Source organism: Pelophylax lessonae (assembly GCF_965119305.1).
Source record: "Pelophylax lessonae genome assembly, chromosome: 1".
Taxonomy (NCBI): Eukaryota; Metazoa; Chordata; class Amphibia; order Anura; family Ranidae; genus Pelophylax; species Pelophylax lessonae.
The window spans coordinates 176,371,992-176,516,170 of NC_138768.1; the positions used below are offsets into that span (position 1 = coordinate 176,371,992).

General features: G+C 41.4%; 1 protein-coding gene across 1 annotated transcript; it reads right to left on the reverse strand.

Annotated features, from left to right (window-relative positions):
* Positions 1-2,693: 2,693 nt before the first annotated feature.
* Positions 2,694-98,164, reverse strand: LOC309544539 (uncharacterized protein; the record flags this gene model as incomplete). Its single annotated transcript, XM_082243443.1, has 3 exons — positions 97,460-98,164; positions 96,925-97,264; positions 2,694-2,780 (listed from the first exon to the last, which is right to left on the reverse strand). Exons 1-3 carry the CDS (start codon positions 97,948-97,950, stop codon positions 2,694-2,696), a joined length of 918 nt encoding a protein of 305 aa, XP_082099569.1. The 5' UTR covers positions 97,951-98,164.
* Positions 98,165-144,179: the final 46,015 nt, after the last annotated feature.

Here is a 144,179-nt window from a genome sequence, read left to right on the forward strand (position 1 = left end):
GTCCTTGCTTGAAGGTTAAATGAAGCAATCACTACCGCTGTGCGCTTGGATCAGACTGGGTTTATTCCAGGAAGTTCTACCTCTATTAATTTGCATAGTTTATTTACTAATATACAGGCCATGCAAAATGCTATTAGTTCCAGGGTTTTTTTGGTCCTGGATACTCATAAGTCTTTTGATTCCATTATCTACAGGAGCTGCTCATGAAGTTTGGCTTTGGAGACAATTTCTTACGGTGCATTCAATTGCTTTATTACAAACCGCGGGCTAGAATACGGGTGAACAACTATGTTTACCATAACAGGGATGCCCCCTCTTGCCCTTATTATTTGTCCTGGCCATAGAGCCTTTGGCTGAACGAATACACTCTAATTCCACTATAGTCGGGTTCGTTTAATAATGTTTTAGAAGAAAAGGTATCACTTTATGCAGATGACATGCCCATTATCTAGCTGATCCCCATTCCCCTTTACCTACTTTGTTAACAGTCATTCAAAGATTTTGTAATTTCTTGGGTTTCCGGGTTAAGTGGGACAAGTCCATTATATTTCAGTTGGACCATCCTGTCCCTTATGGATTGTTGATAGTTTACTTTATTCAGGTATTATTGAAGCAAAAGCCTCTCTCCCGGTACTTCACCAATAACTCTTATAAGTAGGCCTAAAAACACTCTAAAACGTTGGGCCAACCTACCCCTGACTATTCTAGGCAGAGTTAATATTTTCAAAATTATTCTCTTGCCACACTTCCTTTATGTATTGAGTAACTCACCAGTATGCATTCCCAAATGCCACTTTCAGGAGATCAATTGGATACTTACATAATTTCTATGAAGTAGGGCTGCTAGAATAGCTAGAGATATCCTACAACTGCCTATTTTGGAGGAAGGTCTTGCTGTACCCAACCTCCAAATATACTATATAGCCTCTCAATTGGCTCATTCCCATTAGTGTTTTTTTCCTGAGGCTAATAATGCTGCCTTGGCTTTTACTGATTTTGAATCTTTGCAAAATCTAGTTCATCATTAGTCAATTTGGGCAGGGATAGTACTGGTGTGTTGTCTATGACACTGCATAACTTCACACTTTCTTAATTGACCACGCCTAAGTCAATTAATGCTCCTCTTTGGCATAACCTAAGTTTTAAAGTTTTCTACCGTAGAACTGATGGAGCGTTTTGGGATAGACGTCGGGTGAAGTTAGTCTCTAATTTATTTTCTTCAGGTGGCTTTTGCTCCTATGCTGATTTCCAGCAAAACCATAATCTTCTCTCCACTGCTCATTTTAGATACCTTCAGCTTCAACACACTGCAGCAGCACAGTTTGGCTTGACTAATGTGTCCCTAAAGACTTCAGAACTAGAAAACTTAATCAGAGACCCTTCTCATAATAAATTGGTGTCCATTTATTACTCCTCTTTACTAAATTCCAAAACTGATGGGCTTTTGACTACAGAATCACATTGGAGAGTGGATATTCCAAGCCTTACGGAGAAAGTGTGGCAGGGAATTCTCTCCCTACAAGTCCCCTCTGTTATTTCCTCAATGGAAAAGGTTGTTCAGACCAAATTTTTATATAGATCTTACTATACACCCAGTTTTTTTTATTTCACATTGGCAGGCTGTCCTCTCTTGTCTGTTTTAAATGTCCATGGCTGATGGCACATTCTACCATATGGTTTGGGAGTGTCCATCTATATGAAGTTTCTGGCCTGCAGTTATGGAGTTCATTAGCAATCTCTCGCAATTGCCTAACATCTGTGACCCTTTATGATGTCTGTTTTTGCATATACATGACGATAACATTTAACAACTCTTCTACACTTGATCTTCTTTTATGCCAAAAAATCCATAGCCATACACTGGAAATCACAAACTTCTCACACCTACCTTTCTTGCTTACATTATTCAATCGAGCAATCCCACTATATAATCAACAAAGCTTCCTTTACACTGTTTGCGGTTATTTTCACTTTTTTCTAGTGAGGAGTCACATGGATACCTAGCGTCCATACACTTAAAGTTGTGTTGATTGTATATCTGTGTAAAACACCCTGGATCTTTTGGGTTTAGTAGCAGGAGTATCACATCATTTATTAAATTTTTAGGAATCTGTGGCACAGTGATTTTAGTTTACAGTAATCCCATTATATAGGATGACCTATGTGGCCAGAGGATGCCCCAAAAAATTTCACAAAATCTGGTCCACTTGTGTAGAATCTGAACACACTAGAATGCCTGAAGGGTGTGGTAACTCCTGATCTTGTAACGTGTCTGTTTCACCATGTATATTACGAATATTTACCCCCCTCCTTTTTTTCACATGCTCTGTTATGGTTGGTATTCAAAATTCTCTCTATGTAATGGCTCTGTAATTAATAGACACTCTGTTTACAGATACATGTTAATGTAAACGTTTTTCACTCTAGTTTATATTTGGTATCAATTATAAACAATAAAGTTACCTTTAAAAAAAAAGTAGCGTTGATCCAGGAGGATGGCATTTGTAATGGCTACCTCTTCCAAGAGTGAAGCTGCAGAGATCAAGACCTTGTCCTTGGGAACTTTTCTTGGTGTTCTTGACCAGTTTTGGTATTGTTCTAAGGATGACCTTATCTCCTTAGGATGACCAGTTCCATTCGCTGGATGTCAGGATTCTTTGAGCCTACTGACACCCTTTAGCTTCAGTGGAGATTTAAGCCATCTTTGTCTCTTTTTCTGGCAAAATCAGAAAGAAGGAAATATCATTCATCACTGGATATAGGCCAAAAAGTTCTGGCTCCTGTGGAAGCAAGAACAACACGCTCAGCCAGGAGCATGTGGACTTTGTGGGCTCCCTGTCATTAGGCGCCAGGGGTATTTGGGCATGTATCACCAGTGGGTCGTGGATCTTGGTTAGAGTGTTGGGCTGTATGTTGTGGCGGTCACTTTGTGGCAGTAGGGGTGTGGCCTGTGGCTACGCAACATGAAGTCTTACTTGCTCTGCATCCCAAGCAAAAAATATTTCCCAACTAGAAGTGGGAAAGAAAAGAAGGTTTTTTGGCTAGATCCTAAATTAGGCAGAGAGACAATAATGAATGATTCCAGATATTTAATTATGTAGTGAAAAAATATATATCATTACATGAATATGCGGGCATAAATAGAGTGACATAAAAAAAAAAAGAACAGTGACAACATAAAACAAAGAAATGAGACAAGACAACATATATACATATAATAACTGCAACCGGCCGGTGTATGTAAAATTCCAATGGCAGGGGTGAGGCAATGTATCCACAGCAAAAATATAGAAAAAGGAATTGGCGTTAAGCACCAATAGTACCTGTGCAACAGTAAATAATATCAAAAAATGAAATTAAAGTGCAAGGAAATAAATCCTAAATGGGAGCCGCAACGTAAATGTGGAAACCGTGATAAGTGATAAAAATTCTACAGTGATATATAATAGAGCTGCGCTCAACCAATTTTGTACACTAATTATATAAATAAATTCTTCAAATGACGTGGTTGCGATCAGACGTCCCAATGCGTTTCGTCAGCACGTAGGGTGTCGTTATCAAGGTGTGCTGTTTTATACCTATTGGTACCTATTGATTTATTTTGGATGGTGTCATTGGATTCAACAATTTGCTTTATGGTTGTGTACACCAGCAATTGATTTGTTTTTCATTTATGCACATTGCACCTTATATTCCACCAATTTTTTCAGGACTTTTATTATTGACTTTAGTGTGTCATTTATTTATATTGCACTGGATTAGAGCATTTTAATTCATATTATTATATTTCTATACACAATTTGTTTTTTTGCCTATACGATTTATTAATAGGTTTGGACTGTGATAGAAAGCTTGGACTGTGATAGAAAGTCCATATATTGTATGCATATGCATTTCAATGTAAAAAAAAAATAAAAATATTTGTGGAGAGAAAAGCCTGAAAAAGGAATCCGATATCCACCTATATTCCTGTTCCTGGTGGATAAACCATGAATGAAAGTCCCGTGTTGAAATGCATGTTTTGTATAATGCAGAAAAATTTGCTGAATTATGGTGCAGGTAACAGGATTCAAAAGGTGGCTGTAACTTTTATGGAGTGCATGGGATATACTGTGACCCAATATCCTATTATCTTCATTGCGGTTTGGAAAGCAGATATGTGTTGTATGAAGGACTGGCTACAATTGTGTTGAATAGACAACCCCTTTGCCACTATGTATCGTGTGGAGATATGGCAGATCGGCAGTAGTTACATTGGTGCAAGAGATGTTGCTTTTCCCATATACATAGGGGGAATAAATAATCGCTGATACTGGTATACACAGAGCTTGGCTGCTCTTTGAAATGCATATGCATGCATTATATGGACTTCCTATCACAGTCCGAGCTTCCTAGGGGACTTTCTTTGCCAGGGGAATATTCTACAATTATTGATATATACAGCATTGGCTGTGGATACATTGCCTCACCCCTGTGTAAGAGACGTTCAGCTAGACCCAAACAGGCGTTGGCGTGCATGCCCAGGCACATTACTGGGTGTACAGGAAGAAATGTGCATATGCGCATGCGGGTACGCAAACATGCAAACGCATTGGCGCCAAACTGCCTATTTAAGCTGAGCAGTGACAGGAGCACATTGCTGAGTGGTCTTTCAGCTTGTTCCTGTTTACCTGTGCCCTGACCTGCTTCTGGATTACCCGTACTGACCCGGCTTACCCTTGACTCTCCTTTGGATTCCTGCCTGCCTACCAGGGACCCCGGCCTGCGATTGACCTTGCTCCTGTCTTATGCTTTTGTACCTCGCTGCCAGATTGTGTACCGACTTCAGCTTGTATCCTGACACTGCTTCCGTCTCACGTTCCTGTACCCACGCTGCCCGGCTGTTGGCGACTCCTTGGCTTGTGTTCCGGCTTCGCTCCTGCCTTCTCATCCAGCACCACAGAGTTCCAGTTCCAGGTGCTCATCCGGTGATCCACGGCCATCAGTCTCCTGTCAAGGCAACACCTGCTATACCGGCCCTCGTGCCACTCTGTGCCCCACACTGACTGTCATCTCTACCAGGGGTGTTGGACAGGAGGTGCAAGAGAAGCCCCCTCTACAGCTCGATCTTGTAACGTTCATGCGTTTTTGTTAATGGATGGATTTTCAGCTGCAGAATTATCACACTCAGTAGCCTTGTAGAGATACTGTTGAATAAACCTATCCAACTCTCAGGACTTCATCACGGTGTACAGCCTGTTATGCAATATACATATACTCAATCAGATGTTTTAGTGGAGGGATAGAACATATGAGAATGTATAGATGAGAGACAGGCTGTATGGTGATTACTAGGAGTAATATTAGGAGAGTTGCAGGTGATGGTAAAGCAGATAGGTTCTGATGTCTAGTATAGTGCAGATGGTAAGAGGACACAGATGGAGTATACTTAGACAGAGTAACCTAGTGCAAGGATAGTTGAAGGTAGTCCCAAGAGCTAACAGTCTATGCAGATGGTATGGAATAGATAGATAGATAGTCCTGGTAATTGCAGTAGATGACAGTAGGAGATTGGTTAGTAAGGAATCCCCTGTGGGGTACTTATCACTTAGATAGGTTAGTAGTAACAATGTCCATAGATAGAGAGGTGATCCCGTAGCGAGATACGGATCAGCGGCGAGGTTCCGGCGTCAGTTCAGCAAAGGAAATGTCAGCAGCTCCGACTTCACAGGAGAAGGTGCGGTGAACATGTGGTTTGAACGAGCGATGAGTGAGAGAAAGCCGGCGATTGAAATAGCCGCTCATAGCGGCGCTCGGCAATGATGTCATCCGGTCTTAAAGGTATATGCATCTCTTGTTACACAAGATGGGACGCAATTAGCAAAGGAGAAATATGGAACAAGGGTACCAGAGGTACCAGAACATTACAGATCTCCACCAGGTACGCGATACCCTGCCATTGGAATTTCACATACAACGGCTGGTTGCAGTTATTATATGTATATATGTTGTCCTGTCTCGTTTCTTTATGTGTTATGTTATCACTGTTCTTTTTTTTATGTCACTCTATATATGCCCGCATATTCATGTAATGATATATATATACAGTATTTTTTCACTACATAATTAAATATCTGGAATCATTCATTATTGTCTCTCTGCCTAATTCAGGATCTAACCAAAAAACCTTATTTTCTTTCCCCCTTCTAGTTGGGAAATATTGTTTGCTTGTGTTGTGTGCGGTTAGGCTGATCCTCACTTGATACGTGGGGCCATTGTAGAGAGAATCCAGTATTGAGGATCTGTTATCCTCTTTCTTTCTGCCCCCTCTCCTTTCCACTTCGCATATTTGCTCTGCATCCCACCCTTGTTTGTGGCTAGGTATTTCACGTTAGTATGCTGCCAACGAGTCAATCAGGCAAATGGAAAATTGTTATTGATACTTACCATAATTTTCTTTTCCCGATTGACTCCACGGCAACATAGGATCCCTCCCGGTTTTGCGTACGCTAGTTACAGAACACAAGGGCCGGATCAGCCTTAACCACTTGCCGACTGCCGCACGACTATATACGGCGGCAGTCAGCCCCTCACAGGCAAAGTGACATAGGGGTACGTCACTAGCCTGTGAGGCTCTAGGGGGCGAGCGCGCACCGCCAGAGGCGCGCTCCCGCCCCTGCGCGTATGACCGGCGGACTCGATGTCCGCCGGTCACTCGCGATCGTCCGCTGTGAAGGGAGAAAGGCAGGCGGCTAATGTAAACAAAGCCACCTGTCATTCTCCCCTGTGTAACAGCACAGATCATACGGTCCTGCTATGCAGGATCGTATTTCTCTGTTGTTACATAAACAGCCACATCCCTTCACAGTTAGAAGCACGCCCCTAGGGACACACTTAACCCTTCCTTCTCCAGTAAAGTTAACCCCTTCCCTGCCAGTGTCATTTTACAGTAACAGCTATATTTTTAGCACTGATTACTGTAGTAATGTCACTGGTACCCCCAAAAGTGTCAAAAATGTCAATCAAGGGTCCGATCTATCCGCCGTAATGTCACAATGTCACAGTCCCGCAAAAAAAAAAAAAAAAAATCGCAGATCGCCGCCATTATTTGTTAAAAAAAAAAAAAAGACAAAAATCTTTCCCTTAGTTAGTAAACGCAATAACTTTTGCGCAAACCAATCAAGATACACTTATTGCGATTTTTTTTACCAAACATATGTAGCAGAAAACAAATTGGCCTAAAATGTTAAACAATTTAGATTTTTACATTTTTTGGGGGAATTTCATATAAAAAATGTGAAAAATATTGTTATTTTTGCAAAATCGTCGCTCTTTTTTTGTTTGTAGCGCATGATCAAAAAAAAAAAAAAAAAAAAATCGCACAGGTGTTCAAATACCACCAAAAGAAATCTCTGTTTGTGGGGAAAAATAGGACGTCAATTTCATTTGGGCACAGTGTCGCACAACCGGGCAATTGTCCTTTAAATTCACACAGTGCAGAATCGCAAAATAGGCCCTGGTCAGGAAGGGGGTAAAATCTTCCGGGGCTTAAGTGGTTAAAGTTTATGGGAGAGGGTTCCTATTAGATAGAAGTGAGGGTGGAGTCTACCTATTTGTATGCTGCCATGGAGTCGGGAAAGGAAAGGAAAATTACAGTAAGTATTGAAAACAATTTTCCATTGTATTCATTCTTTAGAGAACACTTATATATTTTTTGAAAACACTGCTGTCTTTATTTGTAAATAAATTATTTTTGAGCAGAAATGTAAAACCATTTCTGCTGATCTCTTGAGTATTTTTATGCATAAAAATGATGCTTGCGTAATACTGAATATTTATATGCCTGGAAACAGGCTATTCAATGCGTATATTAAGATTCTATAAAACAGGATGCAGCTGATGCTTTCATTTGTGAAATAACTGCACTTATTTTCAACATTTTGTTTTCTGGAAAACAGCCAAATAACAGCTAGCCTATCACACAGAGGTGCTCATTACCACAATGTGTTATGTTATTAAGCACTGAGCAACAAAATTCATCTTTCATAGATATCATCTACAAAAGGCTGCACTCAAATCCCAGTGAATAGTAGCAGGTGGCATAACAACAAACAGCTTTTTGCTCTTGCTGAGATTTTCTTTAACCTTGACAGATGAATGTTTACATGTGCTGGCTTACCTGATATTCCATCTAGACAACTTAAAAAAAAAATGAAAAAAATAAAAGCATATTTCTTTGTTTTAGGCTAATGCTTTATGTGTAGCTTAGAACACAATTCTCAATGGAGACAATATTGACTTTTAGTTGAAATGAGCTGAACCAACTGACCCAACACCAACCAAAAGTAATTACAAGTTCACTTTAAAGTTTGAGTGTGCCAATCATTTTATGTTCTGTATGCACTGCTGAGATAGGTACTAAACCATGAATAAATTACATTCAAATGATATTTAACAATATAATATATTTGAAAAAGCCTTCAGAATTAAATAAATACAATGGTGTCCCCCAAATTTGGGAAAAATTTGCTCATTTAGGTCTATGGGACAAAAAAAGATTTAAGCCCCGTACAAACGTAGTGATTAAATATTCGGCCGCCGAACGATCGGCCGATTGTCGGCTTGTTAGTATGATGCTTCCGACAGCGACTTTTCGGCCGAACAGAATCTGTTGTGCAGGCATTAAAATTTTTGTTGGCCAACACCAGAACGGCCGATTGTTCGCCAGTCAGTACAGAATTCGTCCGACAAACAGCCGATTAGCAAGACTGGGCATGCTCAGAAAAGAAAAAACACACAGAAAGTTAAAAATCACATGACATCACTTCTGCAGTCGGCTGTTGTTGGCCGACAAAATTCATGTGCAGTCTTTTGCAGTTTTCAGCCGACAGGACAGCACCGGACAAAAGACGGCCGATCGTTCGGCCGACATTTGGTACGTGTGTACGGGGCTTTACTTACTAAATCATTCCCTCCTCCACGCTGTTAGGTGGTGCAGCATCCTCCCCCCATGATCCAGCAGTCTAAGGTCATAATGTCATCAAGATCAATTCAGGATCCATAGCCCTGCAGTGGACGTTATGACGCCAAGAAACAGTCCATCGCAGGAGCATGGGGGAGCGCCTACTGCCAGGGGAGTGGAGGATCAGGTAAGTAAAAGGGCTTCTCCCTTGAAGTGCCTGCCAAGCCCCACTACAAGTGATAATTTTAAAGTTTTCCCAGGGTTGAAACAAGCATTCCAGGCATCTATATGTTATGCATGGTTACATTGGTCCACCTTGGATTCATGTACCTATGTACAGCATGTACCATACTTGGCCGATGCCCGGAAGCTGGAGATTACTGAAGTAGACACCACTACTCCAGTGTTCTCCACTTGCTTCCGGTTTTTACTGAGCCTAATGCATCATGAACACAGGTGATTGACCACTGAGCACAGGAACCATTTAATTTGCAATCAATCAGAAAATGAAAAGCATTCTCTGAATGGCACCCATGCTGAGTGGCTGACCTGTGTTCACAATGCAGGAGAGCAGCCAATAGGTGTGGTACTGAGAAACAAGTTGCAATCACTGAAGTAGTGGTGTCTACTTCAGAGATTTCCAGCTTCCAGGGGCATCAGCTAAATATAGTACATGCATACTGTAGTTACATTGGTCCAAGCTGAACCAACGTAACTATGTAAAAATACACCATGCCTAGAATTCTTCTTTATCCACTTGACTCCTGGAAGGTTTTACCCTCTTTGTGACCTAGCCATTTTTTTTGCTATTCAGCACAGTGCTACTTTAGCTGACATCTGCGTGGTCATTCAACACTACACAAATTAAATTTATATAATTTTTTCACACAAATAAAACTTTCTTTTGGTGGTATTTGATCACCACTGGATTTTGTTTTAGTATATAAACATAAAAAAACCAACAGTTTTCAACATTCAGTTATAAAACATATCCAATAAAAAAATAAAAAATGTAATTTCTTTATAAATTTAGGCCAGAATGTATTCTGCTGCATGTTTTTGGTTAAAAAAAAAATTCCAAAAGGTGTATATTACTTGGTTTGTGCAAAAGTTATAGCATCTACAAATAGGGATGAGCCGAACACCCCCCTCTTCGGTTTGCACCAGAACATCTCGAACAGGGAAAAAATTCTAGCGAACATGAAAAATCAAAAGTTCTTATTTTTAAGGCTTATATGCAAGTCATTGCCATAAAAGGTGTATGGGGACCTGGGTACTGCCCTGGGGGACATGTATCAATGCAAAATTTTTTTTTATTTAAAACAATCATTTTTACAGGAGCAGTGACTTTATTGATGCTTAAAGTGAAACAATAAAAAATAAAAAATTCCTTTAAATATCGTGCCTGGGGGGCCCCCTTAATGTGCCTGTAAAGTGGCCGCATCTGTACGATGTATGTAGCCTGCTGCAGCAATACTCACATTTCTAAAGGAAAAATGGCATTTAAACTTGCTTGCGGCCGTAATGTATTGTCGGCTCCCGGCAATACAGATAAAAAAAAAGTAAAGAACTGCATAGCCCCCCCCCCCCCCAGTCCATACCTGGCCCTTCGGGTCTGGTATGAATTTAAGGGGAACCCCACACTGAAATTTAAAAAAAAAATGCCCCTCCAAATTCTTTACCAGACCCTTGTCCGAGCATGCAGCCTGGCAAACCTGGTGAGGGGGGGGGCAATCGAGCGTCCCCCCTCCTGAACTATACCAGGCTGCTTGCCCTTAACATGGGGAGGGTGCTTCGGCCTTTTTAGAGGCTACCCGCCATATGCCACTCTTCAGCTTTGACAGTTCTTTTATAGGCAAGTTGCGGTGCTAGCGGGCTATGTCACTTGGTAGCACCGCCCCTTTCTTAACCAGTTAAGGACTGCCTGCCGCAGTTATACTGTGGCTGTCGGTCGCGCACCTGCAACTAGGGGTCGAGCATGCGGCGCCGGCGGCGCGCTCCCGCCCCCTCTCGGCAGCGGAGGATCGGATGCACGGGGCTGGCGGCTCCGATTGCCGCTTGACACCCACGATCATTCCTCGCTGAGAGAGAAGGACGGTCAGCTATTGTAAACACAGCTGACCATATTCTTCTCTCTGGAATGATCACAATTTAACGCAATTTTATGTGGTATTTACCAAGCGTTTTTGCTTTTTGAAGAAAATACTGCATTAAGAAGTAACAAATTTATATTTTCAGTATAGCCTGCGATATTTGGGAAAGGTGTGTCACAAGACCCAAATCTTAATGCAAGGTTTTTCAACCAGGATGCTGCAAAGAGTCCCCAGTGGTGCTGCAGCAAAATTCTGCACAGCCGGTACTGACCAAAAAACTGAAAGCTGTGCAAGCCGCCCGACCTGCAATAAGCAACCAATGACGTCGTAAATTTGCCTTGCGGGTGACTTGCATAGCTTTCAGTTTTGCTTGCAAACATACAGAGAACATCATAGAGGAAGAGAGAGCCGGAAGAATACCGGATGTGATTTCTCCCCCTCTCAGAAGTTACCAGTGGAAATCCATAATAATTGGTCAGTACCGGGCTGTGTGTAACTTAGTTATGGCAAGGGCAAAAAGGGGGGCATTAGGAGGAGGGGAACTGTGTTAGAAAGGGGGGATGTTGGAGGGGGATTTGTGATGGGAGGGGAGATTTGTGCTGGGGGCACTTGGGATAGGGGGGAATTTGTGCTAGGAGGGGGGGTGTGATTTAAACTTGGAGGGAGATTTTGGAGGGAGGATTTGTACTAAGAGGGTATTTGGAGGGAGGATTTGTACTAGGAGGGGGGATTTTAGAAAGTGATTTGTGCTAGCAAGGGGGATCAGGGGAATTTAAAACCTAACGACCTCTTCAATTTGCCTTGCAAACTACATTTTAGGGCTTTTTCACACCAGGTGCAGTGTGGTAATGTGTTTGAAATTATGCATTTTCCCGCACCACACAAAAATGTGTTGCCTTTTGCAGTTGTGTGGGGGTGCCATTAATTCTTTAGGACACCCTTCACGCAGCCACCAATTGCATGTATGTTTGCGCCCACTAAAACACATGCTACCGCAGTATCATACATTATGGTGGGGCTCTGTTTAAAAATCATCTCAGCACTATAATGCGTGTTTCACAAGCATAGAGCAGCGTAATAAAAAACGCAACATCCTGAAACATGCAAAAAAAGCAGTCTCACTCGGATACACCTCGTTGTGTGCACAAGCCCTCAGACTGGTGTGCCTCAGGATTGTGCACAGTTCTAAAGTGTGCCTTGACAAAATGCTGTCATTATTGTCTGTTTTTACCTAGAAAACACAAGATTTTTGTCTTTTTGATCCATCATCCTTTTTGATGATAATCCCCTGGGTCGTTTTTGCAAAGCCAGGCCAGAGAGATAATAATCACATAAAGATTACATATAGTGAGTATAAATCATTCAATTGTCTCCTCATTCTTCAACCAGTGAAAGCTATACTGCAAACGAATCTGCCATTCTGTTATAAACTATACTCTGATTGGTCATGCTCCTGGATGTATATGATACTTTTGGTCTTCAGCCTACACATGCCTTTAAAGGGAACATAAGAGGAGATGATTAGGCTCCCCATGGATTAACAAGTTTAATACACTATATTACCAAAAGTATTAGGACGCCTGCCTGTACACGCACATGTACTTTAATGGCGTCTTAGTCTGTAGGGTTCAATACTGAGTTGGCCCATCCTTTGCAGCTAAAACAACTTATACTCTTCTGAGAAGGCTGTCCACAAGGTGTAGGAGTGTGTCTATGGGAATATTTGACCATTCTTCCATAACGCATTTGTGAGGTCAGGCACTGATGTGAACGAAAAGGCCTGGCTCACAGTCTCCACTCTAATTTATCTCAAAGGTGTTCTCTTGGGATGAGGTCAGGACTCAGGACAGGTGCAGGCCAGTCAAGCTCCTCCACCCCAAACTCGCTCATCCATGTCTTTATAGACTTTGCTTTGTGCAGCAAATCATTTAGTGGAGGGGGGATTATGGTGTGGGGTTGTTTTTCAGGTAATGGACTTGGCCCCTTAGTTCCAGTGAAGGGACCCCTTAAGACGTCAGCATACCAAGACATTTTGGACAATTTCATGCTCCTAATTTTGTGGGAACCGTTTGGGGATGCCCAAACATGGCTTCCCACCAGTGCACAAAGAAAGATCCATAAAGACATGGATAAGCAAGTTTGGGGTGGAGGAACTTGACTGGCTTGCAAAGAGTCCTGACCTCAACCCGATAGAACACCTTTGGGATAAATTAGAGCTGAGACTGCGAGCCAGGCCTTCTCATCCAAACTCAGTGCTTGACCTAACAAATGCGCTTCTGGAAAAATGGTCAAGTATTCCTATAGACATACTCCTAGTCTTCCCAGAAGAGTTGAAGCTGTTATATCTGCAAAGGGTGGGCCAACCCAATATTGAACCCTACAGATTAAAGTTCATATGCGTTTAATGGCAGGCGTCCCAATACTTTTGGGACTATAGTGTATGTTTGCGCTGGAAAGCAGATCTTTTCCACTTCACTCCCCTCTAGATACAACCCTGGTGCTGCATTTGAATATTGTCTTACCTTCTTTAGTGGTAGGAATATCCCTGTCCTTATTTAGTCCTTTTTTTTTTTAAACGGATATTAGGCATGCTGGGACATTCGTGCCTAAGATTCCACCACAACCACTTATTAGGAAGGGGAGACAAATAGCATGGACAACTAAATCTCAGTATGTTATGTAATGATGAGTTATGAAATTAAAATTCTTCACTATGTACAGTATGTAAATGTGTGAACAGAAATAAAGTTAAGTTAAAATGTACATTCTCACTAAGGTACTACTGTGTGATGTTGTATTTTTAAAGTTTTTACCATTATTTTACTCTATGGTAACAGAAGGCTGTAGATATTTTTCCCTGCGGGGGTTCAGAATTGGTGACCCAAAGGAAAAAAATAAGTGGCGTGTACAACATGCCAGGGCAAGTTGTGTGTGTGGAAAAATTTTACTAATAGTGGGAGGGGCTTAAAACTTGCATACATACAGCACAGCAGGCAGGGGTCTGAAATGCTTAAAGCCCAAATATGGGCAAAAAAGTTTTCCTATCTCAAGTGCTCATTTTTGTCTTGGGGATTGGAGAATAGAGATATACTTACCTAATCCTCCGATCTTCCCACACAAGACCGATCTTCTGTGTTTCCTGCCCCCCCCCCCCCCCATGGTCTTTTGCAGTGGACTGTTCCTGATGTCATCATGACCATAGACCTCCTCTGTGCATGAGGATATCAAGAACAGTCCACCGCTAGATCATGGGCGAGTGCCTTTTACCAGTGGAACGGAGGATCAGGTGAGTATAGAGGTTTCTGCTCTCCCTTGGACAAAACGAGTAGTTGACTCACACATTGCAGGCACAGAGCTACTGCAATGAAAACATTTTTTTGTGCCCAGAGTTGGGCTTTAAGACACAGAGCACAGGGGTCTAGAACACATATTGCACAGACTGCAGAGGACAGGAGTGCATATCACACAGAGTACATGGGACAGAAGTTGGTAACACACAGACTGCAAAGGTCATGAGTGCATATCACACAGAGCGCAGGGGGGGGAGAGTGCATAATTCACAGACAGCAGGGGTCAGGAGTCCATAATGTAAAGAATACAGAGGTCGGGAGTGCAGAATGCACAGAGTACATGGGTCAGGAGTGCATAACACACAGAGTGTAGGTATCAGGAGTTTGTAAGATACAACGAGTAGGTGCTTCCTCAGTACAGCTCTGCCCCCTCATTACACTTATCCCCCCAGTATAGCTCTGCCCCTTCAGTACAGCTCTCTCCCCCACCCCCACCCCCACCAACAGTACAGCTGTGTATCCTCCGTACACCTCCCCCATACAGCTCTATCCCCTCAATGCAGCTCTGCTCCATTCAGTACAGCTCTACCCATCAGTACAGCTTCCCCCAGTACAGCTCTCCACCCCCTCTCCTTACCTGACACAGCTGTCAGCACTAACTGCTGCTCTGCACCACAGATGTTCTGGTGGGGCTTTGACCCCCTTCCCTTATCTAAAACCCCATGACAGCACCATGGTAACCTCCACAATGGCTTAGTCTTTGGCGTCAGGAGGCAGATATGGGTTGATTTGGGAGGCCTATTAGCATCAATAACATATGTAAATTTCACATTAAGCATCTTTGTCCCAACAAATATAATTTATCCTAGCACAACATTTTGTTCTTCCTGAATTTAAAACTACAGTAAACCCCCATTATATCGCGGTTAAGTTTTCGCAGTCCCGGTATTTTGCGTTATTTTCTGTAAGACCTATTAATATTATTATGGTAATTAATTATTTATTAATTAAATATTTTTGTGTTTTCCTTTGCTCATGCTCTCTCTCAATATCTGTTATGTGTTTAAATGTGTTTCTATTGTTTTAAAAGTGTGTTTAAAGACCTTAAAACGCTTTTAAAAGTACTGTAAAGTTATAAAAACATGCCTATGGTGTATTTAAATAGGGTATTTCTATTTTGAGGATTTTCACTTATTGCGGGTGGGTCTGGAACATAACTCCCGCGATGGAGGGGTGTTTACTGTACCTAAAATTAAATTAAAGCCTAATCTGCCCTCTAACACCTAAATGCCAAACTTACTCCTTTAAATTAACTACATTACCTACCTCTGACTTAACACTGAAAAGCAACACAGCCTAATCTTAAGAGTTAACCCTGTGCATCCTCTTAACATTAGCCAATCCACACATTTGATATTTTAAACCATGACCTTTAGCCTTATTAATTTGTCATTAAACTAGTGGCCCCCAAAAGTAGAATTATTAGCTGAACTATTATTTAAACTATTAGGTTAGTACCTACAGGTTGTAAAAGTTTGACTATACTACTGTATTTGACCAAAAACATTTCTGAAGTCTTTAAAGATGACGATAAATGTATCAGTCTTGCAGAATCCCTTTTGTGAGCTGTATGATCAAAGCCACATATTTTATAAAGATAGCCAAAAGGAAACTTGGTTCCAGGGTGTGCGCACATCCAAGGGTTTCAAAGTTTTAAATATCATATATACTGGTAGGAGTGATAAGTATGCTGGTGAGTTTATTATTTATCATACAGTAAAAGCATGTTGTCTGGTCTGAGACTCCACTAAGATACAGATTGCTTCTTCACGGCTCTAGCTATAGATTACGTTGCTGCTAGAAGGTATGAAACCTAATTTTTGTGTCCCCACATGTTTCTTCAAAGTTGTTTTTTCTGAATGTTTCAAATGTCTGTATTACCACTTATTTAGCTATGTATCTAAGAGCATTATGTTAAATTCTATTTTTCTATTGAGATTGTACTAATAAATTACCTTTGTTTTATCAAATGTTGCAAAACGACAAAAAAATTATGTTTTTTCTTTTTCATGCAGTCATGTAGACCAGGTTTTTTTTTTTTTTTCTTGTGGGCGGTTTGGAAGGCCAGGGCCCAAGGGTCCAAAAGGGGACAGGGAGAGACCCATGACTACCTGACCACCCAGTACTACCCATTGTACCAATAATGTACTATTGCCATGGTATATACTATTTTATTGAATTACATTTCCTATTATAGAAAAATATCTCACCCTTAAAACTCCTGAAGAAGCTGGCAACCACGAAACATGTTAAGTATTGACTAGCAGTGCCCTCCATTAGTATACATTACCAACTTGTATGGACATAACATATTAAGCAGAGTTGAGCCACTGTAATGGGTGTAATTTTTTAATGTATATCCTTATCTTGGGTAAACATTTTTTCATTTTGTAAATTTTTGTAAATAAATTATTTTGATTTTATATGGTCTGACATGTGTCTAATGAAAGAAAGTCATCAAACCCCCTCCCTCTTTTTGTATTCTTAATTGTAATTTAGGATGTAGGTACTACTTTTTAACAACCCTATATGAAAAGAGCACGAAAACAATAAATTCCTAAATAATAAAATATAATAAAATAGATTTTTAGGGGACACACTTTTGTCACGAGATAGAGAATGATGTACTACTTGGAAATGTATTGTTCTGTTACCGTAATTTTATTTTCTATTATAAACAGAAGAGAAATTAAGATAGTACATAAAGTATAAAACACTCAATGAAAGGAAAACATAATTATTTAAAGTAATATTGTCAGCTCGCCACATCAGCTGGGGACTCAAAGTATTCTAAATGTCTTCCACTTACTGTATGTCTACAGCTGACATTGATATCTCTTTTTTTCCATAAAGTTTATTGAAAATTGAACAGGGAAAAACAGAGTTCACAATAATTAATAACAACTTGTACATTTAGATTGAAACAGGCTTATTTTGTAACAAAGTAAACATTTCCTGTAACTATAATTATAATAACCTTCATTTTAGCTGAAAAAAAAAAAAATGCGAAAAACGTATCCTTATTCTGGTGGTTTATTATACAAACATAATTTCGCTATAGTTTCCTTAGTCTAAAGTAAGAGTGACATGTGTTAGTATGAAATTTGTGAACATCTGAATATACCTCTATGTGGCCTGCACATAGAAGGAAATGGTTAGAGCACATCATATAAGCGGGGAAGTAGGTTAAGAGGTAGGTGCAACGGGAAGGAAGGAGTGGGAGAGAATAGAGAGGTGTAGAGGTAATATAGAGAAGTGGTTAAAGGGAGCAGAGGGAGTGAGAGAAAGAAGGGAAAATAAAAAAAAGAAGGGGGAGGGGAGGTGGGGGTTTTATTTCTTTTCCAATGTAGGGACTATGGTTATGGTGTAGATTATGGTCTCTTATAATACATTTCCGCTACTTAGTGGTCTGTATTGACAGAAGGAGGAAGCTCGATAAGCTAAACGTAGAATGTGTACATGTTTGCTACATTTGGGTTAGTACATCTGACAGTAGAAAGATAGATGTGTAAGGCAGATATAGAACAAAAAGAAGGGCATTCAAGGTGGATTGCCCATCACTTTCTGATATTCTGCTGAAGACTGATATTGAAACCAAGTGGCCCAAGTGGTAATATATTTGATACATATTTATATATATATTTGGAGTGTCTTTAGATACTGCTATCAATTGTTCCATTTCTGCAATTTAGTTGATTTGCTTAATCCATGTCTGAAGGGATGGTATTTTTGTTGTGCCCCAGTGTACTGGTATGCTCATTTTGGCAGCATTGATTAGAGTTACTGCGAGGGATTTTGCATGTGAACGTGCTGGGGAAGAGGAATAATGAAGGAGATATTGGGCCGGTTGGTATTCTAAATTGAGGGTTATAATTTATTTATTTATTTTAGGTTCTTATATAGCGCTGTCAATTTACACAGCACTTTACATATACATTGCACATTCACATCAGTCCCTGCCCTCAAGGAGCTTACAATCTAAGGTCCCTAACTCACATTCATACATACACATAGTAGGGCAGATTTTTATACAGGATCCAATTAACGTACCAGCATGTCTTTGGAGTGTGGGAAGAAACCGGAGTACCCGGAGGAAACCCACGCAGGTACAGGGAGAACATGCAAGCTCCAGACAGGTAGTGTCGTAGTTGGGATTCAAACCAGTGACCCTCTTGCTGCTAGGTGAAAGTGCTAACCACTACACCACTGTGCCGCCCTAATTTGCTCTATTCGGTCATGTATAGTGGACCAAAAGGGTTGTATAAGAGGACAATCCCAAAAGATATGTAAAAGAGTACCAGTGGCTTGTTTGCATTTGATATCTCTGATGTCACAAATGTATAGCAGGGGGAATTGTGACTGAATATGTAGGCAATATCTTCATTATGGAGACTGCAGTTTTCTTTTGGCATATTGATGGGATTCTCTAGGGTTATATGAGTGTCTGAATACAAGACTGCCAATTATTTGAAAGGATACATGGATATGTATCATATGGCCATGTAATTCTCTCTTAGTATAGACACAGGGGGATCTCACATATTCCAAGCAATTTAGCAGCAGCAAATACAATGAAATGAGGGTGTTTTTGTGTCCTGCCTGTCATCAGCATATCCAGAGCATTTTTTCAGAGATTCTCCTCAAAATTTGAGTAAAGGAAGATTTTTTTTTTGATTCATAGCTGCTACTCTGTGCCCCTAAAATAATGAACGTGAAGCAGTAATCCACTCCATCTTAAGGAGTTTGCTTTTTCTGCAAACTTGCAGTATTGAAATCACTATCAGTACTGTCAGAGACTCATGTCAAAGGCAAATGTACAACAATTACATTCAAAGCAGCACCAAATCCATAAAGGAAAAATCTTCCACAGCAATTTTAGAGGGATGTGGGATTAACATGAATATCACAGAAGATGGCATAAAGTATGGGTAGAAATGCTAGCAAAGTACATCAATGCACAATAAAAAGCAGTACAGTGTAATTAAAAACACATGACTGTTAACCTATGTTATTCCATACACTTACAAGTGCATGTGGTGTAAATAAGCCCAGAGAAATTAACCAAATTATCCACAATTGTTAACAGAAGCAGTTTATAGTGTGCCAATTACAGTAAACTAATTTATTAAATACGAAGAGGATCTTGTTGGCAGTACCTATTGAAACGCATACATTAAATCTATTTCCTTCATCCATTTTACTGTTTATAATAGTATTTTTATATTATGTATACTCCATCTGGCCCTATGCTTTTTAACAGATAGGGGACAAGGAAAGGTGTCTAACGGTATGTGGACGCAAATGATTGGACTACTGGATATATGCCCTGCATTTGGAAAAGATTCTCTGGCATTGCTAAGCAATGCCAATAATTTGTCTTGAGTGATCTGGCCTGAAATGGCCTCACATCTCCCTGTATAGGTCCAGTCCATCATGTTTGAAGATTGAGCCAACAAAGACCTTTTTCCAAACATATGACAGATGTACAGTACAAGAACCAGTGAGAGGACCTTAACAGATGAAAAGATAAGAGCTGAAAGAGAGACAATGTCAAGTGTCAGCTCCACTGCCGGGTTTTACTAGATGACTCATGCAGCCTTGTTCCTCTGGGTCAAGGGGTATTAGTAGCTGCAGTGTTTGACTTGTTTTGCTCCCCTCACTGGAGCAGCCATGTAACCAGTATAAGCAGGCCAGCACAATAAACTAAGCATAGAACTGAGGGAGAAGGAGCCCCTCCCTAAAATAGGGAGATATCATGATTAGCTGGTGGGGACTATATATCCTTGCATATGTAGGATATATATCTAATATAATATGTAGGCAAATAAGAGAACCAAAACTTTCGATAAGTGGAAGAGTAGATATGAAAACAACATTGTCAGTGCCTTCTCCCTGGACAGGGCCTCTGTAAGACAAGATCAGCAGTCATGGGGGGTATCCACCAGCTGTTGTCCAACCAGCCTGGAATGGAACTTCTCACCAGCAGGAACTCAGAGTCAGCCTATCAATTCTGTGCTTTAGTCCCTCCCTGGTTAAAGTGGTATATAAACTATATTGCAATGAACAGGTTCACTTACAAATATACAGCAAGGTGACCACTACATACATACAGTAGCACAGACTCAGCTATCTAGCTCTGTGCACAAGAAATAATAAAGACAGGGCAGAGATATTCTGTCACAAGCATTTAGATGTACACTCAGCAGCTGCAGTTAAACTATTTAATCAATGAAATACTTGCATAATAGTCTATTCTGGTCTAGGATTTAGCAGCATGGACAGCACATGTAGCTTAGACTTTCTCTCTCTCTCTCTCTCTCCAGTTTCTCCTTCTGGGGTTTTGAAAGCCAATAACCAGGGGCAGGAAGTGCATACATAATCTATTTATAGGAATTTACAGGCATTTACAAATTCAGTCACTAGTGTGCAGCAGATCCCTACACTTAACTAATTAGGACCTAAAGTGGAGCTCCATCCAAAAGGGGAAGCTCCACTTGTTTGCTTTCTCCCCCCCCCTCCAGTGCCACATTTGGCACCTTTCGGGGTGGGAGGGTACCTGTTTTTGATAGGTAGCCATCCCTATTTCCGGGTAATCTCACCGTGGCGAGGTCCCCCGGAAGTTTGGCCCCCTCTTACTTTCCTCACTGCCGGGCCATTCATAAAGCACAGCGTGCTTTATACATGCACTGTAGGGAACTGGCTGTGAAGCTGCAGGGCTTCACTGCCCGTTTCCCTTACAAGGAATTGCAGCAGCAGCACTTGAGAGCCGACTGAAAAATTTGCTAGGCTGCCGACATGGGGGGATCCCTGGACAGGTAAGTGTCCCTATATTAAAAGTCAGCAGCTACAGTATTTGTAGCTGTTGACTTTTATTTTTTTTTTGGTGGGGGGGGGGGGGCTGGAGCTCCTCTTTATTGTAATTAGGGGTATTAAAGAACAAAGCACGCCTGCACCATAGTCTGCTTGCACCCAAAGCACTCTTCCAGGTGATAGGGCCCACTTAGGGGGGAAATGTAAGTCAATAGGAAGAGGCATACTGGATGTTGCATGCAACATTTCAGCCAGTGCATAGTAAAGCAAAGCTTCACAAATGTGGTAGCATGTCCTGAACCATTGAGCTTAATGCACACTAATATACCAGATCTTTGCCATGCAAGTTCCTATCTTTTGTGGGTATTAACCATTTGCCAACTGCAATGCACATATATACTTACGTTGCACTTTGCAAGTAGTTTACCGGCATTATGGCTGAAGATGTGAGCCATAACCCCCGGTATCATTTTTTTCAGACCGGGCTGGTTTTCTCATGAAATCATTCTGAGCGGCTTTTGAGCCTATGGAACAGTTTCCAAAGCAGCGGGAGAGAACCCCCCCCCCCTCACCATTCTTGGGCTTACTGTTTCCACTGGTTCACCCGTGAAAAAATCCAAAGGTGCAGCCGGCTACTCCCAGTGTAGATACTCTTTGATTGCCTCTATGGTCTTGGAAGACCAGAGCGACCTCATGACGTCACTTCCGGTCTAGGCAGGCTGGAACCCTGATCTCTCTATAAAGAGGACCTGCCACCTCTTTTTCTATTACAAGGGATGTTTAAATTCCTTGTAAAAGAAATAAAAGTGATCAAAATAAATAAAGAAATAAAGGGATGGTGTAAGAAAAAGAAAAAAAAAAAAAGTAAAATAAGAAAAAAAAAATAAAGCGTCCCATCCCTCCCTGCTCATAGCAAACATTAGAGTGAGAGCAATAATTCTAGTGCTAGACCTCTTCTTTAACTCTAAACAGGTAACATGTAAAGCAGTGGCGGAGCTAGACTTTTAAAACAGGGGTGGCAAAGGGGTGGCAAGGTATTATTTTGGGGGGTCAATATACAAAGTGTTCAATTACACTAAAAATACATTTCCTGTGTGTGCTGCCGCGTTATGTTTTGTTTTGGAGCCTTTTGGAGCACAAAGGAGTTGCGTGTCAGCTTAACCAATGAAAAGTGTAGCAGCAACAAGTCCCCCATATAGACCTCCCCCTGTACAGTAGGCCAGGGTAAGGTGAGGTCCCGTCCCCCATATAGATCCCCCTTAAAGCATGACAGGGTGAGGTGAGGTCAGGGGACCTCACCCTGGCCTACTGTTCGGGGGGAGATCAATATGGGGGACAGGACCTCACCTCATCCTGGTCTACTGTAAGGGGGGGATCTATATGGGGGACGGAACCTCACCTCACCCTGGCCTGCTGTAAGGGGGGATCTTAATGGGGGACCTCACCTCACCCTTGCCCCCCATATAGATCCCACCTTACAGCAGGCCAGGGTGAGGTGAGGTCCCCCATATAGATCCCCCCTTACAGTCAGCAGACCAGGCATTGGGCAAGGGCAGGTTCCCCATAACATAGATCCCCTTTCCTTTACAGACTTCTCACTACTCAGTCAGTCACTAGTACAGTCAGACAGTACTACAGTAGTAGTCTCTTACCTACCTTTTGTAGTGACCAGCATGCCCCCCATCAATGTAGTGACCAGCGTACCCCCCATCAATGTAGTGACCAGCATGCCCTCCATCAATGTAGTGACCAGCGTACCCCCCATCAATGTAGTGACCAGCATGCCCTCCATCAATGTAGTGACCAGCGTACTCCCCCCATCAATGTATCGTGACCAGCGTACTCCTCCCATCAATGTATAGTGACCAGCGTGCTCCCCCCATCAATGTATAGTGACCAGCGTACTCCCCCCATCAATGTATAGTGACCAGCATGCCCTCCATCAATGTAAAGTGACCAGCGTACTCCCCCCATCAATGTAAAGTGACCAGCGTACTCCCCCATCAATGTAAAGTGACCAGCGTACTCCCCCCCATCAATGTAAAGTGACCAGCGTACTCCCCCCATCAATGTAAAGTGACCAGCGTACTCCCCCCATTCAATGTAAAGTGACCAGCGTACTCCCCCCATCAATGTATAGTGACCAGCGTACTCCTCCCATCAATGTATAGTGACCAGCTTACTCCCCCCATCAATGTAAAGTGACCAGCATACTCCCCCCATCAATGTAAAGTGACCAGCGTACTCCCCCCCCCCATCAATGTAAAGTGACCAGCGTACTCCCCCCATCAATGTAAAGTGACCAGCATGCCCTCCATCAATGTAAAGTGACCAGCATGCCCTCCATCAATGTAAAGTGACCAGCATGCCCTCCATCAATGTAAAGTGACCAGCATGCCATGTCCCCTTCAATGCAGAGACCGGAGAGACTTACCTAAGGTAACAGTTGTTCAGTCTGTGAGTCTGCCCGGGCCGGCCAGCAGCTAGTTCTCTTCATGACCGAGCGGTGAGTGCGGCACAGCGAACCAATCACGTCGTGAGTAGCGGCACAGCGAACCAATCAGGTTTGCAGGCACGCGTGATTGGTTAGCTGTGCAGCTGCTCACGGCGCCGCTGCTGCTCACCGCTCAGTCACAGTTAGGAGAACTAGCTGCAGGCGCGGAGGCGCCCGGCCCACGCTCTATCATTCAGCACAGCCAGGGGCGGACTTACAACTCTTGGGGCTCCCGGGCAATAGGTGAGCATGGGGCCCCAAGGTTTCAAGATGGCCACCATGTGGCCGCCAACTTTATGACACAACATTAATGTGGCAGGCCTGCGTGAAGGGACACCAAGCTCGGTGACATGCAGAGTGGCAGGAGACTTAAAGCTGGTGACCCAATAAAGGAGCCTCTCATGGGCAGTGCCACCTTAACAGCAGCATGGGCCCTGGGGAACCAGTAACCAGGTCCCAGTACCAAGGAGATGGTGACACAGTGGGTGTGGCTAAATTATGCTGCATATTAGTTGTGGCTTTTTAATCTGATTAGAAGTTTTAGTCTGATTTTTTACAAAGTTTTTTTTTTACAATTATATTTATTTTTTTAATTTTAATGTTTAATTTATTTTAATATAATATTTTTTTTACATTCTTTTCACAACGCTGTTGGGGGGGAGGCTTTGGTGAAATATCAGGGGTCTAAATAGACATCCCCAGTTCCTTTCTCTGTAGCCTAATGCTGCACTGCAGATTAATGAACAAGAGACAGGGGCTCCTACCCATTCATGAACTGAAGCATAGTAAACACAGATATACCTGCAGCTGCTGCCGGTGGGAGAGGAAAGTAGGGTGCACTCTGGAGGTACTCTATAATCCCCCTTACATCACCCTGTAGAGTACCCCTTAGTGCCCCTTTATGTTCTGCTCCTCCAGAGTGCCCCTATTTAAATACCTTCTGAAATGTGTATAGACTTTGGATAGTAGAGAACACAGATGGTGGAGCTCTCTGCATTGCAGTACATGGCGATCAAATTTCAGGGCCAACTTTAATATTCACTGGACCCTGGGAAAACATTTTCTTGGGCCCCCCTGACCGCTCTTAGACATATAACAAATAGCAGGAAAACTCAAAATCCGTTTACTGCAGCAGATCAGGCAGCAATTGCAATTGGTTGCCAGAGGTTACAGCATATCCTTACTGCTCACTGATGGACATACTACAAGAGGTGGTCAGAGACAGCAGACATACTACAAGAGAAGATAATCAGAGACTGCAGAAGTACTACAGAGACAGCGGATCTAGTACAGGAGATGACCAGAGACTGTGGATCTAGTACAAAAGATGACCAGAGACTGTGGATCTAGTACAAAAGATGACCAGAGACTGTAGATCTAGTACAGGAGGTGACCAGAGACTGCAGATCTAGTACAGGAGATGACCAGAGACTGCGGATCTAGTACAGGAGATGACCAGAGACTGCGGATCTAGTACAGGAGATGACTAGAGACTGCGGATCTAGTACAGGAGATGACCAGAGACTGCGGATCTAGTACAGGAGATGACCAGAGACTGCGGATCTAGTACAGGAGATGACCAGAGACTGCGGATCTAGTACAGGAGATGACCAGAGACTGCGGATCTAGTACAGGAGATGACCAGAGACTGCGGATCTAGTACAGGAGGTGACCAGCTAAGTAACCATTTTAAAATTCTACCTTACAGCAATGTACACAGATTTTACATATGACTATCAGTGCTGCTCTATATGCAAAATACAAAGTGCTCTTGGTGCATAAATGATATAACAAATATCATACAATAAATCATCAAAGTGTCATCATGATCATAGAATCACATATATAAAATGTATAAAAGTATATAAAGTGCCAAGTGATACTCTAAAAAAAATATATAAATAAATACTGTGCAATTCTTGTGCTATCTCTAGTCCCGCAAAGCCCTTGGATACAGTCACAAAAATAAGGTGCAAAATATTCATTAAGGTGCCTAGTGATTCTCTGCAGGAAATATAATAAATATAAGAATATGTCACTCTAGTGCTATCAACAGTCCCAAAAGGTCCTTGTGCAATGAGAAGGTGCAAAAAAACATAAAGTGCCAAATAGGTGATGCACTACAAGCTTAAAATCAGGTAACCACGTTTACTTCCTCGTGGAATCCAGTGGAATATCACCCTTGCTGTGTTCCTGTGTGCACCCACCTACTTGCCATCCGGAGTCCTAGAGGAGAGAGGTCTCAGCAGCATAAGGCTTCATACATAGAAGGTGGTCTTGTGGGTGCTATATCTCTGGCGATCAGGTAAGTGGGGTGAAGAGAGGGGAGCACACAGTGGAGCACTTGTCTTGGCACTTTGTTTTTTTTGCACCTTCTCATTGCTCAAGAACTTTTTGGGACTGTTGATAGCACTAGAGTGATATATTCTTATAATTTTGCATATAGGGCAGCGCTGATAGTCATATTTAAAATCTCTGTTAAAGGTATCCCCCTTTTTTTGTCAGCAGCAGCTCAGATTAGCACACTATTGATTTTGAGCACATTTATATACATTCCTGAGTGCAGGTACCTTCACACATTTTGTCAATTTAGCAATGTACACAGCTATAATGTTGGTAAGCAGGTCAGGGTTAGAATAAAAATCCAAAAGCAGTCAATTCGGAGAAGGACCTACCTAGCCAGCCTGTCTCACCACCTGCTGTCCTGTGAGGTCAGGGGGCGGGGCGCTCAGAGGTCGGGGGGCGGGGTTCCCATTTCAGCTCCGAGTCTCAGAGTGTATTCCTCCCCTATCACCTTCCACACACACACCCCCCTCCAATCTTACCCTAGATTCCTCCAGCTCAGCAGTACTACAGTGTGAAGCAGACAAGTCCATACGTTCCGAGCCGCAGCATATTGTTCTCCTGCCCTCTCTCCTCCTTGGAGAGCCCTCCAAGACCGGATCGCTTCTCTATCCAGCAGCAGGCACACCGTGTGTCTGCTCCGGATGATGGCAACACAGCCCGATATGCCCGAATTGTCAGTCCGCCCCTGAGCACAGCTGTGACAGCAAATTAATGGGAAATGTTTTCAGCGAGCGGGGTGGCAATGTGATCATTATTTATCTCTATACAATAATACCTTCATCTCGTCACATGCACATACCCCAGTATATAACTATTTTTTCCATTTTAATTCCTAACTAACTACATTCTTAACACAACCCCCCCCCCCCCCCCCAAAAAAAAATATATTTCACCTCTTTCTTTGCCAAGATCGGTATTCTCGGGATCAATATAGTTTTCTCCTTACAAATTACATTGGTCTACCTTTTTGGACCTCTGTAGTTTTCTAAACTTAACCACTTGCCGACTGCCTAACGCCGATCTACGTCGGCAGTCAGCCCCTCACAGGCAAAGTGACGTAGGGCTACGTCACTAGCTTGTGAGGGTCTAGGGAGCAAGCGCGCGCCCCCGGAGGCGCGCTCCCGCTCCCGCGTGGTCACGGACCCCCCCGCGCGTGTGACCAGCGGACCCGATGTCCGCCGGTCACTCGGCGATCGGCGGGGGAGAGGGAGAATGTCAGGATGCTTGTGTAAACAAGCTGCCTGTCATTCTCCTCGCTGTAAAGACACTGATCAAACGGATCTAGTATGTAGATCCGTTGATCAGTGTCCTTACAGCTCAAGCCACAGCCAATCACAGTAGAAAGCACGCCCCTAGGGATACACACAGCCCCTCCCTCCCAAATAAAGTTAACCCCTTCACAACCAGTGTATTTTTACAGTAACAGTGCATATGTATAGCACTGATTACTGTAGAAATGTCACTGGTAACCCCAAAAGTGTCACAAATGTCAGTCAAGGGTCCGATCTGTCCGCCCCAATGTCGCAGTACCGCAAAAAAAATCGCAGATCGCCGCCATTACGCGTTAAAAAAAAAAACAACAAAAATGACAAAAATCTTTCCCTTTGTTAGTAAATGCGATAACTTTTGCGCAAACCAATCAAAATACGCTTTTTGCGATTTTTTTTACCAAACATATGTAGCATAAAACAAATTGGCCGAAAATTTTAAAAAATTTTGATTTTGACTTTTTTTTTGGGGGGGAATTTCATATAAAAAAATGTGAAAAATATTGTTATTTTTGCAAAATTGACGCTCTTTTTTTGTTTATAGCGCGTGATCAAAAAATCGCACAGGTGATCAAATACCACCAAAAGAAAGCTCTGTTTGTGGGAAAAAAAGGACGTCAAATTCGTTTAGGTACACCGTCGCACGACCGCGCAATTGTCCGTTAAAGTCACGCAGTGCCGAATCGCAAAATACCCCCTGGTCAGGAAGGGGGTAAAATCTTCCGGGGCTTAAGTGGTTAAGGAGGTGTGCCTCCAAAAATTCTAATGGTGGCTAGCTGTGCTGGGGCCAACCCCCGGAACAGCTAGCCATTGTTTCCAAATACGTTCAAATTTTCTAGAACTGCCTCTATGTTTGTATGTGAGATATTCACGAAGTAGTGTCCCCCCCCTACCCACTCAAAATGACTGGGGGGAGAAGGAGAGAGCCACTTCCTCGCAACAAGCTCTCTGGCTTTTACATTATACAAAAACATTGGGCTAAATAGTGTGCTTAGTTTTTTTTCATTCATCAATGTGTATATTAAAAAAAAAAAAAAAAAAAACTGTGTTTGCAAATACCATTTCACATAAAAATTGCAACATCTGCCTTTTATTTCCCTAGGGTCTCTGCTAAAAAAAAAAAAAAAAAAAAAATAAAAAAAAAAATGTTGGGGGGGGGGGTGCGGGGGTTATAAGTAATTTTCCAACAAAAAATACTGATTTAAACTTGTTAACAAAAAGTGCCAGAAAAAGCCTGGTTAGTAAGTGGTTAAAAATAATAGACCTTTGGCATGCAAGTTCCTATGTTTCGTGGGTACTCAGATGTAGCCAAGTTATTCTGGGAGCCTAGGGATGCCCCTTGAAAACATGCTGGTTGTAATCTGTGAAATAAATACATTTTTTGGTTAACACAAGTTAATGTGGGAGAAAAATATGACATCTTCTCTGGAAAACTTATATGTACATAATTATATCCCTCTGTTGGAGGAGATATGGTTAAGTATTAGGAAAATATTGAATTGCCCAATATTGTGGTTTTGGTAGAATTAATACATTTAAGATGTTAATCCTACCAAAATTTTATACAAATTTCAAATGTTACCAATTGTCATTCCACCAGCCTACTTTAAAATGCTTAAAACTATACTATTGAAATATATTTGGTAAGGGAAAAAACCTAGAGCGTAGTGGGCGACTCTTAGCAGAGACAAATTAGCAGAAGGATTAGGGACACCAGACATTAAAAGATATTATGCAGCAACTATACTTTCACGTATGATAAATTGGACAAAGAAAGACTCAGTAAAAAAGATGGGTTGGGTTGGAATTTTTTTTTAAGTCAAGCACAATTAGATAGGAACATTTGGATTCCACCAATGTACAGAATAATGCACGAGGAGACTCACAAAGTAACAAGGGTGTTGTATAGGACCTGGGATGCTTTATATAAGCAGGCTGGATGGAAATACAACTCCCCGTTATTACCTTTAGAGGGCACAACATTTTTTTTACTTGGGTTAGAGAAAAAATTTGGGAGAGGATTGAGAGATTTAAGACTAAAGGATATCACACACAAAGGAAAGATTATGCTTTTAGATGAACTTAACATGAAGAGAAATTTGACACTGAATGAATGGAGTTATATGCAATTATTACATTTTGTGAGATCTTTGCCACAACCCATCAGATCAGGAAAATAATTATTCCCTATGGAAAAATGATGTGATCCGCAAAAGAAGGTAAGACATGGTTTGTCTCGGGTGTATGGGGTGCTTACTGATCTGGTGGGAATAAAGAGGCCCACATTTATTGAGAAATGGGAAAAAGAAGTTTGAGTTAGTTTGGAGGCCCTGGGAGAAAAAACCGTGCTGGGAGCTGTCCACTGCACTGCTAGAGACGTGAACACTATAGAGATGAATTATAAAGTCCTAGCAAGAGGGCATATAACACCCGTTATTGCACATCAATATCAATCAGAGAAGTCTTAAATGTGTTGGAGGGGGTGTCAGGTGGATGGCATAATAGTGCATATCTGGTGGGAATGCCCTAAGATACGCATATTCTGGCTGAAGATACAACATCTTATTAACCAGATTACAGGAGAAAGAGTTATAGATGATCCCTGGGTATGTGTTTATTTCCCAGGGTAAATGGTTCTTTAAAGAAATATAAAAATACAATCGCCCCAAATGTATTAAACGCTGCAAAAGGAGCAATCCCAAAGAGGTGGTTTGAATTAGAAGTCCCTACTGTCGAGGAATGGTGTAATAGAGTGGAGTATATCTATAACATGGAATATTTATGCTGCAGGGATGTAGATGGGATGGACATCTTTTTTGCTAAGACTTTAAAGAAACTGAAGACTTTATATGAATATGGGAAAATAAACTGTAGAACTTATAAGAACAATAGACATTGGTAAAATCGATAGAAAAGAGGTAATTAACTGGTTCCGGACCGCCCACTGCATATATACTGCGGCAGGCTGGCCCTCCTGTGCTCCTATGTAGGGCTACATTGGTCATGCGCCAGCAGCTAGGGCACACTCCCACCCCCACTCAGCAGCGGGAACCCTGATGCACGGGGCAGGCGGCTCCGATTGCCGCCTGGCACCCGCGATTGCTCCCTGCTGAGAGAGAGGAACGGTCAGATGTTGTAAACACAGGTGACCGTTCTTCTCTCTGGAATGATCACAGAGCTCCTGTGATCCTTCTATATAGGATCACAGGTCTCTATGGTCATTCCATACGCCCTGCCCCCATACAGTTAAAATCACTCCCCTAGGCTCACATTTAACCCATTGATCACCCACAGTGTTAACCCCTTCCCTGTCAGTGTCATTATTACAGTAACTGTGCATATTTTTAGCACTGATTACTATAGTAATGTCACTGGTCCCCCCAAAAGTGTCAAAAATGGCAATTAAAGGTGCGATCTGTCCGCTGCATTGTCACAGTCCTGTAAAAAATCGCAGATCGCCGCCATACTAGTAAAAAAAAAATGACATAAATCTTTCCCGTAGTTAGTCAACGCGATAACTTATGTGCAAACTAATCAAAATACACTTATTGTGATTTTTTTTTTAACAAAAATATGTAGCAGAAAACAAATTGGCGTAAAATGGTAAAAAATGTTGATGTCTCGCTTTCAGATCAGCTGAGACAGTCCCTCTTTTTCTTCCTTACAAGCAGTAGGAGTGCTATCTAATTCAGTCTGATCTAACCAGACATTCAAATCACACCTCTCACCCTCCCATAGCAAAAGTTCCCAGTCTCTGAGGCAAGGTCCTGTGTGAAAAGCAGCCTCTTTCTCACCCTAAGCTAACTTTGGGCCTATCCTCTCTCTTCCTTTCAGCATCCTGCAGACGCACTTCCTCTTGCTTTGTTGCATTACCCAATCACTGTCCTCCAGGATCGATCCAGACACAGCCAAGATGGCTGCCCCCTGCACTAATGAAACTCCATAGACAAGCATTGCAAAGTGGTCTCCTTAAAGGAGTTATACAGGCAGAAGGTTTTTTATCTTAATGCTTCTATGCATTAAGATAAAAAGCCTTCTGTGTGCAGCAGCCGCCCCAGCACCCCCTAATACTTACCCGAGCCCCCTATCTATCCATCGAAGTCCACGAGTCCCTGGGCCGTCCAGGCCGAGACACAGCAGTGGCACGATTGTCAATCGCTGCTGTCAAACAAAGTCAGTTAACCAATCAGGAGAGAGAGGGATGGGGCCGAATGGTAGCTCTGTGTCTGAATGGACACACGGAGCTGCAGTTCGGCTCAGGTGCCCCCATAGCAAGCTGCTTGCTGTGGGGGCACTCGACAGGAGGGAGTGGCCATAAGCAGCGAAGAGGGACCAGAGAAGAGGAGGATCTGGGCTGCTCTGTGCAAAACCACTGTTTATATAAAACAAGACTTTACAATCACTGTAAAGATGGCTGCTGCACATCTGCATTAATGAATATTCAGTTTAGCCCTGTCCATACTGCAGAAGGATAATACAGCAGCAACAGAGAAGGAAGTTCAACAGCAGTTATCAGCTACAGTCAAAACATCTATGAAGTATATTTACCAGCATGCATGCATACTAATGTCCCGTATACACGTTCCGATAATCGTACGACAAAACTCGCTTTTTGACCTGATCGCACGATAATCTGATCGTTAGTACACAGCTTTCGACAGCCGATCACGACAGTTCGTCCAACAAAATCCGAAGGGACAAACAGGAAAACTTCTGTCGTACGACAGCCTCGCGAACGACAATCGTTTCCTCAGTACACTATGCGTCCGCTAAAAATCGGTCGACAAAGACCGCGCATGCTCAAAAACACTAAAATAGCACGGAAAAAGCCTGGCTGCCATTGTTTTTGTTTTGCACCATCTGATACTTAGCTAAGCAACCAGGAAGCTTTTCCAGAATCGTACGAAAAAAATCATACGGTTTGTACGCATTGTTGAATTCGATGTTAGTTTAATGCAACAAAATGCGAACGATAAGTCGTCCGATTATCTGAACGTGTGTACGAGGCATTAGTCAGGGTCCTGCTCCAAAGTAAGAAAAGAGATGTACAAATATACAATAATTTAACATACCCCAAAACACAACTACGGGTTTTCCTTATTTGTATTCAATATATGACAAAGGCACATATATTGCATTAATAAAACTGTAAGATGAATTTGTATTTAATGAACATTATCAACAGGTTGTTGGCCTAACAAGTTTGACATGTTCCCCAAACCAAAGATTTATACAACTAGTATTCAAGTTTAGATTGATGAGGCTTATATTACATAGCCTCAGGCAGAGCTACTATTCCTGCTACATTAATATTGCAATACATTTCTTTTGACAGCTTTTCATGTGCTGCCAGTGCAGTTAGTATTATATACATTTTCCCTATATATCAAAAAGGAATTATCCACTTTCTTGTACCAATGAATTTTAAATTTTATATATAAAGCATAAAAAATTACATTATATGTAATAAATAAAAAATATACATTTACAAATCTAGCATAATATGGGACTGTAATGAGCATAACCTAAATATTAGTATTTCATCATGCTCCAAAGAATACACATTTACTGATAGGAAAAAAGAAAAGTTATTTCTCTCAAAAATTATAATATTAAAAATATATCTTAAACTTAAAGCGGTGTTCCAGCTGTGTAAAAAAAAATAAAAGTCAGCAGCTACAAATACTGTAGCTGCTGACTTTTAATATATAGACACTTACCTGTCCAGGAAGCCCGCAATATCAGCACTCCAGCTGATTTTCGGATCAGCTGCTGGGTGCTGCCGCCACCATCCACTCTAAGGGAAACCGGCAAAGAAGCCTTTCAGCTTCACAGCCGGTTCCCTTACTGCGCATGCGCAAATCACGCTGCACATTCTTAGTGGCTCGGCGGTGGGGGAAGGATAAAGGGGATGGAACCTCCGAGGGATGGCGCCATGGCGTTGTCTCCTGGAAGTGGGGAAGGGTACGTGTTCTCCCCTCCCCCCCAAATGTGGCACCGGAGGGGGGGGGAAACAGACGAGCGGTTTCCACACAAAATCTGGATCAGCTGTGCATGGTAACCAACCGGCTTATAACTTCAGCTTGTTCAATTAAGCTTTGACATTAAATCTGGGTTCACACTATTGCAATGTCAGACATCGCATGTGATTCACACCGCAATGCTTTGCAGATCCCATGCAATGTCTGTGCAATGCAAATTCAGCCCTACAGACTGATGTCTGAATTCGCATTTCATTCAGACAAAAATGGCGCAGGACCATTTTTTTGGTCGGCCCTGGAATCGAATTGCATGATTCACACCTATGCTATCCGATTCTTGCACCATTTGACAGTTCGTACTGCGATCTGTGAACCGATCTGGGGGTGTCATTATCTTTGTATTGACACCCACAGTTGTTAGCATAGGGCAGTGTGAACTGCCTGCCAGAGACATGCGATGCAGGAACCTGCACTGGAATTGCGCTGGTTCCCGCATCGCAATAGTGTGGATTCAGTCTTAGCCCACGTTCTACATGAGGCAATTGCCAGCAATGGCACTGTCCGAATCTGTGCGATGCTGACTTTGTGGCACAGCACTGATTCCCAAAAGTAGTTTCTGTACTACTTTTGGCGATTTGGGGGGCGATTTCCATTGATGGATCCCGCACAGATGTCTGTGAAATCGCCCTAAAGTCGGACTGAAATACCGGCTTGAAATTGTGTGAATTCAAGGAGATCAAGGGGTTAACTGTGTCTAACAAGTGTAATGTGTGTAATGTGTTGCTTTTACTAATTAAACTGAATGTTTTTTCTCCCTGCTTTTAAAGGAGAAGAAACAGACAGATTACTGTACACTGTACAAAAAAACCCTACAAACTAAATTAGGACTTTAACAGTACAATTTTAAAAAGATTAAAAATTTTAAAAGATTTATTTTTACACAAAATTTAAAATCATGTAAACATGGCATAGAGATACATTGTTTTACTAAAACCATATACACAAAAATGTGTTGTAATTGTAAGAAAAGTTCAGTTTGAACTAAACAGGCATTGGCATGCATGCGTGGGCACATTAGCATGTGCAAAAGAAGAAATGTACATATGCGCATGCGCGAACGTGTGTGTGTGCGCACGTGCACGCACTAGTGCCAATGGCCTATTTAAGCTGATCAATGACATGAACACATTGCTGAATGGCCTTTCAGCTTGTTCCTGTTTACCTGTGCCCTGATCTGCTTCCTGCCTACCTGTGTTTGACTCGGCTTGACCTTGACTCTCCTCTGGATCCCCGCCTGCCTACCTGTGACCTCGGCCTGTGCTTTGACCCTGCTCCTGTCTCATGCCCTTGTACCTCTCTGCCCAACTGTGTACCAACTTTGGCTTGTATCCTGACCTTGCTCTTGTCTCATGTTCCTGTACCCGCAATGCCTGGCTGTTGATGACCCCTTGGCTTGTGTTTCGACTATGCTCCTGCCTACTGATTCAGCATCATGAAATTCCAGTTCCAGGTTCCCGTCTGGTGATTCACAGCCATCGGTTTCCTGTCAAGCCTCAGCTGGTGCTACCTGCTATAGCAGCTCTTGTGCCACTCTGTGTTCCACACTACCTGCTGTCATCTCTACCAGGGGTGTTGGACAGGAGGTGCAAGAGAAGCCCCCTCTACAGCTCAATCTCCATCAGGTACGTGATAGTAATTCTCTCTGTATTTTTCTCATCAACCCTACTGCAGCCAGGTGATGAGTAGCTCGCTGTGACTCACGGGTCATAACTCGCTTCTTTAGGAAGAGAAACAGCCAAGCTCTCAGAATGCATAAACAAAAACAAAATCAAACATAATGGTCATCCTACAATCAGCTGTTGCCAGCTCCCTTGGTAAAAGGAGTAGTCCACATAGGCTTTTCTCATAGATCATCAGAGACCCAGTTTTGTCAAATGAACAGGTATCTGGTGTCTCAACTATCAATAAATGATCAATGCTGTCTGAGGGTGACCAGCTGGTGAGAAGTAACAGGAGGAGGACACCCTTGTGTCACCACTTCCAACCTGGTAAGGATGGCTCCTATTTTACATTTTGTATATTAATCTTTTGATGTTTTATTCAAGTGGTATCTTTAAAGTCCTTATTTTAGTTTGTAGGTTTTTTTTTGTGCAATTTCTATCATAAGATGTAGGACTGGGTATTATTTGTCCAACTTTTAGTGGGTTCCTTCTAGTGGCCCCTTCTCACATCTCCTCTTCTTTCTCATACTGTTCACTATACACAGAGTTCTGTCTGTTTGTAAAAAGATAACTCTGTGTGTGATTGAACAAAGCCAATCAGCAGGTTTCAGCCAAAATCCTTTGCTGAAATCTGCTGCCATACTTGTGTCAAATCACAGCATGGGTCAGCAGGGGGCGCGCACATGTATGCTCCAAACCCAGAAGCAAGCCTGCAACGTACATGTATGTATGTTGCCCAGGTTAAAAATGTTCCACATAGAGCGTGGAAAAAAGAGAGGTTAAATGGTAGGTATTTGTAAGGCAGAGAGTCAATATTAAAATTTTCAAAGTGATTTAATGTGATGAATACATGTAATTACATAGACCTGCAATGTAGTAAGTACTATCAATGTAGCGACATTGAACACAGAAGATAAGACTAACTAACATGTAACAGAAAAATAACAGGACCGGACGGTGTTGGAAAAATGTATACTAAGTCATAGGCTAAGAAGTCCTAAATTGTATGTTCTCCTGTATATCTGGGAATATATGCCTAGACAGTTCCCTGTTCGAAGCTCGGACAAAGAAATAAATGGAAGTCCCAAAGTGAGTAATATGATGGAGAATTATTTGCTCTTACCGTTGATGGTATATATTGGTGATTGAACATGTGTTGATATATCAATCGAGCAATAAACAATTCCTGAGTGTGATGCTTAATTGGATAGATTAGGCTTGTTGCTTGTAGCATTCATTTGGCAGATTCACGCCATGTGATTGAGAGAATTTTCTCTATATATGTCAGGCGGCTTTAAATAATGTTATGAATTGCCGATGCTAAATAGTCAGATCTATTTAGAGTTAAGCAGAGGAGATAAATTAACGATCTTCTGGTTTCATTCATAAATGGGCTTGACCTGGTTTGTTGGGCTGGACCTGGACAAAGCTATGCAAACTCCACAGCGAAACGAGTTGACATCATCAACACCGGTGGGTGTTCAACTTTCCATTCCTAGAAGGATGGCGGACTAAGACTGGAGTCCCAAGGAACCGCGAATTGACATATGGAGAATTCTTTCACTCGAACTGTGTAGCGGAGATCATCAGCTTTTTGTCATTGCACTGCACTTTGGAGTTTACAGCCAGCAGGGGTGAAGAAAAAAAAATGTACATGTATTCATCACATTAAATCACTTTGAAAATGTCAATATTGGCTCTCTGCCTTACAAATACCTACCATTTAACCCCTTTTTTTCCACGCTCTATGTGGAACATTTTTATTCTATGCAATTCGGTTAATTGGGTATAACACAATTCATATCCAGATACGGCATACAGAGGATAATTTTCACTGTACCCTTGTCTTCCCTCACCCAAACCATTTACTGTATACCTATCATGTATGTTGGCCAGCTTGCACCTGCTACCCACTCGCAGTATATTTACTGTGAGTGGTCGGCAGGAGGTTGAAGAAGGACATGAATGGCTAGGCATTGCCATAAGGGAGATGTACCAATGCAGATTTTTTTTTTTTCAATAATTATATAAAGAGTAACATTAAAATTACATCAGTTAATGACCTCAGGGATAAGGGTGGTTTGGTGAACTTGCCCAATCTGGACAGTTTTTTTGCCTGTTCATAGAACTTTTAAAAAGCTGGGTTTGGGTAAAGCTCATGGTTAACCCAAAAAACGTATCAATACTTACATACTGTGCTGGCTGGAATACAAACACAACATATGGTCCCCTGGATCACAGAATACTTTATGGCATACAATGTGACAATGTACTTCTGGGTGCATGCTTCTCCAGAAATGTGGGACCCAAAGTTCCTCACCTACGCGTAGTTGCTGCTGTTCGTATCTTCTTCCGGGTTGGGCATCTTCTTATTTTAGCCCTTTGATGGCTGTTTATGGTGTAACTCCTGTGCATGTGCATTGGACTTACATTGTTATCTTGGCAAGCAGCTCTATTTGTAGCAAATGCACCGCAGTCAGTGTACAACAGTGTGCTGCGTTTCCCAGTGAATGGCTGTGTGTGGGGGGTTGTCAGAACATGTCTGATCATTGAGGGAGAGCAGGCTTAGCTCCCAGCACAGCTAGAGAACTGGCCATTGGCCAAGTGTGCTGGCAGGACAGGGATGGGGGGTATGGGGGAGGAAGTTGGTGTGTGGGTTTTTTTCTGTTCTGCATTTTTTTTTTTCTGCTTTTTTTTTCCTTTCTCAGTAAGCCATTTATGATTGTTGTGCTGAAGCTTAAATTCAAAATTTCAAAAATTCAAAATTTAAAAGAGCTCTGGTTTTTAAGTATCTTCGCTCACAATGCCCTCATATCAAGATACTATTGGAAACACATCTATTGGGTAACAGAACATTGAACATGAAACATGCATGGGCCCCAATGGGTATTCATTCTATGTATATATTCAAGGGGGATGTCGATACTCTTTCATAAATCATTTCCAGGTACGATGGAGGACACCGTAATCAATCCTGGAGGACGATATCTACTGTTAGTACTCAATGTAAACTCACACCGCCTAGAGGTTGTGGGGGTCTACATTCCTCCTCCGTTTTCTGCCAAAGTGCTTTATGGAATATTGGAAAAAGTGGCAATGTACTTACCGGCTCAGGTCTTGGTGGCGGGGGATTTTAACAATATTTTGGATTATTCCCTGGATACATCAAATCCGGGGCGGGTGGTTAATGATGAGCTGAGGTACTGTGCAGAAACGGCTGGCCTTACGGAATTGTGGAGATCTAGGCATCCTAGGGAAAGATGTTATTCTTTTTTGTCCCCGGTACATTCGTCCTCCCTCTAGGATTGACTTGGCCTTTGCTGGAGCCTCCCTTCTACCCTTTGTTTCTGATGTCGTATATCTGCCTGGGGGGGATCTTGGATCATGTCCCCATCCAGATTATTTTGCAGTTTGGGTCAGATGGATTGAGGGGACTCTGGCGATTGGCCCCAAGTTGGAATAAGGAGACAGGAGTTATAGAAATGTTAAAATCACATAAGGAGTTCTTTTGGCAGGTAAACGAAGGGACGGCCACTCCGCAATTGGAATGGGATGCTTTTAAAGCCCCTACTAGAGGGATGTATATATCCCCCATCAAGGTACTTAGGAAGGAACGTAGGGGAGAATTGGCGTTATTAGAAAACAAAGAAAGAGAATGCACGGAGGTGTACGCCGCAAGCCCATCTCTAGATGCGGTAGCATCATTGAGATTGGCTAGGAGGGAAATACAGTTGCATTACCAGCATTTAACCTTAGTATCTGAACAAAAGAGGTCATCTTAAAAAGGTGATAAGAATGGTAGTCTTTTAGCACTACGAACAGCATCGGGTAGCCGTCAAACAGTCGTTTTGTGTATAAAATCAACAACGGGAGAACGATTGACAGGAAGAGAGGATATATTACAAACTTTTAGAACTTTCTATAGCTCATTTTATGTGGCTATACCACAATATGAACCTGAAGAGTTGAGCCGTGTCCTACACACACTACATTTCCCCAAGTTGCTAGAGGAAGAAAGAGAATCTCGAGGTAGAGTTGGGGAGGGTGAGTTAGCTACGGCCCTGGGTTTACTACCAAGTGAAAAGGCTCCAGGCCCCAATGGTCTGCCGGTAGAGTGGTATAGGCACTATGAGGTATCTTTAATACCAAAGCTGCAGGGGTTGCTTATGAATTGCTTTCGGGGGGGTTTACCCCATTCTATGTACGAAGCACATATTGTGCTAGTAGCCAAAAAGGATAAGGATCCCGCACTCTTCACCTCTTATAGACCCATCTTATTACTCAATGCTGATGCTAAAATTCTTGCTAAGTCCCTAGCTATTAGACTGATGAAGGTTATTCAACAGTTGGTGTCTTCTGATCAGACAGGCTTTATGCCAAAAAAACAATGGATATAAATCTCAGAAGAATATTTACATATACCCAGCTGGGACCAGATATCTCCAGTGGTGGTGTATTGTTTTTTTCAGATATCGAAAATGCATTCGACTCTATAGACTGGAGGTATATGGAAGCGGTATTAGAGGAATTCGGGTTCGGGCCTAAATTTAGGAAATGGATTGATATTTTATATACGCGTCCTACAGCAGCGATAAAATTTTATGGGATGCTTTCAGAACGGTTCCCTGTAGAGAGGGGAACACGGCAGGGCTGCCCGCTATCCCTGGGTCTCTTTTCTTTAATGATAGAACCACTGGCGATGGCTTTGAGGAACTCGACAGAGATACAGGGGATTCAAGTAGGAAATCTGTCAGAGAAAATTGCATTATACGCGGACAATATGGTTCTATTCCTACGCGATTTGGAGTCCTCTCTAACAGTAGTTTTGGATATTTTGAATTTTTTTTCAAAATGGTCAGGATTAAAAGTAAATTGGAATAAATCTCAAATTCTCCCCCTAAGAACACCATCCCCGAGCTGCAAAGTGCCCGATACATGCCCACTTGAACAGGTAGATAAGGTCAAATATTTAGGCTTATATACTGTATATATCTAACTCGGTTTCTGATTTTTTGAAACTAAATGTTATTTCATTATTGCAACAGCTTAAGATCCAAATACAATCCTGGCAAAAGTTATCTTTGTCACTTATAGGTAGAAATAACATAATTAAAATGAAATTCTTACTGTTATTTTTGTATATGTTTAGAAATTCCCCTATATGGATTCCTAAATATATTTTTAAAAAAAACGATCGTCTAATTCAGTGGCGGCTGGTGCTCAAAATTTTTGGGGGGGCGCAACAGAAAAATGTAATAGGCATTGCTTTGTGGCAAAAAACGCTGTAAAAAATTTGCGTGACTGAGGTTGCAAAAGTGTGAACGGGGCCTTCAGTAATTAAGGTATAGTGTGCCCCCTTTCAATGCAGAGAGACCAGCGTGCCCCCTTTCAATGCAGAGAGACCAGCGTGCCCCCTTTCAATGCACAGTGACCAGCGTGCCCCCTTTCAATGCACAGTGACCAGTGTGCCCCCTTCAAAACAGTGACCAGCGTACATGCCCCCTTCAATGCAGAGACCAGCGTACATGCCCCCTTCAATGCAGTGACCAGCATACATGCCCCCTTTAATGCAGAGACCAGCGTACATGCCCCCTTCAATGCAGTGACCAGCGTACATGCCCCCTTCAATGCAGAGACCAGCGTACATGCCCCCTTCAATGCAGTGACCAGCGTACATGCCCCCTTCAATGCAGTGACCAGTGTACATGCCCCCTTCAATGAAGTGACCAGCGTACGTGCACCCTTCAATGCGGAGACCAGCGTACATGCCCCCTTTAATGCAGAGACCAGCGTACATGCCCCCTTCAATGCAGTGACCAGCGTACATGCCCCCTTCAATGCAGTGACCAGCGTACATGTCCCCTTCAATGCAGAGACCAGCGTACATGCCCCCTTCAATGCAGTGACCAGCGTGCGTGCCCCCTTCAATGCAGTGACCAGCGTACATGCCCCCTTCAATGCAGTGACCAGCGTACATGCCCCCTTCAATGTAGTGACCAGCGTTCATGCCCCCTTCAATGCAGAGACCAGTGTACATGCCCCCTTCAATGCAGTGACCAGCGTACGTGCCCCCTTAAATGCAGTGACCAGCGTACATGCCCCCTTCAATGCAGAGACCAGCGTGCGTGCCCCCTTCAATGCAGTGTGGCCCCCCCGAGACCAGTGCACTTACCTGGAGCCCTGGAGCAGCCGCGGCGGCGGCTTCTCCTCAGTCCCGGCGGCTTCTCCTCAGTCTCGGCAGCGGCTTCTCCTCAGTGTCCCGGCGGCGGCTTCTTCTCAGTCCCCCAGCACCTCTCCTCGAGTCCTCCTGCTCCCGCCTCCTCCTCGGCCAGTGACATGGGGTTTGCCTTGCGGCCAATCAGGAAGCGCGTATCGGACCCCCTCCCTGATTGGCCAGAAGGAGGATCCGTGTGACAATAGCGAATTTTCATTCACTATTGTCACACAATGGGTGGGCTCGGGGCGCACTGCTCTGCGCCCCGGGTCCACCCTTTGCTGCAGCATATTAGAGCCTCTGGCTCTAATCAGGTGATGCAAAAAAAAAAGAAGCCCCATTGAGCTTCATGCGTCCGGCGCCCCTGCAGATTAGGGGGCCGGATGCATGGATAGGGGGGCGGCGCCCCTGCGTCCCCAACGCACCAGCCGCCACTGGTCTAATTAATATTTTTTTGTGGCAGGGGCAAAATTCTAGGATTAAGCTACAAACGCTTAAACAGCCGTATAAAAGAGGAGGGCTGGCGGTTCCGGATTTTTACGCTATATTCTTGCTGGCCAGTTAGTTTTTGTTCATAGATGGCTGAATAGTCCAGAAGATGATGTGTCGATAGATTTAGAGGCAGCCGTTGTTGGGTCTTATGAGGCGCTGGCATTGCTCGTGATGCGAGGACCTTGGGCATTATACAATCCTACTGATTCCATGAAGGCAACACTGAGAGCATGGGCAGCAGTGGAAAATATGGTTGGCAAAGGAGTCGGAGTAATTTCACCGCACGTGCCAATATGGAGGAACCCCCATCTTCCACATTTTTCCTCTCATCTTGATCCATGTATCTGGACTCGATATAATATAAAGACGGTGGGTGATATTGTGGGGGAAGGGGGAATCCTCCAATTTGAGATTCTAAAAAATAGATTTAACCTTCCCAATTCTTATTTTTTTTGATATTAGGGCTTCAGATCAAAATAGGAGCGATGGAATCTCTTCTTAGGAAATCTCCCTTGGTTAAACCATTATCTAATATCTATAAAAATCTGTTTAAGGATGGTTTGGAATATCTTGCTCGCTGCCAGGCAGCGTGGGAGATATTGCTCCCACAATTAGATGGAGAGGACTGGGAGGAAGTATGGGATATTAATCTGTCCAGACTGGTCTCGTCTAGAGATCAGCTTATTCAATATACATTTTTACATAGGGTCTATTATATACCGGCTAAGCTGGTGAAATTATATCACAGTCAGCCCCCAGATTGTTGGTGGTGTTCTGCCACCTATGCAGATTTCGATCATATTTTTTGGAGATGCGATGAAATTCAGGTTTTTTGGAGGGGAGTAATGGATGGTATAGCAGAGGTGACAGATATTATAGTGCAACCATGAGCAGAGATATGCCTTCTGGGGTTAGGATGGTTTAGCCCATAAAAAAGCTACACGCACGCTCTTGACACTTCTTCTGTACTATGCAAGGAAATTAATAATACTTTCATGGAAAAAAACAAAACCTCCAACAGTATATGGCTGGAAAGGAATTATAAATAGGACACTCCGACTTTATAAAACTATGTACATAAATAGGGGCACATTGGAAAAGTTTAATGAGGTTTGGGGATGTTGGGTCGGTAGTGTATCTACGGTATCAGAAGAATTGGGAAATCCTTGAAGACTAGTAGAGAGTGGGGGCTATTGGCCTACATGGGCTGAAGGTATATAGATTTGGAAAATGGAAGGAAGAGAGGGAAAAGGGTAAAGTTATGCATTAGTACCTAGAAGGGAAGGAAGCAAAAGGAAAGGGGAGATAAAAGTGAAATATATATTAAAAAGTGTATACTTTATTTGTCACTATCATTTTTTTTTCTTTAGGGTTGGGTTATGAATTGTTGAATGCATGTATTGGTTGATTCCCTTGGGTAATTGTATGTTTGTATTGTTATTATCTGTTTTGAAATTAATAAAAAACAAGTTTAAAAAAAAAAAAAGAGAACTGACCATGGTGTGCCCTCTTGCAGAGAGACTGGCAGGAACATACCAGGGATTTCACATAAAGGAAGCAATACAAAGATAACAGGATACTTTTTTCATACAAGTACATGGTACAGCAGGCACATATCAGGAATATGAAATGTTGGGTTTACATATTCTTAAACTTTAGCTCTGATTTGACAGTAGTTTTAAATTAAGCTAATGTAAGTTTTAGAATTTGACTTGGTATCAGCCATTATACAGTTGAAATCAGCCTGGGAGAGGGAGGGGCAGGACAAGGAGCCTCCCAGGTGAGCGGCATTAAATGTACTAAAGGGAACATGCTGATATTTCCCTGTCCAATCAGGAGGAAGGGTGATGAGATATAAGTGCCACCTTGCTTTGCTGTGTGGCAGGGCCGTGTAAATCTAAGAACTAGATGGGCAGAAATACAAATCCTTAAGCAGGTTAAACAGATCACATGTATTTAGACTGTATATTTAGCTGTATGCTTGGAGTTCAGCTTTAATAACAGTTAAGTGCACTGTTTATTGCCATTTTTGTTTTTTAAATGGACATTTGTTGCAAGTTATTCTGTGACTTTCTTTACACTTTCATGTGTTACATTATTATATAAGCTTTTTAAGGGTATCACATCACTTACTAATCAGAACAGCTCAACACTTCACAATTTTAGTTGTACATTGTCTTTCAAGAGTTTGAGTGCTTGATTTGGTGGTAGCAGCAGTTCATACATATTTTTTGGTTAAATAACTAGCTAGCTCACCATAGCAGCACACTATTCTAGTTCCAGGCAGGTGGTGAGCGTACGAAATACAGAGAGCTTGGGCAGCCCAGGACCGTTGGTCCACCTAATTGGAATATATGCTTATATAGGCCTCCTTTCCTGCCTGGAGTACTCTTTAGACTGAGGAGAGGTCAACTCTGTCGCCATCAAAGACCCTTAGGCTGGGGATATACTTCCGATAAACTGCATAGAGAAAGGTGCTTTGCGCCCAGCTCAAACTATTGCAATATAAATACTAGATTTATTATATCTGGAGGTGATTGCACATATAAGGATGAATAAACCAGGGAGAGGACATCCACCTTTTGAGGGGTAACCTACCCCAAGAGGCTACAGTGGAGCTATCCCCAGAAGCCCTGCCCTTGATGACACAGTTGGGACCCAATATACCGGATCCAGTGCAAGAAATATGTCTTTGATGTTTATATCGATTTTGTATGGTGAATACGGAAGCAATATCTTCCGGACAGCCTCTGTATCGCTACAGCCCTGTCGCCTAACACAAGTCACTGCTAAGAAGGAAACATCGGTCTGTTATGGTCTCTCAGGCCCTGAGGAAGCCTTGAGCGAAACGCGTCAGCTTGCTGGGGACCTTCCGTGACCGAATTCAGCTTGAGACCCATCTTCCACCTTATACAGGCTTTGTTTTGGCTATAATCCCTTATGGGATATGTTTCTACATTACCAGTGACGTTATATGGTTGATTTTATTATTCTATGTCAGTCTGTTACTAGTATATATGCATGGTAGCCCATGCTTGTTTTTTACTCTTTATATCAATAAAATGTATTTTTGGTTTTACAATTGGTTTTGTTTCTGATCATTCTACTCCCACTGGCCCGTAAAGCCCCATCTTTTTTTCTATCCCAATGTTTTTTACTATTCTAGTTCCCTTGAATATTCTATATTTTTTTAATTGCAAACAGGTCATAATATTTTCATCTAAAATATATATGGTGGTGTCATTTTTTTTAACCTTATGTTAATATTTGTACAGTGGCATAGCATGGGTTGTCCGTGCCCTGGGCAAGGCATGTAATTTGCACCCCTAACCCAGTGATGGCGAACCTTTTTGAGCCCAAGTGCCCAAACTTCATCACAAACCCAACTTTTCAAAGTGCCAACACTGCAATTAAACTGCAGCCACCCAGCCACCCAGGTGATGATCGCACACTCAAAAAGGGATTGTAGCCAATTCAGCACTCACCTGACTCCGGCGTCCAGTGTTGGTTTGCCTTGCAGCAGCTTCTCCTTTTGTTGGGGCCTTTGATCACCCTCCTTACTTTTGATCTTGTCCTCTCAGCACCGTCCTCTTGCTCCTCTCTGGCTGGTTCAACTCCAGGGGCTGTTGTGGCTTCAGCTCTCTCTCCCTCCTGAACCACCTCAGCCTCCTCTCACTCTTGTCTCCATACTCCTCTCACCCTTGCTCTCCCTTCTCTCTCAGCCCTTTTTTTTTCCAGGCTGTCACGCCTCCTATTTTTTCAGGGCATGCTGGGGCTGTAGTTTTTCTTTAATTGGTTAAAAAGGAGCCATAGTCTTCCGAGACTACATGTCCCATGGTGCACTTGTCCTGGCTCCTCATTGGTCCCTGGCTTCAGCCAATGGGGAGGCAGGAGGAATCAGAGTGGCAGAGTGTACAGAGATCCCTGCAAGCACCGCTCTGCCCCTGTCCCACACTGCTTGACAGAAGAAGGGGGGCGAGTGGGTGAAATACTCTGACAGCCCACGCTTGCTTCTCCCCTTGTCACAGTGGGGGGTAATGGCAGTGGCTATCCCGTGCCCACACAGAGGGCTATGTGTGCCAGCTGTGGTTTGCCATCACTGCCCTAACCCATAGACTTTTAGCACTCCCTGAGTCCCTTCCACTAGTACAGTATTAAACTGTGTTTGTGGAAACGCAAAGGGTTCCTCTACTCACAACCTGAGCCTCAGGTTGGCTGTCGGCAGCCTTTTCTTTTATTATTGGCTGAATCTGAGATATCTCTTTGACTACAGTAGCAGTCTTCTAATATTTAACCAATAATTAAAGGCTCCTGGCAGTCAATCAGAATGATTAGGCTGTAAATGAGGAGGAGCCCTTATATACAACAGAGCTGGCAGCCAATAATAACCCAGACGTAAGGTAGGGAGAGTTATAGAAGAGACACCTTGGGATAGGAGGAGGGGAGGGGAGGGGTGAGTTGTCCCTTCTTTTGTCATATCTTTTTACCCCCTCGTCTGGAGCCATGGGGGTTATGGGGGCTCAGGCTTTGAATAAAGAGGAATACCATTTTCAGTGCAAATAATAACAATATCATGGAATAAATTAAAGCAGTATTAAACACAAAACTAAAAGTGTAATATATTGCAGCTTTCCAATACATAGGTGTGGTGGCTGCTTTAGTTTTTTTTTGTATTAGAGCGCCCCGACTCTGAATAAAGGAGCAACAGAGACACCTTTGGACAGTAGTCTGAGAGGCAGGGAGGTGGAGGGAGGGGACTGTAAGATGTACTAGCAGATTTAGGTACACTAAACAAATTGTAGCCAAACTCAAGCTCACATTTTATAATCAGTTACAGAAAACATTTTTTTTTTCCTTTCGGGATAAAGGTTTTACATAAATAACATCTATAGGTAGATGATAGGAAGGAAGGGTTTTAATAAACAGACTGATGTGAAGCTATTTCCAATGCTGGCCGGGAGAGAGAGAGGAGGGGGGCAGAGAGAGAGAGAGAGAGAGAGAGAGAGGGGGGGCAGAGAGAGATAGGGAAAGATGGAGGGCAGAGAGAGAGAGAGAGCAAGCGAGGGACAGGGAGAGAAACAGAGGGTATCAGGACCCGGACCTGAACCTGGAACCTCTGCTGTGTCTGGCAATGACTCTGCTTGCTGAGCCATCTGGAATGCTGGACAATTCCATGGACAATTCCCTGGACAAATCCTTGAATGATCCTGCCGTGAATCCTAAATACCTTGAACTTTGAACCCTATGCTCCTCCCATGAACTTCCTGATTTAAGCCATGTCTCAGCACTTTCTGGTTGCCAGAATATTGTGCCTTCTCCAGCCAATATCTCGCTTGTCTCTCCTACTGCAGTTTGTATCTTCGCTACCATTCGTTATCGACATTTGGCTTGTTCCTCAACTTTGCTTCAGCTTAATCCCATCCTGCAACTACTTGTTACCAACCTTGGCTATTCCTTGACTACGCTTCTGTCTGATCCCTACCTGCAATATCTGCTATTGGACCCCGGATTGCTCACCTCCTGGTGGGACGATCCTGAGAACTGCGACCTGGTGCTAACACACAGCGAAATCTATCTCCACCATTAGGAGCTCTGGTGAACACCAGTTAGTACTTAGATTCCACGCCTCAGGTGAGTCTGCATCATCTGCCTGGGGGACCTGCCTGTGTTTCTATCATGCGGATTTCTGTGTGAGCTTCCACTGCTATAGCTACTGGTCTTCGAGCCCGACCAATGATCATGACAGAGGGGAGGCAGGGAGAGGGAGAGAGATATGGGAGGCAGGAAGAGAAAGGGGGCAGGCAGAGGGAGAAAGAGAGGGGGGAAAAGGAGAGAGGGGGGCAGAGCAAAAAAGAGAGAGGGGGGCAGGGAGAGAGGGGGGACAAGGAGAGAGAGAGAGGGGGGGGGCAAGTAGAGGGGGGCAGGGAGAGATAGAGGGACTGGGAGAGAGAGGGGGAACAGGGAGAAAGAGAGGGGGAGGACAGGGAGAGATAGAGGGGGACAGAGAGAGAGAGAGGGTGGCGGGGAGAGACACAGACACACAAAATTCCTACTAAATCTAAGTGATAAAACTGTATTGAGCTCTTGGGGCTCATAGGTGCTGTGACTTTTACAGTGTGAATCAGTGTTTTTTTTATGTGGCTGTAGCTGTGTGAAGTTATGCTATGGGGATGCAGCAACTGTATAAACACAGCCACTGGTCCTAATTTGCAGGCGTGTGGGTGTAGGTGTACAGCCCCGGATCCAGACAGTATGCATTTGGGGTCATTCACTCACACCTGCACACCTGTCAAATTAGTACCTGCGACTGTTTGTATAGCTGCTTCGTCCCCATAAAGTAACAGACAGCTTCAGCTGACCATTCGCAGTGTATGAGGTAGAGAACCAATGTGAATGAGCCCTTAAATTTTTATTTATTAATTTTTGCACTTTATTATTTTTTGTTAATTTATTTATTCAGCGCTGGTTTTTTTTTTGGGGGGGGGGGGGTTAGTGAAATATTAGAGGTCTAAACAGATGCCTGATGTCTCATTTTGGAGACAGAAAAAGGGGCTGAGAATATTCATTCATCAGTGGCTTTCTCTGCACCCTCAGCTGCACTGGACAGTGAAGGAATAGAAGGTTCTATATAGAGGCTCCTGCTCATTCACAAACTGAAGAATAGTAAACAGTTTACTATGCTTCAGTTATGAATGAGGACAGTAAGTGATAGGTATCGATCACTCACTGTGTTTATTCAGAAAAGGAAGAGACAGGTAAATTACATATTTACCAGCCCCTCCCCCCACTCTCCATCTTGAAGATCCCTGCCCTGTGTGTCTGAAGCAGCCGGTGGGAGAGGAATAGAGGGAAACTGGTAGGGCTGTGTGTTTGGGGTTGGGCAGGGAGCAGGGGGATGAAATCCTGGACAGGGAGGGTGATCAGTGCAGCATGGAGTGCATTTATAGGAACCAATCCTGTTGTGTGTCTTTCCCTGCAATAGCTGAAAGTTGGCTTTCAGGTGCTGCAGAAAGAGATACAAAAGGGTATTGCTTCTTATAAGAGTCCCTCCACTGCATCGATCACCCCCTCTGCTGCCCGCATCCAATTCCCATGCTGCCTGGGCCCCCTGGAGCCAGTGGGGATTCATTTGTGCCCAGGCACATAGGGCACACCCTGTGCGCATGCCTATGGTTCTACTTTAAGCATAGAAAACAATAAAATCCTGCTGTACATAGTAAGTGTCCTGTAAGTGATAGGGGAGGGGATCTGGGCTAAGCAAATGATAAGAACAAGGACTGTATTATATGTACCCTCTGTAGACTTTTTTATAGCAAGAAAAGATGCAAACACTTCACCCAGAACTTTTCTGTGTTGAACTATCTAATTCAAGTTTCTACATTGCGCGCTTTGCAGCACCTCCTATAATTTGCTTACCATGCTGATAAAATGCTTTCCGCTAAAATCCACTAGAAGGGGAATAAAAAAGATACCACATATCGCTGACAAAAGGCAAGACAAAGTTTTATAGACTCTGTTGCTGCAAATTCTGATGTGGCAAGAATAACAGAATAAGAGTTGTTTTAAAGAGTTTAAAAGTAAAATCTGTCACTGCAGCAACATAGTAAAAAGTGCTACATTTTTGAAAATTACATTATTCTCTTGCCAGGCCCAGGAAATGAACTCTCTAAATTTAGAAACATTTAAATCTGAAAAAGGAAATAAGATATGATTAAATTGAGGGAAGGCAGCTTAAGCTAATCTCATGTAACTAAAGGAAATATGATGTAAGCAACAATTCTGCCATTTGCACTTGTAAAATATGATCTAGTCATATTTTATTGGGATTGTTGCTTCCACAATGTGATAGAATTTTCCAAATGCACACAAACAAAAATTGTGCATATAAGGAAGGATTTTCAATATGCACACACTCAAGCTAAGTGCATAAATTATATAATAGGATAAAATATTATGGAAAAAAATGATATAATAGGACATAAAGCAGGATAACTTTGGACTTAACCACTTAAGCCCCGGAAGATTTTACCCCCTTTCTGACCAGGGGGTATTTTGCGATTCGGCACTGCGTGACTTTAACGGACAATTGCACGGTCGTGCGATGCTGTACCTAAACAAATTTGACGTCCTTTTTATCCCACAATTAGAGCTTTCTTTTAGTGGTATTTAATCACCTGTGCGATTTTCTCATCAAAAAAAGAGCGACAATTTTGCAAAAATAACAATATTTTTCACATTTTTTTTATATGAAATTCCCCAAAAAAATGTAAAAATCAAATATTTTTTAAAAAATTTTGGCCAATTTGTTTTCTGCTACCTATGTTTGGTAAAAAAAATCACAATAAGCATATTTTGATTGGTTTGCGCAAAAGTTATTGCGTTTACTAACTAAGGGAAAGATTTTTGTCATTTTTGTTGTTTTTGAGGTGACATCCTATTGGTTTCTATCATCCAATCATGTGCACGCACAATATGCTGTTTTTTAGAGCCTACCGAATGAAGTGACATCCTATTGGTTTCTATCATCCAATCATGTGCAAGCACAATATGCTGTTTTTTAATTTTCAAATTTTCTTTACAAGTCACTGAGTATTTTTTTTTTTAAATAATTACATTGACTAAGCTCTGGGGAAAAATTGCCATGCAAAGTTTAACGTCCCTTGCAAAGTGATTAGTAAATCAATCCCCAGGTCATTATTGCAAGTCTTATATTAGTTGTCTGTAAATTCCACCAAAAAGTGCACCAAGTATTTAAAGATTACACATTCAAGTCCTCTAACTTTACATGCACAATGTTTTTTTTTCCATTTGTAAAAACCACATTCCACCCACACTCTTCCCCCTTGTATACAGTTCTATGGAGTAACCAATCAGCTGTTGATAAAGGACTTTGTGGTGCATCCACAACTTTTCTCATGTAATGGTCTCAATTGTATATACTTTTCATGAAATGCATTCATGGGCAAATTTGTAAGCCAGCTGTGGCAGAAGGGAGTGGGTAGAATTGATATCACTTCTATGCATACACACATCAAGCTCAGGTACTACCCTTCCTTCTTGACAGCAACAATAGCAACATGGTCTGCAAGAGTGGCCCGAACATTTTCATTGTCCTGCACTTGGGGAGCCCCACACATATTCCCTTTGCTCATATGCTAAATTTGGTAAAAGTTTTAAACAGGAGTAAGTGAAGCTGGAACAGGAGGGAGATCATTGTCTTTATCAAATGTGTGAAAATAAGAAGGAATACATAAACTACTCTCTTTCATACTGCCTTAGCATATTTTACCAAGTAGTGCTGGCTATCATAAGTGGCCAGACATTAAATGTATTTATATATATATGTATATGTATATATATATATATATATATATATATATATATATATATATATATGTATATATATATATATATACACATACATATATATATATATATATATATACACACACACACACACATATATATATATATATATATATATATATATATATATATATATATATATATATACACACTATCTCACAAAAGTGGGTACAGCTTGTATAAGAGTTTTTACATTTGCTGTCCCCTAAAAGTAACTCAACACACAGTCATTAATATCTAAACCACTGGCAACAAAAGTGAGCACACCCCTAATTGAAAATATCCAAATTGGGCCAAATTGGCATTTTCCATCCCCGGTGTCATGTGACTCGTTAATATTACAAGATCTCAGGTGTGAATGGGGAGCAGGTGCGTAAATTTGGTGTTATCGCTCACACTCTCTAATACTGGTCACTGTAAGTTCAATATGGCACCTCATTTTAAAGAACACTCTGAGGATTTGAAAAAAATAATTGTTGCTTTACATAAAGATGGCCTAGGCTATAAGAAGATTGCCAAGACTCTGAAACTGAGCTGCAGCATGGTGGCCAAGACCATACAGCTGTTTAACAGGACAGGTTACACTCAGAACAGACCTTGCAATGGTTGTTGAGTGCACGTGCCCAGCATCATATCTAGAAGTTGTCTTTGGGAAATAGAGGTATTTTTTCATTGATCTTCATGAAACTCATTGTGCATTTGGCATTTTGCTCATAATGTTTGTAAATCACTACAAATTGCAGTGTACTGTGTAAGATGATTATGTTTATTAATTGGTAATAATAGCTATCGTCTACATTTTAAACTTACTTTCAATTTATTTTTAGTCACTTTTAAATTTGTATAACATGCAGTTTAGAAGTGCAATGCTAAAATGTGCCCGTTCAGTGTACCTGAGAATTGCTGATTTAGTTAGCTGCATAACATAACACGGTATGGAGAAAAGACTCAACTGTAATTTTATTCGGAACATAATAAATTCAAGCAGCTGGTGACCGGTATAATAATCTGCGTAACTGACTTTTCAATGTAATGTGTATACCAGATAAATAGATCACAGTTTTGTTTTATGATATGCTTTGTCATTGCTTGATAATAGCCATCACCATCTGCCGCCATTATTATCCCTTTTTTCCCATAGATTTGGAATATTTTCTTTAAATGACTGCTCCATTCAGACACTCTGTTGTTACATATCTTTAACCACTGGAATGAAGCGAGGATCAATACCAAGAATGGATTACTGTGTACTTGCGGAGTAAAAAATAAACTATGATTGATACAAGTGAGCATAATGAGATTATTTAAAGGATCTTTACATGAATGTGAAGTGGCTGTAGAGTGAAGATTGAACTGTGATTTTCTCACCTGGACAGAAAGATCAATTAGTATGAATAAGAAAGAACTGCCTTGGGATGTGGTGAGATACTTTCCTCAATAGTATCAGCAATGACATTTTAAACATACATTACATTACCAAAAGTATTCTGACGCCTGCCTTTACATGCACATAAACTTTAATGGCATCCCAGTCTTAGTCTGTAAGGGTTCAATATTGAGTTGGCCCACCCTTTGCAGCTAAACCGCTTCAACTCTTATGGGAAGGCTGTCCACAAGGTTTAGGAGTGTGTCTATGGGAATATTTGTCCCATATATTTTGCACTGATGTTGGCAAAGAAGGCCTTGCTCGCAGTCTGCACTCTAATTTATCTCAAAGGTGTTCTATCTGGTTAAGACCAGTCAAGTTTCTCCAACCCAAACTCGCTCATCCATCCATGCAGTCATGTTGGAACAGAAAGGAGCCATCCCCTAACTGTTCCCACAAAGTTGGGAGCATTCATTTGTCCAAAATGTCTTGGTATGCTGACTCCTTAAGAGTTCCCTTCACTGGCACTAAGAGGCAAGCCCAACCTCTGAAAAACAACCCCACACCATAACCCCCCCCCCCCATCACCACCACCACCACCAAATCATCTGGACCAGTGCACAAACAAGGTCCATAAAGACATGGATGAGCGAGTTTGGGGTGGAGGAACTTGACTGGCCTGACCTCAACCCGATAGAACACATTTGGGATGAATTAGAGCAGAGACATCAAGCCAGGTCTTCTCGTTCCCATCAGTGCCTGACCTCACACATTCGCTTCTGGAAGAATTATCAAGCATTCCCATAGACAGACTCCTAAACTTTGTGGACAGCCTTCCCAGAAGAGTTGAAGCTGTTCTAGCTGCAAAGGGTGGGCCAAATCAATATTGAACCCTGCGGAATAAGACTGGGATGCCATTAAAGTACATGTGCGTGTAAAGGCAGGTGTCCCAATACTTTTGGTAATATAGTATATCTAAGAGTATCCATTACCTGCTCACTTTAAACCCTGATCCAGCTTATCAGTGTGATACCCAGGTAAGGATTGGGTTGTTTAGGGTTTCCCCTGGGAACCATAATTAGTGGTTCCTGAATGTGGTCCTAAACCTCAGGGTTTATGTAATACTAGGCAAAGAGCTACAGTTGATATAGCCAGCACTCTAATCTTTGATAAATCTAGCACTTGTTAGGACTGAAGTAACCTTACAAAGCACTGGCAATTTTGCCTATAATGCCTAGTAGGGCCTGCTGGTTATTTCATTCTTTTTCCATCTTCTGCTAGTTTCACTATACTTCTGGAGACAGGACGTCATGATTTGACAACCCAGAATCAGATTGTTAATATAAAGCTATAGCAAGTCTTAACAGAATTACTGCTACATGTAAGGTATGAGAAAGTTCCTGAGATCATGGTTACTAATACCAGTTACACCACATCATTTCATGATGCTATGTATGAATGCATGTGTGGTATTTATAGTTTTGGTACATGACATTAGCTCTCTACACAACTAAAAGAGAAATAAAATCACATCTCTGTTAGAAGGACTGTTTTCTTATATGCTATCACTGTTCATGGCACATTGCACAAAGTGTAATTATTTATTGAGACCATTCTGCTAAACCTTTGAGAAAGACTCTGATACACATGAAATCTCCACACACCGAGTCCTGAGGTGTAGCATAAAGCTCTGTGTCAGTGAAGCCCTAGGAGACTTTAGAGACTGAAGAAAGAAGAACCAGTAATTTGTATATATCTGTGCAATTTGGGGCTCCTCAGCCAGAGACAATGCCACAAAACATATTAATAACATTAAATGCAGACCTATATTATGGATCAGAAATGTAGAGATGGTAGTAATTTGTGTGTTTGTTTCCACAGAGTTGGCATTTGAATATAATTTACATAGATAGATAGATAGATAGATAGATAGATAGATAGATAGATAGATAGATAGATAGATAGATAGATAGATAGATAGATAGATAGATAGATAGATAGATAGATAGATAGATAGATAGATAGATAGGTACTGTATATTGCTGCATCATAACCAAATTTCAGTCTGAAGAAGCATACAGAATGGAAAACAGGTAAAGCTACCATTAAGCACTTGAGTCCCCAGGCCTTTTTTCTTCTAAAAATGTGCACATCCACAGGATGGATGAGAATTTCCCTTTAAGGGACATTACACATGTCAATCACCTTTTGTGATCTATGTTTTGATTTTCCCATGTGATCATCTGTGTGTGGGTAAGATGACACAGACAATTGAAGATGGCATAGTGCAACAGAGATGATCTATCCAATTTAAACAATCAGGATTTCCTGTGCTTTGTGGAACATGGCCGTTCAGATTCTGACCTGATTTATAATAATGGAGAAACTATCCCAGAGTGTGGGGGGGGGGGGGGTGATTACTTAAGTCATAATTGGGATTATGACTTGTATATTTATTTGTGAATGTGCTATATAATTATGTCTTTTTTTTTTTTATTATTTTTATATTTGTTTCTATATTTGTATACTAAGTAGTTATCTGTGACAACTTAATTTTGAAGTTTCTACTATGAATGGACTGCACACTTTATAATAAGAGACTATTTTGGTGCTGCAGGGGTTACTGGACTATGGTGTCCTAATGTGTCTTTAATGATTGTTTATACCGGCTACTTGGTAACACTGGGAGAGTTTCCTGTCAGTAACATTTATACTGATGTAATACACATGTTGTGCACACTGTTGGAGCTTGAGAAAAAGCAGGGAAGCTTTGTTTACTCCTAAAACTGTAAAATTGTTCTGTTACTTTTTGATTGCAGGATGAATAAAAGATTTTAATTGCAGCAAATACATGGTATTACATCCCATAACAGTAAACTGTGTGTGTATATATATATATATATATATATATATATGTATATACATATATATTGTGAGGGATTAGATCGGTGGCAGGTGTGGATGACCCCTTTGGGGGTGCGTTTACACAAGGAGATAGCCGAGAAGTGGTTGCAAACAACAGTGTGGTTTATTCATGCAAGATCTCTTCACACAAGTGCAAGCTCCAAAAACAGCATAATTCAAAATAAACATAAATAAAATAAATCCTTGCCACTGTGGGCAGCTACCTTCACACACTGGAACCTATCTAATGAAGTCTGTCCCCAACCTACTGTTGGGCAGACTTGGCTGATCACACAGCAGACTCTCAATAGTCCATGTTTTATCTCTTCACATTGAACATGTCCCTTTTCCTCTTCACATTGAACATGTCCCTTTTCCTCTTCACATTGAACATGTCCCTTTTTCTCTTCACATTGAACACAGATCATCTATTTCTTCCCACATAGAAATAGTTCAAGACCTCACCTTGAGTAGCCTTCGGTCTTACATAATTTCCCCTTCACACAGGAAATGTCCATTGGTTTCTTTTCACCTAGAAATGATCCAAGACCTCACTTCGAGTAGTCTTCACACTTGTTACCCTCCTCAGCTTCACATCGCTTCCGGAGGTCTTCCCCATGCTCACACAGCTTTCAGGGGGCACACGTCTGTCTGTTCTCCTCTCCCAGCCCACACGGCGACAGGAGGCAGCAGTCCTTCTCCCAGGCTTCCTCAGCGTCGGGAGGCACACATCTGTCTGTCCTCCTCTCCCAGCCCACACGGTGACAGGAGGCAGCAGTCCATAGACTTCCTCTTCCTTATAGAGGCCTTAATTTCCTCATTCCGAACAGCTGAAGGCCTTTCAACTTCTTTACACCTTCCTGCTGCCTTTGGCAGCCGACACCCTATAGTAATCGGTGAACTTTCCAAACCAGGTGGGAATGTGTCTCCTCTCTGTGACTACATCCCCAGATTTACCTGACCTCCTGTCACAATATATATATATATATATATATATATATATATATATATATATATATATATATATATATATAATATGTATATATATATTATTTATACACACACACACACACACACAATCTCACAAAAGTGAGTACAGCCCTCACATTTTTGTAAATATTTTATTATATCTTTTCATGTGACAACACTGAAGAAATTACACTTTGCTACACTGTAAAGTAGTGAGTGTACAGCTTGTATAACAGTGTAAATTTGCTGTCCCTTCAAAATAACCCAACACAATGAGGGTTGGGTCAACTGGAGAGGGATACAAACGTGTGCTGATTATTTTATGTTACACAGCCTTTAATGTCTAAACTGCTGGCAAAAAAGTGAGTACAACCCTAAGTTAAAATGTCCAAATTGGGCTCAAAGTGTCAATATTTTGTGTGGCCACCATTATTTTCCAGCTCTGCCATAACCCTCTTGGGCATGGAGTTCACCAGAGCTTAACAGGTTGTTACTGGAGTCCTCTTCGACTCCTCCATGACGACATCACTGAGCTGGTGGATGTTAGAGACCTTGCGCTCCTCCACCTTCCATTTGAGGATGCCCCACAGATGTTTAATAGGGTTTAGGTCTGGAGAAATGCTTGTCCAGTCTATAAAATGTGAAGATAGATCCCAAAAGGGTGCAATTAATAATGAATATATAGAGTGTACAATGATAAGAATATATATAAATACAAATAATCAATAAGGTGCTGCTAGTGCAAAAATAAGGTGTTCAGTGGACTATGCACCACAAATGAAAACCATAAAGAAAAATAATAATACATCGGCGCTAATTCCTGAGTGAGCAAAAGGCCCATTATTATAGACACCTGTGAATACAATAATAACTCCTAGCAGGATACCTTTGAGAAAGTCACGATTGGTTGTGACGCAAGTTTACAGTCTGAAGCAACTGCACTTTGAGAGTGCAAATGCACTTTGCAAAGTGCACAGTCTTTTTGCTTTAAGTAAGTCAACCCCAGTGTCTCCATTGTGTATCTCTAAGAAATGCTTGAATACATTAGATGGTCCATAAGTGTCAGGGCTACTGCCATCACAATAGTTTTCCCCAATACACACTCTATTTGGAAGAAGGGTACAGCTTACATTCTAGATACTACAGAGACTACCCACTATTAAATACAGTACAAACCATGTTTCGAAATGTATGAAGTTCTTGACTGGAAGTATCTCTACGGCCTCTACAGATTTTTTAAGTTTGGTGTTTTTATGGGGCTTGCCCATAGGCATAGTGGCATGTTCTCACTCCACATTTATATGACCCAATTGTGCTGACAACCATGTCTTGGATCCTCTCCTCACACTGTTGTAACCTGGGGACAAGATGGAACCAAGAGTGGATGTCATATGTGACTACTAGTACAAAGTAAATTGAGATTATTATCATTAGGATACTTCACAGCTTCCTTAATTTTAAATTATCACCTCCCAACACCAGCAGCAGATCATCACTATAGCGTCTGTACCGCATTACCCCCCCCCCTCCCCCACGCTTGAGGTAGCCTTTAATCACAAAAAGGCAGAGCTCCTCCCTCCAACCCATGTAGAATTTCGCAAAAGAAGAGGAAAACTGGGCCCACATAGAAGCTCCATGCCTCAACAATAGAAGACCCCCGTGAACAGAAGGAAATCGTGCATAAGATGAAAATCATATGCTAGTACTGAAAATGCTTGTAATATCCTTAATACATAAATACATGGAATTGGAAGTATTCTATGGCCAGATTATGTGGAATGGACGAATAAAGAGACTTGAAGTCCAAAGTTACCGAGATAAAGCTACTTTCTCAACGAAACATTTCCATATGTGACAGCACAATTTTGGTATCTTTATTATACCCAGGAAGTCACACTACTAAAGGCTGGAGATGCATGTCCATCCATTCCTAGAGACCAAACTGCATCATAGAAAAGATGGATCTCCAGGCTGGCTGTGCTGTGTAAATCTCAGGAATATATGGTTGGCAAATAAACAGTTGCGATAGATCTATTTAATCTGTTTATTTAGCTAAAGTTCAGCTTTAACTTTTTTTTTGTATAGATTTTAATGTACTAAATAATTTACAAACACATGGGATAGAAAGTTTGTATGGGTAGTAAAATAAATAATAGTGAGAGCTGAAACGAACACTACTAAAATGATTTTTACTACAGAGATTAATGTTATCAAAGGACATTGTTATAGTTCTTGGGATGAGTTTTCAACATCTTTGGGTTCCCTAAAGGACCAAAGAAAAATAAATTCAAAAAAGCAGTTACTAGGTATTCTAATATTTACAACACAAACAAAAACAGCAATAAATGTGTTAACATTACCAGGGGATTCCTTCCGTATATACAGTTCTGTAATTTTACATAGTTGCCTATCACACAGATTGTATGTCTAGATGCCGAGAAGGGTTATGTACAGTATACTGATTGTTCATAACAGCATTATTGATTGTGTAAAAACTGTAAACCAGCTGAATGTCTTAGAGGCCTATGCACACTTGCATGAGTCTATTTACTGCAAAAGAAATGCAGTTGAAATCCTATTTATTACCAAATGGCTAATCCAAAACTTTGTGCTGCAATTTAATGCATGTTTAAAGTACAGGACATGCCAAATTTTGTGTCTATTATGTTTAGCAAGCCCATTGAAACCAATTATAAATTGAAAAATATGATGTAATATACAGTGTTGTGTATAAAGTACCTTTTATGAATGATACAAGCCATTTTGGCATGCATAAACAGAAAAACCAATCCATTAAAATGTGCATAAACAAGTGCAGTGAATACAGCTAAGTAAAAGGTGCCGGTGTGGGCTCCCTCTCCCTGTAATAATCATTATCTTATTGTACTGTCAAATTTGTGTACCTGTCTAGAATCTATACATGAATTTTGCACCTACTGCACCGCTTTTATAACGCATGTGAAGCGCTTTCTCAAAATCTGACTCTGTAAGCCAAAAAGAGCATTGGTCTTAATTAGCTCCACATTCATAACTTACGAAATATCACTATTTTATTTTGAATTTGGTGCAGGTGCTGTGCTGCAATGTAGAGGTGGAACTACTTGAATTTGGCGCATAAGTCGCTATCAGAACCAAAATTGTTGCAGATGTTTTTTTAATTAGGCGCAATACATTGACAAGAGCACTTAAAGTCAGAAAAGTGATGCAGCAGCTTTATTGAATTCCCCCCACAGTGTATTACTTTTACTGTTTCTAAACAAATGCATAAAATACTGGTACAGCACCATAACGGAGCCTCAAATGTAAACAAGGTGGAAAAGAATACTCTGTGATGTGAACATTCAAAGCGTAGAATAGCAATATATGAAGCAGGTCTTCATATCGTACGCTGCATTCCATAGTTCAAACAGGAGCTGTAGTGCCTTGTACTTAAAATCCTAACCTAAGCTTGGAATCTGTGTGCATTTTAACCCTTTTTGCCACTCTGGGACAAGCAGGCCTAATAAAAACAATTTTCCTCAACATGCATGCATTGCTATTTCTAATACAGAGAGCATCATAGCTTTTAAATTGATGCAGTCATGATCATTTCACAGACATTTTTCCTCATAATAACTGCACAATACCCAAGGCCCTCATATTTTTATGAAACTATTAAATTTATGATCTGCAATGCTGATAAGCCTTTCATTTCTGCTTTTATAAAATCCATTTTGTTTGTAATCTTTGGAAAGTTAATTTCCTGTTGTTTCCATGAAGCGGTAATGCACATTCTAGTTGCTACGTTTATTGCCCTTATTAAAGCACTCAAATTGTTTGTGTTATTAGCATCACCAGGCCCTCTGGATAGCAGTCTAAAGGTCTGAGAAAATACCAAACTGACATTGCAGAATAAGAGAACAGGCAAGTCAGTTCCCTATGTGTTACATGTTTTTTGTTTTCTTTTAATACTTTACAGAAAAGTTTAGCTCTCATGCACACTGGATATTTTTAAAGCTGCTGTTTTTGGCGTCAGACCTTTTTTTTTACTGCAGCCAGTAAACTCCCCAGCATGTTATCATATGTGTCCATGTACAAATAGGCTATTATCAGCAGTTTTTGGCAGGCGCGTTTTCTGGCTGGAACAAAAACCCAGAACTAGTGGGCTTTAAGTAGGGATCGGCCGATTATCGGCAAAGCCGATTTATATTGAGGGCCGATATGCACTTTTCCCGATACATCGGAATCGGCCCGGAGGTTTCCGATATTGCCGATATTTTGGGAAAGTGCTTGTCCCGGTATGATGCCTGCAGCTAGAGGCATCACCCCGGTAACGGCGTCCATAGCCGACGGTCGGCTGTCTTGTAATGACAACTGATGCGGTTGAGAAACCACTCGGCTGTCAGTACAAGGAGCGGGAGGGGATATTCCCCCCTCCTGCTGCCTTCCACGGCTCGCCCGGGTCTCCCGTTCCACCGGTGTGGGGTTGTTTTTCAGGGGTTGGACTTGGCCCCTTAGTTACAGTGAAGGGAACCCTTAAGGCATCAGCATACCTAGAAATTTTGGACAATTTCATGCTCCCAAATTTGTGGGAACAGTTTGGGATTGGCCCTTAGTTTTCCAACATGACTGTGCACCAGGGCACAAAGCAAGGTCCATAAAGACATGGATGAGCAAGCTTGGGATGAAGGAACTGAATGGCCTGCACAGAGTCCTGACCTCAACCCTATAGAACACCTTTGGGATGAATTAGAGAGCAGACTGCGAGCCAGGCCTTCTCCCCAACATCAGTGCCTGACCTCACAAATGCGCTTCTGGAATAATAAACCCTAAGGACTGGGATGCCATTAAAGTTCATGGGGTGTAAAGGCAGATGTCCCAATACTTTTGGTAATATAGTGTACATCAGGAGTAGGGGTTGGAGCATTGATGTTCAAATAGATTGTAATGACAGTGAATATCATGTAGAATTATATATCATTTACATCGTACCAACAGTTTGGGCAGCGCCTTTTAACATGAAGGCAGATAGTACAGTTTCAATTTAATTCAATACAGGAGGAATCAGAGGGTCCTGCTAATTACAATCTAAAAGGGAATGCCAAGTGATACAAAAATGTAAAAACTGTGGGGGATGGGCAAATGGATAAAATAAAAGTACAGTTATTCAGTGGAGGCAGGATAGGCTTCTCTGAAAAGAAGGGTTTTCAGGGATCGCCTAAAGTATGAGATAGTTGGACAGTTTGGGGTAGAGAGATCCAAAGGATGGAAGAGGCTCAGAAGAAGTCCTGGAGGCCAGCATATCGGAGGAGGTGACAAGGAAGTTACAGATCAGCTGGTCTTGGGAGGAATAAAGAGAATCGTTTGGTTAGTATTTTGAGACAAGGTTAGCGACGTAGCTGGGGAGAGAGCTGTGGGTGGCTTTGTAAGCTGTTAGTATTTTGAAATTAATTTGTTTGGTGAGTGGAGGGATTGGCAGAGAGGGGTAGCAGACACTAAACAGTTGATAAGGTGGATGAGTCTGGCAGCTGCATTATGATGGACTGAAGGCAGATAGCCTACTGAATGGTAGTTCAATGAGGAGGGAGTTGCAGTAGTCAAGGTGAGAGATAATAAGGAAGTGAATTAGAAGCCTTGTGGTATAATTGGTTAGGAAGGGTCATATTTTGGAGATGTTGCAGATGTTGAGGCAGCAAGCTTTGGACAGTGATTAGATGTGTGGTTGAAAGGAGAGTTTAGAGTCTAGGATTACTTCGTGCACCCTGGCATGCAGGAACGACTTGATAGTTGTGCCATCAAAGAGAAGTCAGGGGAAGGGGCACGTGGGGAAGGAAATATTATGAGTTTGGTTTTGGATAAATTAAGTTTGAGAAAGTGGTGTGACATTCAGACTGATAAGTCTGTTAATAAATTAGTGATGCACAAGGAGACTGAAGGAGTGAGCTGAGGGGTAGAGAGATAGATTTGGGTGCCATCAGCGTAGAGATGGCTTTGAAAAGCTGACTCAACTGACCCAGGGAGGAGGTGTAGATCAAGAATATGAGAAATCCAAGAACAGAACCTTGGGGTAGAAAAATGTTGGGGAGAGGAGGAGGTGGAATTGTAAGTGACAGTGAAGGTACGGAGGGATGGGTAGGATCTAAACCAACGAAGAGTACAGTCATGGAGACCAGAGGAATGGAGTCTTTTTGGGGTGGGGAACCATATCACAGGCAGCAGAGAAGTCCAGGAGTAGAGATTAATGCCCATTAGTTTTAGCCATTAGTAAATCATTTGTGAGTTATAGGAGAGTAGTTTCTGTGGAGTGTTGAGGATGAAATCCAGACTGAAGGGGATCGAGAAGGTTATTTTCAGTGAGACGATAGCTCAGGCAGTTGGAGACCAGGCATTCAAGGAGATTGGAAGAAAAGGGGAGCAAAGAGATAGAACGTAGGTTGTTAATATTAGTGGGATTCAATAAAGGCCTTTTAAGTATGGAGGTGACTAGTGCATATTTTATAGAGTTGGGGAAGATGCCAAAAGAGAGGGGGGAGGGGGATTGAAAATGTGAGTTAGAGAGTGTACATTAGAAAAAAGTTTAGAAACCTTGTCTATAATAGGTTAGGTTGAATAAGGGAAGTGTACGTGTGGATATGAAGTGTGAGGTGGGGGAGACACCTGTACAGCGGAGATCTCATCATGAATAGTAATAATCTCATTTTGAAGTGATTGGCAATCTCCTTTGCAGTGAGTGAGTTAGTGGGTGGAGGCAGTGGAGGATAAAGTAGATAGTTAAAAGTAGAGAAGAGTTAACAGGGACTGGATGAGAGGTTGTTAATAAGAGTGATAAAATAAGTCTGCTTGGCAATGTGGAGGCAGGAATTGTATTTTTGGAGGGTAGATTTATATTGGCTGAAGTTTTTTGAGACTTCTGGTGTTGTCTGTTTGCGACAGTTGTAGGGGTCAGGCCTAAATCTGTGTGTAGTGAGGGGAGTGATTCCAGGGAGGATGGGTGGATGACAGTGAATTGTTGTAGTCAAAAGTAGCTAGGTTGGGGCAGCACAAGGGTGAGACTTTATCAAAGAAGTGGGCAGCAGCAGAGTAGAGAAGAAAAGGGTTAAAGAGGCAAAGGTTTCTATGGGTAACTTTTACGCAGTTGAGGGGAGATTGGGTTGAAGACAGGGAGAGAGTGAAACTAATAAGATAGTGATTAGAGAGAGGAAGTGGGTTGCTGGAGAGGTTGCATGGAGTGCATACAGTAGGTAGGTAAAAACAAGGTTGAAGGTGCTTCCATCAAAGTGAGTGAGCATGAATCCATTACTTTAGGTCAAATGAGGAGGTTAGACTGAGAGATGAGAAATAGCAGGAGTGTTAGTATTAACAGGGATGTTTAAGTCACTGAGAATGATTGTGGGTATTTTAGAAGAGAGAAAGTAGGGTAGCCAGGCATAGAAGTCTTCAAGGAAGGTCGATACCAGCCCATGAGGCCAGGAGATCATAGTAATATTTAAAGAAACTGGAGAAACTAGACAATTACAATGTACTGTATCTCAAATGAGGAGAGAGACAGAGAGAGAGAGGTGAGTGAAGAGTCTGAAAAGCACTTTCAGATAGAAGGATTCCAACACCACCTCCCTTCTATCCATTGGGTCTGGGATGCTGCCATGGGAGAAGTAAGCAAGGGGAAGCAGAGTCATTAAGCCAGTTTTCAGTAACAGCAAGTATATTAAAAGTGTAAGTAATAAAAAGTTCATGGACAGAGTTGATTACAGACATAGTGTGTATTCCAGAGGGTGTAGAGCTGGTTTTGGGAAAAAGTTATATAAAATTAAATTGTGTGGATTGCGGCTACTGTCAGAGTGTGGGCGATGGGTGCATGGGGCACAATTAGATGATGGAGATCCAGGGTTTTGGGATATACAGTGCCTTGCGAAAGTATTCGGCCCCCTTGAACTTTGCGACCTTTTGCCACATTCAGGCTTCTAACATAAAGATATAAGACTGTAATTTGTTGTGAAGAATCAACAAGTGGGACACAATCATGAAGTGGAACGAAATTTATTGGATATTTCAAACTTTGTTAACAAATAAAAAACTGAAAAATTGGGCGTGCAAAATTATTCAGCCCCTTTACTTTCAGTGCAGCAAACTCTCTCCAGAAGTTCAGTGAGGATCTCTGAATGATCCAATGTTGACCTAAATGACTAATGATGATAAATAGAATCCACCTGTGTGTAATCAAGTCTCCGTATAAATGCACCTGCACTGTGATAGTCTCAGAGGTCCGTTTAAAGCGCAGAGAGCATCATGAAGAACAGGGAACACACCAGACAGGTCCGAGATACTGTTGTGGAGAAGTTTAAAGCCAGATTTGGATACAAAATTATTTCCCAAGCTTTAAACATCCCAAGGAGCACTGTGCAAGCAATAATATTGAAATGGAAGTAGTATCAGACCGCTTCAAATCTACAAAGACCTGGCCGTCCCTCTAAACTTTCAGCTCATACAAGGAGAAGACTGATCAGAGATGCAGCCAAGAGGCCCATGATCACTCTGGATGAACTGCAGAGATCTACAGCTGAGGTGGGAGACTCTGTCCATAGGACAACAATCAGTCGTATACTGCACAAATCTGGCTTTTATGGAAGAGTGGCAAGAAGAAAGCCATTTCTTAAAGATATCCATAAAAAGTGTCGTTTAAAGTTTGCCACAAGCCACCTGGGAGACACACCAAACATGTGGAAGAAGGTGCTCTGGTCAGATGAAACCAAAATCAAACCTTTTGGCAACAATGCAAAACGTTATGTTTGGCGTAAAAGCAACACAGCTCATCACCCTGAACACACCATCCCCACTGTCAAACATGGTGGTGGCAGCATCATGGTTTGGGCCTGCTTTTCTTCAGCAGGGACAGGGAAGATGGTTAAAATTGATGGGAATATGGATGGAGCCAAATACAGGACCATTCTGGAAGAAAACCTGATGGAGTCTGCAAAAGACCTGAGACTGGGACGGAGATTTGTCTTCCAACAAGACAATGATCCAAAAAATAAAGCAAAATCTACAATGGAATGGTTCACAAATAAACATATCCAGGTGTTAGAATGGCCAAGTCAAAGTCCAGACCTGAATCCAATCGATAATCTGTGTAAAGAACTAAAAAATGCTGTTCACAAATGCTCTCCATCCAACCTCACTGGGCTTGAGCTGTTTTGCAAGGAGGAATGGGCAAAAATGTCAGTCTCTCGATGTGCAAAACTGATAGAGACATACCCCAAGCGACTTACAGCTGTAATCGCAGCAAAAGGTGGCACTACAAAGTATTAACTTAAGGGGGCTGAATAATTTTGCACGCCCAATTTTTCAGTTTTTTATTTGTTAAAAAAGTTTGAAATATCCAATAAATTTTGTTACACTTCATGATTGTGTCCCACTTGTTGTTGATTCTTCACAAAAAATTACAGTTTTATATCTTTATGTTTGAAGCCTGAAATGTGGCAAAAGGTCGAAAAGTTCAAGGGGGCCGAATACTTTCACAAGGCACTGTATCTCCAACATTAGGAGAAGCAGAAGGGTGATGGAGGTGTTATGGGGGTGTGATTTATATGAAGAGACATGCCCCAGCGTTCTGTGGGTTTTATTTGCATGTGGGTTTAGCATTAGCGATGAGTGCGGTAATAAGGAGAGGACAAAAAGTGATGTTGAGAGATATATATATATATATATACACACATATACACACACAAACACACATATACATATACATACACACACACACACAGTTTTTTTTCTCAGAGAATAGGTGCAGGAACTTTCAGAGTTACCTCTTGTCTCCACCGCTACCTACCTCCAAGTAACGTTCCTTGGTTCCACCCCCTTCCCACCTTCCAGTAATGCCCCATTTAGAGAATACAGAACCAAGTGGTACTATGTTATTTGTATGGAATTTGTTAATAACAACAAGAAAAGCAGTAGAACAATACTGCTAAAACATAACAGTAGACCCCCCCAGCAACAACAGATATCCCCAGCAACAATGTGCCACCCGCAACAAAATACCTCCCAGCAACAACAGATTTCTCCACCAACAGCATCAATAGACCTATCACTCAACAATAGATCCCTCCCAGCAACATAAGACCAACCCAAGCAACAATAGATCCCCCACCAGCAATAATAGACCTCCCCAGCAACGATAGACCTCCCCCTGCAAAAATAGATCCCTTCCAGAGAGAATAGGTCCCCAGCAACAACAATAGCCCCCCACAAAATGGTATCCCCTCCAGCAACAATAGAGCCCCCAGCAGCGGCATCTATAGACACAGTAGCACAACCCTGCACCCGTTGCCATTACATGCATTCAGTGCTGGAGGTGCCGGAACTGCATTCCCCCTGAAAAAAAGACATGTATATACACACACACATATGTGTATATTATATATATATATATATATATATATATATATACACATACATTACATACACACACACACATACATATATACACAGTACATACATACAAATGCAACTCAGAAAATTAGAATATCATCAAAAAGTTAATTAATTTCAGTAATTCAATTCATTTATTTTATACAGATGCGTTACACATAGTGATATATTTCAAGCATTTCTTGCTTTAAATTTTGATGATTATGGCTTACAGCTAGTGAAAACCCAAAATTCAGTATCTCAGAAAATTAGAATATTACATAAAACCAATAAAAAAAGGGATTTTTATTACAGAAATGTTGGCTTACTGAAAGGTATTTCCAAGTACAGTATAGTATGCTATACTTGGTTTGACTCCTTTTGCGTGAATTACTGCATCAATGCGGCATGGCATGGAGGTGACCAGCCTGTGGCACTGCTGAGGTGTTATGGAAGCCCAGGTTGTTTGGGTCTGGTCCCTCTCATCTTCCCCGTCACAATACTCCACAGATTCTCTATGGTCAGGCGAGTTTGATGGCCAATCAAGCACAGTAATACCATGATCATTTACCACTTCTGGACAGTTAAAATCTGTATTTTTAGCTAGAAAATTACTTTGAACTCCCAAACAATATTATATATATATATATATATATATATATACATATATATATATATATATATACATATATATATATATATATATATATATATATATATATATATATTTATGTATAATAATTTTTTTGTTTTATATATATTTTTTTTTTTTTTAGCAAAGACTCTGGAAAATAAATTGCAATTTTTTTTGTCACACAGTATTTGCGCAGCGGTCTTTAAAATGCCATTTTTTTTTTAAAAATACATTTCACTGCATTTTTTTAAAAAAAATTAACAGTAAAGTTAGCCCATTTTTTTTTGTATATTGTGAAAGATGATGTCACGCCAAGTAAATAGATACCCAACATGTTACGGTTTAAAATTGCGCACACCCATGGAATGGGGACAAACTACGGAACATAAAAATCACCATAGGTGACGCTTTAAAATTTTTTAACGGTTACCAGTTTAGAGTTGAAGAGTAGCTCTTTCTTCTTAGAATTATTGCTCTTACAATCGTGGCGATACCTCACATGTGTGGTTTGAACAACGCTTTCATTTACGGGCGCGAAATACGTCTGCGTTTTCTTTCGTGCACAAGCTCACTGCGATGGGGCGCTTTAAAACATTTTTTTTTCCCTATTTATTTTATTTCATTTTAGCACCGTTTTAAAAAAGAAATCTGATCACTTTTATTGCTGTCACAAGCAATGTAAACATCCCTCGTGACAGTAATAGGCATGGACAGGTACTCTTTATGGAGGGATCGGGAGTCTCGAAGATCCCAGACCCCTCCACTGCGCTTCAATGTATTCAAAATGCTGAAATCTGCATTTTTGAATACTGACAGTTTTTAAATTCGGCGCCTTTGGCCACAGAGTAACCCGGACGTGACCTCTTCACGGCGCTTCCGGGTCACTACATCGGAGACCCGATAAAAGTTGAATTCAGCTTCGATCGGTACTCCAACCAGCAGGCGGACGTGCCGGCTGGTTGCTCGGGTCTCCCAGTGGGACGGAAGACCAGAGCAGAGCTGCAGAAGGCGGCGGGAGTGTCCACTCCCGCTCACTGGGATGCTTGGGAGCTGCATCGGCCATTATCACCTGAAAGCTGACTGCCGGCTCTAAAGAATGGTACCGGGATGATGCCTCTAGCTGCAGGCATCACCCCGATACAACCACTTCTCTGAGCTGACATAGGGCTACATCGATTTGCGGGAAGAGGTTAAACCAGGTATTGGTACTTCAGGCAGAGTGGACAGGTGCCAAGTCCTGCTGGAAAATGAAATCAGCATCCCAATAAAACTGGTCAGCAGAGGGAAGCATGACGTGCTCTAGAATTTCCTGGTAGAGGGTTGCGCTGAATTTGGAATTGATAAAACACAGTGGACCAACATTAATAGATGACATGGCTCCCTAAATCATGACGGACTGTGGAAACTTCATACTGGACCTCATGCAACTTGGATTCTGTGCCTCTCCACTCTTCCTCCAGACTCTGATTTCACGGATTGGCACCAATTTATGGTTAAAAAGACAGCACAGAGCATGCTGCACATTTCTTCACTGGACACTTGCTGATTTGGACTCTCTTTGGGGATTGGGGATTTATGAGTTATATTTGGAATTAACTGTTTAGCACATAAGTTGCACCTAAAGGAGCTGAGTGGATGGCCGCTACACCGCCATCCACTCAGCGCGCTAGCCACGCCCCCCAGAAAAAGGAATTTAGGGCGACAGCAACTGGTAGACGATATCCCATAAAGGATTTTATTACATGTAAAACCTTGGGGGTAGTATATATGTTGGAGTGCCCTTGTTCATTTCAATACATAGGACGTACCTCTAGATGTATACAAGCAAGAGTTAGGGAGCACATTAGTAACAAAAAAGGCAAAACACATCATAGTGTCTCGAAACATTTTAGAGAGGTCCACAATAGGGACCCAAGTGGTCTTAAATTTTGGGGTATAGAGAGGGTACAACAACACTGGAGAGGGGGAAATTTTATTAGAAAACGTAGTCAACGGAAATCCTTTTGGATGATTTTTGAGATTAAAGTTTTAGCTCCAGGAGCTCATTTTCATATATTAAGTTTTAAGAGTGTTAAAATAAAAGTGGGTGCACTGAAGGACTCGGTGGGATGGCCAGTGGGTGGATTTGGTGGGAGGACCAGTGAGCGGGCCATGGGGAATGTTGGCGGTAAGGCCCTGGAGGGGGGCCCAGGCCTAAAACTGTGTAAGGGGCCCCAAAATTTCTGATGGCTGCCCTGGGTACATCAACACTGGAGAGGGGGAAATTTTCTTAGGAAACTTAGTCAACAGGAATACTTTTGCATTTTTGAGACTAAAGTTTTGGCTCCCAGAAGTCTTAATATTGATTTTGACCTTAATTGTTTTATAAGCAACAAATGATCTGGTTCTTGGTTATGTAATAATTTTATAATATTTTTATATATCATTTTACTTTATGTAATAATATTTTAATTTTGTGATCTTAATAACAATAGTATTTACATTATATTTAGTCTATATTAATGTTACTGTATATACAATTTATTTGTGATCTCACGGTGAGCTGGAGAATATACATTCCTGAATGGGATGTGCTTACAAAATTGGGGACTTCGTTTTTAATAGTCTTTGCAATAAGGACCTTTATAGTCCTTTCCTATTGTGTTTGTTGTATGGGATAACATCCTTATTGGACTTTATGAACTGTTTCTTTATATAGCTGCACTACAATGTATTTATTTATATATCTGTGTAAAAGAGTGTTGTGGAATCACTTGCACAGTGTTTGGCTGCTCGGCTATTTTGTATATTGTTTCAGTGTATTTATTTATTTTATTTCAGTTCATTTGGTTTATTTCACAGATTTTTGTGTTTGCGCTGTTTGATATAATTTATTGATATATATATAGTTTATATAAATCCAAAAGTGGTTTAGAGGCACTCACAGGGCACTGCTGTTTTGATCTTCCTCCTCTGCAAGACCTGTGAGTGTCTCTAAACCAGTTTTGAATTTATATGGATTTCTCTGCAGGTGAGCATCTGGGCATTTACTTCAAGCATAGAGTGCAGTGGCTACCCATGGAACTATTTTATATATTTTTATATATACAGTATATACAGTATATATATATATATTGTGGCAGGGCACATGGATCCGTGATCGACGGAAGATACGTGTCACCGTGGTTCCTGCCCTCGGTGAGATAAGAGCCAGTAATTCTGTGTCAGCAGCAGATAGTGCTGCTTGACAGTATTTTATTTTTAGTGTGGCTGCGAAGCCGAATCCGGGCCGGCTCTTATTGGGAGCAGTTAAGGTATGGGTGGGTGGCTGCTCCCCACGCTCCAGGCCGGGTCTTGCCTGAGGTTTATAAGGCAGATAGCCTAACAGGTGGGTGTTGATGATCTCCACACGCCAGAAGGCTGGAGAAGTCGGTGCTGAGGCCGGAAAGGCTACAAACAGGTAAACCGATCTGTTACTGTGTGTGAGCAGCACCAAAGAGATACAGGTGAATGGACTTGTTGCGGCGTTTAACCCTGCCTCAAAGACTGTTGTTTTCCTTTTTGTTGGGTGTGAATTAACACCAAAAAGGACTGTTACTTTTGTGTTCCTGAAATGTGAATAAAACACTCCTGATTTACTCTAAGAACCGTCTGTGCTGCACCCGCAAATCCTGCTTACAAGAGCAACCCCCCACATCATATATATATAAATATATTAACATCTCTCCTTTCCCTATTAATGCACTTATCAACTCCTGCTAAGGCTAAACCCACACGCCAATCTTTCAGAGAAATGGTCGTGATGTGACTGGCAACTCCGCCGGTACTTGTGATGGGCTCATTGGGCCCTTTCCGACGCGCATGCCCACTGGCTGAAGATTGCCAAATGGGCGCACGCCGGATTGCCGCGGGTTTCAGGCCATCACGTATGCGCTTTAACGCACGCATTACGCCATAGACACGTCCAATTGCTGGCTTATATAAGGACTCTGCTTTGCCCATCAAATTGCTGGATTGTCTTCAGCTCTCCCTGTGTCCTGAGCATTTGCTATCTCCCTTGGATTTCCAGTTGTGACCCGGCTTGTTCCTCACCTTTCTGCTCTCCTCTCCTGGCTTTGACCCTTGGCTTTGTCTGACCTTCCCTGCTCCAGTTTGGCTCTCCTGCATTTGACCCCGGCTTGGCCTACGGATTTGTTATCCATCTGCCTGCCCACCAATACCTGATCTTGGCTTGCCTACGGACTTTGCTTCTGCCTTCTTACTACCCTTCTGTTATGACCTTGGCTAAGTTCCTGTTGCCGCTACCTGCCTGAGCCCTTGGACTGTTTCTCTGTGTTTGACCCTATGCCAGTCTCTACATCTGCTGCCTTGTTGCTCTAGTTATCTAGACCACCTGAAGACTCCCAGAGGTTTTCAGCCCAGCATCCTTCTGGAGACCACCGGTCAACTCCTGGGACCCTGTTGGCAACCAGTGCTTCTGTAGGTGCTTCATCTTCTGTTTCAACCTCAGGGGTGTGCCGCAATCAGCTGCAAGGGGAGCCCTCTCTGCATCTCAGCCTCGGCTCAGGTACATGATACAATCAAACCCACAGAATGCTGGGGCATGTCTCTTCATATAAATGATACCCCCATATCGACTCCCTCACCCTTCTGCTGCTCATTATGTTGTAGATATATCCCAAAACCCTGGATCTCCATCATTTAATTGTGCCTCATGCACCCATCACCCACACTTTCTGACAGTAGCAGCAATCCACGCAATTTATTTGTATTCCTCTTCTTCCCAAAACTAGCCTCCCTTTCTCTTGCACCCTCTGGAATGTCCACACTGTTTGTAATAAACTCCTCATCTTTGGTGTGCTTTCTGAAACTGCACAAAAACCACGAGACATCATAGTAGTCTATAGGAAAATGCAGCTAACCCTCAGGAAAACCTCAGGTTGGCTGCACTTTGAGTAAAAGTGCAGCAGAGCAGTGTGAAGCCACCCTTAAAGAACAGTGTGTAACTTTTCCTTTACAATTTGCAGCTGATTGGCTAATTAACTTAAATTAGAATAGGCAAAACATTGTTTGCCTTTTGGATAGAGTAATGGGGGTGTTAACCCCTGACATGTTTTTTTTTTTTTTTTATTATTATTATTTGTGTCCCATTGGGAGATTTATTTTCACTTCCTGTCCAATAGCCAAAACCAGAAGTGAGGGGATATCTTTGTGAATTAGAGGAATCCCTGGAAGCCCCCTGGTCATCAGAACTAGTGTCCCCATTGGAAGATTTCCCCTCTTTTACTTTTCTGGGAACAACCCAAAATTTGGTGTTTTCTTTTACTTTCAATTTCAATGATAAACAGGACAAATGGGGAGGGTGAATCCCCCTAACACGGACACAGACAGCAATAAAAGCTAATAAGTGTTCTAATAATTTCCGCTCTGTCCAAAACAAAACAGTTTTACCTTTAGAAATACTTTAAGAAGAAGAGGTTCCAGTGGAAGAGGAAGGACAGACACTTAAATCCCAACTAAACATTCAGTTTAAATAAGCTAAACATTTTCTAGATGCATCAAAACAATAGGTGTACAAAGTGCTGCCAGAAGCAGCCTTATACTAAATACACAGACCTGTTCCCTGCTAGCATGCTGCAGAGAAGGACCCTTGCTTTCATCATGGAAGCAATTATCTATCTGCACTATCATCCTACACTCAGAATCAGAGCTAGAGGGCTTTGATCATCAGAAAGTGTAAGATTTGCTGAATGCAGAGCTATAGGCTTGACTTCAGCTTGGATACAACTGCGTCCACACAGATAACAGAGATCCTTCTCTGCCAGGGAACATGCTTATTTAAAGATTTAAGAAGGTGATCCCCAATACCACACATCCGTGTGATCCTATGGTGGTGATAGGAGTGGCAACCTTATGCCCCAACGCATTTCGCTCTGCCCCTGGAGCCTGGTTGACCATGATTATGCTCTAGGGGGCGGAGCAAAATGTGTTGGAGGCATGGCCTGGTTAAAGTCCAGGCTGAGGTTGCCACTCTTATCGCCATAGGATCACACAGATGTGTGGCATTGGGGATCACCTCCTTTCTCTTCCTTGAGCTACAGATAGGAGCCAGGATGGGCTCAATCCCCTGCCAAAGCTCCCAGTGGCTGATGTGGAAGAATCCACATACATACCCCAAATCAGCGAGCCTGAGCGGCACACAAAAAAACACTATGGGTCACAGCATGCTTATTTATTCTGTTTGTGGCTGCTTTCAAATGAAAACATACTGTGAGACTAACCAAACTAGCAAGTTCTACCAGGAGTACAGATATTCTAAATTCCCTACTGGGGTTGTCTCTGCAACAAGTGGTTGAGGAGCCAACCCGGAGGGAGGCCATTTTGGATTTGATATTCACAAATGGGGATTCGGTATATGATGTCATTGTAGGCAAAACCTTGGGATCTAGTGATCACCAGTCAGTGTGGTTTTATTTAAGAACTGTGAAAGAGTCACACCACACTAAAACAAAAGTTTTAGATTTTAGAAAAACAGACTTTTCAAAAATGAAATTAGTCATAAATGAGTCCTTATCAGACTGGAACGGACTACATGGAGTCCAGGAGAAATGGGACTACTTAAAAGGTGCATTATTGAAGGCAACAGAAAATTGCATTAGACTTGTCAGTAAAAGCAAAAAAAGGAAGAGACCACTGTGGTACTCAGCAGAAGTGGCCCAAATCATTAAAAATAAAAAGCTAGCATTTTGTAATTATAAAAAAACCCAGAGCAATGAAGATAAGGAAATCTACAAGATTAGGCAGAAAGAGGCCAAGCAAGTTATAAGAACTTCTAAAGCGCAGGCAGAAGAAAAACTAGCTCAGTCTATGAATAAGGGGGATAAGACATTCTTCAGATATATAAATGAAAAAAGGAAATTAAAACAAGGAATAACTAAATTAAAAACAAAGGACGGAAGGTATGTAGAAGAGAATAAAGGGCTAGCCGACTGCCTTAATGAATACTTCTGTTCAGTTTTTACAGAAGAAAAAGAAGGAGAAGGACCTCCACTTGAAAGGATGACTAATGAATCGTTTGATGCATGTGTCTTTACAGAGGAAGACGTTCTAAGATTGCTGTCTAAAGTGAAGACAAATAAGTCACAGGGTCCTGATGAGATACACCCAAAATTATTAAAAGAGCTTAGTGGTGAGCTGGCAAAACCATTAACAGATTTATTTAACCAATCATTAGTAACAGGAGTCGTCCCGGAAGATTGGAAATTGGCAAATGTCGTGCCCATTCACAAGAAAGGTTGTAGGGAGGAATCGAGCAACTATAGACCAGTGAGTCTGACATCAATAGTAGGCAAATTAATGGAAACCCTATTAAAGGATAGGATTGTGGAACATCTTAAATCCCATGGATTGCAAGATGAAAAACAACAAGGGTTTACTTCAGGGAGATCATGCCAAACAAATTTTATAGATTTTTTTGTCTGGGTGACTAAAATAATAGACGGTGGAGGTGCAGTAGACATTGCATATCTAGATTTTAGTAAGGCTTTTGACACTGTCCCACATAGAAGACTTATCAATAAACTGCAGTCATTGAGCATGGACTCCCATATTGTTGAGTGGATTAGGCAGTGGCTGAGTGACAGACAACAGAGGGTTGTAGTCAATGGAGAACATTCAGAACAAGGTCATGTTACCAGTGGGGTACCTCAGGGATCTGTACTGGGACCAATTTTGTTTAATATCTTCATAAGTGATATTGCAAAAGGCCTCGATGGTAAGGTTTGTCTTTTTGCTGATGACACAAAGATATGTAACAGGGTTGATGTTCCTGGAGGGAAACGCCAAATGGAAAAGGATTTAGGAAAACTAGAAGAATGGTCAGAACTCTGGCAACTGAAATTTAATGTGGATAAGTGCAAGATAATGCACCTGGGGCGTAAAAACCCAAGGGCAGAATATAGAATATTTGACACAGTCCTGACCTCAGTATCTGAGGAAAGGGATTTAGGAGTAATTATTTCAGAAGACTTAAAGGTTGGAAGACAATGTAATAGAGCAGCACGAAATGCCAGCAGAATGCTTGGATGTATAGGGAGAGGTATAAGCAGTAGAAAGAGAGAAGTGCTTATGCCGCTGTACAGAACACTGGTGAGACATCACTTGGAGTATTGTGTGCAGTACTGGAGGCCATATCTCCAGGATATAGATACTCTAGAGAGAGTTCAGAGAAGAGCTACTAAACTAGTACATGGATTGCAGGAAATAACTTACCAGGAAAGGTTAAAGGACCTTAACATGTATAGCTTGGAAGAAAGAAGAGACAGAGGGGATATGATAGAAACTTTTAAATACATAAAGGGAATCAACTCGGTAAAGAAGGAGAGCATATTTAAAAGAAGAAAAACTACCACAAGAGGACACAGTTTTAAATTAGAGGGACAAAGGTTTAAAAGTAATATGAGGAAGTATTACTTTACTGAGAGAGTAGTGGATGCATGGAATAACCTTCCTGCAGAAGTGGTAGCTGCAAATACAGTGAAGGAGTTTAAGCATGCATGGGATAGGCATAAGGCTATCCTTCATATAAGATAGGGCCAGGGACTATTCATAGGATTCAGATATATTGGGCAGACTAGATGGGCCAAATGGTTCTTATCTGCCGACACATTCTATGTTTCTATGTAGACTTTGCATACTCTTTGTTTTGATGCACCTGGAATGTATTTAGTTGATTTTAACTGAAAGTTCCATTGATCTATAAATCAAACTTTTACATTCCTCAAGCTGTTTCAAATGCAGTCCCTTTTTTAGAGATGAGCAATCTAATCAGACTAAGCAGTGCTGTTACTGATATGCAAATCCTGACTTTTTTCAAAGTCAGTAGCAAAGCCTTCATCTGTAATTACTCCTCCTGATCCCTGATGTATACCTACTACCCTACAGAGAGCAGTGACTGTCATGGGAAGGACAGAGAAATGTTTGACCAGCTAGTTGTAATTGGCAGCATTTGAAACAAGATGGTGGAGACAAATTGGGAATAACTGGGGTTCCGAGGACAGACTGGAGCAGAGCATTAGTTCACCATGTGCCTCTTCCTTTCTTTGTATTAGCTATTTATTTATTTATTTTAATATTATAATTATTCATCAATAAAATGTTAACATATTGTGTACTATAATATATCAAATTTATTAAAGCCTAAACACGATATAAACTACTAACAAAATAGAATCACGAAGGAAAAGGTGAAATAGTAGACTGGCACTACTGACACAGACACTATTCAACTTTAAAATGTCAACTTGTGTGCTACAGTATATCAAATGTATTAAAGGGAACCTAAACAATATATAAACTACTTACAAAACAAAATCAGGAAACCTGAAAAAGTAGACACTAGACAAGAAACCTGATATTTCCTGGCCTTAATCATATTATGCATCATTTGCCGTATAGTTGAAAGATCAGAGAATAACAATTCTATTAAAGATGAAACTCCAGAATTGGTATTTAATTACATTACTTTAAATGGTAACACAAGGGAGGGAGCACAGCATACCCATAAAATGTAATATCTACGTGATTGAGCAGTATTACATTCTTCCACTAATCCACCATTACGACCGTTTTCTCCCATGAGACTACAGAAATAATTGCTTCTGTATAAAGGTAATTAGCCTATATAGGATGAATGGAAGCTGATAGCTTGTGTACTCTCAATATATACATTAGGTACATAACATTTAGTACTGTGTTGTATATGAAAAAAAAATAAGATCATGAAGTACACTAATATAAATTTAAGATATAAATACACTGGGTTGTTCTAGCCCCATACAATGCAGGAAGCAGTTCCTTTGGGCATTTTATTTATAGAGCATTTTATTTAAAATAAAAAGTAGAGAGCATTTTAGTTAAACACATACATGACTGATCTTAATCATCCACTGAGGAACATAGGACAGTAGTAATTGTTGGATATTTGAATTATACTATCGTCTATAGGGGGTTTGGACACTGCTAAACATAAAATGTTAAGCCAGCCCCATATAACTCCCCTAGTGTCCTACAAGGTAGCTATGATTAGGGCTGCTATGGCTGAAACATGTTAGCACTATGTCCAGGTGTGGATTTATATGCCTTTTAAGACAATAAACTTTTGATGCAGAACTTCAGCAGAGTGTCAGATTTTTTCCTATTAATATAGGGTCATCCTCTCCAGAGACCTCAAATACTTCCACAAGACCTTTAGTTTCCACTTGGACTTTTTTCTATCAGTCTGTGTACAATTAATGCAGCAATCTGTTTGCATGAGTTCTATTCACACTCTAGTGTACTTCACAACAGAACTCACTATTGTGTCTCCACCTCTAGGCCTGAGGCCCCTAATACAATCTCTGATTCAGATTTAGAGCCATCACAGCCTTCTGCTAAAGAGCCTGTGTTTAACAATTTCAGCTCTTTGACTCCTAACTGTAAGGTGAAAGTAATGTGATGGCTGCAACCTTTGAGAACGTCCGGGAGGACGCAGTGCATCACCTGAGAGAAGCCGCCATCACACTGAAACATCTGATGCACCATCCTTTCTATTGTTGTCTAGTGCTTAATGCTCTGCTATCTATTAAAAATTTTAAGAAATTTTGGTCATTAAAAAAAAAAAATTGAGGTTTTACACTATGGAGCTCTTTTCTGGTGTATGGGTTGCCCTGGACCAGAGATGTGTGTAAAGAATAGGTGAATGCTAACAGCCCTTTCAGCGTAGTTGTCAGTAACCCTGAAAGGAATATCTAGGGAGTATGCCTATTATACTGAATAGTATTCATATACTGTCAGTAAGTTTGACACTTATTACTAACCTGTAAACTCTGCACCACTTACTACTGACTCCTGAATTCTGCATCACTTCCTGCTGACCTATGAGCTCTGTATCAGTTGCTCCTGACCTTTAAACTTTTCATCACATACTATTGACCCCTTAACATTGCGTGACTACAACTCACCGTTGAACTCTGCATCACTTACTGCGGACCCCTGACCTCTGCATTCCTTACTACTGACCTCTGAACTCTACATCGCTTACTTCTGACCTCTGAACTCTGGGTCACTTACTACTGACCTCTGAACTTTGCATTTTTCACTATTGACCCCTGAACTCTGCATTGCTTACTGATGACCTTTAAACTCTGCACCTCTCACTGCTGACCTATTAATCACTTACTACTGACCTCTGCATCACTTACTAAAGAGTTCAGAAGTCAAATGTACGTGATGCAGAGTTCAGAGGTCAGTAGTTACAAAGAATACAGAGTGCATTAGCAAGTGACCCTCTGCATTCCTTACTACTGACCTCTGAACTCTACATCGCTTACTTCTGACCTCTGAACTCTGGGTCACTTACTACTGACCTCTGAACTTTGCATTTTTCACTATTGACCCCTGAACTCTGCATTGCTTACTGATGACCTTTAAACTCTGCACCTCTCACTGCTGACCTATTAATCACTTACTACTGACCTCTGCATCACTTACTAAAGAGTTCAGAAGTCAAATGTACGTGATGCAGAGTTCAGAGGTCAGTAGTTACAAAGAATACAGAGTGCATTAGCAAGTGACCCTCTGTCTCACAGTACAAACAGCCCTCCTCAGCACTGCTTACCTCTGTTCTCCTACGTCCTGACCTCTTCACAGTACTCTTGGCACTTCAGCTCAGGATCTTCTTTCCCTTCTTTCGTTACCTCATCCAGTAGGCGTGGCTAAATTACAGCTAATTATAGCCCTGTCTACTGAACCAGGAAATAGAAAAAGGGGGAGAAGAGACAGAGCTGCAGTACCCTAAGCATTGTGAAGAGTTCAGGGAGAAAGAGAACAGAAGTAAGCCAAACCCCTTTTCCGTGTCTATGCTACAGCTTTACTTGTCACAGGCAGCTGCAGCAGAAACACTCTTTGTTTATGCTGGGAAGGGGTGGGTGCTAAAGGCCAGCGTTGGGAGTAGGGGGGCCACAGCTACAGCAGAGACAAAGAAGAGGTAATAGAACTCCTCACACACATTGCACACATGGATGATATGCCACTAAAGCCAATCCCATATGATTTGCTGACCTGTATGTTTTCAAGAGGTTCTTGATCCACTTGGTGATGCAACGTGTTCTACTCAAAAACTAGGTGATCAGCTTCCTGTTTAAAGCATTGAGTTAAATAAAGATGTGGCTTCCAAGCCCTTTCCATTACATTCTGTTTGTAGGACCTTACTTTATAAGAACTGGAAACAAACTGTGGAGTCATGGCTCCCTTTTAACAATGTAAAGTACCTTTTCCTTTTGACCCTTTTTCTCCCCCTGTCACCTGCCTAATAAATGTAGTACCAAACAGGTTGATTATGTTCTCCACCTTTTAGAGGTTTCAATGAGTTTTTGGAGAATATGTCTAAAGCACTGTGTTAAACTTAACAACCTCTAAGCTTGCATCATGTCTTTTATGTCTGTTCACTTGCATAGGGATCATTCCACTTTAAATTAAACTCAAACGTATGCACCCTTTAAGGGAAGACTTCTCTTTAGTTCTGTCATTGACCATATCATTCCTGATACCATTGATGATTGCAATATACACCTACCTCAGCACAGAAAGCATGCAAAATATTCATAATCTTTACCTGCTTCTACAATGATACTTTGGAGACGATCATGGTCTCCCACTTTGGAGACGATCATGGTCTCCCACTCAAAAGACATTTAGAAGCCAGAAGTCCTCATCTACTCACTTTTCTAGTGGTTCACTGTCTGTTGTCTAGCTGGGTCACTTATTGACTTGTATTCCAACTCCTTTAAATGGTAGTTTTGTACTCCCTGAGTATGCTGAGAAGCATCTATGGTCTATTTTCTGTGAATGTATAAGATTATTCTCATTAGGAAATATCTGGGATAATCTGGGAACCCATATCCCCATATTTCCCTTTGTGTGTTATCTCCCTGTCTCTTGTGACTCTCCTATTATTTTGGAGACTCTGCAAGCTGGACTATGTACCTATGGTACTTCCCCCTCAGTAACTTTTCTGGTTTTAAGTAAAAGTGGGGACTACCCCTTCATACATTCTGGGAGCCTTGTCCCACTGGGTTCATCCCCTCCCACTTTCTAGTTTAATAAACAGAAAATTTTTAGATCCCTGCATTTGTTGTTATTAACTGAGCATCTTTCCTAGTGTGTCTTTTTCCTCCTCATATGGAAGCATCCACTACTGTCTTATAACAGACCAATCACTCCTTTCTTTGTCTGTACACTTACCCAGTGTGGGATACTGTAAGTGCGTGGCATCTGGTTCCTGGAACATAGATCCTCTTCTGTTATTTGTTGCTCTTAATAGTCTAGTGCTTATAGGTGCATTCCAAACCTTTGCTTCTGTATGGTGGATTACCCTTTCATAGACCAAGTTCACCGACTCTTAGAATCATATATTTATTTCTATGTCAGGAAGGTATAACTATCAAATCCCTTAATAGAGCTGTAATTCATCACCTTACCTTATCCTTCCACAGGATTCAGGGTTATTAGTCCTCCTTTTGTTAAAGCTTTCTCATATCTTTTAGAGATTACTTTTCTGTTAGATGACATGCCTAATATATGGACCCCCTTCTTCCTTTAGTCTGTGATGACAAGGTTTAGCCATGCTGGGCTTTAGATTATTCCTTTTGTTGACATCCCTGAGCTGTTGGTTTATTCCCTTTCCTTTTGTTGACCACCTTAAGCTGTTAGTCCAGGTTATTTCTTCTGTTTCAGTATTTGTTGTTCTACCTATTTGTTTCCCTAACATTGATAACTGGTTATCGTCCACTTGCAAGTTGAGGCTCATCACACCTTCAGCTACTTTCCCTTCTGGTATTATCTGTCCTCAACCAAACACCAAGTTGATGATTGATGTCATTCCCTTGATACTGACCATTTCTGTGATTGGTTGACTCTTCTTCTTCAAGCCATTGTTAAGGTGATGATTATTTCTCCTACTCTTGTAAGATTCCACATATGTAGGATCACTCCATGGCTTTTTTCAGACCTTCAGTTGGACTGTTTATGGACATGCCTATGTCCCAGACGTATTACTATCCTCAGTGGACCATAAAGAAAATAAGACTCTTGTTGAGGTACACAGGTACCCCTCTGTGAGTGAGCCTTATGCACTGCTTGCTCACAAAACTGGGGGTGGGGGGGGGTGACAGTTGGAGGCCGGGTTATACATAGGCTGGCTTAATGTTTCTTGTTTGCTAGTTTCCGAACCTTCTGTAGGTGCAGTTTAACTCACATGTCCAGGAATTACTACTATGCTGTGTTCCTAAATTGACATGGTACCATGAAATCCAAAAAGCCACATACTCAAAAATAGGAATGGGCTTGATGTTCGAAACATCACCTGTTCGTGTGTTCGCTGAACACACGAACAAATGGGGCGCTCGGCTGGAAGTTCGCCCGCCGATGAGCGCCCCATAATGCACTGCCCTGGTCCAGTGAATAAATTACTGATGATTGGCCAAAGCATGCACATGACCTGTATGCTTTGGCCAATAACAGCACAGTGTCCTGTCAGAGCCATGACTGGCCAAATGCAGTCTGCCTTTAACCAATCATGGCTCGGGGGCTAACTCCACGCCCCACACTATATAAGGCTGCTGCCTACACGGCAGCTGTGTATAGTGTATGATAATAGAGGTTAGGCAGGTAGTTAGTGGATAGTGTGTTGAGTTTGTTTAGTGCAATCAGTGTAGTGAACAGGCATACCCCACTTTTATAATGTATAGATATGTTGAAGTCCTGGGTCCCCTCTCAGTGCTCCCCAGGTTTTGTGTCCCTGTCACTTATAGTTCGTGAGCAGTGCCATGCCAAGTTGAATGAGATTTCCTATAGATGCCAATGTTAGACAGGGAGCAGTGAGCAGTGCCATGTCACGCTGACCGAGATTTCTCATAGATGCCAAAGTTAAAGATAGGGAGCAGTGCCATGTCAAGCTGGCCGAAATTTCCCATAGACGCCAATGAGCACTGAAAGCTAAAAATTGGTCTAGGCAGGAAGGGGGTAAGAGTGCCCGGTATTTAAGTGGTTCAGGGGAACCCTATGACAGAATAAAAAAAAAAAACGATGTGGAGTCCCCCCACAAAAACCATACCAGACCCTTTGGGTCTGGTACAGATTTTAAGGGGAACTCCATGCCAAAATTAAAAAAAAATAAGTGGCGCTGGCCAGGATGGGGGGGGGGATGAGTGAGTGGCCCCCCCTCCTGAACCACTGAACCATACCAGGCCGCTTGCCCTCAACATGGGGAGGAAAAGAGTTTTTTTTTCCCCTAGTGGTGGAACTTTCCAGGCACTCATTAAAAGTTACAAATATAATATAAAGAAAAGATAAAAAACTTTATTGAAAAAATTATACAAATATTAAAAGAATGCAAACAGTACATTACACATGGTGCAGGGGATTGTCAGACTGAACAGCAGGGAAATATCCAACCGTTTTGAAGCGGAAACACTTCTTCCTCAGGGGTAAGTCTGAACTTTGTAGTGATTTTTCTACAGCCAAATAATATAAACTTGCAATTAGTACATGTATTCATATGGCAGAAAAAAAATACATATACATACATGTCACATTCATTGATTATAGTGCTGTTAAACACTTACATCAGCTGCGTTTGTGTGTAGTTCACACCATTGCAAAGGTCACGATGAAAATTAATGTCTATAAGAAACTGATGCCCCAGCATCTATCCGAGGTGCATATTCCCCAACGTGGGCCTATTGGACAACTGAAGTGAGCAGTACTATGCCAAGATAACTGAGATTTTTCATAGATGCCTATGTTAAAGTTAGGGAGCAGTGCCATGTCAAGCTGACCAAGATTTCCCATAGACACCAATGAGCACTGAAAGCTGAAAATTGGTCTAGGCAGGAAGGGGGTGAAAGTGCCATGTATTTAAGTGGTTAAGAGGAACCTTATGACAGAATAAAAAAAAAACGGTGTTGGGGCCCCTCCAAAATCCATACAAGGCCCTTTGGGTCTGGTACAGATTTTAACCGCCTGCTGACCACCGCACGAACATATACTGCGGCGGTCAGCCCCTCACAGGCAGAGTGACATATCGGTACGTCACTAGCCTGGGAGGGTCTGGGGACCGCCGATGTCCGCCGGTCACTCTGCGATCGTCGGGGGAGAGGGAGAAAGGCAGGCAGCTTGTGTAAACAAGCTGCCTGTCAGTTCTCCCTGTGTAGAGACACTGATCATACGGTTCTACTATGTAGAACCGTTGATCAGTGTAACTACACCTCAAGCCACAGCCAATCACAGTTAGAATCACGCCCCTAGGGACACACACAGCCCCTCCCTCTCAAATAAAGTTAACCCCTTCACTGCCAGTGTATTTTTACAGTAACAGTGCATATATATAGCACTGATTACTGTAGAAATGTCACTGGTAACCCCAAAAGTGTCAAAAATGTCAGTCAAGGGTCCGATCTGTCCGCCGCAATGTCGCAGTATCGCAAAAAAAATCGCAGATCGCCGCCATTACGCGTTAAAAAAAAACAACAAAAATGACAAAAATCTTTCCCTTTGTTAGTAAACACGATAACTTTTGAGCAAACCAATCAAAATACGCTTTTTGCGATTTTTTTTACCAAACATATGTAGCATAAAACAAATTGGCCGAAAATTTTAAAAAATTTTGATTTTTACTTTTTTTTGGGGGGGAATTTCATATATAAAAATGTGAAAAATATTGTTATTTTTGCAAAATTGACGCTATTTTTTTGTTTATAGCGCGTGATCAAAAAATCGCACAGGTGATCAAATACCGCCAAAAGAAAGCTCTGTTTGTGGGAAAAAAAGGATGTTAAATTTGTTTAGGTACAGCGTCGCACGACCGCGCAATTGTCCGTTAAAGTCACGCAGTGCCGAATCGCAAAATACCCCCTGGTCGGAATGGGGGTAAAATCTTCCGGGGCTTAAGTGGTTAAGGGGAACTCCACGCCAAAATTGATAAAAAAAATGGCTGGGGGTCCCCCCCAAAATCCCTACCAGATCCTTATCCAAGCAAGCAGCCTTGCTGGCCAGGATGGGGGGGAGGAGCGCCCCCCTCCTGAACCATGGAAACATGAAACATGGGGAGGGTGCTTTGGGGTGCCCCCCAAAGCATCTTGTCCCCATGTTGGTGGGGACAAGGGCCTCTTCCAGACAACCCTGGGCTGTGGTTGTCGGGTCTGTGGGTGGGGGGCTTATCAAAATCTGAAAGATTCTTCAGATCTGGCCCCCCCCATGTGAATAGATATCGGGTACATCGTACCCCTACCCATTCACCAAAAAAGTGTACAAAAGAAAAAATAAACACAAAATCGCCAGGTTTTGACAAGTCCTTTATTAAAAAATAAAAATAAAAAAATAGTGTCCCCCGATGTAAATCCATCGTCAACCATGTTCCCCGCTGCATCTGAAAAATAGAAAGAAAAAAAAAAGATTCTCCCACCTCTTCACACGCCTCCCAGCTACTGAATCGCCTGAACCATGACAGGTCTTTTATAGGAAAGGGGTAGGGACACCAGGTTACATACCCCGATGGCACCGCCCCTTCTAACATCCCGTGACATCAGAAGGGGTAGTGCCACCAGCTGATGTAACCAGATGTCCCCACCCCTTTCCTATAGAACAGCTGTCATGGCTCAGGCGGCTCATTAGCCAGGAGGCGTGAGAAGAGGCGGGAGCATCTTTTTTTTTTTTTCTATATTTTTCGGGTGCGGCGGGCGATGTGATTGATGATGAATTTACATCGGGGGACACTATTTTTTTTATTTTTTAGTGAATGGGTAGGGGTACGATGTACCCAACATCCATTCACATAGGAGTGGGGGCTGGGATCTCGGGGCCCCCTTGTTAAAGGAGGCTTCCAGATTCAGATAAGCCCCCCACCTGCAGACCCCGACAACCACAGCCTAGGGTTGTCCGGAAGTCGCCATTTTCTCCCATCAACCCCAAAGCATCCTACCCATGTTCAGGGCAAGCAGTCTGGTATGGTTCAGGAGGGGGGGCGCTCGCTCACCCCCCCCCCCATACTGGCCAGCCAGGCTGCTTGCTCAGATAAGGGTCTGGTATGGATTTTGGGGGGGACCCCCACACCGTTTTTCTTTTCAATTTTGGCATTGGGTTCCCCTTAAAATCCATACCAGACCCAAAGGGCCTGGTATGGACTGTGGGGGGACCCCACGCCATTTATTACAGCCACGAGCAAGTTTAAATTACATTTTTTCCTTTAGAGATGTCAGTATTGCTGCAGCAGGCTACATATATCATACAAATGGGCCACTTTACAGGCACATTAAGGGGACCCCCCAAGCACGATATTTACAGGAATTTTTCATTTATATTGTTACGCTTTAAGCATTATTAAAATCACTGCTCCTGTAAAAACTATTGTTTTAAAAAAAAAAAAAATTTGCATTGATAAATGTCCCCCAGGGCAGTACCCAGGTCCTCGTACACTTTTTATGGCAATAACTTGCATATAAGCCTTTAAAATGAGGACTTTTGATTTTTATGTTCGTGTCCCATAGACTTTAATAGTGTTTGCATGTTCGCTAGAAATTTTCCCTGTTTGAGATGTTCTGGTGCAAACCGAACAGGGGGATTTTCAGCCCATCACTACTCAAAAACTGTTTGAGTGAACGTTTCTGAGTAATATTATTTATTCATATACTATACTACGTACTATATTTATAAAAATAAGTTAATACTTTGCTGTTTTCCTCCTGATAAGACAGCAGTTCCAGTATGAACATACCATACAGGAAGCAAACTGATTAAGAGAAGTTTGAAGCCAACTACATGCTTACCACATTAGAAAAGTGTCTCAGCAAACTGAATATTTCCTATAATTTGAGTATCATTTAGAAAATAGAAAAAAAAAATGAAAAATAGGACAGATCATTGCTTGGGCAACACAAATCTTCTTTTAGACATTTTGATAATTAGGAACCTTGAAGTTAGTGTATAAAAATGAAAGGGCTTTCTAACTGGAGCCATAGAAGACCATAAGACTGCTATTTGATAAATATAACCCAAACTGAATATTCCTGTATCCTGCGTTTTCTATACAGTTTATGTGGTATGTCCATCTATGATTGCAACCCAAACTGAATATTCCTGTACCCTGCGTTTTCTATACAGTTTCTGTGGTATGCTTACTTGTTTATCCATCCGTAGCCTATCCTTCCTATGTTTTCTTACCTTAAATTTACAACCATTATAGCCTTTAACCTTTAGGGGTATCTGCCAGTTATCTTTAAATCTTTGTGATGTGAAACTGCAGTATATGTCCAGCCCTAATTTATCAATTCCTGATTACTAATTGGATAAGCCCCCACCCCAGGTCTAATAGTATAAAATCAGCACATCACTTGGGGAAGGCACGTGTGCAGGGGGGGCACGTTTGCTCTCGGGGGGCTCTCTTCTCGAAGTGGGGGGCGATTTCGCTAAGTGGGACACACTTCTGAATCTGCACTTCAGAGAATGCACAAAGTAAGGGAACACAGGAAAGGCTGAGATATACACCACATATAATGCAGGTGATCTCCTCCTTTTTTTTTTTTTTAAACCTCTTCAGCTCTATCCTGGTAAAATGCACTCTCTGGCACTTCTTCTGACTGCCCTATCCTCCATCCTTAAATTCTCTCTACTTCACCCCTCTTCTCCACCCCACATCTTATATATATCACCCTCACTTCTGTCCTCACCTTATTACTGCACTCACCATCTCCTGCTACTTCTAAATCCACATGCACACAAATCCTCCAGGAAACTGGGGCATGTCCCCTCATATAAATCACACTCTCATATTACCACCCTCACCTTTCTGCTTCTCCTGGCCTCTGGAGACATATCCCCAAACCCTGGGCCTCCATCTACCCATGCTCAATACACCACGTACCCTACACCCTCTGGCTGCAGTCGCAGTCAGCACAATCTAGTTCCAATCTCTCTTCTTCCCAAAACCGGACTCCCTTTCTCTTGCGCCCTTTGGAACGCCTGCTCTGTCTGTAATAAACTCACCTCTCTCCATGACCTTTTCATCGCTAACTCATTTAATCTACTCGCTGGCTGCACGAATCCGACACTGCGTCTTCTGCTGCCCTATCCCAAGGTGGTCTTCTATGGACTCACTCCCCTAGACCCAACGGACGCAAGGGAGGGGGTGTCGGGATCCTTCTAGCCCCACATAGCTCCTTTCAGGTACTTCAGCCGCCTCCCTCTCTGTCACTCTCCTCATTTGAGGTACACTGCATTCGTCTTTTCTCCCCTGTCTCTCTAAGGATAGCTGTGATCTACCGCCCCCCTGGACCAGTATCAACCTTTCTTGATGACTTCTCCGCCTGGCTACCCTACTTTCTCTCTTCTGAAATCCCCACAATCATTCTCGGCGACTTCAACATCCCTGTTAATACTAACACTAATACCACTTCCAAACTTCTCAATCTAACCTCCTCCTTTGACCTGAAGCAATGGATACACGCTTCTACTCACTCTGAAGGCAATATCCTTGACCTTGTTTTCTCCCACCTATGCACCCCGCACAACCTTTCCAACAATCCTTTCCCTCTCTCTGATCACTACCTTATTAGTTTCACTCTCTCCCTCTACACCACCTCCTCTCCCTCCAGCTACCGTACAGTTACCCACAGAAACCTACGCCATCTCAACCCTTCTCTTCTCTACTCTGCTACCGGCCACCTCTATGACAATATTGCACCCCTGTCCTGCACCAACCTAGCCACTTCTGTCTACAACACTTCACTCTTAGCCTCCCTGGACACATTGGCCCCCCTCCCCACACACCGAATCAGGCCCCGACCCCTTCAACCTTGGCAAACCGATAACACTAGAAGTCTGAAAAAGCATAGCCGTGCTCTTGAGCGCCTATGGCGTAAGACTCGGTCTCAGAAGGATTTCAACCAATATAAATCCGCCCTCCAAAAATACAATTCCAGTCTCCACACTGCCAAACAGACCTATTTTATCACTCTCATTAACAGCCTGTCATCACGCCCCCGGCAACTCTTCGCTACCTTTAACTCTCTACTCCGTCCTCCACTACCCCCTCCCACTGACTCACTCACTGCCCAGGAGATTGCCAACCACTTCAAACAGAAGATTGACACAATTCGTAAGGAGATCGTTGCTGTTCAGATACCTTCCTCCATGCCTTATGCTTCACGCCCACAAGTGCGATCATTACTTCCCTCATTCAACCCCGCCACTACAGACGAGGTTGCTAAACTATTTGCTAACATCCACTTAACAACCTGCCCTCTGGATCCTGTTCCCTCGCAAATGCTACGTTCACCTTCTGGCCCTATTCTACACTCTTTAACCCACATCTTCAATCTCTCCCTCTCTTCTGGCATCTTCCCCAACTCTCTAAAACATGCACTAGTCAGCCCCATACTTAAAAAGCCCTCACTGGACCCAACCGATCTGAACAACCTACGCCCTATTTCCTTGCTCCCCTTTTCATCCAAACTCCTCGAACGTCTAGTCTACAACCGACTGTGCGACCACCTTGCCGAGAATAGCCTCCTTGATCCTCTTCAGTCTGGATTTCGGCCTCAACACTCCACTGAAACTGCACTCCTAAAGCTGACAAACGATCTGCTAACGGCCAAAATCAATGGACACTATTCTGTACTCCTACTTCTGGACCTTTCTGCTGCCTTTGATACGGTTGACCATCCCCTTCTCCTCAAAAAACTCCATGCCTTTGGTCTCCGTGACTGTACTCTTCACTGGTTATCTTCTTACTTATCTAACCGCACCTTCAGCGTTACCTACAATTCTACTTCCTCCTCTCCTCTTCCCTTCTCTGTTGGAGTCCCCCAAGGCTCTGTTCTTGGACCCCTCCTATTTTCAATCTACACCTCCTCTCTAGGTCAGTTGATAGCCTCCCACCGCTTCCAATACCACCTCTACGCTGACGATACCCAAATCTACCTATCCACTCCTCAGCTCTCTCCCTCAGTCTCCTCACGCATCACTAATTTACTATCAGATATATTGGTCTGGATGTCTCACCACTTCCTCAAACTAAATCCATCCAAAACCGAGCTTATAATTTTTCCTCCACCGCGTTCCCCTTCCCCTGATTTCTCCGTCAGTATCAATGGCATTACCATCAGCCCATCCCCACATGCCAAGGTCTTAGGTGTTGTCCTGGACTCTGAACTCTCCTTCAAACCCCACACCCAATTGCTGTCCAAATCTTGCCGCCTCAGCCTCCGCAACATCTCCAAAATACGCCCCTTTCTAACCAAAGACACAACAAAACTCCTATTTCACTCCCTGGTCATCTCGCGCCTCGACTACTGCAATTCCCTTCTCATTGGCTTACTTCTACACAGGCTATCCCCCCTTCAATCCATCATGAATGCTGCCGCCAGGCTCATCCACCTCACCAATCGCTCAGTGTCCGCCGCTCCTCTCTGTCAAGCCCTCCACTGGCTTCCGCTCACCCAACAAATTAAATTCAAAATACTTACAACATCTTACAAAGCAATCCACAGCCTAGCCCCCAGCTACATCATCAGCCTCATCTCAAAATACCAACCTAATCGCTCTCTTCGTTCTTCTCAAAACCTCCTGCTCTCTAGCTCACTCATCACCTCCTCCCATGCTCGCCTCCAGGACTTTTCCAGAGCCTCTCCAATCCTATGGAACTCCTTACCCTTATCTGTCCGATTATCCCCCACTCTATTAGCTTTTAGGCAATCTCTGAAAACCCTCCTCTTCAGAGAAGCCTATCCTACCAACCCCTAACAAATGTATCTCCTTTTTCTCCATCAACCCATCCCCCACAGTTATTGCCTTTTGTTTCACTTGACCCTCCCTTCTAGATTGTAAGCTCTAACGAGCAGGGCCCTCTAGTTCCTCCTGTTTTGAACTGTATTGTAACTGTATTGTCTTCCTTCACATTGTAAAGCGCTGCGCAAACTGTTGGCGCTATATAAATCCTGTATAATAATAATAATATATTTACATTAAATAAATACATGTAGTCTGAAAACTTCTATATAATTGGTGCTATAGCAGTTTGCATCACTACTGTAGAAGGATTGATAGAAGAGGGATGGGAGGGATGCATAATGGTTTTGTTGCAGAGCTCAATCATATACAGTATGCTTCACCCCTGGAGGAACACAAACTGATGTGTTATCTGGAGAAGGCAGACTAAAAGAGAGCAAATGCAGCAGGGCCACAGTCTTTCTTTGGAATGCTTTTTTGACAGTAAAACTTCCTAGTGTTCATTTTACTATTTTACTATCATTGCCCAACAGTTATCTTAGCTTGGTTTGTAGAAAAGGTGGTCTGAGCAGGTAGGCTCACCAATTCTTCTACCTGGGAAAAGACTCTAGGTTTTCCTGGGGGTGCCCCAATGCTCTAAGGCCAGCTGCCTTAAAACTCCCTCCCTCACTGAAACAATTCACTGGGCCAATACAGAAGGTTTAAACAAACTTAATGAACATGGTTCAATTATATAAAGCCATAGCCATACTCTTCACAATTTCATTAAGCCCTGGTCAAAAAAAACGTCATTTATGTTGCTTTCAATGCCCCCATAACTCACTGTGAAGAACAAGGATATAGACTGACCAGTAATAATCTAGGGAAATCATTTCAATTATCCTGGAATTTTCTTCTTATGTGGGAGAAAAATTATTATGGTAGCTGTCATTTACCAGAGCATGAAATTACAGACGTAATATGAATCAATATGCATCTTATTATCTTTTACTAATGACATGATACATCAATGTGTTCCTGATATTGTTTATTAAAGCATGTTATTGAGTATTTTTTTATACACATGGTACATTTACAAATGTTAGGATTCCACTGCAGGTGCTCCTTTTATTTTACCTACATTGTCATGTACTTAGCTAACTAAACATTTAAAATCCTTGATTTTCTAAATATTTTCTTTGAATACACAGTATCCATATGTGGAGCATAAAGTGCTCTCTGTAAAAACACAGATTACTCTAATTTCCAGCATAGCAAGACAAGACCCTTAGAGCCCATTCAGACTAGCGCGACACGACTTTGGGGGCTGACAAGTCGCCTGACAAGTTGCGCTAATGTGAATGGGCTCTTAAAAAGAATGTATATTGATTTCATACCCTAACAGCTATTGGTAATAACACCCAGAACTACTAGCGATAAATAATACCACAAATATTGCAAAAATTATATTTCCACTTTTTTGTTTGAAAAATAAAGCTAAACAAAGTGTTAAAACATCTTTTCCAACAGGTATGTTTAAAATACACATTTTGCAGTTATCAATTCGGCCTCAATTGAATGAAATTTTGACTATCTTGCAGATCTAGTAGCACTGGTAGAATCTTCCGCACCTGACACCTCTGGGTGTGTTGGATTCCCTGGACTCCTAGCTGCATGCTGTGTTTCCACCCGCTGGCTGCTATGTCATTAGTGTTTCCCTTAAACACTGCAGGGACGGACTGGTGACATAGTGGCCTATGAGTGAAACAGCAGTGTGCATGGGAAGATGCAGGTATCCAACACACTGTGAAATGGAAAATTGTACTGGTCTTTAGCTCTGACAGATAACAAAGATTCTATTTAAAGGAGGCGATATTGGTGGACATAGAATATGTATTTTTAGGAGACACTGTTGTTAGGATACAAGTAATTAGCTTCTGCATCAGTGTTTACCTGTGCATGTGTGTACAATGTTTTTCCCCAAATGTGCCACTTTTCTATTTGGGTAGAAAAAGCTGTACCTTGCTGTGCCTTGAATGTTTGAAAACCAATAGGGGGCATTCGCTCCATCTTAGACTTAAATATCTTCTTTCAAACTTGAAAGCCTCACCTGAAAACCAACAATTTAACAATAAGGGGGCATCCAGATTCCGGCCCCCTATGTGAATGGGTAAAGGGTACAAAGTTCCCCCTATTATTCACAAAGAAATGTAGTGTAAATAAACACATTGCTATAGTATTTGGCAAGTCTTTTTGAAAAAAAAAAAAAGTACCATGATGTACATCTATCATCAATTACGTCATTCAGCGATGCAGATCCATGTCCTTACAATGCCTGATACCCACCGACCCCTGGAAAGAAAGGAAAATGGTGACCGCCAACACTCATCTGCTCCTGTCGATTCTGGAACTCATCCTTATTTAAAAGATATTTAACTCTTTTGCCTACAACATACATGACGCATCAGATAAATTGTACATTCCTCTTATTTCATCCCAAACATTATGTATGTAATTCCTTATCATTCTAAATTGTAAAAGTGAATTTTTACTTTGCAATGTGAATATTCCCTAAGCTAGGTGAATGATGTTAAGGTAAAAGAAAATTCACTTTGCAAAGAATACCCAAACATTTGCATGGAAAATGTAAAAAATGTAAAACCTATAGTTTCCCTTTAAATTTAAAGTTGCTCTGTAAAGGTTTTTTTACAAACAGGAAAAAATCACAGACACACCACTGAATATTATCTAAATGTATCAATGTGTTCTTTTAAATTGCATTTTTTTAGAAGTTACTGCAGCAGTATTTTGTTATCAATAATCTTTCAGTCTACTGTGACATAAATTTCAAATGACAAATTCGCAAAATAAGGGCAGAACTATTCAGCAAGGAAAAAAAAAATTATACTATAAATTGGATGGACAAACTTCTTATGGCATTTACTGTATTACTGAATGAACTAAGCAAGATGTTTCAAATAGGCTGAATATATTTATGTTTAATTTTCCAAGAGTGGGTACACCTTATTTAATATTTTAAAGTGGCTCTCTATAATAATGGTCGGCTTTTTATTGTCAATTTACTCTTTACTATACAAGGTAATATGCTTGAAAGCCAATACAGCATAGTGCCAGTAAAAACAGTTTTCTGTGTTGATCTTGGTTTTTATTTTTACTATATAGGGTTGATTTTCTAAAGAAGCGAGACTGTTCACTTAAAAAAGGGAGATTATACTTTGCAAAATGAATTTTAATTTGGCTTGGTAAATAAGGTGAAGCTCTGTTTACCCTAAATACCCAATCATGTGCAAGAAAAATGTAAAATAAAATAAGATTTTGCTGCACATAATTGGAAGGTTGAAGTAAACAATACTAAGCAATGAAAAGTGAAAATTAACTTTGCTAAATGAACAGCCTACATTCTTTTAGTATATTAACCCCAAGGGGCAAGGAACAATGATGTAAATAATTAAGCCACAATACAAAGTTTCACCAATGGATGATGATGCAGACAAAGTTGGAGGTTCAAGACAGAGACACAATATTTTTTGAACCCCAAACTGGACCTACAATGTGGTGGCTGTGACAATGTGGACCCTCTAGCTACACTGCAAGGGATACTCCAAAGAGAGATAGTAAGCTTACCCAAGAAGTGTTGGATAAAGCTAGATACACACTATACAACTTTTGTTGTTTGATTTCCTTTAAGCTGGATACACACTATACAACTTCTGTTGTTAGATTTCCTTTAGATTTACCTTTACTGTAGTGCAAGGGCCTGCAAGATTGCATACAAATTGAAAGTGTTTAGATTTGACATCATATTATAAGGTTTTGGTAAATCTAAAGGAAAAAATCTAAAGACATTTGTATAGTGTGTATAGCCCATTAGATGTATTTACCTTCAACCAGACTTGTATAAAGTACTCGAAATTTATACTTGAGTAAAAGTACAAGTGCTCGATCAAAAAGTGACTTGAGTAGAAGTTGAAGTGCTCACAGAAAAAGTGACTTAAGTAGAAGTACTAAAGTATTCAACATTTTTTTACTTAAGTATTGCAAGTAGTTTTTTCAAAAAATTTGCTAATCAAGTACTGAAAGTAAAAGTACCAGTAGTTTTGAAAAAAAATTGCTTCTCAAGTACTGAAAGTACAAGTACGAGTACTGTGTTATATAGTTATTAAAGAAAGAAGTCAAAAGTTTGAATATCATATTGTTTTTTATTATTTCAAATGATTAACCTAAAGGACAATTACAATTCCTTAGGCTGTAACTTTTTGTAAACAAAAACAGATAAAGTATGTCCCTCCCTTCCCCTTTTAAAGCATCCCTCCTTCTCTTTCCTGCCTGTTTTTTTTTTTCTCCACAGCTTATTGGTGCGCAAAATCATATATAAACCAATGTGATATACAACAATATATTCCAATAATGAAATAAAGGAAGAGTGTATGAAATCTAAGTCAATAAAAAGTTCAAAATATTGTGAATCTTCAAATATATATATTTGACAAAACAAGATGAATATAATTTCAAAGGTGCAGGAATCAAACAGCTGCTATTCCAAATAGGTGCAGACTCCGAGTCCCACCACACCTTGTGGATTTCTTTCCCCCTTACCCGGCAGATGAAGTCAAGTGCAATATAATATCCAAATAGACTCTTCCAGTGAAACAAAACTGCAAAACCTGTGCTCTCAACTCAACTTCCAGTGAAAAAAAGCAAAATCAGCCTCTTACCAGAAAAAAGATCTATGTACGCTTGTGACTCTCCTTGGTTGGGGGAGCTGCTCCCATACAGATACCACAGTAGACAAGACTCATAGAAGTTTCCAGATGCAGAGTGCCGGGCTCAAAGCCACTGCTTCACATAGTGCAAGCAAGTCAGAGAATGGAGGAGCTGACAATCATCAGTGAGTCTAGTTGTCTACTGGTATCTGTGGGAGCCGCTCAAGCCAAGCCTGGTCTACATATCTGCTGTTAATGGGAAAGAGAACCTCCCCCAACCAAGGAGAGTCACAAGCGTACATAGACCTTTTTTCTGGTAAGAGGCTGATTTTGTTTTTTTCACTGGAAGTTGAGAGCACAGGTTTTGCAATTTTGTTTCACTGGAAGTCTATTTGGATATTATTTTGCACTTACCTTCATCCGCCTGGTAAGAGGGAAATCCACAAGGTGGTGGGAGTCTGCACCTATTTGGAATAGGTCCTGTTTGATTCCTGCACCTTTGAAAATATATTCATCTTGTTTTGTCACATATTTCAAGATTCACAATATTTTGGACTTTGATTTCATACACTGTTCCATTATTGGAATATATTGTATATTGGTTTATATACGATTTAGTGCACCATATTTATTTATCACAGATTCATTTATTTTTGTCCTGGTTGCAGCTTTTTTACATATCAGCATCAGCAGCCAGCAGCGCACCCTTAATATTCACATTTATTTCTCCACAGCTTATTCCCTTCAGTGTGCATAAAGCAGTCATTTTTGGAAGTTACGCATTTTCTTTTCATCCTCAACTTGTTAGGGCAACTAAAATATCTCAAAGGCCAGTAGGCCACATTCAAGTATTTCTTATGTAACAACAAAAGTGATTAGAGCAAAACATTGAGCTTAAACAAAAACAGATCAAATATGCCCCTTTAAAGCATCCCTACCCTCTCTTCCCTGCTTGTTTTTTTTTTTTCTCCACAGCTTATTCCCTTCTTAAATATATTTATATGACTGCTTAATGCATACCAGTTTAAGTTAGAAATCTTTGGTTTATTCTCAAAAGTAGTTTGTTTTCAAAATTGGAACTAGTCAGTGTCGCTCTTCTAGGGCTAAAGACTAATCCTGCAATACTAAAAAGCCTCTCGCAGGCTGCTGATGCTGGAATGGGTGTGTTTAACTTAACAGACAACTTGCACACAGCTGGAAAAGACTTGAGCAAGTCCATGTTATCTGCTGAACATGACAAGTATGCATCTAGCTGTTTGGCACTGTCTTGTGCCTTCGAACCCTGCATGCCAGAAAAGAAGTCGTCTTCATCAGATGAGCTGGACCTGTTGACCTCTGTACAATGCAACGAGGGGTCTTCAGTACTTCGTTTGATATATTCCATTCCTGAAATATAAGAGTGTGTTAGCTAGCTGTTCATTTTATTCAATTGTATATGGTAGAAAATTAGACTATTAGTCAAAATAATGAAATCAAAGTGCTGACAACAAACAAAGCATCTCAACTTGTCTGCATCTAAGTGGTCTTCGCGCACTCCTCCTCATGAATGATGCATGGTTGGTTGTATGAAGTTAGGCCTAAAGGGTTTTGCAAGAAACTAAAGCAGAATACATGAAGGATCTTTGGTTATGGGGTTTCTTGCTTAAGTTTGATTTATATAGAATTATTGTGGAACTTCTAAACAATAATAATAGTTTCAACCCATGAAAGTAAACACAGATTTGACATGATGACATTGTCAGTAAATTATTTTAATGGAAATAATAGTGACGACTTTATAATTCAAATAATTCCCTGAAACAAAAAGCCTTTTGCAGCATTTACAGCCTGGCAGACCTTAGACAGGAAGGCTTGGCTGCCAATGCCATGATACTGCTATGCTAAAGAGGAAGTCTCCCATACTACCACATCATTTCTCACTCTAACATCATAATGCCCTGGTATGTTTGCAATATCTTCTATGCAGGACAAGCTCGTGTATTTCCATATAAAAAAAAAATTAAAAGTAATCCCCAATATTTGAGCGGTACTGCTGTATGTGTGACTTCGTGATTGCACATTGGTAAAATACACAATAATGCACACATACTACACTATATATCTTAATCTTGCCTATTTTGATTGTCTCATCCTCCTGTGTCCAATTTGTCCTGAATTTTGGAAACAGAATAGCAGCGGCCACCAGCTCTGGGTCTTCCATCATAGGGCCAAAGCGATTCTCAATGCCCACCTGCAAGGCATCCACAAGCGGCTTGCAATACTTCAGAGGCATCTTGATCCTGTTCAGCTTGATTTTCAGGAGCTTGACGGTTGGGAGCAGCCACCCCATCTGGACATTGGTTTCAGCTTGCAAAATGTTAGTTGCTTGGGCGACTGGAGACATGACAGCAGAATACTCAGACAAGAATGCAAGTTCAGCTGGATTAAACCTATGAAGAAGACAAGAACATATAAACAATAAGAAACAAAAAGCAGCATTGCTACATGATTGGATGTGGTGATCATGCAATGAATTTGGTAAATCGTTCAATGTTAATCATTCAATTAAATGTTGTACAAGTAGACAATATGGACCAGAATTGAGTTTGAACAGAAAGAGTACCATAAAACATTTTTAAACTTACATTGGAACCTTAAAATCTGTGCAGAAAACTCTCATTGTTGCCTCTCCCTTTTCTTTCACTATCATGAGCAGTCTCTCCACAGCCATGAACACAGAGTTCCACCTTGTTGCATTTGGTCGCACAAGCTGGAGGGAGCAAGCATCTTCCACAATTTCAGCTGCTGATGAGGATCTTGAACACTTATTCCAAAGTGCATTGCACTTGGCAAATGTTGAGTAGTATAATTTCTTGTAAGGGTCATTGGACACTGCTTTGCTGGCATCGGCAGTGGCTATTAGGTTAAGAATGTGGCATGCACAACGCTGGTGCTTCGGGAGCTGGAACTCAAAACCATCATCCTCTTCCAAAAGTGAAGATACATTGACAAACTCGACCTCCTCCTCATCTTTGTCTGCTTCTTCCTCCTCCTCCTCCTCCTGAACTAGAGCACCAGCATTTCCATCTTCACCGAAGAGTTTGAAGGCTTTAATGAAGTTGGAGCCATTGTCCATGGTTGTTCTGACTATCTTCCCCCGAATGTCATACTCAGCATGGATATCATTAAGTGCATTTGCCAGAAGGTCGAAAGTGTGAGAGCCTCTTAATCTTTTACAGGCCAGGGCCACTGAGCACCTTTTTAAACTTTCTGGGTCCAGCCAGTGAGCTGTGACCCCAATGAAACTACGCCGCCTGGCTGACCAACAGTCAGTGGTTGTCGCGATGTGGTCAACAGTAAGGATGATCAAACTTTTGAAAAGTTTGGTTCGGCCAGAACACCCGAACTTCCCGAAAGTTCGGCCCGGATTTCAGAACCCCATTGAAATCAATGGGACCCGAACTTCTGTAATCAAAAAACACAATTTTTAAGCCCTAAAACCCAATAAACGCCCCTAAAAAGTGCCCAGGGTTCTGGGTCATGCCCCATTAACTATTAATCACACAAAAAAAAGTTCTTAAAAATTGTCATTTTTGATAAAAAAGCCAATTATTGAAAAAATTAAAAAAAAAAAGAGATTTTTTTATTTTGACTTTGGATTTAGTATCTGGGGGGTCTAAAAGGTGTGCATGTGAAGTTTCAGCTCTGTAGCATGTCCAGAACCATGAAAAAAAAAAAGATAATTTTTCAGTAGAACAGGGATGTGGGTCGGGACCCTCCTTTAACTTTAACACCTATATGATCTTTTTTTCTGGTTGTGGACATGCTACAGAGCTGAAACTTCACAGGTACACCTTTTAGACCCCCCAGACACCAAATCACACAAAAAAAGTTCTTAATAATTGTCATTTTTGATAAAAAAAGCCAATTATTGAAAAAATTAAAAAAAAAAAGAGATTTTTTGATTTTTACTTTGGATTTCAGATCTGGGGGGTCTAAAAGGTGTGCATGTGAAGTTTCAGCTCTGTAGCATGTCCAGAACCAGAAACAAAAAGATTGTTTGTATTAGAACACTTTCTTTCAGGACAGGTAGTTAGCTTCTCTCCCGGTTTAATAGCAGGCATTTTTTGGGGTTCTTTGCAGTCAGGAAAAACATCTGAACTTGTGTATAGTGGTATATATACACACATACATATATTTATATACACACCTAGACATATATAGGTGTGATAGTAGCAGAAATATATTCCTGTAAATGATTTAATTAGCGCAAGCATTTATTTCTGCTACTATCACACCTATATATGTCTAGGGGTGTATATACAGACATATATGTATATATATACCCCCTATACACATGTTCAGATGTCATGTCTGACATCAAACATGTCCTCAAAAAAGCACTGACAGGGGGGGCGTGGCTTGCGCGCGAGCTGAATGGCTGCTTGAGCTGAGAGCTCCCTGTAGCCGGCCGGACAATCCACCAGCATCGGGGCAGCAAACAGACAGCGACGCTCCAGAATCGATCTACTGGCACTCCTGACCCCTTAGGAAGATGTCGTCCCGCAAACGAAAAGACGAGAGGGGACCTACTAAACTTACGGCCTTCTTCTCTCGGCCGCCAGCGAGGCCCGGGAAATCCCAAGATGGCGCCGCCGCGCCTGCTGAGGGAGGAGATGCCGCGGCCTACACTGATCTACCTGACGCGTTGCCGCTGCTCCCGGAGTGACTGCTTCTTCTTCTCCAGCGACCCCAGTCACGGGCAGCCCCGCTAAGACCCGCATGAGAATGGAACCGGAGGACATGTCTGATCCCGCAGTGAGTACACCGCTCCCAGAACTGTGTGCCATGGCAGCGCTACAATCCTCCATAGGTGCGTTCCCTACTACGGGACAACCGGTGCTAGACACCACTATGAAAAATATGTTGATGACATTCCAATCGTCTCTAATGGCGAACTTATCTACCATCATGCAGAAGTTTTCTAGTGAGATGTTGCAGATGGGCAGGAGGGTGACACATATAGAAGATAAAATGGAGGAATGCACTGACACAGTAAACGATCTCATTGATGCTTACAATGAACAGAGAGATGATACTGACTGGATTAAGCATAAATTGGCAGATCTTGAAGACCGATCTCGCCGCAATAATATTAAAATTAGAGGCATCCCTGAGTCTGTGCAACCTGCTGACCTGCAACAGTATGCAACTACTATGTTCTCTGCTATGGTTCCTGGGCTGTCACCTATAGAGTTGACTATTGATCGGATCCACAGGCTCCCTAGGCCTCGCCACCTAGAAGACTCTGTTCCCAGGGATGTACTTTTACGTATACATTTTTACCCGGCTAAGGAACAGATTCTTCAAGTGTCTAGGAAAATGGGCACATTGCCAGCTCCATATGAAGCTATCCAACTATATGCAGATCTGTCTCAACATACTCTCCAGCAGCGGCAGCAACTGAAGACTCTGACCAAGGCTCTCTTCAACCATAAAATCGTCTACAAATGGCGTCATCCGGCCACGCTTATGGTCACACACAACGGCATTCCCCACACTATTTCCACTATTGAAGGTGGAATGAAGCTACTTCACTCTTGGGGTATCATTCCAGAGCTTCCTAAAGGTTCCCAAGAGGGTGCAAGACTACCCCCTCCGCCTAGATCCGGGCCGCATCAGGGGTCCCCAAACTTCAGGTTTTAAGCGTGAGTTCAGAGCTACCCCTCCATAGCTTCACTTAGTCCGGCCGGGCTACAAATGTGTGATTACCTGATTTACCTCACGTTCTGTTCCTCCACCTGTGTGGAAAACCCCCATTTTGTTTTCAGCAAGCCTGACACAGGGTTACACTTGCTGAGTATTGGCACTTTTTGTTCTTAACCGCAAAGTATTGTACTCAGTTTCAGTGCCGGTGCACTATTGTGCAAGTTTTCTCTTGTTATAACTTTTTCTTTATTTTTTTGTTTATCTCCGCCACCAGAAGCGAATTTCGCTGTGTTGTACGTTCTGCTTCACCGCAGTATTTCAGCGACTACCTCTTAATACCCAGTGTGTTGATCTAGGAGTGACCACCGTCCTACTCCAGCTGAGTGCTCACCGTCTCCTCTAGTCCTGCACATCTACCTATAATAACATTATTGTTCCCGCCCAGCATCACTCATATCGGTAACGTATCTGTAACTATCGACTGGCGTGTGTACCTACATTTCCTGTCACTGGTTCGGCCTCCCGCAATCCTTAAGCAATGTCGTTTTCCGTTGTATCCATTAATGCCAGGGGCTTGAACCACCCCGCCAAGCGGGCCTCTATGTGGTCCACGGCATGCTCGCTTAAGGGAGATATCATTTGTGTACAAGAAACGCACTTTGCTAGCTCTGCTACTCCACATTGTAGCCATAAGAACTTTCCTATCATCTATATGGCATCTGGGAAAAAGAAACGTAAGGGGGTTCTGCTGGCCGTCAAGCACTCCCTGGTGTTCCAGCACCACGAAGCCATACTGGACCCCAAGGGGCGTTACATCATACTCAGATGCTCTATTGACAATAGACAATATACTATTGTTAATTTGTATGCACCAAACAGCCATCAACTGCCTTTCATACGCTCTGTGATAGGTAAAGCGAAAGCACTTCAATTTGGCAGCCTCCTGGTATGTGGAGATTTCAATCTGGTTCCAGACAGTGCCTTAGACTCTTCTGCAGTGTCTAAACGACATAACTCCTCTTTGTCTAAATTTCTTTGGGCCAATGATCTCTATGACGTGTGGAGGTGCTGTCATGCGTCGGAGAGGGACTACTCCTTCCTCTCCCCGCGTCATGGCACCTACTCGCGCATAGATCTGTGTATCTCTGATAAACGTTTGTTAGAATGTGTTTCGGCTGCTGAGCTCCACACGGCCACCTGGTCGGATCATTCTCCACTAAGCATTACAATTTCCCATGGTCCACCAGCATACTCTACCTTTGTGTGGAGGTTGCACAACCACCTACTCTCTAACCCGTCATATGTTGAGGAAATCCAAATGCATCTTAACAACTATATCTCTGAAAATTCACAACCTGATTCTGATCCGTTGGTCGTGTGGAACGCTCACAAAGCGGTACTGAGAGGAGTGTTCATGCAATTAGGAGCCAGGGACAGGAAGAGGAGAACACAGCAAATTGATGAGATTACCCGCAAACTTTCTTCCCTGGACTCGCAACACAAACAAACACCTTCTCCTGCCCTGCAGTCACAGATCTTTGCCTTGCGGCAGGAACTTAGAGCCTTCCTGCTTGAAAAATTTAGTACTACTCTCAAAAAGTGGAAAGCCACTGCATACTCCACTAGCAATAAAGCCACCAAAGCAATGGCCCTGCGCATTAAAGGGCAAAGACTCAAGTCCAAGATTCCCTACATGCATTATCCCGATTCTAAGACGAAATTGCTTAAGCCAAATCTCATAGCTAATGCTTTCAGCTCCTACTATGCATCATTGTATAATCTTAGAGATGACCCAATGACGCACCAACCCTCACCACAGGACATTGCTTCCTTCCTTGACCACATTAAACTGCCATCCATTACCTCTAATGATTTGGAGTCCCTCAATCGTCCCTTTTCCGATCAGGAAATTGCTGTAGCAATATCGGCCCTACCCACCTTGAAATCCCCCGGCCCAGACGGTTATTCGGCCGAATATTATAAAACATTTCAATCTTCCCTCACCACAGGACATTGCTTCCTTCCTTGACCACATTAAACTGCCATCCATTACCTCTAATGATTTGGAGTCCCTCAATCGTCCCTTTTCCGATCAGGAAATTGCTGTAGCAATATCGGCCCTACCCACCTTGAAATCCCCCGGCCCAGACGGTTATTCGGCCGAATATTATAAAACATTTCAATCTTCCTTACTTCCTCTATTGCGAGGAGTATTTAATGATGCAGCTTCTTCCTCTTCCTTCCCCGGCGAAATGTTAAAGGCTATGGTTGTGACTCTTCCCAAACCCGGCAAGGAGCCCAATCAACCTCAGAACTTTAGGCCTATCTTCCTTTTAAATATGGACGTGAAAATATATGCCAAATTGATAGCTACTAGGTTAGTGGACCTCCTTCCCTCCATTATCCATAAGGACCAATCTGGATTCACCAAAGGCCGCCAGGCGTCAGACGCCACACGACGCGTTATCAATATTATCCACCAAGCGGACATCTCTGGAACGCCTTCTCTGCTCCTCTCCTTAGACGCAGAGAAGGCGTTCGACAGGGTCCATTGGGGATTCCTTTCAGCTGTCCTACATAAGTTCGGTATACACGGGTTTATGCATAGAGCCATCATGGCACTGTATTCCGCCCCCTCGGCCATAGTACGCACTACTGAAGCTATATCTGTCCCATTTAACATTACTAACGGTACTAGACAGGGATGCCCTCTCTCCCCACTGATCTTTAACATGATTATGGAAACGCTTGCCGAACATATACGTTCTAACCCCAAAATATCAGGGATTCGTATAGCGGACCAACACCACAAAATCAGTCTATTCGCAGACGACGTTATCCTTATGGTAACCAATCCCTCAGCCTCCCTGCCGGAAATTCAGAGGACTCTCAGGTGGTTTGGTGATGTTTCATTTTATAAAGTGAATGAATCAAAGTCTCATATCTTGGGCATAGGGATAGATCCTATTACGAGTAATCTTCTTCAACAGCAATTTCCTTATGTATGGGAAGACAAATGCATTTCTTACCTTGGAGTTTATCTAACAGCTTCCACTAAAACGTTATTTAAGCACAATTATATCCCAGCCCGCTCCACTCTACAAAATAACCTAAAGCATTTAGAGTCCTCTGGGTTCTCCTGGCTGGGGAGGTTGGCGGCCTTCAAAATGATGTATCTACCCCAACTGCTCTACTTGTTCCGTACAATACCCATTCCCGTACCGAAATACTTTTTTAAATCCCTCCAATCAATGCTCTCTAAATTTGTCTGGCAGGGTAAAAAACCTAGATGCGCGCACTACAAACTTATAAAACATAGATCAGTGGGGGGAGCGGGCTATGTGGATGTTCAAGACTACCACACCGCGTCCATTCTCACCCAAATGCAGGACTGGTTTCGACCAGTCCCCACGACCCTATGGGGTTCAGTCGAGGCATCCTACTGCATCAGAAAGGATTTACAGGCCTGGCTTATGGCTACTACCTTAGGAGCTAAGATACCCTCACACTTCCCGTCTTTTATGGAAGCAGCGGCTACGGCCTGGAGAACTTTACTAGCGCAAAATCCATTAGCCACCGCACGATCCCCTCTTCGGATCCCCATTACAGCACTTCATTCCCTCATGGACTGTGCATATTTTGTGAATTGGAAAATGAAAGGTATCAAATATTTAGATGATATGTATCAGGGCTCCGAGTTGCTATCCTTCACTGACCTTCAAACTAAATTCCAACTTCCCCAATCGTTTTTCTTCACTTATACCAGATTAGTCCATTTTCTGCGCTCGATCCCACCATGGCCGAAATTCATTTCTATATCAGTCTGGAAATATCTTTCGGCTCCGGGGCACAATAGACAAAAGGGAATTACCCTTTTCTATAACTACCTTCAACATAAAATGCAATTCACCAAAACTACTCCTTTTATACAATGGGAAAGGGACTTGGGAATAACCTACTCAGAACGTCAATGGACCCGGGCACTCCAATCAGTACATAAAGTTACTAGCTGCTCCAGTCTATGGGAGCTGTCCTTAAAAATTTCCTTGAAATGGTATTTGACCCCCTCGAGACTACACAGATTTGACAGTAAGTATGCTAATACCTGCTGGAGGTTGTGTGGAGAAGAGGGTACTCTTTTCCACACACTGTGGCAATGTCCAAAATTACACCCTTATTGGAGTGATGTATTTACGGTCATCTCGGAGGTAGCACAGAGGCCTGTCTTAAGCAATCCGAGTTTAGCACTATTATCCCTTGGGATAGAAGAAGTTCCAAAGGACTTGAGACATACCACACTTCATGTCCTGTTAGCAGCGAGACTTATTATTGCCCGAGCATGGAAACGAGAGCTTCCACCAACCGCTGCAGAGGTTGTTGACCTTGTAAACACACACTACATGTTTGAGCGTACTCTCTCCCTTAAACATAAATCAGCGCGAGACACGAGTTTGCAATGGCAACCTTGGATAACATGGTCCAAGAGCAGGATGGTACATGTGCCCTCTACTTAGCTCACTTTACTCTCTTGAAATGCTTCATAAGAAGGAACATATGTAGGAGGGGAACGGCTCCTCCTCGTGGTCTGTGTTCTCGAGCACAGTTTTGATCCCCTTGGGGGTGCTCGGGAGCAGAGGCTACGGGGTGAGCCCGCATATTTACTCTTCCAGCATGGTCAGTGGGAGACGGGGTGGGGTTACTAGCCTCCACATATTAATTGGTGGTCAAGTACTGTGGTTTATAGTTGTATATCGCATTACTGTGTTTATGTTTTCATTTGCTTTGGGTTCATTGGGCACATGTGTTACATGTATGACCTACTTCATTGTAGATGCTTCTGAGTGTACTGATGAAACGTTTGTCAATTCCGTAAAGTTTATATTGCCAATGAGGCCACTTTGTGGTCTTTTGAACTGCTGTATTACGTTTGCATAGCACTTATTTTCTTTTGTATGTTCTTTAAATAATTCAATAAAAATCTTTAAATTAAAAAAAAAAAAGCACTGACAGTGGCAGCCCCTGCAGCATAAAAAATGCTTGCCTGGTGAGAAGCCATAATGGTGTCCCGAAGCTATTCAGAGAAATGATAATTTCTCTATAGTGGTCACCCTGCTATGGAAGGGTTTTGTCACCCTGCCATAGCAGTCACTGTCAGTTAACCCTACACTACACTACGGTCCCCTGACACTTCATACTTTCCCTACAGAAACTAAATTTTTGAAGCTAACTTAAGTGTAAAGGAGCACTCTAACTACACTAGATATCCCTTTCCTCACACTAATAAATGCTAAATGACAAATTCGGCCGAACCTCGAACACCCAATGTTCGGACCGAACCGATGGTCGACCCGAACCGTTCGATCATCCCTAGTCAACAGTTTGCATGGCCTCAATAATCTTGATCTTCATCTGTTTGGCAGCATCATCAATCATAGGTGTGAGTGTGATTCTTGTCATTATTTTGCTATTTGGTACCAGGTCTAACACAAAATCGCGGAAAGCTGCTTGCTCTACAATGTTGAAAGGCTGAAGTCCTCGGACAACATACTTCATGATTAATAAGAGAAGAAAGCTTACAGAGCCCACCGAAACCTATAGTAAGCTACCCCAAGAGCTGAATGAGGACAGTAAATATAATGTATAGGATGGCAATGCTGCTACTTAACAAAAATAAATATAGGTGATGGAAACAATAGAAGGTATTCCAAAATACTCTCTAGATGAACCAGTAGCGCAAAACTTAACACAAAGTTAGTGCCAAAAATGTATGTATATAAATACACAACTGGTAAGACTGCACAAAGTCCAACACTGCACAGATGTCACAGTAGCATCAGGAAAAAGTACTATTGATATCAATCAGTCCATGATTCTTCAATATCTATCCTGGGATGGTTTGATATACAGGTGTAGCTTTCAAAGGGTCACCACCACCACCGTGCTCCAAAGGGGGGGAGGAGAAATGCCCACTCACCAGATGCTGTGGCCCAAAGCACTCTCGTGTTTGAGCAGTAAAGCCTGTAGGGTTAGTCAATGCTCCGCAACATCCACACCGGGTATCACACCAACTAAGACCGTTAAGGCTCGGCTTCTGCTCTCCTAGACAAACATCTGATTTCTCAGCCTGGGAAATCAGATGTTTGTCTAGGAGAGCAGAAGCCGAGCCTTAACGGTCTTAGTTAGTGTGATACCCGGTGTGGATGTTGCGGAGCATTGACTAACCCTACAGGCTTTACTGCTCAAACACGAGAGTGCTTTGGGCCACAGCATCTGGTGAGTGGGCATTTCTCCTCCCCCCTTGGAGCACGGTGGTGGTGGTGACCCTTTGAAAGCTACACCTGTATATCAAACCATCCCAGGATAGATATTGAAGAATCATGGACTGATTGATATCAATAGTACTTTTTCCTGATGCTACTGTGACATCTGTGCAGTGTTGGACTTTGTGCAGTCTTACCAGTTGTGTATTTATATACATACTTCATGATTGCCTTGTCGATGGATCTCTGAGGCATCGTGCTCCAGCTACCCATTAATGTGGCCTGCTTGATGGAAGGGGAGGGAATCACAGTCTTCTTCTTTCGCTTTGCAGATGTGAGTTCCTCGTATCTACTCAAGTGGCAGTCATGCTTGCTCTGAAAAGAGACCAAAAAATATATTGTTTTACTTTCACAGAATTATAACGTGACTGAGCAACATTATTATAGGTGAGTGTATAACCCTCTGTGACACTATTAATAAAACGTAAAATTAATTCAATTAAAGTCAGTTATACTAAGTTATCCACCATAATTCTATTTATAAAAAACTAAGCAAGAAACCCCATAAGCAAAGATCCTTCATGGATTCTGCTTTAGTACTTCTCTGCATTATTGCTGCAAAACCCTGTAGGCCTAACACCAAGCAAGCATGGTTCATGAGAAACATGAGTGCGCGAAGAAGACCACTTGAGATGCATGCAGACAAGTTGAGATGCTTTGTTTGTTGTCAGTCAGCACTTTGATTTCATCACCAAAAGTTTATTTTGACTAATAGTCTAATTTTCTACCATATAATAATTGAATAAAATTTTAACAGCTAGCCAACTTGCTTTGCACTTTTTTTCCTGTTTTCACCTCACTCCAGTCCAGTCTAAACTAGGCTAATATATTTTTTAGGGAATTTTTCTACACATTGTCATATATAATTGTATAAATAACCTGAAATTACTGCAGTACTCCAAGATTAAATCCTAGTAGTAATTGGGGTGTCAAAATGACAAATACCCAATAAAGAAGTACCTAGGTCCTAAAATCAATTGTAGAAAGGAAAAGGGAGGAGGAGGAGGCATGAGAACTTTCTGGGTACACTAAGGCTACATTATGTTAAAAAATCATATAAGTTTATTTGGTCACAATATATTAAGAATGTTCAGAAAGAGTAAGACACAAACAAGGCGTCTAAAAACAACACATATATGAAGGAATACTCTCATGATACCACAGGGACACAGTGCCTAATGTGTAGATTTCTTGCCCAACATGTTTCGCGGTATCTTGTCCGCTTTGTATAGGGGTCTTATGTTAACAGAGAGTAACTTCCTAAACATCTAAAGAGAGAGCTTGCATTCAAATCTATCTATCAAAGAAATAGATAAGTTAGAAAAATAATATAAGAACAATATATCAAAAAGCCACTGAACAAAAGAAGGTCAGAGAGGCATAACGGACGTTACGAAATCGGTACAGCGTGTCGCATCACTTCCGGCATTGAGAAGGAGGCTTGGACCGCTCGGCGCTCCGCTTACTGTCTCTATGTGCATTTGTTACTCTTACCAAATGTGAGTACCTCTCCTACTTTTGTTAAATAAACAACCTGTATAAACGATATCACACTATGTGCCTCTTATTACTTCAACATCCCGGTCCCATAACACGAGTGACACCCTGGTGGAACCCAGCATATCCACGGCCTACAGTTGAGTTTTCCATACAGACTCCGGCACTCCCCACTTAGGAACCCTCCTCTGCAGACGCCTTATTTCAGGACCTACGAAGGACACCAGGAGCCATACAGTGGATCTCTGTTAATACCCGCTCTATACCCCTGTGTGGGGTGGGTATTTCTGGTGAGTGCATTATTCACTAGAGGGGTCACCTGGTACCTCACTGCCCACCACGGGGTCACCCATTGCATGTTCATGTTGGAAGATTGTCACCTGCTGCTAATAACGGACTCTTTCAAATATTGTGCTTCATATATTCACACGGGCACTGATTTCACTTTGGACATTATTTCACCAATTAATTATCTATTTATTTGTCACAATATTTATTTAATTTATTCATCACCAATACTTGAGCATAAGCCACCATTATTTATTTATTTATTTATTTATTTGTCACCAATAGTGATGTCGCGAACCTAAAATTCGCCGCTCGCGAACGGCGAACGCGAACATCGGCAAATGTTCGCGAACCGGCGAACCGGGCGAACCGCCATAGACTTCAATAGGCAGGCGAATTTTAAAACACACAGGGACTCTTTCTGGCCACAATAGTGATGGAAAAGTTGTTTCAAGGGGACTAACACCTGGACTGTGGCATGCCGGAGAGGGATCACGCAAAAAAAAGTTCTTAAAAATTATAATTTTTTGATAGAGAGCCAATTATTGGAAAAATTAAAAAAAAATAAAAATAAAAAATTTCTTTGGATTTAGCATCTGGGGGGTCTAAAAAGTGTACCTGTCAAGTTTCAGCTCTGTAGCATGTCCAGAACCCCTAAAAAACAGCATTTTTCTTATATTTTCAGGAATACGGCTTCTCTGCGGCTGGCTTTTTCTCTTGCAGGCATTTAGCGGGCATTTTTTTAGGCAGGCATGTCATTTTTGGTATTTAGTGTCTGGGGGGTCTAAAAAGTGTACCTGTCAAGTTTCAGCTCTGTAGCATGTCCAGAACCCCTAAAAAACAGCATTTTTCTTATATTTTCAGGAATACGGCTTCTCTGCGGCTGGCTTTTCCTCTTGCAGGCATTTAGCGGGCATTTTTTTAGGCAGGCATGTCATTTTTTGTATTTAGTGTCTGGAGGGTCTAAAAAGTGTACCTGTCAAGTTTCAGCTCTGTAGCATGTCCAGAACCCCTAAAAAACAGCATTTTTCTTATATTTTCAGGAATATGGCTTCTCTGCGGCTGGCTTTTTCTCTTGCAGGCATTTAGCGGGCATTTTTTTAGGCAGGCATGTCATTTTTTGTATTTAGTGTCTGGAGGGTCTAAAAAGTGTACCTGTCAAGTTTCAGCTCTGTAGCATGTCCAGAACCCCTAAAAAACAGCATTTTTCTTATATTTTCAGGAATACGGCTTCTCTGCGGCTGGCTTTTTCTCTTGCAGGCATTTAGCGGGAATTTTGTTAGGCAGGCATGTCATTTTTTGTATTTAGTGTCTGGAGTGTCTAAAAAGTGTACCTGTCAAGTTTCAGCTCTGTAGCATGTCCAGAACCCCTAAAAAACAGCATTTTTCTTATATTTTCAGGAATATGGCTTCTCTGCGGCTGGCTTTTTCTCTTGCAGGCATTTAGCGGGCATTTTTTTAGGCAGGCATGTCATTTTTTGTATTTAGTGTCTGGAGGGTCTAAAAAGTGTACCTGTCAAGTTTCAGCTCTGTAGCATGTCCAGAACCCCTAAAAAACAGCATTTTTCTTATATTTTCAGGAATACGGCTTCTCTGCGGCTGGCTTTTGCTCTTGCAGGCATTTAGCGGGCATTTTTTTAGGCAGGCATGTCATTTTTTGTATTTAGTGTCTGGAGGGTCTAAAAAGTGTACCTGTCAAGTTTCAGCTCTGTAGCATGTCCAGAACCCCTAAAAAACAGCATTTTTCTTATATTTTCAGGAATACGGCTTCTCTGCGGCTGGCTTTTTCTCTTGCAGGCATTTAGCGGGCATTTTTTAAGGCAGGCATGTCATTTTTTGTATTTAGTGTCTGGGGGGTCTAAAAAGTGTACCTGTCAAGTTTCAGCTCTGTAGCATGTCCAGAACCCCTAAAAAACAGCATTTTTCTTATATTTTCAGGAATATGGCTTCTCTGCGGCTGGCTTTTTCTTTTTTTACTTTGCAAGCTGCTGTGCCACCTTATATATCAGTGGTGGGTGGGCAGTGGCACAGTACACTCTCTGTGGACCTGACAGCAGTCACTGGCACCCAGGAAACTGCAATTTAAAAAAATATATATTTTTTTTACTTTGCAAGCTGCTGTGCCACCTTATATATCAGTGGTGGGTGGGCAGTGGCACAGTACACTCTCTGTGGACCTGACAGCAGTCACTGGCACCCAGGCAACTGCAATTTAAAAAAAATATATATATTTTTTTTACTTTGCAAGCTGCTGTGCCACCTTATATATCAGTGGTGGGTGGGCACACAGTGGCACTGCAGTGGGCAAAGTACACTCTGTGGACCTGACAGTCACTGGCAGCCCAGGCAACTGCAATAATAAAAAATATTTTTTTTTTTTTCAATTTATTGCAACAAGATGCTGTGCCACCGTATATATATCAGTGGTGGGCAGTGCACTGCAGTGGGTACAGTACACTCTGTGGACCTGACACAGCACTCACTGCAATTATGACAGAGGAAAAAAAAATATTTTTTAAAATGCCAGGTACTGTGCCTGTGCCACCTGAAATGAGTGTGGTGTGCACACAGTACAGTCTGTGGTAGGTCTGTGGCCTCTCACACACAGCGGGCAGGCAACTGCAGTCACAGTGTACAATATATATATATATATATATATATATATATATATATATATATATATATATATAGAAAAAACTCTATTACCTTACCAGCCCTTAAAAGGGCTTTTGGGGACGCTATATATATATATATATATATGTATATATATAAATAAAAAAAAAAACCTCAATTACCAGCCCTTAAAAGGGCTTTTGGGGACACTAGATATATATATATATATATATATATAAAAAATGACACAAATACCAGCCCTTAGAAGGGCTTTTTGGGGTGCTGTCCTTACAGCAGTAGTGGACCAAGAACACTGCAAGACCAGGAACACTGACTAACTGTCCCTAGCTTAACAGCAGCAGCAGCAGCTCTCTCCCTACTCTCACTACACACACTGCTTCAGAATGATCTAAGATGGATGCTGCCCTGGCTTATTTATAGGAGGTGGGAGGGTGTGGGAGGGAGGTATGCTGATTGGCTGGAAATGTGCCTGCTGACTGTAAAGTTCAGGGTCAAAGTTTGCCTCAATGATGTCTTATGGGGGGCGGACCGAACATCGCATATGTTCGCCGGCAGCGGCGAACGCGAACATGCTAAGTTCGCCGGGAACTGTTCGCCGGCGAACAGTTCTATACATCTCTAGTCACCAATACTTGGTTACAGGCCACCTCTTACTCCTAGCACTTTATATTAAGGTATACCTCACTTACGTCTCATTTTACAAATTTTATTCAGATATTGCGTGACTATATTTGTTTTGGATAGTATGTTTTAAGTTACTTATACTCTTTTAACCATAGGAGCTTATCCATCACACTGTATATTTATTTATCAATTTTTTCACTGAATTTTTATATTAGTTTATGTATACCTATTTTGGAGACATCACACAGCCACACTAAATTTTGTTTACACTACATCCATTTTAGTGGTTTCCGCACACTTTACTTATATTTGCACCTTGCACTTTATATTGCTTGTTTATCATCAGGGAAGAAATACCTCCTTTCCCCTTTTTTATAGTTCCTTTTTATAGTGCATTACATCCTATTCAATAATCAATATATCATTTTTTTCCTCAGCATATCTGCACCATAGAAACCTCCTACCACATCATTTTAACTAGGCAGCGCCATTTCCCTATCTTTCTTTTATTTACTTTATAACCTTTGGCTATAGTCTAGGGAGGCTGCAGCCTAGTTTATCAATTTTACCATTTTATCTATTTATCTTTTTATCTACTTTTATTCGAATAGTCCACAAGCGCGGAGTTCTATATAATTATTAGTGATGGATGGGTCAAAAACACGATTCAACGCGTTGCGTGATAGCCTTTATGAATTATGACAGCTAGTTAACGCGTTAAGTGAACACCGCAGCATGTCGCTACTACTCGCTAAGCTAAAGGGCTTACAGCTGATAGCTCAAGCTGGTGTGATTTTGATATTTGTAAAAAATTGTAACTTACCTTGATATGTTTCTTCAAATTTGACAGTGAATTTTTGAAGGCCAGTATTTCACAACCTTTCGGGCAGCAGAGTAAGCACCTCATTCTATATGACTTATCTTTCACACCAACATATGAGAACATAGACTCTAAGTAGGGCCAGGGGTGGTCTCCTTCCTCACTCTCGTCACAGCCAGGCAGATCACTTGAAGTTGAAGGGCCAGGGGTGGAAGGTGGTGTTTTTGGTTCGTCCATCTTTTCAGCTGATCAAAAGGCAGAACGGGAGCATGTGCAGTCTCCTTAATCGTGGTTTGATTTGATTCGCTCAACAATGATTGATGGATGATGATGAATGATGTGCCAGCTTCATCAAACCTACAACGCTTAAAGTGAAAAATGCATCAAAAACTACTAACAAAGTGACTGTGCTAAATGCTAATAAAGTGCCTGCAATATATATATATTCTTGTATTCATCGCCCACGGTATCAAAAATAAAGTGACATGTTTGTGCTAAATGCAGTGCAAATTATTCCCACAATGTAAATTTAATTCATATAAAATATATATGACAATACAATAAATCACAATAAAATAAGTTGTGATCGTGAATAAGTTAGGTGCAAGTTGAAGTGTGTAAACTTTATAACGAAAAGTCCATAACTGAATTCCAGTGTGCAATCTAAGAAGTGCTTGTCACTTGCTGTCAGATGCTTCCACCTTTCTTCAGTGATCTGCTCAAGTAAAGTGGTGGACTGGATAGCTTCTCTCTCTGCCTCTCGCCTTAGTAGCACTGGCACTGCACTGGTTCAAAAAGCTGTATATGTTATTTCATAATAAGAACTTGTCAGAACATGCTTCCACCACCTGTCCTTCACAATAGTGCTCATTTGCTTTGCTCAAGTGGCCACTGGCCACAGTGGCCAGGCACAGCCGCACAGGCAGAGGCAGGCCGCAGGAAGCACAGGCACCACCAACACAACACTTATGGTCCATGGACCATGGTCGGATAATCATCATAGCCATCAATCTCACTCTCCTTGGTTCAAAAAAGCCACCCGTGTATATAATATTAATATTTTATATTGATTGATTTGATTCTCAGAAATGGCACATTTGCCATGGCAAGGCCATTAGGCCCGGCCTCTCCACGGTCCACCTCACTCACCTCATAGAAGAAGACGAAGAAGATGCTCTGAGTCCTGCTCCCGCCGCCCGCGTCACAACTCCTCTCAGTAAGGGCCCTAAGGGGTGGAGTCTGAGAGACACAACACGTTTAGAGGTGGAGACCTCGAGCAGGGAGACGGCAGCACGGCTCCTCCAGTGCGGTCTTAACTTGATGATCATGACAGTGAGTCTGCGGGCCGCGGCGCGAGCGAGGCTGTGGATTGATTGAATTGAGTTGTGCTGCCTACTGCTACACGCTACCCTACTACTACTACTAAATTGTGAGTCAGTATATTTTATTTCATTTTTATATCTAAAAGTGGTATTGTTGAGCACTACTAGCCACTAGATCTCCTGGCTGTCACTTTGTCACATGTTGGGGAATCACAGCGGCTCGGCTCCAGAAGTGGCGGGTGTCCCCGTCATCCTGCCAGGGCTGCCAAGTTCATCGCCTAATCTCTTAGAAGTTATAAATTAATTAATATCACCTAACCTAACTTATTTCATAACTTATTTTATTGTGATTTTATTGTCATATTTTATATGAATTGAATTTATTGTTACATTGTGGGAATAATTATTTTCACTGCATTTAGGCTTTAGCACATCCATGTCACTTTATTTTTGATACTGTGTGGAGTGGAGTGTGGGCACTGGGGGCAACGATGATATATTTATATCGATTGCAGGCACTTTATTCGCACAGCCACATTGTTAGTAGTTTTTTGATGCACTTTTCACTTTAAGCGCTGTACCCCCATTTATTTGTTTGTTTCATATTTTCTTTTTATTGGAAAGATTTGGTATAGCAGCTTTTATTTATACACAGCATTTATTTTCGTATGCGCTGATTTACACATGACATTATACACATTTTTTTGAGCCTTATTGAACCTGCCATCTACTGTTCTGGCAGTGGTAATTTTTATAAAAGAAACAAGTAACAATGCAGCTCAAAAAAAAAATATCGGAGTAGAAGTATTGAAATCATCGAAAAAATGTAGTGAAGTAAAAGTGGAAGTAGGAGAAAAAAATTATACTCTAGGAAAGTACAGATACCGCATTTTGGTACTTAAGTACAGTAGTGAAGTAGTTCTACTTCGTTACTATACATCTCTGCCTTCAACTATGTACTGCAAGAGCCTGTCTGATTGCATACAAATGAAAGTTTTTAGGTTTGACTTCATATTATATGGTTTCGGTAAATCTATTGGAAAAAATCTAAAGAATATTGTATAGTGTGTATCTAGCTTGACACTCGGATCACAGTAAAGCAGGACACAATAGTCAGATGGTATCAGGTAAGAGAGGAAAATACTAGATCCCCCAGGGTGCCTGGTCTAAGGGCCAGCCAATATTCATCAGAGCGCTTGATGGTGGAGATGGATTCCTCTGCGAGCTGAACCCAGGTTCAATCTATTTAAACATAGAAACATAGAATGTGTCGGCAGATAAGAACCATTTGGCCCATCTAGTCTGCCCAATATATCTGAATCCTATGAATAGTCCCTGGCCCTATCTTATATGAAGGATAGCCTTATGCCTATCCCAGGCATGCTTAAACTCCTTCACTGTATTTGCAGCTACCACTTCTGCAGGAAGGTTATTCCATGCATCCACTACTCTCTCAGTAAAGTAATACTTCCTCGTATTACTTTTAAACCTTTGCCCCTCTAGTTTAAAACGGTGTCCTCTTGTGGTAGTTTTTCTTCTTTTAAATATGCTCTCCTCCTTTACCGAGTTGATTCCCTTTATGTATTTAAAAGTTTCTATCATATCCCCTCTGTCTCTTCTTTCTTAAAAGCTATACATGTTAAGGTCCTTTAACCTTTCCTGGTAAGTTTTTTCCTGCAATCCATGTACTAGTTTAGTAGCTCTTCTCTGAACTCTCTCTAGAGTATCTATATCCTTCTGGAGATATGGCCTCCAGTACTGCGCACAATACTCCAAGTGAGGTCTCACCAGTGTTCTGTACAGCGGCATAAGCACTTCTCTCTTTCTACTGCTTATACCTCTCCCTATACATCCAAGCATTCTGCTGGCATTTCGTGCTGCTCTATTACATTGTCCTCCCACCTTTAAGTCTTCTGAAATAATTACTCCTAAATCCCTTTCCTCAGATACTGAGGTCAGGACTGTGTCAAATATTCTATATTCTGCCCTTGGGTTTTTAAGCCCTAGGTGCATTATCTTGCACTTATCCACATTAAATTTCAGTTGCCAGAGTTCTGACCATTCTTCTAGTTTTCCTAAATCCTTTTCCATTTGGCGTTTCCCTCCAGGAACATCAACCCTGTTGCATATCTTTGTGTCATCAGCAAAAAGACAAACCTTACCATCGAGGCCTTTTGCAATATCACTTATGAAGATATTAAACAAAATTGGTCCCAGTAAAGATCCCTGAGGTACCCCACTGGTAACATGACCTTGTTCTGAATGTTCTCCATTGACTACAACCCTCTGTTGTCTGTCACTCAGCCACTGCCTAATCCACTCAACAATATGGGAGTCCATGCTCAATGACTGTAGTTTATTGATAAGTCTTCTATGTGGGACAGTGTCAAAAGCCTTACTAAAATCTAGATATGCAATGTCTACTGCACCTCCACCGTCTATTATTTTAGTCACCCAGTCAAAAAAATCTATAAGATTTGTTTGACATGATCTCCCTGAAGTAAACCCATGTTGTTTTTCATCTTGCAATCCATGGGATTTAAGATGTTCCACAATTCTATCCTTTAATAGGGTTTCCATTAATTTGCCTACTATTGATGTCAGACTCACTGGTCTATAGTTGCTCAATTCCTCCCTACTACCTTTCTTGTGAATGGGCACGACATTTGCCAATTTCCAATCTTCCGGGACGACTCCTGTTACTAATGATTGGTTAAATAAATCTGTTAATGGTTTTGCCAGCTCACCACTAAGCTCTTTTAATAATTTTGGGACTCAAAGACAAGAAGGTATCATGAAGTAGGTTTAAAAGTGGGAAGATACACCATGGTGACAGTCTAGGATGCAGCTGTTTGTGGCCACAGTGGGGAAGGTAGAGTTCAAAGTTCAGGTCTGGCAGCATACACAGGTAACCAGGAAAGAAGCTAAAGGTGAGGGCAGATATCAGACTAGGATAGCCAGGAACAAAGCCAAAGGTCAGGGCAGGTAGCAGACATATAGCGGGAACAAAACCAAGTGGCAGGGCAGCTAGAGGACTCAGATATCTAGAAAACGAAGCCGGAGGTCAGTACATGGAAATCAATAGAATAAAGCAGGTTGGATATCAGGCAGGCACAGGGCGTAGCAGCTAGCTTGCAAAAGCATTCCTTTGGCATCTAGGCAGGAGGGGAAGGGTGCTGCTCTGATTGGTTGTAGCATGTCTGACAAGCAGATAGCCAGGCTGTAGAAATACATTAGGAGTAAGTGTAGTGCTAATCAATTCATAAAGACAGTGTCCATATCCAAGGGGAGAAACAAAGGGTATTCTTCCGCTGATAAAATCCTCTATTAATGCTGAAAGGACCGCCACTAACACCCAAACACACAGCCTCTTACCGAATCGCATTGACCCTCATTACAAAGGTCAGTATAGGCAGCAGATTTTATGTAAAATGTAAACAGCCATGAGATACTCTCAGCAGTTTTGCCCCCCAGTGTTTCACTCACTTGGTCTGAATGGTCCAGTAAAATCATTTGGAGATAAGCAGGACACCTTTTAAAGTGTATATATCATCAAAACATTTATTTTAAATAGTAGTGACTTACATTCAGATAAAAACTTTTCAGCATATCCACCACTTCCGGGCAATCACATTGAATCCATGAGTGTTCGTATCAAACCAACATTAGAAATACATACAGGAACACCAGACCAAAATCAGATGAAAGAGATAATTTTAACTATTGGTAAAAAAGTAATATAAAAACAGCCAACCCATTTGGGGAATTAACACCTCTCCCCCTTCATCACTCTCCACATAGGGTAACAACGTGACAGCAGTTGCTAGACTCTTTCACCAAGTTTTGGTTTTGAGCTCCTTTCTGTTTTTTATGGTTTACTATTGAGTTACTGTTGGGTGACCATCAAAAGAAGCCTTGCTGGGTGGGAGTTGCCTTGCCAGAACTATTGAGCTTGCTTGAAGTTCTCCTTCATCTGACTATACATGTAATTCTAAAAGCTCCCAGTGCTTCTCTGGAGATAGCCAAGCTGGGCAGGGACTAGCCGTATAGCTGATCATATTAATCAAGAGGGGGGGGGGGGGACTTGCTGACACTTGTAGCAATCAGTCCTGTGCAGAAATAAGTTAAAAACAGAGCACATGCTTTGAAAATACAAGAACTAGAACATCTTTGCATTCTAGAGCTGTGGCACTACAAATTACCATATTGGCATGCCTATTGGTTCATGGGACTACAAATAATAGCTTGCCTGCTGGTTCGTGAAACCACAAGTAACAGATCAGCAGCAGCTTTTACTGCTGATATGTGACAAGGACTGAATCATTTAAAACAGGTTTGTTGGTGTGAGATAAAGCCTACACTTTTAGCAAATATTACCCATAAACATATTTTTCAGATACAAGAGCATGAAACTCAATTACATTTTTTTCCCAAAAATCTTTAAAAAAAAGAAAACGGTCAACTTCTTTCAGATTTGTGGGTCCTACTGGGTGATTTTGCCTCATTTCCTGCTCTGGTGATACAAAAAATTTAACTACTTATATACCCTCTTTTTAGTGTATTCTGTATATATTTCTAAAAGTCCACTAGGAAGCCACTGACACCGTCCAAATGAGCTGCAGTAGCAAGTGCTAAGAGGAATCAAGCCCTCAATGACCTCTTTAGCTGCAGACACTGCGGAGAAATCAATCCCCCAAGTTTACAGTAGATGCACTGAAATAATTGAAATCCACTCTCTCAGCAGCTTGGCTCACCCATCTACACTCCAGAACACCTGTTCTTTGTTTACATTAGAGGGTAGAATGCTGAAAGGCTGCTCAATCAAAGCTGGGAGGGGATGATGTGCTAAGATAAGTACTTCAGTGCCTGCAGCTGTAGATGTGTCATAGTCTTACCTTGCCTTTCTGTCTGCAGCCATCTTGGACATGTGCTGGCTGCTGTCTTTTATAGACTCTGATTGCTTCATCACTTCCTGCTGCTTCCTAGGTGTCACTTAGTGATGAGGTTGCACACAGGATATATATATCACCTGTTGGCTTGCAGTTCTTTGCTCGTGTGTTTGTGCTTCAAGGTGCATCTCTGCTTGCTATCTTCTGTTTTCCGTGTTCCTCTGTGCATGACCTGGCTTTGGCTGACGACCTTCCTGGCTCTCGATTTATCTTCTGGTTGACGACCTTCCTGGCTCTCAATTTCCCTTCTGTCTGACGACCTTCCTGGCTCTCAATTCCCATTGGCTGACGACTTTCTTGTGACTACACTTCCATCTAATCCCTATCGGTTGCTCCGCTCCTGAATCCGAACTCGTTCACCTCATGGTGGGGCGACCCCAAGGACCATGACCTGGTGCCAACAAGCAGCGAAGTCCATCTCCGCCATCAGGAGCTCTGGTGAACACCAGTTGGCGCTTAGACTCCACAGTTTCAAAAGTGAGAATTTGGTTGACATGTATAACACAAAAAATTTACACGGAAACAGAAGGAAATGTTTTCTTTACCTCACTGAATGTTTGAATAAATACAGGTTTGAATGTCTGATATACCATTAAAAAAATAGTTGTAAAACTTTTCCCAAAACCATTTATGCAAAGTTCAAACTTTTTTAGTTTAGATGTCCAGCCCCCCTCTGAAAACTGATCTGCATTATAGGATGTTAGAGAAGTGCCTTACAAGCCTTAGGAAGGTGATCTTGTTGGCTCCTGAAAGTCTGTTTTTTTTTTTTTTGGTAAATGCTGATTTTTAATGTGATTTCATGCAGCAACTGCTCATGGTTCCCAATGACCTCAATGAGTGATTTTGACAGGCCTGTCAAACTCTGCAAGCTATGTAATATTTTATAGCTTTGCCTCATGACTACAGCATGTGTACAGTCCCCTCTGGCTCAAATGTCTGGTTTTAATGCCTCCTTGTCACCCATCTAAACAAGCCCTTACTCATTGGGATGTGCCAGACCAGGCTATCTTACTTAACATTCATTTCTTTACTGCGGTTGAATGTATCTCAGCAAGGGCTTACAAATTTGCAGTTATACATATTAAATGTATTATTTCTTACTGTGTTTGTTTCTTATGAAGGGTATTGCCCAGCATACACCTTTTTGCATTCTGCAGTTTATATTGACAGCCTCTGGTTTGTTTAGCATAATTGATATGCAAGAGAGGAACTTGTTACAGTTATAACAGCCTGCAGCATGATAATAGCCAGCATTATACAGTTTAGGTAATAATTCATTCCCTCGACCTAGAGTTATAAAAGTTGTCTATTACAAGTTACTGTAATTTGTTTTCCTCATTTTGTGAAGCAGTTTGCAGTTAAATATAATATATGGTAATTTCCATTATAATGCCTCTATATTAATAGCTAAGACTGTTAAAAGCAGGCACATACTAAGCTTTTCAAGTTCTTCTTTGTTCTCAAATACAGGTCACTTGGTTTTATTTTGATCATTTCAGGGTGTATAAAAACATGGTGAAAAGGCATTGCCACCAAAAGAAGGATAGTGCTTTAAGCATTGAGAGCTTGTAATTAACCCCTGTATTGTTACGCATTGACTCCTTTGAGTGCACTTAGACAGCGAGCAGGAGGTAAGGAACAGGAATTTTTAAATGACAGCAACTTCTGGGAGACAATACAGCTTTGTAAAGGCTCTGGCTGGCTCTTTTAAGTTCTCTTTATTTCGTCTACTATTGAAAAACATTACTTCACAGCCAAATAAAAGTCTACCTATGTGGATAAATGTCTTAATTTTTCAAGCATATAATTCAGATTTTTATTTCATTAGAGAATGTAGGCGAATGCCATGTTATAGGGAGTCTGATCTCAAACATTTTACTTTTGTCACAATCAGAGATCAGGCTCTGACGCTAATGGCTATAACGGTGGAAAGGCACACAGAAACCAGCAGGATAAATACGTGAGCAGATTGCTTTGGCAAGTAATGCGGGCTTACCTGAGGCGCAGGGTCTAAGCACTAAAGAGTCTTCACCAGATCTCCTGATGGTGGAAATGGGTTTCGCTGTGTATTGTGCCAGGTCACAGTTCTCAAGATTGTCCCACTAGGAGGTGAGAAAGAGTGTGGTAGCATATGTAGCAGGTAAAGATCAGGCAGTAAACAAGCCAAAAGTCGATAACAAGTGTTTGCAGGTTGGGATCAAGAAGAGGCACAGTCAAGGAAGAAGCCAAAGGTCAATAACTAATGGTTGCAGGCTGGGATCAAGTGGGCGTGTAGTCAATAAACAAGCCAATGGTAGGTAACAAATGGTAATAAAGATGCAGCAGCAGGAACATAAGGAGCAATATATTTGCTGGAGAAGAGCACAACAATCTGGCAAACAGGAAGTGCAATAGCATGGCTTAAATAGGAATTTCATGTTATGAACAGGGAGGAGCAAGGAGTTAAAGGTTCACCAGAAACAAGATAGAAATTATGTTTGTCCAAGAGATCAGGCAGAGAACTGTCCAGCATCTCAGGTGGCTTAGCAAGGAGAGCTACTACTAGACGCAGCAGAAGTCTTGGGTTCAGATCCAGGTCCCAAAATTGTATTACATATGTTTTTATGCCAGATGGGAAACAAAGATGAAACTTTTAAATTATCTAAAATATTGCAAAATACACTTTTATACTTTGAGTATTCAATGGCATGTTTAGGTAGGATTAACGGTGCTGAGTTACCTCCCCTAGAGGAGGTGATACTATAGGGTAAGTCCTTTTTGAAGTAATTACTTTTCTTCACTGAGATAGAGCAGAACCTTCTACTGTATTAGTACTGACCTCCCCAAGCATTGCACTACCCCAGAAGTAGCAATACATTTTGGGCTGCACAAGGGCCCTCTGGAACTTGGAGACCAATTTATAGATATAAGTCAGGCAGGAACTAGGATCCCCTCATGCTGTCATGTTCACATGGACATCGCATATATTTAGGGCAGGTGAACAACTGGAGACAATATTCATGACACCCAAACTGTGATGTTGGTTTATTATGCCCAAGTGGTATCAGGCAGCAAGAACCACCTTATCTTCTGTCTGCGAAATGCTGAATGCTTTCCCAGTTCTTTGTACAACTTGGACTGGAAGAGTAGAAGTTGTTTGCTGTCTGAGAAAAAGTGTTTGCACATGAGCTGTAGCCCAGGAATTTTTCTTGTTCAGGGGTCTTTTGGTGACTTTGTCCACCACTTCATGACAATCAGTAATGATTAGACACACATGATTGGAAAGGCATATGCCCATTCCCAATAGTCTGACAAGGACTAATTCCATATGCTCAGTCACTACCTCCTTTCCTTTTACATGTCAGTGAGAATGGGGAGGTATCATCCAGAGATTTTTCAGTAAGTTTGCAAGACCTGTAGCCACTTCAATCATTGTGTAGGAGTATTTTTTTTTTTTTATTCAGTCCTTTCTTAAAACTACATTTTCAGAGGAACATCATCTTGTTTGATCACATATTCTACAGTTTCATTGCTTGTATTATTAAAAATAAACTTTTATATACTGTATATATATATATATATATATATGTGGATAATAAATCTATTTTCCCCTTGTGGGGTTCAGCTTCAAACAGAGAACTCGCATAGAAGGTAATCAAAACATTCAGTGAGTTTAAGGTTTCTTCTAGTGTTTATTGGCCAGCTTTTCAAAACAATAGGACCCAAAACAAGAAGTTCTCTTGCAGGGGTAATATTCAGGCCTCTTTCACACGGTCCGCCTCCGTAGGCGGATCCGTGTTGCTCAGTGGGGATCGATCCGCGATCCCCGCTGAGCCGGAGGATGACAGCTCCGTCTCCGCTTGCAGAGCGGAGAGGGAGGTGTCTCAGCCCCCGCTGCCCTCTATGGGGGATCGGATGAGAGCGGACCGCCTGTCCGCTCTCATCCGATCCGATCACTGAACGGATGGAAAAATAGGGTTTCCATCCGTCCAGATTTCACAGACAGGATCGATGCGGATGGCAGCGGGTGTCAGCGGAGGTGTCTCCGCTGACATCCGCTGCCCCATAGAGCTGCATGGAGGATCAGATCCGCCTAAAAAACTGACAGGCGGATGTGATCGGATCGCCCGTGTGAAAGGGCCCTTACAGTCAAAACAAAGTCCAACAAAAATGATTAAGCCTCCTTGCTAGTAGTCTGCTTCAGCCCTGCAAACATGTTTCATCACAGCCTGCCTGCATCCATTCCCTAACGACAACTGATCAACCCAGGGAAAAGACAAATTATACCCCAGGTGGGGTATGAGGTGTAGCCAGTGCTTAACCCCCTGTATCCGGCTACAGACCTTTCAGTGCCACCCATTTAGCTCATGAACCACAAAATCATACGTGGCAGATACACTCCCTTCACAACTGAGAGGGGCTGTTTATCACACCCTCTAAGACACAGGTGTCAAATACAAGGCCCACGGGCCGAATCCGGCCTTCCAGGCCATTTCATGTGGCCCTTGCACCTCTCCTGCAGCTGCTGCATCTCCCTCATCTCTGCCCCCACCTTGTCTCAGCAGATGACAGCAGAGAGGACAGAACTCCTCTGCCAGATCCTGTGCTTCCCCCTGCAGCTGCAGAGAGGACCTATCCCCCCCAACTCAGCAGTTGGCAGCAGAGAGGAGGACACAACTCCTCCTGCAGATCCTGCATTTCTCTGTGCAGCCGTAGCACCCCCTCCTCTCCACCTCCACTGGTCTCGGCATTCAGCAGACTCCGGCAGCTGACTCCAGCCCTCCTCCAGACCCTGCAGTTGCTGCTTCCCAGCTCTGCCTCCAGCTTCTTCCTCCAGCTTTTTCCCAGCAGCAGTACATGTTAAGGGGATGCACTGTGATGTAAGGGAGAGTGGGGGCTCTTGAATTCTGATAGGGGTTGGGCTACAGATAGAATTGGCTCTCTGAGGGCGACCATAATGCTGATGTGGCCCGCGATGAAATTGAGTTTGACACCCCTGCTCTAATACATGATCATGCATCCTTTCTTGAGACCTAATATACCTCTGTCCATACTACTGTATAAAACAATGCCTGTACTGTATATATCTTTAACAAGTTTTAGCACCACACTGTCAGACTCATTAAATCTATTACAATCAAGTTTTGTCAGTTACTAATAGTGTTGAATATCAGTCAATCCCATCCTACATGTTCCTTTTGAATAGTAAAGTCCATCCATCATCATGATAGGCTATCAGAAACCTACAGGAGGCAGCCTATACTCAACACTACCAGGAAATGTTGAGCATTACCAGGCGTGCTGAAAAATACAAACAGAATTATTTTCAGGCACCAGCTGGTACCTTTATTGTAGTTCCGGAGCCTGTTCTGTACTTTATATGACTGACAGGTGTTAAATATGTTATTACAGTATTTTCTGTATAGACTAGCTCTGTATTTTAAAGTGATTCTAAAGATTGTTTTTAAAAATAATAATCATAGCATACTTACCTGCTCTGTGCAATATTTTTGCACAGAGCAGCCCCGCTCCTTCTCTTCTGAGATCCACGCCACGCTTCTGGCTTCTCCCACCTTTTGAGTGTCCCCATAGCAAGCCACTTGCTATGAGGGCAGTCATGCAGGCTTTAATTTTAACCACTTTAGCCCCCGGAGGATTTTCCTGCTTAACGTCCAGGCCACTTTTTTCAACTTGGCACTGCGCGACTTTAACTGACAATTGTGCGGTCATGCAATGCTGTACCCAAACAAAATGTACGTCCTTTTTTTCCCACAAACAGAGTTTTTTTTGTTGGTATTTGATCACCTCTGCGCTTTTCATTTTTTGCGATATTAATAAAAAAAGAGCGAAAATTTAAAAAAAAAATTACAGTTTCTACTTTGACAGTTAAAAAATATCCAATATATTCAATTTGACCAGGCCATATTTTGCAATTCGGCACTGCGTTAGTTTAACAGACAATTGCATGGTAAAGCGATGCTGTACCCAAATTCAATTTAGGTCCTTTTTTCCCCCTACAAATAAAGTTTTCTTTTGGTGGTATTTGATCACCTGTGTGATTTTTCATTTTTGAAAAAAAGAGCGACAACTTTGAAAAAAAAAAACAATATTTTTCACATTCTGATATATTCCCCCCAAAAAATTTACAAATCAAAATTTTTTAACATTTTAGGCTAATTTGTATTCTGCTACATTTTTTGGTAAAAAAAATTACAATAAGCGTATTTTGATTGGTTTGCGCAAATGTTATCGCGTTTACAAACTACGGCAAAGATTTATGTCATTTTTATTGTTTATATAGTTTTTTACTAGTAATGGCGGCGATCTGCAATTTTGTTGTGGGACTGCGACATTGCGGCGGACAGATCGGACCTCTAACTGACATTTTTGACACTTTTGGGGGGACCAGTGACATTACTACAGTAATCAGTGCTATAAATATGCACTGTTACTGTAATAATGACACTGGCAGGGAAGGGGTTAACACTGTTGGTGATCAAGGGGTTAAATGTGTGCTTCATGCTTACTGACGTGTGCGGGGGAGGGGGTTGTGTGACACAGACACAGATTGCAGGTTCAGTTATGCTGAATCCTGGGATCTGTCCCTGCCTGTCACAGAGGAGATCCGCCCGCTTTGTTTACACAAGTGGGCGGATTTCCTCACTCTTTCCCCGACTATCAGGGAAGAGCGGCGGTGATCACCGCCTCTCCTCCACTGGCCCGACTCCCGCTGTGTCTGAATACAGTGGGAGCGAGCCTCTGGTGGCGCACGTGCACCGCCGAGAGAGGGAGGAATCCAGCGACGTAGGTGTACGTAACTGGACCCAGCCGAGCCACTCTGCAGCAGTAGCAGCAACGTGAGCGGTCGTCAAGTGGTTAAGCTGCACTCTGTGTTTCCATTGACAGACAGAGCATGGCTCAGCTCCACTCCCAGCTCTCTCCTCTTTGGCTGTGATTGACAGCAGCAGGAGCCAATGGCTCCCACTGCTGCCTCGATCTCCAGTGAGGAGAAAATTTTCACTTTGGTTAGTGAATGAGATGAAACCCTGTTGACTTCAAGTTCAAGGAAAACTTTTTTTTTTTCTCACATGACTGGATATTCTTTGAAGAGTGCATTTTTACACTTCAACACTTTCACTGAGCTAGGTAAGCTAAGCTAAGTAAAAATGTACAGTATCTCACAAAATTGAGTACACCCCTCACATTTTTGTAAATTTTTTATTATACCTTTCCATGTGACAACACTGAAGAAATGACACTTTGCTACAATGTAAAGTAGTGAGTGTACAGCTTATATAACAGTGTAATTTTGCTGCCCCCTCAAAATAACTCAACATACAGCCATTAATGTCTAAACTGCTGGCAACAAAAGTGAGTATACCCCTAAGTGAAAATGTCCAAAATGGGCCCAAAGTGTCAATATTTTATGTGGCCACCATTATTTTCCAGCACTCCCTTAACCCTTTTTGGCATGGAGTTCACCAGAGCTTCGCAGGTTGCCACTGGAGTCCTCTTCCAGTCATCCATGATGACATCACTGAGCTGGTGGATGTTAGAGACCTTGCGCTCCTCCCCCTTCCGTTTCAGGATGCTCCACAGATACTCGATAGGGTTTAGTTCTGGAGACATGCTTGGCCAGTCCATCACCTTTACCCTCAGCTTCTTTAGCAAGGCAGTGGTAATCTTGGAGATGGGTTTGGGGTCGTTACCATGATAGAATACTGCCCTGTGGCCCAGTCTCCGAAGGGAGGGGATCATGCTCTGCTTCAGTTTGTCACAGTACATGTTGGCATTCGTGGTTCCCTCAATGAACTGTAGCTCCCCAGTGCCAGCAGCACTCATGCAGCCCCTTGACTGTAGACAATACACACTTGTCTTTGTACTCCTCACCTGGTTGCAGCCACACACACTTGGCACCATCTGAACCAAATACGTTTATCTTGGTCTCATCAGACCACAGGACATGGTTCCAGTAATCCATGTCCTTAGTCTGCTTGTCTTCAGCAAACTTTTTGCGGGCTTTCTCGTGCATCATCTTTAGAAGAGGATTCCTTCTGGGACGACAGCCATGCAGACCAATTTGATGCACTGTGCAGCGTATGGTGTAAGCACTGACAGGCTGACCCACCCCTTCAACCTCTGCAGCAATGCAGACTCATATGTCTATTTCTCAAAGACAACCTCTGGATATGACGCTGAGCATGTGCAATCTCAACTCCTTTGATCGACCATGGCGGGGCCTTTTCTGAGTAGAACCTGTCCTGTTAAGCCGCTGTATGGTCTTGGCCACCGTACTGCAGCTCAGTTTCAAGGTCTTGGCAATCTTCTTATAGCTTAAGCCATCTTTATGTAGAGCAACAATTCTTTTTTTCAGATCGTCAGAAAGTTCTTGCCACAAGGTGCCATAATGAACTTCCAGTGACCAGTATGAGAGAGTAATGATAACATCAAATTTAAGACACCTGCTCCCCATTCACACATGATACTTTGTAACACTAATGAGTCACATAACACTGGGGAGGGGAAATGGCTAATTGGGCCCAATTTGGACATTTTCACTTAGGGGTGTACTTTTGTTGCCAGTGGTTTAGACATGAATGGCGTGTTGAGTTATTTTAGGTGGACAGCAAACGTACACTTTATACAAGCTGTACACTCACTACTTTACATTGTAGCAAAGTGTAATTTCTTCAGTGTTGTCACATGAAAATATATAATAAAATATTTACAAAAATGTGAGGGGTGTACTACCTACTTTTGTGGGATACTGTACATTGCACAGTGAACATGCTGAACTACTCAGCTTTAAACCAAATTAGGCATGAATGCCAAATAATTGGATCTTTTGGGCAGATTGATCTAAATAGAAAATAATAATATACAATATTTATTGCATTTAATAAGTAAGAGTGACATATGTAAACATGTATGAAAATGACAAGAAAAAAACCCCCAGAAATACTATAGTTAACAAATAAAGATAGGCAATAAACCTAAATGCAGCCATTTGAAGCAATGCAGTAAATTATATTTTCTTCTTTGCCATTTTCACAGTTTATTTGTATGAAGCATTTATTTCAGTATATTTTTAATGTATAATAACATATTTTTTCTTAATCGATACAACAAAATACTTTACAACAAATGCCTAGGGTGGCAGCTGCTACTTATTAGTAACTATTATAAAATCTTGCCTTTGGTCTCCTGTGTGGATGAGACAAAGAAAAAGGATTAGCCTGAAAGAAAACATTTTATGGTGTTAACATTGATTTATAATACACATGCTTGAAAACACTTTTGGGATTCTACTTCAGCTGCTAACAGTTCCTCTCTTTTACGCCTAATACGAATTACAGTTCTTTTGCCTTTTAAGATATATTTTTCAAGTAATAATTATGATCGAAGGAACTTCAGAACTATAGGTTTTAGCCCATCTGTTTTCCATTTAGTCTATTTAAAGGATGACTGGATAAGTGGTTTTCTATCAGGTGATGAACATAGCTTCTTTGCTTTCAGTGATTAATAGTATCAGACTTTTTATTTTGTTTTGTTAGAGTGTAAGCCCATGTTACTTTTATTTTTGTCGCATGTTTAATGTAAGTTGCTTTGAAGTTAATCAAATCTGATCTAACCTTGTAGTGGTCAGAACATTTGAACTAAAGCTAGTCATGCATGTAGGGCTCTGATTGACAGCAACCAAATAGATTCCTCACACAATCCCCCCATTTGACATGCACATCTAATATTCGGTACCTATGCCTATGTGGCATTACAATGTGGTCAAGGCTTATCTCCTTTATTAGAAATAAATATATCTGTTGTATTGTTTGTGAGAAGGTGAAGGCTTCTCCATTGTTTTTTTTTCTAAAGGTAGAAACCCATATTACAAATCAGCTTGTATTGCACTAAATATATTTTTTCACTCTTGTGCTAAGAAATTCTGCTTGAATAACATGAGACAAAAAACCTTTACTGGATTAGACTGGAGTGTGACTTATTTTTAAATGATGCAGAGGCATATAAAAGTAATGTGACATCCCAGGGGATTCATCCTCCTTCCATAGGCAAACGCCAATTAGATCATCCATTATTACATAGCTAACAGCAGTAGCAAGAAATGTAAACACATATAACAGCTTTGCACAACAGATGACAGATCAACTACATAGAATAGAGCATAACTAAATTGATATCGTGCCAAACCACATTGATGATACATTGATGTTGCTGGACCCTACTAGCACCCTCCTACTCCATACTGCTTTCCAAAAAAGCAATCACAATAAATTTACTTCTGGTTAAGATCTGCCAGTGTAGATCAGCACTGTGTCACATCCTAAAGATAGCACATTTTGAAACTCAAAAAGAAAAATAATAAATCCAGGCATTTTGAGGGAGACGGATGCCTCCCCTCCCTCTCTCTCCAACATTGGAGGATACTTGGATTGCAAACACACATTCCTTTTACAAGCTCTATTAAGGACCAACGCCCAGTGCAACAATCTTCTATGCAATTACCAATCTCTTCTGTTCTCTACAATTTCTTTAAACATCCAATAGCTGTATAGGTTACTAAGGTCTGATGGCTTAAAACAAATTCATCTAGACTGGTGGAGATATTTATCCCTATGATATAATATCAATATTTGTGTGTCCCCGCATCTTGACAAATAAGCCCCTTGTAGTTCTGCGGGGGGTCTACACCTAGCCACAGGATTAGTGCTGAAATTATTGTGTCAACCATGCAAATTTGTCTAAGCTCCTGAAGAAGTGATAGTATGTCACAAAACATGTAGAGTGGAAATACATGAGGACAAGTGGTACACCAGTATCTCAAGGATTGGTATATGCCGATGTATTATACAACTGCAACAAATACTATATATACTATATATGATATTATATCCTCTGGGGAATCCACAGCCTGTCCAATAATTATTTTTAATCATTTATTTCTATTTTTATGATTGTACCTTCTATACAACATTTTAAATGTAGACCAATAAAATGTTTAAATTGTATATATCTGTGTGCCTATAAAGTCCATTCTTTTTCTCTTTGAGTTTCAAAATGTGCTATCTTTAGGATGTGGCACAGGTAAAATTTAGGTGTTGACTAGCCACCAAGGGCACCGAACTCACCCATACTATTCAGCGTAGATCAGAATATTGGATATAACAATACTTTTAGAAATTCTACAAATTAGGAGTAGAAGCAGAAACGAAAGGATCAAAGACAATATCTATTTTTTTTTTTTTTTAACTTTTAGATGTTTCTGAGGGTTTCATGGCTGACTGCAAGCATTGCTCAGCTAGCTCGGCTTGATCTGTCTCAATATAATAGATGCTTTGGGGACTACAGTCCAGCTCTCATTACCATGCAATGTAGAAGTCCAGCTCTTAAAGCTTTAATCTTTTGTTAAGTCAGACAATGTTTAAGTCAAGTCCAAATGATGAGATACAGTGGGTACGGAAAGTATTCAGACCCCCTTAAATTTTTCACTCTTTGTTATATTGCAGCCATTTGCTAAAGTCCAATCAGTATAATCAAATACAGCTGGACTCAGATGAAGGTGTAGAACCATCTCAAGGATGATCAGAAGAAATGGAAAGCACCTGAGTTAAATATATGAGTGTCACAGCAAAGGGTCTGAATACTTAGGACCATGTGATATTTCAGTTTTTCTTTTTTAATAAATCTGCAACAATGTCAACAATTCTGTGTTTTTCTGTCAGTATGGGGTGCTATGTGTACATTCATGAGGAAGAAGAATGAACTTAAATGATTTTAGCAAATGGCTGCAATATAACAAAGAGTGAAAAATTTAAGGGGGTCTGAATACTTTCCGTACCCACTGTATCTGCCTTTAGACAGAGTTAATTATGGTAAATACAGCTTTCCAGGGCCCCTCATAACAAAGAGAACTACATAGATTTTTTCCTTGCTGGAAGTTGCTTGAAAGTTGCTGGAATTAAAGGGCATCTAAAACATAAAATTGACATTTTTAAATGTTTTCAAAGGTTTTGCCATGTGAATGGGGACATGTAACAAATATAAAGTAGGTGTTATCCCAACAACAAAAGTGGTAATACCTTTTAAAACTGCCTTCAACTTCCTATTCTTTCCTATTCTTTTTTTTAATATATTTCTTTCCTCTGCTATCTTTTTACAACCGAGTTTTACAAAAAGCACAAAGAGCCACATAGCTTCTAGCTGGTAGAACTTAAAAATACTGTAACTTTTTGTGTTAGTATATTCAAAGGTTTCTATGGTAATAGAGATGCCTAAAACAGTGAAGATGGATGGATGCTTAATTTAGAAAATAATAGTGTATGTATAGCCAAAAATTGTATTAGTTTTTGATGGAGTAGGAATATTTTAAAACTCCTGTCAGTTTGTTTTTTGCTGTTTGTGTACTAGGGGAAATTTACCTTCACTCCTGTCCCAGAGACACAACAGGAGGGTAATAGATATCTTTCAAAGAGAGGGGAATTCTCTTCCCTTACCTCATGATCTGCGGACAACTCTAAAATTTAGCTTTTCCCTTTATTAGGAATGAGCTTCATGTTTGGACGGAAGATGAATTTTGCAAATCAGGGGACTAAATGGGAAGTTAACCCTCCAGCTAAGCCGAACCTCTGGCTTTAGTGGGAAGTGAAACATTTAGCAGCAGCCAGCTTCCTAGCAACCAGTGATGTATCCTTGCCATGCGATTCAGCTGTCTGCTGGCGATTCCCAGTTGACAGCTGAATAAAATTAATGGTGGCTGATATCACTCACCATATATGGCCAAGCCATATGGCTAGAGTTATAGGGATAAGGTAAAGGTACCTTTCCCATGTTAAGGGCATGCAGTCTGGTATGGTTCAGAAGTTAGGGATGGACATTATCCCCTTGCCTGGCCAGTCAGGCCGAATGCTCATACAAAGGTCTGGTACATGACAAACCCTCCATAACAAACCCTCATCAAGGACAAGGGTCTGGTATGCATTTTGGGGGGGGGGAATCCCACAATTTCTTTTTTTTTGTTTTGTTTTGTCAATCTTGCTCTATGATGTACTATAGCAAAATTACCAGTTTAGAAAGAAGAAAAACGCATTTGCAAATTTTCAGTAATTTTATTTTTCTGCAGGAAGATGACATGAGGACTCCAACCAAAAGCATACTCAAAATTCATACCAGATCCTTAATGGTCTGGTATGTAGATTGGGGGAGGGGGTGCAGGGGTCCCCATGCCATATTTTTACAAATTAAACCAAGCTGGTGAAGCCCTTTTAATTACCAGCAATTTCAATTTTCTTTTCTTTGTAAATGTTGGTTTTGTTTTAGTACATTGTATACATCATACAAGCACACCACTTCACAGGCAGGTTTAAGGCATCCCCCAGGCATGTTTTTTTTTTTTTTTTTAAAGGAATTGAGGATGTTCATTTTTAACATTATCAAATTGTTGCTCCCTGCAAAATAGTTTGAAAAGGAAAAATCTTTTTTAATTTTTACATGATCCCCAGAAAGTGCCCAACCACCCATTCCATTCGTTTGACAGCCCCCTGGTTATTAACCATGAAAATGGTCTGAATTTTACCATTAATATTGAAAGTAAAAGTAAACAAAAAGTAAAATAAAATCCCAAAGTTTGGGTTGTTCCAAGAAAAGTAATAGAGGGGAAATCTTCCAATGGGGAAACTAGTTTTGGTGACCTTTGGGATCCTCAAAAGATTCCCTTAATTTGTAGTGATTTCCTTTCACCTTCTATTTGGCTATGGGACAGAGAGTCAAGGTAAATCTCCCCAATGGGACAAAGATGGCAAAAATAGTTCTACTTAAAAAAAATTGGCTCCTAATGCCTTAAATAGGGTTCAGAATAACATTCAGAACGCATAAGCTGTTTTTTTAAAGTCCCCCAAACTGAAACCAAGTACATTTGATTCCTCCCTACATTTCACTTTCTTTTTTTGAGATTATGGCCACTCAACAAATGGAGTTGTGAATGGACACAAAGACAGCAATAAAAACTTGACAGTTTTTCTCACTCTTTTTAAAAGTAAAAAACAAAAAAGAAATGGACAAGCGAAACACCCTAATTACTTTCATTCAGCCCTGCATCAAGGTCCATGGGGACATAGATTCATCCCTCTCCCAATGATAATGCATGCAAAGCTGCAGTTGGATAGTAAACTGTTGGATCAGCAGAAAAGAATGAAAAAAAAAAAAAGACCAGGACGTGGGACTTTAAATGAGATCAACTAGACATAGAGGTTTATTGGATGAAATAAATAGGTACGCATATGAAAACAATATTAAATAGACACATACAGAGATATAGCATTCAGTAGATTAACCAATACATATTGAATCAAAAATACACATATAAAATTTCAAAACTCCAAGGGCAACACTCCAGGGAGTAATAGTGGAGACACACTGGGACCAAGCAGGGTTTGAAAGTGTATATATAAATTGATCAGCAATATATTGAGAAGATCAATCTGAAGATTCATGTAGATAGTACAGACAAGTAAGCCCGGGAGGGGGGTGCCGGAAATAAAACCACCAGAATAATATCCTGTTAGGAGGTGCTAAAAAGTAGTACATGAAAATGGTGCATGTGAATGCCAAAATGTAGAAGGTGGAGAAAGAAATAGAAAAAATATATAAAATACTGGAGAGTGGGAGAGAAGAAAGGAGGGCAAAAGGGAGAACGTTTTGAAATTTTGTATCCCACCCTGTATGTGGTCTTCTCTTCTCTGCTGCCCTTGTGTGCTTGGTGTCATCCATGCCTCAGCCCTGGGTCAGGCGTTCCCTGGACCGGCTTCATTCTCCTTTTCCAATACTGGATTGCCCTTGGATAAATTACACTGCTTAAGGTAGTGTTTATTCCATAAAATCCCCCCATTTTAATCGAATTATTTTAATATTACTTTAATATAACCTATATTTATATTTTTAGCTATATAACCCATATTCAAGCCCTGATGAATGGACGGAGGTCCATATAAGGCGTCGAGCCTACAAATTACAAATTAATGTTTTATTGAATTTTGATATACCTTGAGACTGTGAGCATACAGAGATTATGTTTTCTTATTGTATTCGATATACCCTTCAGAGATCCATGTTTGATCCTTGTAATACTGTATTCATTTTTGATTCAATATGTATTGGTTAATCTACTGAATACTATGTCTTGTATGTGTCTATTTAATATTGTTTTCATATGCGTACCTATTTATTTCATCCAATAAATGTCTATGTCTAGTTGACCTCATTTAAAGTCTCACATCCTGGTCTTTTTTCTTGCATATATAAAGGGATGGAGGTAGCTAGACATTCAATGTGGCAAGTCATATTTTTCCCGTATCAGCAGAAAAGAAGTGGAAGAAATTGATACAATACACTCAACTTATGACTTGTTCAATCAATCTAAAGTGCATTAAAAAGCATATCCCACCACTCCTATAGCACAAGCCAACAATGACACCAGCCCATGCGGTAAAATGCTGCATTTTACTATGCAGGCTAGTGTAAATCTAGCATCATTTCACCACCTCCCAAATGCTAGGTGCTGATTTTAAACACCGATTCCCTATTTACAGTTAGTAACTTTTTTTAGGAGCTAGCTTAATGGAAATGTCATTGGCTCAAAATCATGACATCTGATACAAATATTTTTTCTTTGAATTTAGAAACATACCCTGATATATAAGAGTAAAATAAAATTTCCCTTAGGCTTTATTTATTTTCATATTTTCGGCTTTCTTTTTCTTCATTTCACACACATTTTGTTGAATGACATTTTGAAAGAGTTGAACATTTGCCTTTTCTAAACCTGCACATTTAACAGCAGCAGTCTGAATTGAAACCCCCTCACTAGCTTAACCTCCCACACAAGGTTGTATAGCTGCATAAAAAACATGTGATTCTTTCAGGAAAATCAGTGCTTTTCCCTGTGACTGTGCAATAAAACAGTAAGCGAACCCAGTAACAAAGCTGTCAGACTCTAGAGTTTGCTGTGTAGCACTTCCCTGTCTATAATGTCAGCATTTCTGGGAAAGAAGGTGCAATAGAAGCAGGGAAAATAGAACGGGGACAAGGGTCAGTAAATTGGATAATGCTTGCTCGGTGGGTGAGATCCAGTATAGAATTTTCCTGATAATGGGCTATAAAGCATAATGTACCTTTTTTTATTTAAAGCTGACCTATCATCCACACACACTGTCATAATAACAGATATCTGAACAAAATTGGTGTGTTGTCTCTGTATGAAAATTACCCTTTTTATATAATAGCGAAAATCAGTAAAATATATTGGTACCTCATAGAAATAAAAACCCAGTTATAGCTATATACCTTTTTTCTGCAGTCATAGTCTTCCCTGTATATCTGGATCTATTCTTATCATGCTCACTGTGCATCTGTGAATGAGAATGAGCACTGAAAACTAGCCCAGTAAACACCAGACAATACTGATTGGCTCTAAATGGACATGCCTAATTTAGGGCAATACTTTAAGGACTTGTTTAGACTTACTGTAACCCCCTGAAGAGCAAACCAATGTGCATAGCTCCCAACTGTCCTTGACTTCGAGGGTCTGTCTCTCATTCGGCAAAAAAAGTCCCTCTTTCCTCTTTATTTGTCCCTCATTTTGGTCTGATCTATATAGTTGTATATAAAATGCATTATTTACCGTTTCGAAAGTGTTTCCCAGTGCTAAACCTTTCATTCAGTTTCTAAATTGCTGCATTTTTAAATGCCAAAAGCCAATATAAAGGAATAGTAGTGGTAAAAAAAGCACTTTTGGTTTAACCAATCATTTTTTTTTTTTACAATTTTCCTTTAAGGGGGCGTGGCAGGGGATGTGTCCTACGCCTATATACTTTTGCTTATAGGTGACCCTCATTCCTATCTGGGAGGTATGAATATGGATTGCTTTTTAGAGGGCGTTTCAGAGGTTGTGAGTAGGTGTCTCATGTACCTGTATAAGGAGCTCAAGAAAACCTGGTGGCCTCTTGCATAATTGCCTTCTGAGCACCCCTAAAAGTTGGAACAGGGGCTACAAGGGGAATAGAGGGATGCAGGTGCAAGGAAGCTGGAATCGAAGAATTCAAATTGGGAGCACAAGTATACAAAAGCACCGTGGTGAGGGCACTCATAATACACCGACCAAAGCATTGCGGGTCTGGCATGTGTATACCACCATTCAGCTGCCTTTGTAGCTTGAGGGGGGGGAGGGGGGGGGTTCAAATGCAGCTCAACTGCCTGCCCCCCCCCCCCATTCACAAGTGTAAACTGGGCCTACTGTAAGTCATGCAAAGGGAAGCAGTACATACTGTACTGTTTTCAAATAAATAATTAAAGTGGAAAAATAAACTCCTTTACTAAAAGCTCAAATAATCTTTAACATGTTATTATACTTTAGAAAAGTCATTTTAAAATATTTTAGATCTTCAGACTTCATTAAAATAATACCTGGTGTTCCTGCCATGAAAATTCTTGTGTTATAGAGTGCTCAGACTTGATCCCATGGTTCTTAGATAACTTTGGCCTCTTTAGTTAATTATGGAATCTCAGTGGGACCTATAATTGTATAACTGTTTGTTAAACCAAAAATAATTTGAAATGACCATATGAAGGAAACATAATATATATGCAACTTAACCAATTCCCATCCACCTGCACTACATTTTCTGCAGGAAGGTGACACAGGCAGGCTGGATCATGTACATAGACGTCATCAGCTGATGGGCACGCAGCTTGCTGCTCCTGCAAACGATGTGTCCACTGGGCACAGCAGAATGCAGCACCTGGTGCTTTTTGCACTGGTGCGCAGTCATGTTGGAACAGGAAGGGGTCATCCCGAAACTGTTCCCACAAAAAAACCTGTGTTAAAATTAAAAAAAGAAATAAAATAAATAAGAAAAAAAAAATTTAGCCGCCCCTGTCAGCTCGCGCACGAAAGAACCTATATGGAAGTTGCGCCGCAAATGAAATCGCTGTTCAAACCACACATGTGAGGTATCGCCGCGATCGCCAGAGCATGAGCAATAATTTTAAAAAAAGAGCTACACTCTAACTCTAAACTGGTAACCATTAAAAAATGTTAAAGCGTCGCCTATGGAGATTTTTATTGACTGTAGTTTGTCGCCATTACGCGGGTGTGCGCAATTTTAAACCTTGAATATCTATTTACTCGGCGTGACATCATCTTTCACAATATACCAAAAAATGGGCTAACTTTACTGTTTACTTTTTTAAATGCAGTGAAATGTGATTTTTCGTAATTATTCCAAAAAAATGGCATTTGAAAGACCGCTGCGCAAATACCGCGATTCAAAAAATATTGCAATGACCGCCATTTTATTCTCCAGAGTCTTTGCTAAAAAAATATATATAATGTTTGGGGGTTTTAAGTAGTTTTCTAGCAAAAAATACTGATTAAAACTTGTAAACAAAAAGTGTCAAAAATAGGCTTAGTGGTAAAGTGGTTAATTGAACCCTACGGACTAAGACTTTTACTTTTGACAATATAGTGTATATACCATAGTTTGTAAATGCTGTAACGTTCACACAGATCAATTAATATACATTTATTGGGATTTTTCTTTTTTTACCAAAGACATGTAGCAGAAAACATTTTGGCCTACATTCATGAAGAAATTTGATTTGATTGGATATGCTTTTTAACAGAAAGAAGAAAATTTAGTTGTTTTTTTTTTTTTTTTTAAATTTTTTGGCCTTTTGTTTCGTTTACATAGCAAAAAATAAAAAACCCAGTGGTAATCAATAGGGATGATCGAACGGTTCGGGTCGACCATCGGTTCGACCCGAACATTAACTGTTCGGAATTCCACAACCAGAACCGACCAAAATGCAATGGAACTGGAACTGGGCTTTAAAAGCCCGTGATTGGACCAGAACCATCAGTAAAAGCCAATTGAGGGGGCAGGAGAATGCTAGGAATGTGATTGGAGTGACTAGGGGGTCCAGAGGCCAATCATTAGTGGATACGCCCCCCAGTATATAAGATAGCCCCGCCAAATCTCTAGCATTGTAATACAGGGAAGAGAGTGGAAGCAGATCTGTTACTTGTGCTTCAAAGTGTCATTTAGCAATTATTAGTGTGAGGAAAGGGATATCTAGTGTAGTTAGGGTACTATTTTCCACTATAGTTAGATTTAATAATCTAGTTTCTGTAGGGAAAGTGTTAAGTGTCAGGGGACCGTAGTGTAGTGTAGGGTTAACTGACTCTGACTGCTATGGCAGGGTGACAAAACCCTTCCATGTCAGGGTGACCGCTATAGAGAAAAGATTGTTTCTCTTAGAACTGTTATAGAACATGATGGTGGCTTCGCCCCTGTCACACCCGGCTTTTTGTTGCAGGCGTTTATTGGCCTTTTTTGTGGACGTGTTTGGAGGCAGGCATAACATCAGAACTTCTGTGTAGGGGTATATATACACATACACATATATAGGTGTGAAAGTAGCATAGGGTTCTGCTATTTTCACACCTATATATGTGTATGTGTATATATATATACATACATGTGTGTGTGTATATATACCCCTACACAGAAGTTCAGATGTCATTTAGACCCCCCAGACACTAAATCCAAAGAAATCTCATTTTTTTTTTTCAATAATTTTTTCAATAATTGGCTCTCTATCAAAAATGACAATTTTTAAGAACTTTTTTTTGTGTGATTAATAGTCCCTGGGGCATGACCTAGAACCCTAGGCACTTTTTAGGGGCATTTTTGGGGTTTTAGGGCTTCAAAATGGTGTTTTTTGATTACCGAAGATCGGGTCCCATTGATTTCAATGGGGTTCTGAAATCCGGGCCGAACTTTCGGGAAGTTCGGGTGTTCTGGTCGAACCGAATTTTGAAAAGTTCGATCATCCCTAGTAATCAAATACCACCAACAGAAAGCTCTATCTTTGTGAAAAAATTATATAAATAACATTTGCATACAGCGCTGCATGACTGCCAATCGTCTGTTAAAATAGCACAGTGCTCAATAACAAAAAATGGCCTGGTCATTAAGGGGGTAAAACCTTCCCGGAGGTCAATTGGTTAAAGTGTATGCCAGGGCAAAATAAAAGTTTTAGTAAATCTAAAGTTTATTATATTAAGATTATATGGTCAAATTGTAACAAGTATGGTGAGTCCTAAATCCTGTAATGGGCTAACATAACAGCATTTTTGAAGGCTGAGTGGTGTCAGCCCTACCTGGTTTTCTTTTACTAAACTATCCAAACTGTCCCCCTGTCCTAGTCTTCAAAAGATAGACACTAGTCATTCTGTAATCCCAAGATAAGAACTAGGAAGGCTAAATATTTGATATTTGAGCGAACACTGTACGTATCCAAAAGACAAATAATTGGCTTGGTATACAAATATACCAAAATACTGTCAATTGTATATTTAACACACCAAATGGAAACAAAGAAGAGAAGTTGGTTTTGGGGTTTATATACACGTTAAACTTACCAATATTGTAACAGTGAATAATAACACACACAATTAAAAAGAAGGAAAAAAAACACATTATTACAGGTGATAGGATATAGAAATAGCAGTCTAATGCCTTGCAGTCTCCAGTTCAATGCATATCAGCAGAGCCTGCTTTGCAGATGTCTCACAAAGCTGAGTTTTCAATGATCATGATGAGATTTCTCCCATCACAAGGTGTGAATTACTTTGCTACTTTGATCAACCACTCAGCCACTCTTTACTTCCAGATTTGGAATACATCCATTCCAGTATTATGTGGTCAGTGAGATGCCACTATCATTTTCAGTAATAAGAAAAACTGGCAGTAGTGCAGTACAAGCTAATAGCTTGATATTAAATTGAAATATTATTTACAAATACGAAGTACAACACCACAGGTTGACAACACTCTGTGTATAAATAATAACCACGCTAGTAACAGAAAAAAACCCCAGGAAGACGTCAGCTGTGACGAAACGCGTTGGAACCGGCGTGCTGACGTCACCACGCAAAACCCGGAAGGACGACAGTGTATTGATCTGAAAATCGGCTGTATTGATTTTAGTACTTTTTATTCTACTAAATCTGAGTTCCTTTCTTTACATTAATAAAGTGTTGAGGTTTTACATACTACACTATGGAGGCTTTTTTATTCTCTATATGTTAACCTCTGGACGGATACTGCTTCTGGCATATGTGCTCTCAGTCTGATATACGGTGGAACCTCTACCTTATTGACGGTCCCTGGTAATTCATATTTACACTGGCATCTGGATCTGGATTCAACAGAAATTGATTTGATTGGCTCATTGATTACCATTATCTGGTAAGCTCACAGGCATTCCTTATTGACAGACGCACCGTGGAGGAGAATTTTTATCTAAGTTGTTGTGGTGGAGGACTGTTTATTCTCTATATACTTTGTCACACCAATTGCTTTTGGGAATTAACTACCCTTTATTTATCCTTTGTTATTATTTAATTACACATTTATTTTGATTGTCACTTCACTGATTATTATCAGTGTGCACGTTTATACTTCAGTTGGACTTACTTTTTTATATATATTTATTTATATATGTTTGGTCATATATAGCGCAGCTTTACTTTGTTTATTGTTGGCAACACTCTGTCCCTATCTTCAAATTGCACAGATGCTTTCAGTGAAAAAAATAAATGGTTGGGGCAATATTCACTGTGCAGACATGCACCACCATTGTCAACATCAGGGGGCCCACCCAGAGCAATGCCATGCAGCCGCTACTCCATCTCATGCATGTAGACAGGAAGTGACTTCAAAAAGGCTGCAAGAGATCAGCAATGCTGAGATGCAAATAGGCGTCCCCAAGGCAGATGAATTCTCCCTGGTAAGAACACAACAGGCAAAACCAGATATTCCAGTTTCTCCCCACTGTATGTTAAAACCAAAGCTTTCATTGGAGTTCATCTGATCGAAATAATACTAAAATGTTGTCCCCATCGAAACAATACCTGCTAGAGAAGATATTGCATATTTACTGTTGTAGATTTCAGAAATACCAGCATATATTTAATAATAACTCCGTAAGGAATGTACAGAAGCCCGAATCTTGTATTTTAAAATGAAACTGTAGTGTAGTGTATGGTGTTCTGTTCCATGCCATTACTTTTTACTGTCAGCTTCTTAGTCACCTGCAGAGCGTTATCTCAAGTGTCTGTAGTTTGCATTTTTAGGGCAAAGAGGTAGTGCATATCTTTTAATATTTTTTATAAAGTATCTGTTTATTTTTTTTTTACAATGATATCAAAACTCCCTCTTTTTTCAATTTTAATTCAGAACTCATCTTGAATGTACTGACTTTGGTTTATAATGGCTACTTTACAGACAGTAGGGATGAGCTTAAAGTACAGTCCAAACACAAGTTCAGATCGAACCTTGGCTGTTCGGGCATTCAGATGGACGCCAAAATGGTTAACTATTCAGCTGAAGTGTAAGGGCTAAGTTGCGCTAACGGGTACTAAATCCACAGATAAATGTCAGATAAAGCACACTAATGATAGTCCACAATAATGACAAGTCCGTATCCAAAATGAAAAGGCACAGTCCAAAAATGAATGATTCCAGTGGTGGATGGTTAAACCAACGTTCAAATCTCCTTACCAGAAAGCAGAATGGAGTTCGCCCAAAAACTCAAGTCGGATCTAAACACTCAGCCTTCAGTCAATATGATCAGAAGTCCTCACATCCACAGGTGGTGGTCATATGTAAAGAAAAATAGACAGTCCATAGCGTAATACTGTTGAATGCTATTTCATCACCCAGAGGAGTGCACACCGTCACCAGATGGCTGATAGTAGAAAACACCAGTGACCTTAAGTCCCAAATGCTTACCAGATAGTATGTAATTAAAGGTGATGATTGGAAATGGAAGTACCACACAGAGCCCTCTCCCGACACCACTGCCTCTTACCAGATATAAATTAGTGAGAGCCACACAATCTGTCGTCCAGTCCCCGGAGCCAATAGCTCTAGTGGTCCTTCCAAATTATGCCAGGTTCTCCCAGATTACCATAGGTTAAACCACTCTCTCCAGAAGCCAATCCTTAGAGTAGATGTCACCAGGAGAAGATTCTAATGCTCCTATCAGTAGGTATTATGCCCCTCTTGCCAAAAGCTAAACTTAAAGTATAACAGCGGTATTCCTACTACGATTATACATGAAGGCATCCACCTGTCAATACTGTACTTGTTAAGGATGCTCATGGGAGCAAGTATATTGGGAGCAAGTCAAAAATGATATTAAGGTCTTCGATGTTTTTTTGTTTAAAAATAACAAACATGTCATACTTACCTCCTCTGTGCAGTTGGTTTTGCACAGATCAGCGCTGATCCTCCTCTTTTCGGGTCCCTCGCCGGCGCTCCTGCCTTACTAAAAAAAAAAAAAGCTTACTAAAAAATAAAAGGAAAAAGGAAAGAGAACTGGTATCTGACTCCATTATCCAAGAGCTGCAGAGATAAAAATAGCCTAAATACTTTCTATTACAAGTACATCTGTCCACATGCAGTCCACACTGCATATCACAGTGGAAGAGTTTTAGCAACAGAAACAGTGCTGTCAATCTAGAAAGCAGTAGATAGGATTAGGTGTGGCCAGGTGCTGATTGACAAGTTACTGGCTTGTGAATTAGCAATGACAATGCTCATAGATATGCCCCCTCCAACATGTTCCCATCCGATTATAGTGCAAGTGGGCAAAGCCTACAGGAAAGTGGCAACTCTCCTCTGAATTGAAAAGCAGTGCAGCATTGTTGCATCATCATCACAGGAAACAACAATAGGTGGACTTCACTGGCAGGGTCAGCAGGTATTTGTAGGACTTTGCAGGGGAGGTAAAAGAAAGCTGTTAGTAGAGATGCAGTTAGAATTTAGTGTTACAGCTCATATCTTGTTTTTGAACTTCAGCTCCAAGATTTACTCACCTCCCCAAGTATGTTGTTGCTAACCTTCGCCATCTACAGTGTAATTGTATTATTTTTGAAAATTGTTTCCTCTATAACCATGAAACCACTATTGTAATCCCTGTGACTTGATTGCTCCTCTCCAAGCCTTCTGCAGGTCTAGGGCCACAGGAGGAAGCTCTGTTGTGTTGCTGATATCCGCACCTAAAACTATATATCCCACGTACTGGTGGAAGTAAGGCCTTCAGATAAAGCAGAGAGTACAATTGACTTTGTAATTCCATCTGGGCTGTCATCATGGGAGCACAGTGATTATCAGGACAGACTTAAGAGTGTAATTACAAAAGCATTACTTATTTTATATACAAAATTGTAATTCTTCTTTATTATGCTTCTTAGATTTATAATTATATTTTTATGTTTTTATGCATATTATTATGCTTTTACAGCATCCTAAAGTAATATTAAAGTCCTTTTTTCCTAGATGAGATAAAACACGCATGCATCTTTTTTTTCTTTTTTTAATTTGCTCCTCGGAATTTCCTTTTTGAATTGTCCCCTGGCTGTGTCTCTGAGACCTATGGAGTCCTGTGTAAGTCTCCACAACATGAGCACTCCCGCTCTGTGCTACATGCACCCATTCAGAGTGCTGCACACACAGCCAGCATGAGAGGAACACTGGGCCCTGTCAACCACTGCTGTGGCGGAGGAGTTGCGTGGCTTTTGCTCTGGGTCCCTCTCACGGTGGCTATATATGCAGTGCTCTGACTGGCTGCACAATTGTAGTTAAGAGTGGGAGTGCACACATTGCAGGGACTAACCCATGACTCCATAAGTCCCACTTCCAGTAGCACAGGGTGCACAGAGCGATTGAGCTGGCCATTGAAAATTGGGGTTCAAGGAGGAAATTAACCAAAAAAAATCAAATGTATGTAAATTATGTTATTTTTATCTGATTTTGAAAAAAAAAATTGGTTTAACATCACTTTAAGGAAGTCTCCAAAGACAGCTTCCTCATTACAGCACCACAACAGTCGTGTACAAATGTCCCAATATTAACACCTTCGCTCAAAGGAAATAGACTACATAAAATTACTTCTTACTTAATTTTTGGAAGCAACTTATATTTTCATTAATGCATTCTTTAATTTTATTTCAAAGAGCAACTCAGATTAAAATTTAGTATAGTTAAATATTAACACAGTAATTATTGTTCCAAGTTATATCAGGCATATGTAACTGTCATGTGTTAATGCATGCAATTATTATTTTATGTGAGCTACTAAGATACTGG